The sequence below is a fragment of the Mesocricetus auratus genome, unplaced genomic scaffold (assembly GCF_017639785.1).
Source record: "Mesocricetus auratus isolate SY011 unplaced genomic scaffold, BCM_Maur_2.0 Super-Scaffold_100676, whole genome shotgun sequence".
In the NCBI taxonomy this organism is placed as follows: Eukaryota; Metazoa; Chordata; class Mammalia; order Rodentia; family Cricetidae; genus Mesocricetus; species Mesocricetus auratus.
In genome coordinates this window covers 123,375,235-123,519,413 of record NW_024429266.1, presented here as the reverse complement: position 1 = coordinate 123,519,413, position 144,179 = coordinate 123,375,235, and the positions used below count along the sequence as shown (strand labels likewise).

Sequence of the window (144,179 nt, the reverse complement as noted above, 5' to 3'; positions counted from 1 at the left end):
AGCAATTTGTAGACAAGGCCAAGTAACCTCTAGGAGGGCTAAGATTGTTTTTAATGTTCTTTTTCCCAGCAGTGAAAAACCCTCTTTCTCTATAGATCACACCGTGGACTTGCTCAGGAGTAAGCAGACTGACTGACCGGATGTCATAGTGGACTTTGCTTTTCCTCATCTGAGAGCTTGGGTCAGATCAAGTAGTTCTGGTCTCTGGGCTGAGGTACCTGGCTTGGGCCCAAATTGTTTCAGTTAAAATAACTACTGCAGCTCCCATTTATCTGGATTCATCTTTAATTTCCTGCCAGTCATGAATGAGCATCTATGTTATCAGGCAGGCGAATAGATGGTGGTAGATTTCTCAAACTGAAGTTGAGTGTGGGCCTGGGGTAGGATCTGGTATGGGGCTACACAGTCATTAGACAGACAGCACTCTGGTGCTCCTCAGAGGAAGGCTTCAACTGTGTCATGGAGCTATGGAGTATAAGATCTTGACCCAAGTTTACTTGTTTACTTTCTTTCATTAAACTAGCAGTAGCCAACACAGTTCTTGGGTGGGCCATCCTGTGGCTACCAGTTGCAATTGTTTGGATAGATATATTATAGGGCATCTCCATGGCCCCAAAGTTTGAGTTAAAACCCTCTTTCTCTCTTGTTTCATGGCCAAACAAATGAAAAGGTTTTGAGACATCTGGAAATTCTAGGACTGGAGCAGAAGTCAGAGTTATTTTTAAAGCCTCAATAGCCTTTTCTTTAGTCTCATTCCAGATTAGGGGCTTAGTGGTCCCCCTTGTGTTGGCACATAGAGGTCTTGCTTTTTCCACAAACTCTGGTATCCAGAGGCAGCAATATCCACCTATATTTAGGAGCTCTCAAACTTGTCTCTTAGTCTTTGGAGTTAGGATCTGAAAGATAGCAGCAATCTTACTCCGAGACAGGCTTCTTGTGCCTTCTTTAGCTGGTAGCCAAGGTAGGCAGCCTCTGATGTACAAAGTTGGATTTTCTTAGCTGACATTTTATAGCCCAAGGTCTAATTCTTGTAGCTATCCCTCTGTGGCCCTTTTATAATCTATTTTCCCAGGAAACCTCTGACACAGGGCAGGAATTCTGCACTTAGTGTCTTTAAATCCCAGAGAAACCTGGTCTAGGTATGTTGTCTATTGTAACTTCCCACTGGGTCTGTCCATTTTAAACCAAAGATGGATTGACTCACCTCTGCCAATGGGAAGCTGAAGAATGCATCCTTCAGGTCCAAGACAGTATACACCTGTTTCTCTGGAAGAATCAGACTCATGAGAATCAGAGGTCCCAGGTTTCTTCACAAGAAGGTGTATTCCAGGGTGACTGGCAGGGCACCAGTTTGCCTGTCTCTTCAAGCCTGGCAATACGGACTGTAATTTCCCTTTTTGTTTCGAGGGTCATTGGATATTGTTTAACCTGGTTGGAGGTAGCAGAACTGGTTATTCGAACAGTTATGGGAGCATGCTGGTGATGGGCCAGTCTTAGGGGCTTGGTTTCTGCCTTTACCCCCAGGAATCTTTGTTATTAATCTGAGAGATAGTTCAACTGTATCTTTTGATTGGAAGCAGATTTTTCAGTTAGATATTCTTCTGATAGAGTAAGATTCCAAACATTTGCTGGGTATCTGTAAGTCTAACTGTGTCTCAACATCAGAGAAGATGACAGTGGCTTTCAGTGTATGCAAAGATCTTGTCTCAATCTGTTCTCTGCTGTTAAACATCTTTTGCACTACCCCAGCAACTGGGACCTGCTTAAACCTTTAATTTAAAATTAACAACTTAAATATATATCTGGGGCTGCCTGGGTGGTAAAAGATTTTTAGCAGCTGTCTTTACTCTTTCTAAAAAAATAACCTAGTGAAAATTGCTTAAAATGTCCTTGGTCAGTGTTGAACAGAAGGGAAAAATCTGTTCTGTGTTCTGTCCAGGCTGTGCTATCTGGCAGCAATTCCCATGCCCAGCCCAGGGGCAGGGTTTTGTTTTGTTTGTTTTTAACGTTTTTCAGAGAATAGTGGCTTTTACGGATCACTGGTTTAAAACTGAGACATAAATCATGAAAGAGAAAGGAGTGGAACTTTCTCTTTTCCTTTGGGCTCAGGCCAGGGGATCTTTTCCCTCCCCTGGGGTTGCTTAGAGCAAGGCAGGAGGGAAGACTCACCTGGGGGAACTCTATCTCCCTCTCTGAGCTCTCTGCTTAGATGGAAGGGGGCTCTGGATGAGAGACCTAGCCCCTCCCCACCTCCAAACAGAGACCAACCCTAACTATAAGCAGGTATCAAAACAAGGAAGCATTCCTGCTTCCGGAGTGGGAGCAGTGGAGGGTTTTTGTTTTGTTTTTTGCTTGTTTCTCTGCATCATCTGTAAGAATCACAAGAATTTGCATCCCCAACAGGAGAGAGCTGGGTGGAGGGAGAAAGTTCTGGTTAATAAATGGAAACAAAACACGCACACACACACACAGACACAGGTAAAAACAACCAGGTATGCCCACAACTCATTCATACACCTGAACAAATAGAGGGATTCAGTGACATCTCTCATGGTTCCCAGATACTGGATCAATGACACAGCTGACCTCTCCTATGGGTCCAAACAGAAGGGAACTCATACCTCCTTAGGTGACAGACCAAGACTTTTTAATTTGTTTTCAGTTGGGGTGGAGCTTGAATAAGATGTATACATCAAGCGTTGGGAAAATAATATTGTGGCAATATAGGATCCTATTTATGAACATGAAATATTTCTGCATTCACTTAGTTCTTGTTCCTATTGAACACCTTTCACACAAATTTAGTGGTTCCTCTTACACAGATTTTGTATAAAATCTGCTAGATTTTTCCTTAAGTACTTCATTTGGAAGGATGGATTAAAATATATATGGTATTTTGTTTTTAACTGTAAATTCTATTCATTAATTGTTGTATGGGAAAATAATTGACTTTTGTATGTTAAAATTGTTGTTACCCTTAGCTTCTCAGTGTCCTATATGAAGGCCCGTGTGTTATACTCCAGCTGGTGGTTCTGAAAATGTTTGGAAGTGGGGTAATTAGAGGAGGTGTGTTACTGGGTGTGGGTGGGCACCTAGGCATCTGTTTCCTCTTCCAGTCTGTCTCTTCTATTCTGTTTCCATGAACAGCATCCTTCTCTATGCTTCCCAATACCATGATATTCTGCTGCCAAGGACTATAAACTAAAACCTTTAAAGCCATGAGCAGAAATTAACCATTACTTGTTGCAGAATATTTGTTTATATTGTGTGAAGATGTGACACAGTGATTGGCTTAACAAAGAGCTGAATGGCCAATAGGTAGGCAGGAGAGAATATATAGGACTTTTGGGGGAGGGGGAGAGGAACACTGGGAAAAAGAGAGGTGGAGAGACACTAATGAGACACTGGGAAGTCATATATACATTACAGAGGAAAGGTAACTGAGCCATGTAGCAGAACACAGATTAAATTAAATAAAAAAAAAGGCCGGGCGGTGGTGGCGCACGCCTTTAATCCCAGCACTCGGGAGGCAGAGGCAGGCGGATCTCTGTGAGTTCGAGGCTGGGCCAGACCGACAGCCTCCAAAACAATAGAGAGAAACCCTGTCTCGTAAAAACCAAAACAAACAAACAAACAAACAAACAAACAAAAAAACCAAAAAACAAAAACAGGTAATTTAAGTTGTAAGAGCTAGTTGGGGAAAAGCCAAAGCTAAGGACATGCTTTCAAAATTAATAAGTCTCCATGTTGTTATTTGTGAGCTGGTGGCCCAAAGAAAAGTCCTATTACAATTACTCTCAGGTTGTCCTTAGATATGTCCTCACAATCATAGAAAAGTGCCTCATGCCTTTGCATATCTGCCAACCTTATTGTTATTGCTTAAGTCAAGGGGAGACTGTCAATTTTTCAGATTTTCTACACTGGTGATTATCTCATGTGGAAACAAAGGCACTTTTATTTCTTATTTCTGAATATGTATTCTTTTTATTTCCTTTCTTAGCCTTCTTGCATTGGCCAGTATTGAGTACAATGTTGGAAAGACTCCTGCAAGGGATATCTTTGCCATGTATGTCTGAGGTTATCTAGAGTCACCAAAGCTACCAATTTTGTTGAATATATTTTCTGCATCTTTGAGCTGGGCTTCTTTGCCTTCTTCTATACCTATTATTCTTAGGTTTGGTCTTTTCACGGTGGCCCATGTTTCCTGGATATTTTGTGTTAAAGATTTGTTGGATTTAAGATTTTCTTTGATCAATGAATCTATTTTCTCTAGTTTATCCTTAGTGCCTGAGATTCTGTCTTCCATCTCTTGTATTTTGTTGGTTAGGCTTGCATCTGTAGTTCCTGATAATTTACTCGGCTTTTGTATTTCCAGCATTCTCTCAGCTTGTATTTTCTTTATTACCTCTATTTCGATTTCCAGGTCTTGAATTGTTTGAATTGTTTCCTTCATCTGTTTGGTTTTTCTTGGCTTTCTTTAAGAGATTTGTTGATTTCTTGCATTTTTGATTTGTTTTTTCTTTCATTTCTTTAAGGGATTTTCTCATATCCTCTTTAAGGACAATCATTTTCATGAAGTTGTTTTTAAGGTCATTGTTTTCTGTTTCATCTCTGTTGGGATGTTCAGGTCTTGGTGGTATAGAGACCCTATACTCTGGTGGTGTCACGTAAGTCTTTCTGTTGTTAAATGTGTTCTTATAACTGTCATCTTTCCTTCTCTTCTTCCAGTGGGTATAGGTGGGGTTTCTCCCTCTTCTGGTGGGTATGAATTCAAGGCTTTGTCCTCTCCTCTCTTTCTATCTGTGGGTGGAGGAGCAAGGCAGAAATGGCAGCCAATGCTGGTTACTCTGTATTGCCTCCAGGTCCCTCTGCAGGATTCAGTGGCAGGAAGGGTCTGGGGGCTGGCCACAGGTCAGGGGACTCAAGAGGGAGAAGTTGGCTGGAGGAACCCCTGGCAGTCATCTCTCTACCAGAGGGTAGAAGGGAAAGCACAATGCCTTTTTTTGAAGCCTAAACAAGTACAGTAGAAGAAATGGGAATTATATTCATAGAAATATCTCTGTAAAGAAAGTAAACTGGTAAAACTGAGACTTACATTTTGCTTATTACTTTTACTTTATCTTTATGCAATGTAGACATATCAAAATATCATATTTTACCCAATAAAAAGGTATTATTATACCTGTTACGAGTAAACTAAAATGAAATAATTTTGAAGGTGATTTCCTGAAAACATTTCCATTCACGAAATCTCCAGACCTCAAACCAGTGTCTAACATTATAGGCCTCTTTCTTTGACAATTCATGTATAATCCATGGTAGACTTTGAGTTTCTCTATAATCATTGTGCCCTTTCCCTTATCACATGTCGCCATCAAATGACATCTACTGGAACTCCTGCCTAGCTGAAAGTGAAGAAGCAGGCGAGCGTTGGGAATGTGTTAGCAATCAGAGCTTCACTTGTTTTGGGGCATACACATCTAAAGCAGGCATGCATTGGGAATGTGTTAGAAACCCGGGGATGCACTTGTTTTAGGATATACACATCTCTCTTCTAATGTACTTGGCATCCTGAGACCAGTGCCTGTCTGAACTATGCAACCTAAGAACCTGTTTAAAACTCTGGACCCCCATCTGCACTGAGCTGCACATACACCCAACACTGAACAGTGGGGTAAGTTTCTCTTCCTAGTAACAACACAGATCCTATTCAGTCACACTCCAGTTATGACCAAGCATGAGAGGACAGGGTCTGATGTGCCCAAGGTTGATTCTAGTGTATGGACAATAATGGAAACTATGTCTCCTAAGTGAACTTTTAGGAAAACCTCTTATTTACTGCCTTTGGCATATGAATAATTGGATATATAGATGATTAAAATCACATGCACCATGGGATATGCACAATAGGAAAAGGTATATAATTTAAATCTGCCAGTCAAAATAGAGATCCATCCAAACTACATCCTATAGAAACTAACCAGGCTCTCTTTCCTTTAGGTCCCATAAAAGGAGACTCAGGTAAAACCTGGGCCCTTGAGTACTCTCACTTATGGGGCCTTGTGTCATTCTTGACGGTGTTATTTCTCTCTGATCTGTATTGTGCCTTTACTCCAAACAAAGCATTCTTGATGCTTTCCAAGCTGTCTGTCCATCTCATTTCTTGAATAAGATGCCAGGAACCTGCAACTACACATCTCAGAGGTCAGCTGCCAGTAACATTTATTATAGATTTTTTTTTTGAGGCAGGGTTTTTCTGCATTGCTTTGGAGCCTGTCCTGGAACTCGCTCTGTAGACCAGGCTGGCTTCGAACTCACAGAGATTCACCTGCCTCTGCCTCCTGAGTGCTTGGACTAAAGGCATGCCCACCAACATCCAGCTATTGTAGATATTTTAAAAATGCAAAAATTTTGCAGAATGTTTAAGTCCACTTTTCTGTCACGACGAAACACCTGAGGAAATGCCTGTATAAGTAGGAAAGGTGTATTCAGCTCATTATTTCAGTGTGTTTGGTCCATGGTGGCCTGACTGTGTTGCTCCTGAGCTGTGGTGATTCGTGAAGTGATAGTAGGGAGTACAATACTGCAAGTTCCCAACTAATGGCAACTGGGAAGCAAAGCGGGAGATAAAGGGTCCTGCAGCCAGTTTAAGTACAAGCTGCCACGGTTTGTCTTCCCTCACCTGCCTGGGACTCCTGAAGGTTCAGCCACCTCCCAACAGCCCAGCATGCTCAGCAACCGACTTTCAACACATGCCCTGTGGAGATCATTTCGAATCCAACCTCTGGTATGAAGCGTATGTGCATTCTTTTCCTTTAAAAGTTTACACAGTCTAAGTGTATCCAGAGATGGTCCAATCTGTCTTATAAAAGATTATATCTTCTCATTAAAAAAAAAAACGAAACCTTCAAGATGACGAAGGGTGGGCACAAATCTTTTCCTGTCACCAGGCTACGTCAGCCTACATGTATAGCAACTGAAAGCAATTTCTTTTGATCTTTCCAGTGAGCTTTATAAGACTAAGCATCCTCTGCTCAAGACTGCCTCCTGCAGGACTTGGCTGGGCGTCAAACGTCCCGATGATTGGCATTCCTTTCCCACAGCCTTTTTCGGAGTCACAAGGTGGAGTGTAAGCAGAAACCGAAGCAGGTGTTCAGCCCGCATTTTCCTGGCTCAGCTAAAGCCGTTCTTTACTTACTTGTTCCTTTCATTTTATTTTGTGATGGATTTCCCTAACATGGAGTTTTGCTCATATTCTGTCCCTCTAAAAGAGTGTGTGATTATGGTCACACAGCAAAAAGCCCACACGGTGCATTTATTTCCTATGCTATTTACAATCACTGCAAATGATATGAAAAAAAATTGTCAGTCTGAATGCACAGATACCACTTTGACATCATTCCTCAGGAACAGACAAGCTGTGCCTGTCAAATCTAGAGGGGCGTGTTTTCACTTGCTGCCTTGGTAAATTGTACAAGCCACTTGGCAATCATGAGGCCGACAAGGGAGTGCTCGCTTCTTCCATGATTTGGTGATTAGTGGGACACACCACAGTAAATTAATTGGAGATATTTGGAGGGTTTTCCCTTAACATTACAGGCGTGGCGCTGGTGCATTGTGTCACTATTGTGCTTTGCCATCTGGGCTGCAGCTAGATGATAGCGTCCCCTTCTTCCCAAAGGGAAGAACAAGACAAATGCTCCTGAACATTCCTTATGCCTGTTTAAACAAATTCCTGGGGGTGCACAGTAGGTCCTGCCGCCCCTCCCCTCATTCCCTTTCATTCTCCTTCTCTAAATAACCCAGCAAGGAGAAGGAAAGAAAGAAATCTATGTCTACCAATTTTCCATTCTGATACTCAGTGTGGTGCCATTAAATAGTCCCCTTTTGGAGTGGGTTTAATTGGCCGGTATATGGGGGCTTTCTAGTCAACTTAGTGTACTTACATGTATATAATTTATCACGTGAAGGTCACTTTCTTCACCCTTATTATTCTGCTGTTTAAAGTGTCATTCACCGTGAATTTCCATGTAATTAACCGGTTTGGTGGCAATTGCAAGCACTTCAGAAAGACAAAGGGAAACCTGGGAAATGCAGCAGTCCTGCTTCTGCAAACACACGCGAAAGCATCACTCATCACTCCCCTGGACCACCAGATGTCAGCCTAAATTGAAGAATAGAGAAGAAACCGTGTTTCATAATGTGCTGTCTCGTGTGCCAGATGGAATTTTACACAGCTATGCAGGAAGGGCCAGGCAGTAGCTCCTGGACTGCTGTATTAGCACAACCTCAACTGATCGCTCCATAGCTTTTGGGATGATGGAACTTAATTGTACAGGAGGTCACTGATAGCTTAATTTATGAGGATTGATTTTGCTAATGCAAGTGGTTCAAAAGTCACTATTAGAGCTCTAGTCTATTTAATTGTATCTGACTTTAGCTTTCCTCACGTTCTGGGAAGACAAATTGCAAATTGCGGGACAGAGGAGACACAGTCTTATTTTAACTGCTGTTTTTCTAATTGATGCCACATTTGTTGTTTACTGTGATTTATATCTCAGTGAACACTTTTATATACAGAAAGCAGTTTTTCTGTTTGACTTTCAGCTGAGCACAAGTAAATGTAACTGCTAAAATGCTAAACGATGTTAACTGTGTATTACTTTCTAATATTTTTTAGAAATTTTTATTTTATTTTTGTTGCACTTTTTATTTCACAATGTTAATTCAACAACCAAGAGACATAAAGATTTTTTTCCCCCTAAATGTTAGTAACAAATTGAACTGGAAGATTGTAGGTGTTGTTTGTCAGGGTTAACGGGCTGTATTTAGGCTAGCAGAAGATGTCTGCTGTAATTTTCATAATGTGTTTGGCATTAAACATGGTGGGAAGCTCCATTAACAAATCCATTAAGACCAACGGGGAGAGATACAAGCAAAGGGATTTTACTTTTCGTCGTTTGAATTTTACAAAGGACCATTGATACATTAAATAACAGTGGTGGAAGAGAAGGGGAAAGAGTGAGATTAAGAGAGATTAGAGAGAGAGACAGAAAGAGAGAGAGTTCACTGTTGTTTTGTTTTATTTAGGACAAGGCTCTTGCTGGTACTATTGCTAAGTCAGTGAAACACAGTTTTTCTGCCATCTCTACAATTTCGTTTTGAATTTTGAGCCCTGACATTTATTTGAATACCATCAACCAGGTGTTATCTTTACTAGACCTACTGAACTACGAAAGCTCAGTTCTCTTTGCAACCAATGCTAATAAGAATAAAACCTCGGGCTGGGCGGTGGTGGTGCACGCCTTTAATCCCAGCACTCAGGAGGCAGAGGCAGGCGGATCTCTGTGAGTTCGAGGCCGGGCTGGACCGATAGCCTCCAAAACAATACAGAGAAACCCTGTCTCGTAAAAAACAAAACAAAACAAAACAAAACCAAAAAAAAAGAATAAAACCTATCATTTGCTTATCATTCTGAGGCTAAAAGCACTTACGACATTCTACACATATGATTTTATTAGCGTCTTCATAAAGTACTGTGTATGCAAGCATGTGAATTTCACAACGGTTGAAAGCCTGTGGCTGCACATCATATCAGAGCCACTGAAATACCACCCTGAGCGTTACCACCCTGAGCGTCTAACAGAGCTTTGATATCTTCACTTCATTTTAGAAGGAGACTACTGGGAAAGAAGAATAGAATTAAAAATCACCTTTTATTTAGTTTCATTTGGTCTGGTTTAATGAGAAGATATCCAGATCAACTTTTAGAAGGATGTAATCTTGAGGCTTGCGCTTGATTAGATCCTAGGTAGTAAGTTGCATAGTTGAATCACAAACACCTGATTTATAGGCTGGTTTTCCCCCCTCAGATACTGTGCAATATAGAGAACTACTAATCTCTGCCACGCTACAATTGGTTTCAGGTACAGATTGTTTATTACTTCTAAAAATACTCTTACACCTTGCTGAACACAATCCAAATAGGGAATGAATAAATTTGACATCTCTCCTTTTAGCAACAAGTCAGGAAGACAATGGAAAGGATATCCAACAGGTTTATCCCAATGGTTGACATCAGTAGGTGCCGACATAAAATAACAACCCTATTTTCATGAGTGCAATCAGAGAATTAAATCACATACCACATTAGAGAAGTTTTTATTTGTTTGTTTATTTATTTATTATTTTGCTGTTCTTTCTAAAAGCAGCACAGACATTATTCGGCCCACCTGAGCCTGGTTGTGAGCAGCAGAGTGTCAAGTCAAAAGAAGCGGCTGGTGATAGGGCTCAGCGGGTAAGTGCAAGTCTGGTAACTGGCATCTGAATCCCTAAACCATATAAAGGATGATGAGGACTGCACAAAATTACCCTCTGATCCCTCTACTTGTGCTCTGGCGTGCATACACACACACACACACACACACTCACATACACATGTGTTGATAATAATAAGTACGAATAATTAAAAAAGGTATAAGGGTGGTTGTTACCAACAACTTCCTGCCAAGCAGGACCTGCAGGTCAGAGGAGGTCGCATGAGGACCTTTCTTCATTCCGAGTTCAGCTTGCAGAATGAGAAAAGAGCTTTCTCCAGGATCTAAATTTGCACCTACCAAATGTAAAATCTGGATGGGGCCCCCGCCATTCTCTGAACTCCAGATCTACCCACATGGATCATTTGTGGCCACCAATGTTTTTTGTTCCTACTGGTGTCGATACCTCTCTGAAATGGTTGGAATGTTTGGAATATCCAGCTCAGGCGCTCTAAACTCTGCCCTGGGACAGCAAGCAGTAGGCCCCTCCCCTGGAGTTGCCCCAGTCCAGACTCCGCCCCTAAGATCCCCTGCGATCGGTGGCTCCAGCCCCCCGGGGGCATTAAAAGCTCCCACATCACGGGTTCCCCTTGTGGTTTTCTCCTTTTTCCTTGGGGCCAACCAAGAGTGCTTTGTTTATAAATTCGCTCTGATTTGGTTTACATCAGCAGCTATGGGTTTCCAATAACCGGGGATTTAAAGCCTATCATCTGATGCTGAATCGGAGTAAAGCTGAGTGTTCAGGTTACTGGGTGACTGTGGAAAAAGCACCCTTTCTGTCGCTACATCGGACAGACTTGATTGGTGAGTTACATATAAGCCTGCAGCCTCTGAGGGATCCTAGGATCCCTTCCACCTTCCAGTCAGGTTGTCCAAAGCCACTGCAGTGCCAGGCAACTGGCCCATTCTGGGGTAGAGACAGTCTTTGCCTCTTGGGATTCTTTTTTTGGGAACGTCCCTCACAGGAATATCCCAAACCTCTGACCGTTTTGACTCCTGGCTATCTTGGAGGATGCTTCACCAAAGTCTTCACGTGTCTGGCTAACGGCTTGGGTGAATACGTCTCAGTCCAAGTTTGCTCCCTAAACACCCTACGAAATTTATCCAAACTGGAGCTGTCTGACCATACATTCGTTTGGACTACCCTAGCTAGACTAATGAGCACTGCATTCTGCCCTCTCTACTCCTGCTGTCTGTCTCTAGCCTTTTCTCCGTTCCCAGACTTTGCCTGCAGATAGTCTCCTTCTTCTGTCTGCCTGTATTCCATGCTTCTGCCAATCCCTCTCCCAGTTTCCCGGAACTTGTTGCTTGCTTGGATCCTCACTCTGACTTTGCCTTTGTTTCCCAGTCACGCCTGGATTCATGCCCAGCACGTGGCTGTTCGCCTCCCTCCTACAACAGCCTGGGAGACCCACAGCTTAAGCTGCCACCCGCTGCGTCCTCCACATGACTGCTGCCCCTCTGCCAACTGCTCCATTGGTTCCTGGTCCCCGTGGTCTTTTCCTCCTCCCATACCATGCTTCCTCTTTTTCCTCCTGTGTTCTCTTATGGTTTTACCTTTGGCAGGGCCCCTGGGGCGCACTTTCACTTTATCCAACAGGCTTCCCTGGCTTTGGGTCTGGCCACGCAGCTATTCTTCCCATTGTAGACCCGTACTCCCTTCCTGTCCTGCCATACTGTGGTCCTGTTCGCCCACTCTGCGTGTACCAAATCCATTCTCCTCGTTTGTTCCTGCCTGCTCTGTTTCACTCCCCAATGCCTTCTCCATGCTCCAGGTAGTGGGCTGGCAGTCCCAAACTGGTGGATGCTGTGCTGGGAAATGTGTTTCATTCTCATGGTTTCTTATACCGTAAATGATTGGTCGTCTGACACGGTTTCCCGGGAAGAATTTTGTTCGTTTTCGTCGTCGTCGTTGTTGTTGAATAAGTTTGTGTAAACGATATGTGGCCACATGTTTGTTTAAATGCTTGACTTTGTGTGTTCCATGTGCTTCCCTCTGGGCTCTGCTGAATCTGATAAAAAAGTGTGTAACATTTGCAAATCCAGATTAAACTGCTTTGGAAAAGTACAAACACATGGATAGCTACCATTTTGGTGGAGGTCAAAACAAAAACCTCACCGCCATCTTTGCTAAGGGAAACAATCGTGTGTACTGGCTCCACCAAGGAGACAGTCTGTCTCCAATGTACTGTGGGTTAGGATATATTTCTATACCATAATATCTGTCCTGTCCTAAAAGCAAGGTTTATAAAAGACAAGGTTTAAAACAATGATGATTTGTGGGGCGTTGGTGGCACATGCCTTTAATCCCAGCACTTTCGAGGCAGAGGCAGGCAGATCTCTGTGAGTTCGAGGCCAGCCTGGTCTACCAAGCAAGTTCCAGGACAGGCTCCACAATATAGGGAAACCCTGTCTCAAAAAACAAAAACAAAAAAAAACAAACAAATAAAAAACCCCAAACAACAACAGAAAAACCTGATTATTTAATAAGCTACACCTCTGCATTTGTGTACAAGGATGAATCTTGCTCACAGACACATTTTGTAAACTAAAAATATACCCCTTTCTATTATTGATTTAAAACACTAAATTGTCTAACTTGGTTTTGTCTTCTGCAGATTAGGATATGCTCTACTAAAACCTAGAGACGGAAGCATTCCCTCTAAAAGCAATGGTACCTTGATTCTCAGGACTGTTCAGATCTGAGAGTACTGCATTTAACACAAAAAAGCTTACTAAGATAGAGAGACTTAGTAGCTCCTGACAGCATCCTGTGTCTCCTCCAGGAAGATGGATGGCCACAGAAGAATTTCCACTAGGAGGCTTGCCTTAGGTGTGTCAATCCAGACACACAGAGGAAAAATCTGCCTTTTACCTCAGCTGCCTAGATTTCACCTGGACTGACAAGACGATACTGGGAAAAGCTATCATACCATCATGCCAAGACAGGTAAGCCTTCTGTGTATATCTCTCTCTTATTGGTCAATAAATAAAGCACTGTTGGCCAATAGGGAAGCAAGATAGGTGAGACTAGGAATCCAGGAGGATTCTGGAAAATGTAGTCAAGAGTGGAGAGTCGCCATGTGATCCTGGGAGGAGAGGGCACAAGTGTGGTGTTCTCCGTAAGATAAGACCTTATAAAAATATATATTAGTAATTATGGGTTAATGATTAAGTCAGAGCTAGCCATTAACAAACGGCCAATAGCTTCATAATTAATATAGTATCTCGTGTGTTATTTGGGGGCAGAGACAGCGATGGGACCCAGGCAGCTGGTGGGAAAGAATGCATGTTACACAATCCACATAAAAATTCTGTCAGGCCCAAAGGGGTTAAGATTGGACTGGTTTAGCCCCCAGAAACAGCTGACCTGACAAGGGTTAGCTCTTGAATCCCAGACTAATGGCTGGGATTCCAGCATGGGACTGATCAAGACCCCCTGAACGTGGGTGTCAGTGAGGAGGCCTAGGTAATCTATTGAGCCTTGGGTAATAGATCAGTATTTATCCCAGGTATACAAATGGACTTTGGGAGCCCATCCAACAATGAGAGATGCACTCTCACCCTGGACTCTTGGGAGAGGGTCTAGGCCCTGCCCTGGATGAAATGACAGACTATGGACACCCCCATGGAGGGCCTCACCCTCCCTGGGGAAATGAGGGATATTAGAGGGGTTGGGGGGAGGGCACGGGAGGAGGGGAGAGAAAGGGAGAGGGACCTGGAATTGATATGTGAAGCAATCTTGTTTCTAATTTAAATTTAAATTTAAAAAGAAAAATAAAAAAAAAGAAAAATTCTGTCAGGCCGTCAGGCCTCCTGGGTTTAGCAGCTAAAGGCAAGTACTGTTTCTCTCTGGGACTTGTGTCCCCCAAAGACCAAGGAGAGACTGATTACCTAGATAGCTGGAAAAGCTGCCTCACTTCTGATCATCTATTTATCCCTCTCATATCTGCAAGCTTTTTAAAAAAATTTAAATACCTACCAGGATGAAATTTGGTCAGGACCACCATCTGGAAACTTCCACCTGTGTGACCCCAAAACACATGTTGGTGGGGCTAATATGAACAAAACCCATAGTCCACAATACTTTATCATGAGGCTTTGTTGTTACTTTCCAAGAACTACAACTTCCAGAATTCTAGAAAGTAACCTGGTAGTTTGTCAGGTAGGGATTACAGATTAACTTCCAGTCTAACAATGTCTGGTAAATCTCCATGGAGTTACTTTGAAAAGTACTATAGAGCAGAGGCACATGTATGCCAAATTGCAGAGGGATTTAATGAATCACATGCTAACAGTGTCCTTGAAGAAAGACATATCACCCTTGACTCTAAGTGCTTTATTTTAGCTAATAAACCCTCCTTTAAAACTCCAAAGACTGTAACTCCTATTTAACACCTACTGTACCTTAGACTCTAGGGTTTAGCTACCTCTCAAATATTTGAATTCTGAAGGTCAGTTCTGATCACTCTTTAGTAACCTCTTATTACTAAATATTAAAATATTTTTCCCTATGGCTGAAAAAATATCAGGTTCTTGGGTAGGTTAGTTTTTAATCAACCTGGCACAAATTAGAGTCATGTGCGAAGAAGGAACCTCATTCGTGGAATTACCTGCATCGAACTGGCCCATAAGCATGTCTGCGGGGCATGTTCTTGATTGGTGATTTATATGGGAGGGCCCAGCCCACTGTTGGTGGTGCCACTTTGGGGCAGGTGGTCCTGGGCTGTGTGAGAAAGCAGGCTGGGCAAGTCACAGAGAGCAACCAGCAAGCAGCAGTTTTTCTGTGGCCTCTGCTTCAGTTTCTGCCCCAGGTTCCCGTTCAGCATTCTTGCTTTGACTTCTCTTGGTGATGGATGTGTCTCAGGAATTCTAAACCTTTTCCTCCTCAGGTTGCTTTTTTTTTGTCATGGTGCTTGTATATCACAATAACCAAATGCTAACTAGAACAGTGTGTTAAAGGTTACAGCCCATGAAGTTCATTTAAACCATTGAATTGTTTTCTTAACACTCATATTCAAATCTCTCCTCAGATCAACTGAAGAAAATACTCTGATGATTGCTATGTGTAGAGTTGTCTATTGTTACTACCTAAGGATATCTGGTCTTTGGTGTGGTGTTGAAGGGACCAGCCCCATGCTTTAGCAGCCATGACAGGCTGCAGAAAAGACATGTAGGTCTCTGCAGCGCATGTCTGACCTTACTGGGCCTGCCCTGGTCACTAGGAGGTCAGATGCCCTCCTCGTGGCAAGAAACCAATCAGAAGTAGCTGTGCTTTACGGCTCTGGGTGTGCTTTATGGACAAGTGCACAACAGTTATGTGCAGAGCATAGCAATCGTCCTAGGAGGGTCTATGGACCATAACAACCAGTTGACCAATCAATACAGGACAGGTTGTCCAAGCCTGGAAGTGCACCATTTCTGAGACTGTTGCATACCCCTAGACACTCCCCTTACACTACTTAATATATTCTCTGTCTCGTGGTTCCCCTGGGTCTTTCTCCAGCCATCTGCAGGGTGAATGGATGAAGGTCCTGAGCTAATGAGATTAGCTCATTAAACAACAATGAAAGACTCTTTGCTCTTGGCTTGAAATGTGTCTCTTGGTGATTTTGGGGTTTCAGAATTTGGGCACAACAGTGTATACTAAGGCTAAGGAGAGTTGGTAGGGCATAGCTCTGTATATAATACTAACCCAGATTAACCTCAAGTGGCTTCTCAGTACAACTTCCTATGTAACACAAATAATGTATGACCCAGAGTCAGATACTGGGGGTCAAGCCTCATGCTGAAGATCAGAAAATCATAGCAGCCAGTCACTAGCTCTCTCTCATCTCTACCTCAGACTGAAAGGGCTGGTCATTCCTCCAGGAGCTCTCACTAAGCCTCAGACTACCACCTCTTCTCAGTGTGGCTGGAGAATGTATCTCAGAATGCAGCCTGAGACACTGGCCTCCTGTCTTTCATATACCACTCTAGGGCTGGGATTAAAGTCATAAACTCTGTTAATCTTCTATACTGATTCACTCTCATGTAGCCCTGGGTGGCCTTGAACTGACAGAGATCCTTCCTGAGTCCTAGGATTAAAGATGTGTGCCACCACTTCCTATCTTTTATAGCTGACCGGTGTGGCTGGCTTTGCATTCTGATGCTTCAGGCAAACTGTATTAAATCATAAATAATAAATCACCACACTTCCTGAGTAATTAATTTTGCAATATTTTTCATTGGTCTTAATTAGGTTTTGGGGAAGAAAATGGGGAGGGATTTGGAGAGAGGTAAAGACTATCACCCAGACAAAAGGTCTTTAATAAGCCTGGCCACACAAATGGAGTTCTGCAGTAGAGAGTTTCTAGCCTAAGATGGAGAAAAGGTATACTTTTAAGGCTTTTGGGGGGAAGGATGCAGTCTAACAATGCCAGGTAGAAGGCTTATTTAGTATGTGGCCTATGTCATGGTTTGAGGTATACATGATTTAGCCTATGTGACAGAGGCCATTCATTCATTATAATGACAGAGGTCATTAATATATGACCCATAGGATGTGACAGTGGTCAGGCTCCTATGAGCAATTAGGAGCAGAGGCACTCAGTATGTTCTCATTATACTCACAACTCAAAGGGCCTAGGCACATTAACATCTGTAGACTTGTGTTTATGTAAGAGAGAAACAAAGAGATGATTTTATAGAAAGGAGACAGAAGGAGGGCAATGACGTGGCGTGCACTGACTTCAGTCTCTGACTGCTTTTTGCACAATTGGAGCATAATTGAGTTGTAGGTCTCCCAGCTCATGTGGGGGAGTCAAATGGTGATCATTGGCTCAGTCTCTATTCACATCCATGCATGAGAGAATGCCCACATGGGTCCATGTTGGACAATGATTTGGAAAAGTCAGTTCAGCAGATAGACCTGAGACAGGCCCATGGATGATAAAACAGCAAAAAATGGTCATAAAGGAGGTGACAATGGAAGGAGTCAGGGTGTTGGGATGAGTTATGAACTCATCCATCCTATGATTTTGATACCCTTTGTCTTATTTTTGAAGCATGAGCAGCAAACTCTTTTTGTTGTATTCTTACCAGGTCAAATTGATTTGCATAGAAGCAGCATCCCTCTCCCAAAGTTTTACCAACTGGAGATCAATCATTTAAAGATATCATCCTATGGGGGCCACTCTGATTCAAACTACAACAGGGAAATAAATAACACTAGAATTCAAGTCCCAGTCCAGGAAGTCTAGAGAGGTAGGCTTGAAGTACCACAGAAAATATTCTGTCTGAATAAATGGGTGGGAGAAAGAGAGATGTAGTCCCTAAGTTTTTAAAGTTGTAATGGAAAGTTTATCATTTTTCAAAGCAAAAGAGAATCTGAATCTTCATCTTAATTTATGGCTGCCTCTTCCAAGAGTGGAAACAGCAGCAACTTTAGGGTTAAAGCATTTTGGATGAACAGTAAATGTTTGTGTCTAGATAATAGAAAAAGATGCTAGAAAGGATTGTAAAGAATTAGTGACAGTCATAGGTAATGCTGGTAGGTGAAGTCTGGCCCCTCTGTTAGTATGAGGAACTAGTGGAACTTAAGGAGGTGAATATTTAGTCTGAAAAATGGACAGGTAGAAGGAATTTAATATTTGTAATGGGGAAGACTGAGTAGGTGGTCAGTGGGAGGTTTGATAGTAAGATTGAAATTGTACAAAGAAGGAAGCATCCAGTTGCCTGATTGAGATATCTCTATGAAAAGGCTTCCTTGTTAGCTATGAGAGAATTTGGGTACCAACAAGGTATATGTGGTAAAGGACCTGATGATGGAAATCTTATGGATGATAAGTATAGAAAATTTAGAAATATTTTGGGCAAATGTGTCATATAATTTGGAAGCCCTGCTGGTAAGTGTAGCAGATCTGTCTGGTCAGCAAAAGGAAGACCCCTCTGCATATCTAGGAGGCTCTGGCCAGAGAAATATTAGACCTGTTGAGCAAATGATGGGTGAGATTGAAAGTATGATCTGGATCTGTGGTTCTCAACCTGTGGAACATGAATCCTTTGTGTGTCTAATGCCTGGTTCACAGGGGTCACACATCAGATATCCTGCATATAAGATACATTATGACTATAGTAGTAGCAAAATTGCAATTATGAAGCAGCAATGAAAATAATTTTATGTTTGGGATCACCACAACATGGGAAATTGCATTAAAGGGGTACAGCGTGGGTAAGATTGAGACACACTATTCTAGATGTTTAGAAATTATAATTTATTTTATTGGGGCTAAATAGGTAATGTTAAATAAAGAGAAGGAATAAAAGAACAAATTCAAACTATAATGAAAGCAATCTTAAGAGGAAAGTATGAGCTCTCTTCTCTTTGGAGACGCTGAGTAGACTCAGTGTAGACCCCAAGGGAGTAAGAGGCCCGGACCTTTTCTCTGACTCGGATTGCTAATATCAATTGGTCTTGTCCTGCCTTCTCCTTAATTCCCATCCTCCACTGGAGGGTCTGAGGACTGACCTTTTGGTATTGATTAAACAGTTGGCATGCTCTTCCATGGGGAAGATTATTTCTCCTACTCTCAGAACTCTTGAACTTGAAACCCATGGAAAATTGCAAAAGAGGAGACAGAAAGATTGTGAGGATAACTCTCAACTCCAATCAAAGAAATTTTGTAGCAGTTGTACACCATTACAGAAAGCCAAACTGTTCAAAATGCAAAGACCAATTGACTATGGTGATTATGGAGTGCCCAGTCACAAAAAACTGTAGCACAATTTCTATACTGTAGATTGGAGGAACCTCATGGAAGAGGAGGTGGAAAGATTTTTAAGGACCAGGGAACCAGGAATTGAATTCTGCTCTGAGAAAGTATCTTCTATACTTGACAGATAAATCACACCTAGGAATTTATATATGGTTGACTAAGCATAATCTTTACAACAATAGCCAACATTAATGGAAGAAATGTCACAAGGCTGCCTGGTGGGGGAGGGAGAGTCAGACATAGGCTTTCTTATAGATAATTAAATTTCCAAGTGACTAATCCTAAACACCTAAATATTAAATGAGCTCTTTAAGCATGAAAAAAAAAGAGGAAACTAGGTATCTCTAAGTATGGAACTTCATAGACTTATCAAAAGAATAAAAACAAATAGCTGGTAAATGTTATTAAAAATGTTCAACATCCTTAGCTATCAAAATTGTAGATTAAACCTACTTTATGATCTCGTCTCCCCCCAGAAAAACCCTATCATCAGAAATAAGAATTGCAACACTTTCTGGACACAGATGTGGGGAAAGAGGAGTCCATAGACACTGTTGGTGGGTGTGTAAACTATTGCCACCACTTTGAAAACCAGTCTGTTTATGTTTCTCTAAAATATAAAAGCAGGATTAACATATGACATAGCTATTACATTCCTGACAATAAGGCCAACGTATTCTATAACCTCACTATAGAGACATTCTCATTGCTGCTCTAATCATAATGGCTAGGAAATGGAATCAACTGACCTATCCCATAGCTTATGAATAGATAATGAAAATGTGGTACATAAACAAAAGAAAAAATTATTCAGCAGAAAATAAAAATGAAACTATGAAATTTGCTAGTAAATGGTCAAAACAGAGTGAATTACACAAAGCGAGGTAACCCAGGTCCAGAAAGAGAGACATTACAAGTTCTCGCTAATGTATGGATTATAGCTTTGGATTTTTAGATATGTTGTTTAAATTGGAATGCCTGTAGAGTCTTGATAGGAAGGAAGGAAGGGCCCATGGCACGGTGTGGAAGACAAAATCCATAAAGGGAATGGGGATGGTAGAATAAATATGGTATGAAAATTAAGGGAGAGACCAGGCGTTGGTAGTACAAGCCTTCAATTCTAGCACTTGGGAGGCAGAGAAAGGTAGATTTCTGTGAATTAGAAGTCAGCCTGGTTTACAGAGTGAGTTCCAGGACAGGCTCCAAAGCAATACAGAGAAACCCTGTCTCTAAAAACAAAACAAAACAAAAAACCAAAATAAAAGGAAAAAAAGAAAAGAAAACAAAGGGAGAGAGTATTGGAGGTATTACAGTTTAAATAGGAATGGGGTAAATGTGGGGTTAAGATGAGGTTCAGGGGGAGGGCTAACAAACACTGGTATATGAAGGTGGCATAAGCAAATTTGCCATTTAATAAACTAGCTCAAATAATAACTAAAAATAAAGACTTTGAATGGAGGTACCCAAGGGTGGTACAGTTACAATCCCAGTGCTGTTTGTAAGACACCTTCCTAGGAGCGGCTCACCAGAAAGTTCCCAGAGCTACCTAAAACTGTACAGGTTATGATCACTAACAGTGATTGAGTGCTTGAACTTAAGCAACTGGGGGAGAAAAGTCAGTAATGATCTTCCTCAGCTTTAGTCATTGCATGTTTCAATAATAGCTTTCTAAACTAGTGATTCCTCCTTTGTAACAGTGGTATAACACTTATGGAGGTAATCAATGGGTTTCTGTTTGACTATGAGACCTGTTCTTTATGAGGGTGTGCTGTGGGTATGGTCAAAGGCACAGGGTTGAACCTTCTGAATGAAAATGAGGACATGATCACTACAAGGTACGGTTGAGGAGGTTTTTTACTGTAGATATGAAGGAGAGTATAAGAGTCAAAGTTAATCATTAGTTCCTCCTGCCCAAGGGCAAGGTAACTTCTTGGAAGTTTTGGAGTTGTAGTTCTTGTAACAAAACAAGCCACATGTTCACTCCCCGAAACAAGTTTGTGTGAACCAACTTCACTGGATTTGCTTGACCACGTGTAGGCAGGAAAAACATCAGCATGTATGCTTGCCCATGGTTTGACCTGATGGGAAATGTAATGAATTATGGATTTTACCTTTTTAAGACCCTGCAAAATGTGACTCACTAAGGGACCTCTCCTGGGAGCCCAGTGGTGGTCCTGGCCAAAGTTTTATTTTTACCTAGCAAGTATTTAATTAAAGCTTGCTTCAAATTTGACTTAAAATTGTGGAAATGTTTTTTTCTCTCATGAATTTAAGGATTAGCAAGAATACAGATAGAAAGGCATCTGCATGGGGTCAGACTGAACTGGGATATGAGAAGGGAAGGAGAGGATGAGCAAGAGGAGAACAGAAGAGAGAGGAGGGAAGTGGTCGAGCAAATCATGATGGCCAAGAGCACCAAGAGAATCAAGAACAAGCCAACAGGAGCCAAGAAAGTGCATGGCCAAAGTGGCAGATTTTTATAGGAAATAGAATCTGGGGAAAGGAAGGCAAAGTCCCAGGGCTAAAGCTGTTTAGGGTAGGGGGCAGCGGTGAGAAGTCACAGGGATTTGAGGTGTTAAGGGAGCCAAAAGGTCAGCAGGTGCTTTGGTACGTTAGTAGGTCCCTTAGTTGGCCATTATCCCAGGTTTCTTTGGGACCTGACATCCACTCCCACTGTTAGACTGATCAAAGAAGCTCCATTTGCAGTGAATAGTGTTTAATACAGACACTTATGGCTGGTCAAGGTGCTGAAAATAAGTGATTATTGAGTGCTTAGCACTAAACAGTGTAACCATATCATCCACCTCCTTCCCACAGCACTGACAAGGTTGTGGAAGAGGGGGGAGTGAGAATATAAGATAATGATATGATGAAGATATGGAGGAAGACAATTAAATGTTTTATGTTGCACCCTTACCCCATGGGGGTCTGCTGATCAGCTTGTGACTAGGAGCTTCTAGCAAAACATTTCTTGTCCCCCTCCTCCCAGTAAGGCCTGCACGCAAGTTCCTGTTTTCTGTTCATTCTTATTGTCTAAATGCTAATTCCTGTTTTTGGCCCACCCTTTGCCAGAGGGCTCTGGGAACATAGGCTTCTGACCTTGGTGGTTTTCCACCATGCCTGTCATTGGAACATAAGGCTTCACTCTTGTTAAAATAAACGCCATTCTCCTTGTAAGAATGAGCCCTTGTCTTTGTCTTCATTTATATCCTTAGCCCTTTGCTGGGATTGTTGTGAAGTGTTGTAGCACCGTAACTGCAAACACCAGTCTTAAGGGTAGGACATGGTTATGGAATTCATAAACTTACAGTAGCTCTATTGCCTGCATAAGGCTTGTTCAAGATTAAGCCAATAAACATTTGGTCATAGATTGGGGATGGACTCATGAATCCACATGCCATTTAGGAGAGAGAATGAATGGCATTGAGGACTTGAGGACTGCTAAAGGAGAAGGTCATTGTCTTTAGTGATGCAGCCATGAATATGATACTCCTGCTCAAGGGGATAGCTTCACAAGCACACACCCTAGTGCCCTGGTTAAGCCAAGTGGATAAGAAAGCATAAGCAAAAATATATGAAAGTGGGTTGGAGACTTAGTAAAAAAAGGGAAGGGGTTAGTTGGAGAATAGGGCAAAAAGGAGGGTAGAAGGTTGCAAACAGTCTATACTACATACATGTATGAAACCATCAAAGAGTATCATCCTAGTTAAGGTTTCTATTACTGTGAAGAGGCACCATGACCATAGCAACTCACATAAAGTAAAACATTTAATTGGGTGACTTACAGTTTCAGAGGTTTAGTCCGTTATCATCATGGTGGGACATGGCAGTATGCGGGTAGACATGGTACTGGAGGAGCTGAGCGTGGAGAAGGAGCTACATCTTGATCCTGCAGGCAACAGGAAGTGGTTTCAACCACTGGGCAAGACGTGAGCATATGTGAGCCCTCACAGCCTGCCTCCAGTCACTGCCTTCAACAAAAAGCCACATCTACTCCAAAGCCACACCTCCGAGTAATGCTAATCCCTATGAGTTTAGGGGGGTCAATTACATTCAGACTACCACAAAGGCATCAATACAGATGTAATTTTCCTTTCCTTTTTTTTTTATTTTTCGAGACAGGGTTTCTCTGTATTGTTTTGGAGGCTGTCCTGGAAATTGCTCTGTAGACCAGGGTGACCTCGAACTCACAGAGATCTGCTGCCTCTGCCTCCCGAGTGCTGGGATTAAAGTTGTACGACACCAATGCTCGGCAAGATGTAATTTTTTAAAGAAAGAGATTTCAGAGAGGATTACCCAAAAGGATGTGACACAAAACTTTTTTTAAAAGCATCCTTTTTATACATGTTCCTACTCAACCCCTTGTGTAAGAAACCAAAACATGTTACCACAATAAAAAGTATTACTGTACTCAAGGAAAAGTAGATCCAATGTAGCTCTCCACCTGTTTCCTTTCCTCTAAGTAGGCCAGAAATTCACAAACACAGCAGGTATCCTTGCCCTCAAAAGCGAAGTAACCAGTCAAGAGCCTTTATTGCCCCATGGGCCTGGAAATGCCCCAGGGAAATCTATAATCTATATAACATAGGCATCTGCTAGTGATTGGCTTTCCCTGAAACTGCAACCCTGATAGATTCAAAATCTGTTTCCTTTCTCCTTTGAGACTCTAAAAACTTGTTCTTGAAGATAACAAACAAACTGGAATTTAAAACTGCCTCTCGCAGAATTATTCATTCCTTGGATGCCACCTCTATGTGACAGACATATGTTTAAAAACGTATCATTGTGTTTCCCTTGTTAATCTTTAACTTGTAAAAAATACCTCAGTCTCATGGTCACATTATTTGAAAATGTTAATAGATTTAGAAAGTTGAAATTATGAACTCAGAAATGTTAAATCATGCAATCATTTCTTTCACATGTTAATAGAAATTATCCATGTATCTGTAATTAGAAGACAATTGCATGCTGAGAAATGAAGTTTTTTTAAGTACTAAGTTCACCATCTATCTCAAACTTAAAGTAAAAGAGAATGAAAAAGGAAAGAAATGAGTAAGCATTCTAATTGCCTGTAGTGAGAACCTCACAGACTTTGGAAGATCCTCTTGCCTTCAATGTGCTCATTACAATGGTAAAAGGCATTGGAATTGCCTAAATAATGCTAATTAATATTTAATGAGTGATTGACCAAATGCCAGACATGAATCAGCTCTTAAACAAACAAACAAACAAACACAACAACAACAAAGACAAACGAAATGTCTTTCAGCACTCTGTATAGCCAGAGTACTTTGGATATTTTTCAAATAGTGGTCCTAACCTTCATTAGCAGGCATTTGTCTTCTGTCCTAAAGACATTCAACAGGAAATACAAATTGTTGAATTAGTAAGCAATGAAGTAAAACTTGGGTCTCTTAAAAATGATGGCCTATGCTTCAGCAGAAACACTGGAGACCTGAGGACTGTGCATAGCAGAACTGGATCCCAGCCCAATGGGATTCAGCCCACCCAGAGACTGCCAGATTCCAAATCCCAGTCAACACCCATGGGACAGGCAAGGTGAGGGTACAGCCTACCCAGAGTTTGGTAAGGTCCTGATACTAGGATGGCCTCCATCCACGCAAGAGGAAAGCAACCAGGGTATTGGACCTGCTCCCACCCACTGGAAAGGAACCATGGCCACATACCCACCAGGGAAGGAAGAGACTCCTTCTGCACTCACAGGAAGAAATGATGGGAAGGAGACAATACAAAAACACATCCATCAACAGAAAAACCAATATGACATGGCCAGAAACTTGAGAATCTACACCCGAAAGACCTGAACAGTCCATTGCAGAAGAAGCAGATGAGAAAGACCTTAAAAACAACTTCATGAAAATAATAGAGGCCTGCAAAGAAGATATGAGAAAATCCCTTAAAGACATGAAAGAAAAAACAAACCAAAAAATACAAGAAATGGAGGAAAAAACAATCCAAAAAATGCAAGTATTGCAAGAAAAGGGGGAAAAAAACAATCCAAAGAATGCAAAAAATGCAAGAAATGGAAGAAAAGACAAACCAAAAAATTAAAAAAATGCAACAAATGGATGAAAAGACAAAGCAAAAATTACAAGAAACAATTTAAAAAGTACAAGGGTTGAAGGCTGAAATAGAGACAATAAAAAAAAAAACCACAGTTTGAAGGAATGCTGGAAATAGAAAAGCCGGGCAAATGCTCATACATATATAATGTATGCCCTACATATATAAGCATAACCAACAGAATACAAGAGATGGAAGACTGAATTTCAGGTGTTGAAGATACACTAGGGGAAATAGATTCATCAACCAAAGAAAATCTTAAGTCCAACAAATTCCTAACACAAAATATCCAGGAATGGGACATCGTGAAAAGACCAAACCTAAGAATAATAGGTATAGAAGAAGGTGAAGAAATTCACCTCAAATGGGCAGAAAGCATATTCAACAAAATCATAGAAGAAAACTTCCCCAACTTAAAGAAAGACATGCCAATGAAAGTACAAGAAGCCTACAGAACACCAAATAGACCACAAAAGGAAATCCCCTCGCCACATAATAGTAAAAACCCCAAACATAAAGAAAGAATATTAAGAGGAGCAAAGGAAAAAGGCCAAGTAACATACAAAGGCTAACCTGTCATTATGACACCTGACTTCTCCATAGAAACTCTGAAAGCCAGAAGGTCCTGGATAGATGTTCTACCAACACTACCAACACGGATGTTAGCCCAGACTGCTATACCCAGCAACGCTTTCAATCTTTATAGATGGGGAAAACAAGATATTCCATGACAAAACCATATTTAAACAATACGTATGTACTAACCCAGCCCTACAGAAAGTTCTGGAAGGAAAACCCCAACCCAAGGGAATTAACTACAACCAGAAAAACATAGGCAATAGATAATCCCACCTTACCAACAGCCAAAAGAAAAGAGGTGGAAATCCACATATAACTCCACCACCATCAACTATTTCAAAACAAACAAGAATGAGCAATCAATGGTCATTAACCTCCCTCAATATTAATAGTCTTAACTCGCCCATAAAGAGACACAGGCTAGCAGAATGGATTCGAAGACAGACCCATCCTTCTGCTGCATACAAGAAACAAAACTCAACCTCAAAGACAGATATTACCTCAGAGTTAAGGGTTGGGAAAAGATTTTCCAATCAAATGGACCCAAGAAACAAGTAGGGGTAGCTATCCTAATATCTAACAAATTAGATTTTAAAATAAAATCAATCAAAAGAGATGAAGGAGGGCACTTCATACTCATCACAGGAGAAATCTACCAAGATGAAGTTTCAATTTTGAACATCTATGCCCCAAATACAAAGGCACCCACATTCATAAAAGAAGCATTACTAAAATTCAAAACACATATAAAGCCCCACACACTTATAGTGGGAGACTTCAACACCCCACTTTCATCTCTAGACAGTACTACCAGACAGAAACTAAACAAAGAAACAAAGGAACTGATAGAAGTTATGACCCAATTCAGATTAACAGACATCTATAGAACATTCCATCCAAATAAAAAAGAATATACCTTCTTCTCAGCGCCACATGGAACCTTATCAAAAATTGACCACATACTTGGCAACATATCAAATCTCAACAGGTACGAAAAAATTGGAATAACTCCATGTACCTTATCAGACCACTATGTGTTAAAATTAGAATTCAACAACAACACAAGCTTGAGAAACCCTACAAACTCATGGAAGTTGAATAATGCACAATTGCACCATTCCTGGGTCAATAAAGAAATAAAAAAAGAAATTAAAGACTTCCTAGAATCCAACGAGAATGATGACACAAGATAACAAAACTTATGGGACACTTTGACAGCAGTGCTACAAGGGAAGTTCATAGCACTAAGTGCCCACATGAAGAAAGTGGAGAATAGTTAAATTAGAGAATTAACAGCACAACTGAAAGCTCTTGAACACAAAGAAGCAAATTCACCCAGGAGGAGTAGATGCCAGGAAATAATCAAATTGAGGGCTGAAATCAATAAAGCAGAGACTAGGAAAACAATACAAAAAAATCAGTGTAACAAAGAGTTGGTTCTTTGAGAAAATCAACAAGATAGACAAACCTTTATCCAAACTTTCCAAATGACAGTGTGAACATGCATGCAAATTAACAAAATCAGTAACGAAAAGGGGGACATAACAATGGACACTGAGGAAATCCAGAAAATTATCAGGTCATACTTTGAAAACCTGTACGCCACACAATTTGAAAATCTAAAGGAAATGGACAATTTTCTGGATAGATATCACTTGCCAAAATTAAATCAAGAATAGATGAGCAATTTAAATGGACCTATATCTCCTATGGAAATAGAAGCAGCCATCAAAAGTCTCCCAACCAAAAAAAAGCCCAGGTCCAGATGGCCTCTGTGCAGACTTCTACCAGAAATTCAAAGAACAGCTTATACTAATTCTTCTCAAAGTTTTCCATGCAATAGAAGCAGAAGGGTCTTTGCCAAACTCTTTTTATGAGGCTTCAATAACCTTGATACCCAAGCCACAAAAAGACACAACTAAGAAAGAAAACTTCAGACCAATATCCCTCATGAACATTGATGCAAAAACACTCAATAAAATACTGGCAAATCGGATCTGGGAAATGCAAATGAAAACAACTCTGAGATACCATCTCACTCCTGTCAGAATGGCTAAAATCAAAAACACCAATGACAATTTATGCTAGAGAGGATGTGGTAAAAAAGGAGAACACTCCTCCATTGCTGGTGGGAGTGCCAACTTGTTCAGCCACTTTGGAAATCAGTATGGAGATTCCTCAGAAAAATGGGAATAAACCTACCACAAGACCCAGCAACTCCACTCTTAGGCATATATCCAAAAGATGCCCATTCATACAACAAGGATGTCTGTTCCACGTTCATAGCAGCATTATTTGTAATAGCCAGAACTTGGAAGCAACCTAGATGTCCCTGAGCCGAAGAGTGGATAGAGAAAATGTGGTACATTTACACAATGGAGTACTATTCAGCAGAAAAAAAAAACACTGGAATCCTGAGATTTGCAGGCAAATGGATGGCACTAGAAGAAACCATCCTGAGCGAGGTAACCCAGTCACAAAAAGAGAAACATGGCATGTACTCTCTCATATATGGATATTAGACATAGATCTGAGGAGTGCCAGCCTACAGTCCCATGGCCAGAGAGTCTGGGAAACAGAACCTTCATTCAGTGGCTGATGAAAGAAGAGGCAGACTCCCACGGCTAAGCACTGAGCTGAACTCAAGAAAGCCAGTAACAGAGAGGGAGGACTGATGACCAAAGGGATTAAGACTGGGCTGATTTAACCCCCAGAAACAGCTGAACTGACAAGGGTTAGCTCTTGAATCCCAGGCTAATGCCTAGGAATCCAGCATGGGACTGATCAAGACCCCCTGAATGTGGGTGTCAGTGAGGAGACCTAGGTAATCTATTGAGCCTTGGGCAGTAGATCAGTATTTATCCTGGGTATACATTTCGACTTTGGACTCCCATCCTATAATGTGAGATGCACTCTCACCCTGAACTCTTGGGGAAGGGTCTAGGCCCTGCCCTGGATGAAATGACAGACTATGGACACCCCCATGGAGGGCCTCACCCTCCCTGGGGAAATGAGGGGATATTGGGGGGCTGGGGTAGGGCACCGGAGGAGGGGAGGGAAAGGGAGAGGGACCTGGAACTGACTTGTGAAGCGACCTTGTTTCTAATTTAAATTTAAAAATAAATAATAAACAAAAAATACTGGCAAATTGGATGCAACAACACATCAGAAACCTCATGCCCCATGATCAAGTAGGCTTTATCCCAGGCATGCAGGTTTGGTTCAACATATGAAAATCCATCAATGAAGTCCACCATATAAACAAGCTGAGAAACAAAAACCACATGATCATCTCACTGGTTGCTGAAAAAGCCTTTGACAAAATCCAACACCCCTTCATGATAAAGGTCTTGGAGAGATCTGGGATAACAGGAATTTACCTCAACATAATAAAAGCTATATATGGCAAACCAATAGCCAACATCAAACTAAATGGACAGAGAATCAATGTAATTCCTCTAAAATCAGGAACAAGACCAAGCTGTCCACTCTCTTCATGCCTCTTCAATATTGTACTTGAAGTTCTAGCTAGAGCAATACGACAACAAAAGGAGATCAAGGGGATAAAAATCGGAGAGGAAGAGGTCAAACTTTCACTATTTGCGGATGATATGATGGTTTACATAAGTGACCCAAAAAACTCTACCAGAGAACTCCTGCCGCTGATAAATACTTTCTGCAAATTGGCAAGATACAAGACCAATTCAAGAAAATCAGTAGCCCTACTATATACAGATGATAAAATGGCTGAGAAAGAAATCAGAGAAACATCACCCTTTATAATAGCCACAAACATAAAATACCTTGGGGTAGTGCTAACCAGACAAGTGAAAGACCTGTATCCAAGAACTTTGAGTCTTTAAAGAAAGAAATTAAAGATGACACCGGAAGGTGGAAAGATCTCCCATGCTTTTGGATAGGTAGGGTCAACATAGTAAAAAATTGCAATCTAACTGAAAGCAATATATAGATTTAATGCAATCCTCATTAAAATCCAAGCACAATTTTTCACAGACATTGAAAGAACAATAATCAACTTTTTATGGAAAAACAAAAGACCCAGGATAGCCAAAACAACCTTATTCAACAAAGCAACATCTGGAGGCATCACCATCCCTGACATCAAGCTCAATTATAGAGCTGTAGTACTGAAAACAGCTTGGTGATGGCAGAAAAATAGACAGGAAGACCAATAGAATCGAATTGAACACCCTGATATTAACCCACACATGTATGAACATCTTATCTTTGACAAAGAAGCCAAAAATATGCAATTGAAAAAAGAAAGCATCTTCAACAAATGGTGCTGGCATAACTGGATGCTGACATGTAGAAGAATGTGGATAGATCCTTGCCTATCTCCATGCACAAAACTTAAGTCCAAATGGATCAAATACCTCAACATAAATCCAGCCACACTGAATCTGTTAGAAGAGAAAGTGGGAGGTACCCTTGAACGAATTGGTCCAGGAGACAACTTCCTGAACATAACTCTAGTTAGCACAGACATTAAGATCAACAATTAATAAATGGGACCTCCTGAACCTGAGAAGTTATGTAAGGCAGAGGACACAGTCAGTGAGACAAAAAGGCAACCCACAGATTGGGAAAAGACATTCAGTAACCCCACATGTGACAGAGGGCTGATCTCCAAAATTTACAAAGAACTCAAGAAGCAAGTCTCCAAAACACCAAAGTATCCAATCAAAAAATGGGGTAAAGAACTAAATAGAGAATTCTCAGTAGAGGAGACTAAAATGACTGAGAGGTACTTGAGAAAGTCTTCAACATCCCTAGCCATCCCTGAAATGTAAATCAAAACAACTCTGAGATATCATCTCACTCCTATCAGAATAGTTAAAATAAAAAACTCCAACAACAGTGTATGCTGGAGAGGATGTGGAGAAAGGGAAATGGATGGCACTAGAAGAAACCATCCTGAGTAAGGTAACAGTCACAAAAAGACAACCATGGTATGTATTCACTCATATATGGATTTTAGATATGGACCAGGGGAGTATCATCAGCCTACAATCCCAGGGCCAGTGAATCTGGGAAACAGAGAGGTCCCCAAGAGATATGCATGATAACCCAGAGAAGAGGAATGAGGCAAGAACTCCTGAGCAGATTGGGAACATGGGGGGAGGGGAGAGGGAAACAAAAAAAAGAGAGGGGGATAAGAGGAAGGGAATAGAAGACATGGGGGAGCAGGAAGGTTGAGTCAAGGTAAGAATACAGGAGACCAGGATGAGAGATACCATAATAGCTGGAGTCATTATAACTTTGAGGAGAGAGCTGACACTAGTGAGATTTCCAGAGACCTACAAGGATAACACCACCTGGAAAACTAAGGAATAGTGGAGAGACTACATTAATAGCCCCTACCTGATGATAATGTTGATGTCTACCTTATATGACATTCTAGAACCTTCATCCAGTGACTGATGGAAGCAGAGACAGATACTCACAGCTAAACACTGGAGCCCAGTGACAGAGATGGAGGAGTGATGAGCAAAGGGTCAAGACTGTGCTGGTGACACCCACGGAGACAGCTGACTGGACAAGGGGGAGCTCTTGAACCCAGACTGATGGTCGAGGGGCCAACAGGGGACTGATCCAGACTCCATGAATGTAGTGTCAGTGAGGCGGCCTCAGAAATCTCTGGGGCCTTGGGTAGTCGATTATTGTTCACCATGGCATACAAATGAACTTTGGGAACCCATTCCACATGGAGGGATGCTCTCTCAGCCTGAACATATGGGGAAGGGCCTAGGTCCTGCCCTTGATGAAATGACAGATTCTGGATATCCCAAGGAGGGCCTCACCCTCCCTGGGGAATGATGTGGGAATTGGACTGGCTGGGGGCTGGTGGAGGGACAAGGGAGAGGGGTGCCTCTGGGATTGACACTTGAACCATGCAAGTTTCTCATTTAAATAAAAACATAAAAAACTTCAACAGGATGTTATTATCTTCAGACAAATCAGGAAACATGAAGTTTTTCTTGAAAGTTTAAAGTAATTCTTGAAAGTTTAAAGAAAAAAACTGGAGTTAAAAACTCAACAGAATAATTGGAAGGCAAAGTTCTAAAACGACCTAAAAATGTGGTCAAAAAAAAAAAAAAGAAGAAAAAGATGCTGTAGAAAAGTGACCAGTGACCTCCTCTTTCTATTTCTCCTTCCTCGATCCAATAGCTCCAATGAATCTTGTTAAGTCCCTCCCTAATTTTTCCTGTGTGTCTCTATACACCCAGGGTTCCTTAAACTTCTATGGCTAATTCTGGACATCTAGTAGCCAACTCTGGCCTCTGATTCAAGGTAAACTTTATTATAAGTCTTGGAAATGTCAGTGTGTGATCAAAACATCCCATAACAGACTTAGAGTGGGATTCCATGGAGGCCATTAGGGAGAGGAGCCATGACTAGGTAATAAAGATGGTGAACTTCCATGATGGCTGTTTATTGTATACCCTTCTGACCTGAGACAGAGCCTGACAGCCTAAGACTGAGGCCTTGTGGGTTTTCTTTCTCCTATAAGCAGTTCTCCACTACTACCACTTTTTGCCTTGGACTGGTACAAGTTCAAGGCCGGATCAGGACATGTTTACATAAAGGTTGTGTTCTGATCAACCATCTGGTCTTTCTTCAAACTGACCACCCAAGAGGGGAGGAAGACCCTTCAGAAACTTCAAAAAACCCAGTTCTCTAAATGAGACTGGATTTTTTTCTTCACTCTGCTTGGTATAGGATATTTTTCTCTGTTTGCTTGATTCATGTATGTGTTTCCTCACTCCCAATAAATACCTTATTTCAACTGCTGCTGCTGCTGTCTCTTACTGTCTCCTGTTTTTGAGATTACTCTCCTGTTACTTGTCAAGCTCAAGATTTTTCCTACCTTCTAATGTGTTAGCTGGCAGATAAAACAAACCCCATCAGAACTCCTGGATGGTAACAAAAGCATTACATGGTAAATCTCTGAACTAGAGACAAAATGAGTTAAATTCTATTTTGCCACACTGACTCTGTAGAGAAGGTTTTGTACTTGGAAATCCCATTTCTTAATGATTTCATGCTCATCAATTGAAGCTTCAAATTCTGCTTCTGGTGGAGACTGCCCATCTGCTCTAAATAACATTTTCTTTCTTAAGTGTTAAGGTTCTTGGTTACTTTTCTCCATACAACACTTTGTGATATTTTGAGGCCTCTCCACCTCTCCACATTGGTCTTCTTTCCCTATCCCCCTTTCAAGCCCTTTATATTATTTATTATATGTAACTTACAATGAAGCGTTGCAGAGTGAGTCCTCTGGAAACACAATTCAAAGATAGACATTTTTGTGATGATATATTATTTATGATTTATTAAAGCTTGACTAAGGATTCAGAAAAGCAAAGTCAGCCTCAAGATATAGCGAGCAGACAGTGGTGATACACACCTTTAATCCCAGCAGCCAGAAGCTAGGAGGTGGTGGTGTGCACCTTGAATCCTAGGACTCAGGATTAAGAGGTAGATGGATCACTGTGAGTCCAAGGCCACACAGATCTACAGAAGATTGATCTAGTTCTAAAGAGAAATAGCTCACACAAAGATGATCTTAGCAACCAGGATCACATACCATTAATCCCAGCGTTATGGAGGTATACAAGACAGGAACAAGGTCTCAATATGAAGCATTCATTCTCCAGCCATGTTGAGAATAGGAACATCCCAGCCTTTTTAGAGGTAAGAACTCACTAGTAGCTTGGCTGCTTCGCTTCCTTGGTCTTCTCTTAGTCTTTTGTTTTTCGTGTAATACATTTTATTAGAAAACAGTCTAAGTTTCAAGGTTAATAGTCAAAAGGAAAGGATGTGCATATTTTTCACTTCATCTGAACAACTAAAAGAGAAATCGTAAGACCATGGTTTACAAACAACCTAATTATTTTAAGTCCAAGATCAGGCTGTCACCATGGTGGGTCTGAGGAGGGCTGCTTCCTGATTCATTGATGGTACCTTCTGATTGTCATCAAATGTCGAAGGGATTCTCCAGTTTCCTTTACAAGGAAAGCAGATCCGTGAACAGAAGTGTAGATGAATTTTTCTGTCCTGCAGCTGTTTAGTCCCAAATAAACACACAGAGGCTTATATTAATTATAAAATGTTTGGTCAATGGCTCAGGCTTCTTATTGGCTAGCTTTCTCTTAATTATTAACCCATTTCTATTAATCTGTGTATCTCCATGTGGTCTTGGTTTATCTGTGATGACTGGGTCACTTGCTTCCTCAGTAGCTACATGGTGTCTTCTAGACTCTGCCTACTACCTTTCTCTGTCCCTGTTTGGATTTCCCACCTGGATAAATCCTGCCTGTCTATTGGCTGAAACAGCTTTATTCATCAACCAATAAGAGAAACATATATTCATAGCATACAGAAGGACATCCCCCATCACAGAAGTACTTTCTGCCTGTACAAGAATTCGAGAAAAAGAGCTGCATCTACAAAGGATAGTTTAATATAATATCAATGACTGTGAAGACTTAGACTGTTACAGGTCTGAGTACCTAATTGCAATTTCTCTCAGGCAATCTTTAGTCCCTCAAAGAGACCCCCAAGCCTGACAAACAGATAAAAACATTTGAAATCTGTTAACAATACCATATTATTCATCAATAGAAGGGCTAAGAATGCTATCAGTTGGTCTCTTAGGCTCATAGATGAGATCACTCTACCTGTGGTAAAAGGATGTTTCCACCAATTGTATTTAGTGCCTCTATTTATAACTTTCTGTAGGTTGACTTTTTCTGTTCCACTAACAGCTCCTGAAAACCATACAGAGACTGTTTATTAATTCTAAATGCTTGGCTGCCAGCTTATTCTTGTTACTAACTAGCCCTTATAACTTAAATTAACCCACACTTCTTATCTACCCTCTGCCATACGGTGGTACCTTCTTTTAGCATAGCACATTCATCTCGCTTCTCTCAGCATCAGCCCATGACTTCCCTGACTCTGCCTTTCTTCTTCCCCTCATCCTCTTCATTTTCTTCTCTCACCTAACCTCCTCCTGCCAAGCTACAGGTCAGCCAGCTCTTTATTAAGCCAACAGAGTAACAAATATTCACACTGCACAAAGAGGATTATTCCACAGCAACTTCCTTTGTTCTATTAGTATAAAAAATTGGTTCTGTTAGTATAAAAACTGCCTCTACATTGGAACACTGCATTTGGGGAGACCTAAACCTATGTTTCCATAGCATGACTATTCATATTTTGCTACAGAATTAACCATGTCTTTTGTTTATTTTTAATGAGAGCTAGCTGTTTATTTCTACGGCAATTTTAATACATGAATTTGGGTCTAAAACAAGATTTAGATTGTAGACACAGTAGCCTGATCTAATAGATGTACGAGCTCAGCTCTGGCACATTCACAAAGCCATCACATCACAAATGATGCTCCAGGTTCTGATCTCAAACGCAACTATGTACCTAGATGGAACATCACAGATTCTGAATTTAGTGAAGATCCTCACTCTAGATCATTCATGACACATGGAATATGAGCTACCAATTGAATGACAGTATTGGTGTTCATAGGAAAACTATCTCTTCATGAACCAGTTCCTGATGAAGACTGACACATTCAGGGCACATAGCAAAATTGCCACAACCTGGGTGGGTGAAGTGGGAATTTTGGTGCCTTGCCATTTGCCTACTCCAAAGAATGAACTAGTTAACTGAGTGACTTAACTGTGTGCCTTTTACACAGAGGAGTTCATCAGTACTTTCCTGGGCAATTTAATGGCCCTTGCTGACTAAGGGCTTTAGATCATACTATGATAAAAACACATATAAGCATATGGTATAAGGCAATAAAGGTCTCTTCTAGAAAAATCAAAACAACTTAAGGGACTTAATTCAAGCGGGGGTGGGGCAGAAAAAGAGGCATTGAAATGAGTAGGACTTCATATTGTGGTAAAAGATGGACACTGCAAAATGATGCGTCAGTGAGTGTTGACACAAAGCACAGCTCTGCACTCGAAAGGAATAAGAATTTATTCTACAGTTAAGTTTTATGACCATATCTCAGAAAACATGGATCTATGTTACCCCAGGTCCCATAAAGGAAGAGTTAAATATTTGAGGAGGAGAGTCAGGAAACAAAGGCCAAATGGCAAAAGTCAAAGAATTCAAAAGGCAAAGAAAACCAAGACAAACAAAAACAGACCCCAAAATGCATTCATTAATGAACAAAATACTAAAAACTAGCTGAAGTCAGAATCAAAATGTCTTTAGAGAACTGAGAGCAAACAAAACAGAACTAGAGGTCTAGACCAGGATGATTTCAAAGCAAATTGTTGTTTTTCTTTCAGCTTAGTGGCTGCACCTGAATTTACTGTGGTGAGCATCCCTCTACCTAGGCCAAAGCATGGCGGGATTTCCAATATCACAGGCCCTGGCCCTGCTTCTGCTGTCAAATGCAGTTTTTAATTAAGTTCCTATCATTCTATTTACCATTAAAGACATGGGAGTCAGATGTTGGGGTGAAAACATGCTAGCTCAGAGAGGCTGAGAAGCAACTAACTATTTTCCCTTTTTGTCAGAGACCAAGCAAGAGAGTGGCTCTCCAGCTGTCCCAAACCAAAAAGATCTTGAAACTCCAAGTCTTTGAAGACAAGGCTTCTTTCAGGGATTATCTTCACAAGGGAATGATCATGGATTAGAGCAGCCTGTTAATACTGAGTCATGTTCACCTCCCTCATCTCCACAGCTCTCATGACTCTCATTTGGTGAACTTCACACATAATGCAATTTTAGAGGAGTGTAAGTGTAGGTTAGTCATCAAATGGGTCAAAACTTGAGAACTTTCTAATGAAAGATCTTTTGGCAAAGATCTTTATCCATAGCAGTAGGATGAGTCAAAGTTCTTAATAAATTTAAAGGGTGATGGTTAGTCAGGTTATACTTGCTAACACAGAGTAGTAGATTTAAAATAGTTAAGTGATGAAATAGTAACAAATTTAGCAGAGGATTATAATTTCAAACTCAGCCATTGCTTAGACAGCAAAAGATGAACCAAGTACGATAAAGAACTATTTGTTACTAGTTTTGTTCAAGGCCATCCTTAATCTCTACCCTCTTTCCCCATGTACCTAAGAGTACTGATGGAACTTCTCCTTCAGGTGGGAGTCTACTTTCATCTGTACTAAAAACCATGTGGTAATAAACCTCTAGGCACTTTTATTCCATGTCTGAAGTCCAGCTCACAGCTCTAGACAGGAATCATTAAAGACATGGCCTTCTGGTTATATGCATGGTTTACGTGCTGCTCTACTCTGCTGAATAATTTCATACAACAAGATAGATGTGTCTCGGAAGAAATATACAGGTGAAATAAAATAATTACAAGTTTTTACTGGTTGGGGATGGGGGGACGTACCCCTGCTTTGGTTTTACTTGCCAATGTCTAATAATGCCTCTTTTGTTGCTGTTATTGCAGAAATAGGAAATGCAAGTAAGAATAAATGACTGAAACTTCTTCAGACACAGAACACATGTTTTATAGCAATTAATTGCATCATTTAGGAGTGTGTGTGTGTGTGTGTGTGTTTGACTTGTGTTTCCTTGCTTTTTCCAGCTCATTGGATATAAAGTCTTCCATCCTTCCAAATTGTTAGACCAGGTTGCTGCATGCCATGTGTTTTTATATTTTAAAATGTTCTGCTTCTTATTTGTCATTTCACAGTATTCAGCAGGTAATGCAGTCTTTTTAATGTTTCTTTCTAATTTTGAAGCAACCTTTAAAAAATCAGTTTCTTTCCTGTGTCTAAATTTTTAAAGAAACTAATCTTCCAATGCTTTTAATTCTTAAACTTTTAATCATATGTGTAGTCTCTTTCATCTATTAATCTACCCTACACCTGAAAAAAGCAAAGAGAAGAAAGGAAGAGAAAACAAAAAACTCATGGTCTCACTACTTAGCCTTGGCTGTTCTTGAGTTCACTGAAATCTGATTGAGATTAAAGTTGTTTGCCGTCACACTCAGAATTAAATCCTATCCTTTTCATCTTTGAGATAGATTTATGTTCTTGCAGAGCTATTGCCTGGTACAAAGGACAGTGTCAAGGTGTCTGGCAGAAGCTTGTCAAAGTAGTCTACTTGGATGCAGTCACAGTGCCTGATTGATTGCATGTGACTGATCGCTGTCTGTGAAGAAACATACTAACTGCCATGTGGCTACAATAGAGTAACCCAGATGACTGAGATGACAGCAGAGTCATGGAGCACATGAATGAAGTCACAGTGAGTGTCAGGCAAAGCCTGAGAAATCTTGCAAGCAGTGGTAAATATTCAAGGAGGGCTCACAACCCCTAAGTTTGGGCTAATGTGTGAAATTATTTGGTGCATGCTTGGCAAAGAAGGCTGTGAGTCCCCCTGTTTAAAGTGTGATCTTCTAGTTATTTTCTAGTTGACTTTTCTCTTTTCTCTGTTCAGAAGGAAGAAATAAGAGAGAGGGAAGGAAAGGAGGAAGAGAAAGAGGAAGGAGGGAGGAAGAGAGAACTAAAGGAGGAAGGAAGAAAGGAAGGAAGGAAGGAAAGAAGGGAGAATTCACCAACATCAGTATCCCAATACTTCAATACTTGTCTCCTAAAGTTATTTAAAATTAACTCCTTGAGACCAAGATCCTCCCTGCTCAGGAAGTAAATGACAGAGGGATTTACATTTTTGGCGAACCATTTCTACAATCAATTCCACAGGGTTCTCTTCGATTTTGTTTATGTTCCACACTTAAGTGGTGAGCCAAAGAGGAATTAGTTAAATTTTAACACTGCTTTTGTGGATCAGATCAAACCACAGTAGATAACAATTCAGTTAAACTGCTGCTGTCAATCATCACTGCAAACTCTTCTAAGGGAATATTGTGAGAATTAATTCCTTTCCTGCCTCCACAAAAGTCCCCAAATGAAAGTAGGATTCTATCAAAGCTCATCACAATGGGGAAGCTTGGGTGATTGCTTCCTCATTGCTGCATATCCAGAATCCTCCACCCTCACAGCTAGTCTTTAGCACATCCCTAGCTGTACGGAGAGTGCATGCGTAATCAGGGCAGAATTGCATTGCTTAAAATGTCTTGAAGGGGCCCCATGATAGCTTCTAGAAGCTCAGGTGAAGTCCAGTGGCCACCCCTATCCAATCCTTTTCTGAGAGCTTGTGACAGTAACAGGTCTTCTGGAGATGGTCCCTTGCAAGTAGGACAATATGTTTTGGTGAAGACAGCAACTGTTCTCCTCAAAGTACCAGTTTCCACAATGGTGCCACCTCAGTGTTACATGGAAAAGGTCATATAACACTGGAGAGAAGCTTTCCAATTTGAGTTGATTACTCCACACTCGCTCTAAGTGATGATGGCAACAATGAGAGCAATGTTAGTGTACCTTGAACATAACCAGGACATGGTTTGTACAGTCTGGAACTCTCTGAGTGAACTGCATCACAGAGCCGCTCTGATAGTCACTGAGTTCAGCCTTTTTCAGACAATGGACTCTCACTTCCGTGCTGAGCAGAATTCTTAATTCCATTCATTTAAATCCTTACCAATGCTTGCTGCTTTCAGGCATCTTATTTTTTAGCAGTTTTGTGATGGGCTCATGTGTCTTTGTAATTCTAGATTGCATCTGTGAGGCTGTGCACTCCTTTATATGTTCTGCATTCATGCAGTTATTCTCTTCTGTTAAGGCCCTGTGTAATTTAAGTAACAATTTCAAAACATCTGGCTCATTGAATAAAAACAATCTTTGTATAATATGCTGGAGAATTAAAATTCATTCACAATTATATGAATGAGTTTGTGTTAGTCTAACATAGAAAGGAAGAGTAGAGTTTGGCCTCAGACATAATTTAAATTCCTCCGACATCTAGTTCTAATTAGTGGAAAACCTTTTTTAAAAATCTCTTGGTGAAGTCTGGTAATATTACATACTTTGTAGGCTCTTAAATTATCATTATTTATAAGGCGGTTCAAAATGATGCTATTCTCAGGTGTTATAAGCATTTAAAGGAATGAAGTGTCCAAATGGTTTAACCAGAAACCCTGGGAAATGTCCTATGTTCTCTCTCAATGAATACATCAAAACATCATTAGAGCTATAGTGTTGTAATTTTAAAAAGTGGCACAGGAAAGAAAGACACAATTCGACAGCGCTTAGGTGGAGGGGTTTTAATTGGGAGAAAGTGAATGGGAAAAAAGTGGGGAGGGGAGACCGGTTTCTGGGACAGGAGAAGAGAAGGGAGAGGCAGATAGAGATAGAGATAGATAGATAGATAGATAGATAGATTGAGAGAGAGAGAGAGAGAGAGAGAGAGAGAGAGAGAGAGACACGGGCGTTGGTGGCGCATGCCTTTAATCCCAGAATTTGGGAGGCAGAGGCAGGTGGATCTCTGTGAGTTCGAGGCCAGCCTGGTCTACAAGAGCTAGTTCCAGGACAGCCTCCAAAGCCACAGAGAAACTCTGTCTCGAAAAACCAAAAGAGAGAGAGAGAGAGAGAGAGAGAGAGAGAGAGAGAGAGAGAGAGAGAGAGGAGAAACAGGCAGAGAAGTAGAGAGAAAGAGAACGATGGGAGATGGGCAGGAGGGCCCTTTTAGAAGAGAACAAAATGAATGTGCATAGGTGGTCCTCTTAGTGGCTACAGCTAAGTGCATATTCTGTCAGAACCCCTAGAGCAGGCCAGTACAGATGCCTGAATACTAATATATGGAATCACGAAGTTCATATGAATTGTTTCTTACTCTCCCATCTGATGGTGGAGGCTCACAATCTTATTCTATACAGGGTGATGTAGGCTGACATCCCTACTTTACAAAGGGCGATAGAGACTCACAATCCTACTTTACTCAGGATGATAGAGACTCACAATCCTACTGTACACAGGGTGATGTAGGCTCACAGTTCTACTTTACTCAGGGTGATGTAGGCTCACAATCGTACTTTATACAGGGTGATACAGGATTATAATCTCACTATACACAGGATGATAAAGAATGAGTCCTGGAACTCACTGTGTAGACCAAGCTAGCTCCAAACTCACAAAATCCACCTGCCTCTGCTTCCTGGGTGCTAAGATTAAGGTGTATGCCATGGTGCCCTGAAATCTTGTAAGTCTTAATGAACAATGGGAAGACGCTTGGCAATGTTAGCAAAGACGTGACATACATAACTACATACCCAATGTTCTACTGAAAGCAATGGCATTGAAATGAATGAGTTAATACTATTTCATTTTGATTGTTCCCTGATTATTTTGTGTCTGCTTTCATGCTTTTCTGTCACTTATCCGCTAGAGCGTCATGTCCACATTAGTCATACATTCTGTACTTTCCATGACCTTGACCATGGTGGTCAAAATATAACCCAAACAACTGATCAATCTGCCAACCCAAATGATACACTTGACAATGATGTCATTGCAGTTTTGTCTTATAAAGTTTGAGCTTTAGGGGCAAGAATTCTTTGGGGCCATAGCCTTCTCTCTCTTGCCTGCCATCAAAGGATGCAAATTTGGCCCTATATGTATGGTGGTCTGTCACTTTCCCACCTGGACTATAACATCAAATGCTGATTAAGAATATGAAAGGAGAGTTCTGCCCTCTCCCTCCACTGCCTCTGCTCCTACAGTTGCCACTACAGCTGCTGCAGGCTGTTCTTCCTGAACTGGGGCTGCTGCATCTGGAGATGTACCTGGAGATGGAGTGGCAGAACAAGTACCTTCTTGAGAAACCCCTGAAGCAGCCAGGTGATCTTTGTGTGTGCTCTTTGGAAGAGCTGACAGTGAAACTCGTGTCACTGTTAGTAACAGTGTGTGGGGACATACGTGAACAATTTATGGTCTTTGTGAACTAGTCAGAACTGGAGGTCCGATTCCTGACACAAACCACATATTTACGGCTGATTGTGCAGACAGATTTTTATAGTTTGGAGTCGTTCACTTACCATCTTGTACTAAAGACTAATTGACCTGATCATATTACATTTTAAAGAGGAAGTCATGAAAGTAGATAGATAATACAGGTATGTGGATTTTATGATGTGTGCCAAACCAACACAGAAATGCCTGGGGACCCTATACCAAAGCTTTTGACTTGCTTACAGTATTAGCTTTAACAGATGAGCAGACTTTGTATGTTCATGCTGCTTATCTCCTCATATCAAAACACTGGATAGATTTCAAATCATTGAATGGAATCAGGAAATTCCTCACAAAGCAGCATTTTGTGACCTGGTGTGGTCAGAGTATGAAGATGTCGACACTTGGACCAGCGGTCCCAAAGGTGGGGTGTGGCTTTTTGGAACAAAAGGTCTAAATGAGTTTGTTCATTTCAACAGTTTAAAATTCATCTGCGGAGCATATGTGTTCGTTCAGGAAGTCTCAGAGTTTCTATTTGACCAGAAGCCGTTTACAGTGTCTGCTCCTAACTGCTATTGTGGCAATACTGCTTCCATCATGGCCTCCGATGATGGACAATAGGAGAGGACCAAAGCTATCCTGGGCAGTCCTGGGGTCAGCACATAACTCCTCCCAGAACCGTAATCGATATTTCCTTTGGGACACTTGCTGTCACAGTGGCCCAGCTTTTGCCCTCTTTTACACCAAATTTCTTGTACTACCATCGACAATATGGTTTTTTATTGACTATTTTTGCAGCTGAAATGCCACCTGCCTCTTGCTTGCCTAAATTTTTAAAAAATTATCCAAACTTATGTTTGTTAGATGTCAACAGCAATGCTTTCCCATTGATTCTGTCTGTCACCTGTCCTGTCCTACATTATACATGTCTGAAAACACTTGCCAGTACTCTTAAGAAGAAATGTCTTGATTCTCACATTTCTCCTGCTTATTGGCTGTTTTGGGAGGACAGAAGCATTTCCTTTTAAAAACCCAATTGGCAGGGAGTCAAGTGCAGGAGAGAGTAGAGGCAAGGGCAGAAGGTGGAGATGGAGGGCCCTGGTGGCAGCAGCCGCTCAAGTCTGAGCAGGGTCCTGGTGTCTATAACTACAGCCGGTGTCTTCCTCCTCCCCCTCCCCCCAAGCCTGGTCTCCTTCAGGAGTGCAGTGTCCTGGTTTTGGGGTGCAGAGTCAAGGCTGCTCCAGAGACCTGACTCTAGACTGCGACACAGACTGGTCTTGACAAGCGTGGACAGCACTGACAAGGGCGCTTACATCTGCCAGACCCTGATTACCCTGAAGCTGAGCTTTCCCCCAGCTGGTCCTGAGGTTTCCTGTCAAGCAGTAGACTATGAAAACTTCTCCTGTACTTGGAGTCCCGGCCAGGTCAGCGGTTTGCCACCTGCTCCCTTAATTCCTATAGAAAGAAGACTCCTCCAAGATCTGCGAGTCAGAGGGAAAGTTCATCCAGAGCACCGTGGCCATGCCCACAGAACCCTCTAGAGACTTTCTGATGGGTGGTCCATGGAGCAGAGTTCTGGAGTGAGTACAGGATCAATGTGACTGTGGAAAACCTACTGGGTGCTAGTACCTGCCTACTGAATGTGAGATAAAGAACATCTTGCGTTCCTATCCACCCCAGGGACAACGGGAGGGATGAGTACCTGGTTACCAGAGAGACCTGCATGCCAGCTGGACATACCCAGGCTCCCAGTGCCTCCAGGCCCACTTTCAGCTGGAGTTCAGGTTACAATACCATTTATCTTAGCATCCAGTCTGGTCCATGGTTGAGCCCATTGGCTTTCAGGTGATAACAGACAGTGTGGCTGGGCTGCCCCTTGAGGGTCGAGTCAGTGCCAGGTATGTCCTAAGATGCTGGCACATGGAGTTCCTGGAGTCCAGAGGCATGGGGTACTCATAGCACTGGTTGCCTGCAGAATGAGATAGCTGATGAGATCCAGGTACACAAACAGTAGCAAGAGGCAGTAGTTCAGGAGGGCGGTCCCACTCCTCGAAGGCCTTCCTTGTAGCCAGAACCAAGGCTGCTTGATCACAGGGACCCTTTGGAACAAGAGGTTGTGTTAGCATCTTTGGGAATCTTCTGTTTCTGTGGCCTGGCTGTCAGAACCCTGGCACTGGTGCTCTGACTGAGGGTGAGACAGGGTGGCAAGGGTGGACTTCAAAACCTGGGTTCTTGGCACCAATGATTCCAGGAGACAAGCTTCCCGGCACTCCAAACCTGCAGAGGACCCAGGAGAATTTTAGCTGATTCCTCCTGTAACCCTGTCAGACTGGCATGGTTAAATGGGCAGATAGAAAGAGGCAGGGCAGTGGATCCTTATGGATGGAGGTCTCAGTTGGAAGTTTGAAGACCTTTTCTTTGAGACCCTATATTCCAAACTTGCTGCTATCTGAATGCTGTCTGGACTTCTGAAGTCATCTTTGAGGTCCACCCAAGGAATGTGTATAGATGTGCATGCTGTGTTCATCTGTGACTGTGTGTGTGACATAGGTAACATATGTTCTCTGTATGTGGGTATATAGAAGCTTGGAGAGTGTGTGCAGACTGTGACCTTGGCCCTGGTAGGGACTGTGAAGAGTTGAAATAAAGAAACTGACGAAGTTTTTGGGGAAAAAATCTAATTGACAATTGGCATTCCTTCTTACATATCATTCAGCCTTCTGTTTCAATTTGATAAGTTTTAAGAAATGTCTACAGCAAAGTTGTCCAGTGGGCAGGATGACTGTAGTTGCCTGAGTTATGTGCATTTTTTCCAGCTGTAGATTTCACTGTCCTTTGTTGGAGGATGTTTTAAAAGGATATAAAATAAATTTGTCTAAAGGGCAAAAAAAAAAAAACCACTAAAACCAAAAACAAAAAAAACAAACCCCCAAACCTATACATGAAACAGTGGCCTGGAGGTGCTCAGTAGTTAAGAGCACTCAGTGCTCTTTCAGAACCCACCTAGAGGCTCCAAACTGTACTTCCGGTGCCATGGGGTTGACACCTTCTTCTGCATATGACAGGACTATGGTGATATATTATTTCTGATTTATTAAAGCTTGCCTAAGGATTCAGAAAGGAAAGTCAGCCACAAACCATAGAAGCCAGGCACACACCTTTAATCCCAGCAGCCAGAAGCTAGGTGGTGGTGGTACACACCTTTAATCTCAGGGTTAAGAGGTAGATGGATCTCTGTGAGTTCAAGGTCACATTGACTACACAAAATTGATCCAGGGCTAAGAGAAACAGCTCACACAAAGATGATCTCAGCATTTGGTATCACAGGCCTTTAATCCCAGCACTACAAATGAATGTAAGACAGGGGCAGGTGTAGGGGGAAACAGGACTCCACCATTAGCCATGTGGCACTCTAAAGATGCATACTGATGTGGTAATGAAAGGGCGGATGGTGTGGTAATGAAAGGGCGGAACTGCACCGCTAACCACACCCACTTTAGGCATGACTAGAGACAGGGCAGCGGAACTACGCCACTAGCCAGGCCCACTTTTTGGCATGGCTAGGGGCATGTACAGAGGAAGGAATAAAAGAAGGAACAGCAAAGTGCTCGCCCCTTTTTTCTGCTTCCAGTTTGGTGGCGGGAAACTGCTCAAGTCATCAGGGTTGCTCGTTTCTCTCTTGTGAGTAATTTCTACAATAAACAGTTACCTATACACACAAGTGTGCCGTTTATCATTTCAGCATCAAGCAGTGTCTTCAGTAGGCTCAGTCTCAGGGTTCTCTTCAGCTACATTGAGCAGAGGCAGCAGTCTGAGGCTTGGTGGAATAGCCCGTTGAACCTGAGATAGAGTAAGACCTAGTAGATAGCTACTTTGCTTTTCTGATCTTTAGCTTGACACTTTAACCCTAATATCAGTCTCTATGTCTTTTATTTATGGTGCTACACAGGACTGTTGGTCTCCTGAACACACGGTCCTTGTGGTTTTATGCACATGCACAGGGTTAAGCCCATGAAGCATGAATCAGGGAGGATTTCACCAGCCCCTCTATGTTAGCGGAGGAGTTACTAGCAATTGATGGCTTCTGGGGAGAAAGCGTAGGTTTTCTTTAAGGGTAAGGCTCATGGGAGGTGCACCATGCTCTGGAGGGTGGCTCTACATACAAACTGGAATCAGTGGAGCATAAAAAAATAAAAAAGGCATGAAGTTGTGAGGAGACAGATATGGGAGGAGTAAGGAGAAGCAGTAGGGTGAGAGTATGATTAAAGCACATTGTGTGCATGCATGGAATTCTCAAAGAATTGGAAAGGTCACATTAAAAACAAATGAGAAGGAAGAATACGAGGAACCAACTACAAGAGATGACTCAGCAATGTGATTGTTGGGAGCATACTGTTACTAGTGTGTATGAACAAATGATTGCTGCGGTACTCTGAAAGAAGCAGTCACCACGTGGTGGGGAGATGAAAACACAGACGTCAGTTTCTCATTAAGGTTGTTGGTCAGAAGGCAACTGTGTAAATGCTGTGGTTAGCACTCTTTACACTGCTCTTAGCTAGAGAAGGAAATTGCTTGATGGGAAATAGAACCATAATACCTCTCCATAAGCTATCCATGACATCAAATATATGTATTCTCTCTAGATATTAAAAAATATTATGCTGACCTAGGTAAGCTATACCATCTCTTTCAGAGGAATTCATAGCATTGAGGAAACTGATATATGGAGAAGATGTTACCCAATTGTTTTAAATGTATGTTTTCAAGTTGTGTGCATCACTTAGTTTGTTAGGGCTAACAAACAAAATATCATAGACTGGATGCTTAAGCAAAAGAAAATTTTATTCTTACAGTTCTAGAGGCTAAAACTCCAGGTTCAGGCTGTCAGCATGTTTACAATTTTTTTGAACTCTCTCTCCTAGGTTGGCAAACAGTCTTTCATGCCCATCTCAATAGAAGAACAGCAGTTATATTGATTTCTGGCCCACACCAAGGTTGCATTTTGAATTGCACATTTTTTTTTGCATCAAAAATCATCCAAGGGTTAATTTTTAATGCCCACAGGATGTTTTCTTCACAACAGAGGGGAGAAACAAAGTAAAGTTTCTATATGATTTGGAGAAAGAATGACAAACTTGTAAAGACATGGTGAGCCCTGTGATCTGGGCATGGGTCAGTCAATTGCAGGGAGGTCACTAGGAAGAGAATGAGGGATATGAAGCTAGTGAAAGGCAAGGGTTATTTGATTTTACAAAGGCGCTTTATGTGGCTCCGGCACAGCTCGAACTCCCAGGTATCGGTGAGAAGAACTGCTTTCTCCCTGGGTACAAGAGAGACAGCTTTCTCATTGGACTCTTGCTTGCTCACTGCAGGGGAGAAAGTAGTTCTGATGGTTCTTTCTATGCCTTTTCTTCTCCAGCACCCTCAGCCCAGAACGATCCATCTGCCATGTCAACACCTCTTGGGTAGCATCTCCTAATTATTCATTCCCCCTGTAAGATACAGCTTTGAAAAACAAATGCATCCCTGTGTGCTTTTCTTTTTTGTAGTCAAATGACATTTCTCTATTGCTACTTAAGAAAAAAAACTGTTAGCTTCTATAAATCTTGTAATTCTTTAGGGCCAAAAATACAACAAGTTGTTGCAAAGAACTAGGTTGATGATTTTTCCTTCGTTTGCTAGATTAAGAACAAGTATTTTTAGTCACTTGTATCATCAATTTGTTTAGGATTATTATTTTATTAGTATATTATTTTTTGAAATTAAAATATAATTTCATAATTTTTCTTCCTCTCCTTTCTCTGTCTTGCTTCTGTCATGTCCATCCCTGTTGCTCTCTCAAATTCATGGCTCCTTTTTCTTTATTATTGTTATAAACACACACACACAGACACATACACACACACACACAATACATGCATAAACACAGATACAACTGCTCAGTCCATATAGTGTTGCGTGACATATTTGATGTTAAGGCTGACAACTTGTTTGGATAACCAATTAGGGGGCTCATCCTGGGGAAGAGTATTTCTTCTGCTGTTAGCATTCCTTAGTAATCCCTACTTCTGTGTCTAGGAGTGAGTCCCTATGAGATCTCCTCCTTCCATGTTAGCATGTCTCTTGGTGGGTTTTTGATTGTTTTTGTTGTTGTTCAGGTCTTGTTTAGGCAGCCTTGTTGTTAAAAGTATTGTAAGAGAAGTTTCTCTGAAATTTCTTGGAGACACAATTCTACAACAGGCTTCACTCACCCGATAAGATATCTTGCTCCCATCTCAGGGTGCCTTTTATAATTTTAATGTCTTGTTTATACACACGAACTGTGAGTGGCTAAATCTGGGGTCTATATATGAACAAAAATCTGTGGATTGCTTTTAGTAATATAGATAGTCACTTCTACAATATTAATTCTGCTGATCCATGAGCATGAGAAAATTTTCCATTATCTAATATCTTCAATTTCTTTGTTCAGTGTTTTAGTTTTCATTGTACATGTCTTTACTTCCTTCTTTAAGATTATTTCAAGGAGTTTTTAAAACTGTTATTTTTGTTTATTTGGTTTTTGAGACAAGGTCTCATTATCTAGACCTGGCTGGTCTGAAACTTACTGTGTATACCAACCTAGACTTGAACTCACACACATATACCTCCCTTTGCCTCCTGAGTGCTGGGGGATTAAAGGTATATACCACCTTGCCCAGTTTTTCAAAGTAGTTTTTGAATCTATAGGGACTGGGATTGTTATCCTGATTTCTTTCTCAGCATTTCATTATTGATGTATCAGAAGTGTCGTATGAATAATAAAAACCCAAAGACAAATATTGGGGTTCAAGCTGAAGATCAGAGAAGCAAAGCAGTGAAGCCCCCAGAGAATTCTTATCTCTACCAAAAGTTGGAAGAGCGATCCTGTCTTCCCTGTGACTGGAAACTGAATCTCACATGAAATACTCTGCTTCTTCCTTATATATCTCTCTAGTGCTAGGATTAAAGGCATGAGCTCTGTTACTCTTTTAGACTGGTTCACTCTCATGTAGCCCCGGGTGGCCTTGAACCATAGAGATCCATCTGCCTCTGTTTCCTGAGTCCTGGGATTAAAGCTGTACCTACAGCCTGGCATTTATGCCTAACTAGTGTGTCTAGTTTTGAATTCTGATCCCCAGGCAAGCTTTATTAAATCATAAACAATATATCACTGTACAGAAGGCTACTGAGTTTTATATGTTGACATTGTATTCTGCCACTGTATTGAAAGTGTTCATCAGTTCAAATCTTTTTCTGGTGGAATCTATGGGATATCTTATGTATAGGGCCACATCACCTGCAAAGAGGGATAATTTTACTTACCTATTTGACCCCTTTTATGTCTTTAGCTTTATTAAGCACTATACTGAATAAAAATAGAATAAAGTCCAGCTAATGTCTAAAATTTCTTTGTTAATTTTTAGTCTGGACAATGTCTCAATTAGGATTTCCATTGTTGTGATAAAACTCCAGCACCATAAGCTACTAGGAGAGGAAGGGATTATTTGCTTATATTTCCACAGCACACACCATCATGAGAGGAAGTCAGTGGAGGAATCCTCAGTGGGCAGGAACCTGGAGTGAGGAGCTCATGCAGAGGCTAAAAGGGAGTGCTGCCTATTGTCTTGCTGCTCATGGCTTGCTTAGCTTGCTCTCATATAGAACCAAGGACCACCAGCCTAGGGATGGCACCACCCACAAAGGGCTGGGCCTTCCCACATCAGTCATTAATTGAGAAAATGCTGTACAGTCCAATTATGGAGGTAATTTCTCATTGAAGTCCCCTCATCACAGGTCACTCTAGTTTGTGTCAAGTTGACATAAAAACTAGCCAGTGCAGACAATCAATTTAAAGATGAAAAGTGGAGAATTGGAGTCATTCACAGTTGTTCTACTGGAACCCATCTGTTCTTTACGCCCATTAGTATTTATTTTATGAAAACAGGAGCTTTATGTTCAGTATATTCATATTTACAATTGTTATAGGTTATTTTTTGTTTTTAACTTTCTTTTTATATATTTTTAATATTTAAAATCTGTAAATATTTATGCTACTGTTTATGTGAATACTTGAAAATCTAAATAGAATGCTACATTTATTCAATTAGTATGAAAAATATAAGTAGATTCTTAATTTCAGAATATAATTTTTGCATCATTATTTTATTACATTCTCATTTTAAATATTTATTTATTTTTCCTTCAAACAGTCTGTTTTAGTTGGAGTTAAAGAACCTTTGAATTACAAAAGTAGTTGAGAAATCCTATGTGCAAAATTGGTTTCAATTACAGAGATTTTTAAATTTCAATATGTCAGATGTAATATATTTGTAGAAGAAATGTATAGGATAAAAGATTGGGATCTTTTGTCATTTCTTTGTTAATGCTTCTTGTTACCTCTCTTTATTATGATAAAATTATTGTTGTCATTTTAAAACTCACTAGATTACAGCTGAGTCATCCCAACTTTCCCCGTTTTCACTGTACTCTTCTCAACTATATTGACCATCAGTGGGTGGTGGGTTGGCTCAGTAGGCTTGCTTTTTTCATCAGCATTCTTTTATTCAAGTATCTTCTCATAGTGGATAACTGTAAAATAACTAGCAAGGTGATATGTGACCTTCTTCTAGTGGGACATACAGCCAGCATGCAGAAATCCATGTGGATGGACTTTTAATAGTCTGTGCTTTTGCTAGACTCCAGACTTGTATGAGAAAAGGCTTCAGAAGCTTGACAAAAATACACAAATGAGAATTATTTTAGTGTCTAAAAGTTTGTTCACATTATCTTACTCAAGAGATACTTTTTTAGAAACAATCTTATTTTACATATCAATTCCCCCTATACCCTTTGCCTTCCATCCTCCCATACCACCCCCTCAACCCACCCCCACCCACTCCCCAAGGATAGTGAGGCCTTCTACTGGGGATCATCAAATCTGTCACATCATTTGGGGGAGGGCCAAGGCCCTCCTCTGTGTATTTGTTCTGAAATAGTATCCCTCCATAGAGAATGGGCTCCCAAGGTCCATTTGTGCATTAGGGATAAATACCAGCTACACTGTTAGAGGTCCCATAGACTGGCTGCCCAGGTCTCCTAACTAGCACCCACTTTCAGAGGGCTTGGTTCAGTCCAATGCTGGTTCCCCAGTTGTATGACTGAGGTCCCTGTGCTCTCATTAAGTAAGATCAGCTGTTTCTGTAGGTTTCTCCAGCATGGTCTTGACTCTTTTTCTCATCCCCCCTTCCTCTCTACAACTGTATTTTAGGAGTATGGCTCAGTGCTCAGTTGAGGGTGTCTGCTTCTGTTTCCATCAGCTACTGGATGAAGGCTCTAGGATGGCAATTATGGCTGTCATCAATCTCATTACAGAGAAAGGACATCAAAGGTGCCTCTCCACTACTGCCTAGATTCTTAGTCAGGATGACTGAGTCAGGGGAGGAATAGAGGAGAGCAAGAAAAGAGATACCTTAATAGAGGTAGCCAGTATAGGTTTAAAGAGAAATCCCTAGGAAATGTTCAGAGATCCACAAAGATGACCCCAACTATTTCAGAGATTCTTAATGAAATTCTTCATGCTTAATAAAATCCTGTTTGCTTCAAGTGAGCATGTCAACCTCTTTGCCTCAAATAAAATCTCTTTGGCAAAATATTCTGTTAGATAATAAACTGGAATTTATAGTTCTGAGATGACATGTCCTGAAACCCAAAGACCTTGAATTACATTACGTACATAAGCACATATGTAAGCATTCTGAGATTGTTTAAAATATCTGTTGCCATCATCACTAACTGAAGAATTCTAGCAACACCAATAACGAATACATCAAAGGTACTGAAGACAAGACAAGCAAATGCTGTGTGATTAATTTAATCCTGCAAGGCTTTGAGTTGGAAACATTTAATTATTATTCATTTTATAAGAGATGAAGCAGAGGCTGAGATTAGAAAATAACCATAAGTCACAGAGCAGGTTATGGCAGAGCCAGGGGTGAAACTCAATAATCCTGTTTGTAACACTATACGTTCTACTTCAAACAAACAGTTTAATTAATTTAGGAATTAGTTTAATTAATTCCTTTCCAGTTTGCTGGAGTGAGGGTAGAATTTTTATGTGAGGAGACAAGGTCTTGCTAGGGAGCTCAGACAGTCTTGAGCTGCCAATCTTCCTGCCTAGGCTTGAGTGCTGGGAGAGCATTCAAGTGTTAACAAGAGTGAGCCGAAGATGCTTTCACTGAGACACCTGAAAATTCTCCAGTCGGAGAAACAGATCAAGGAATTTTAGTGAAGCATCTAACCACTGAACCAATTACAGTTATAAAATGATTTCATTATTGAAGCAGCTTATGGCTGCTCTGGTGCTTGCATGTTCTATTGACCTCATCATATTAACATTTGTGGTTAGCATGTTACATAAAGGATCTCTAACTACAATAATACTGATTGTAGAGGAAGTAGAAACGCAGATAAAATGTTTTTAATTGGTTTGATTTCAGGTAGTTCTGGCTGTTCTGAATGTCACTGTGTATGGTTTAAGTTTTTATGTAAGAATTTCTCATAACTTTTTGGCAATGACATTTCTGTTTTCGTGGTACTGATAATTGGAGCCAGGGCCCTCACATATTGGCAAGCACTCTGCCACTGAATTATATACCCAGCCTAGCAACAGTATTTTAATACCTTCTTCTGGGTGAGCCTTTTTAAAATGCCCCTGCAAGACTTGCTTCATAAGAAACAAAAATAAAGAATTAATATAGAGCCCAAAGCTCAACACACATTTCCTGTTGTGTCTTCTTGTTCAAATGCATTTAGGTCTTGTGCCAGCCTTGAGTAGGCCTTTGTTGCCCAAGATAAAAGATACATCTCACTTTAGAAGTGTCCAGAGTTACAGACTTAACTGAATTGGTAGGTGAACGAGGCATGCCAGGGGCTCTCACAGGTGTAGGGAATATTCTATTGGTATTTAATAGCACTCTTACTCTTTAAGGACTCTTGTAATCTAAACTATGCAATTCTTCTTGACATTTTGTGCTTAAAATCATTTTAGTTGTTTTCTCTGTCATGCTATTTGTTTGTCCAGACCTTAAGCAGATCCTGAGAATACTTTTTTTGTACCTTTGTCTTTCAAGCCACGCCTTAAGTTATAAAAAAACATGGAATAATTGTCTCCTGAGTATTGACCTTGTAAGCTGCATGAAGTATGCTCTGTGTCTGTGAACTTTCTACCAAATAGACAGAAAAGTTTACACATATTAAATAACTGGTTACAGGAGTCTATTTTTTCTATAGCAGATATATTCTGTGTGTATATTAAATTCTAGTTTTTTGTTGTAAGGAAAAGTAGAAAATAGGTGTTCAGAAATATTTTCTTGTTAACATTTCAGTCACTTGCAAAGCAGGTTGATTATTTAGAGAGGTCTATAAATTATCCTCCATTCAAAAGTCTGTAATTTTAATCATGCTATTTTAGTTGCAATAGGTTGTAAATTTGCAATAAAATAACAAGCAGGGAGGTGGTACCAGATGTTCTGTCAGCACAGTCATTTCAGCGCAGATTCTCTGCATTCATCATGCTTAATCTCCATCAACTGAGAGGGACTGGTTTGCAGTAGCATGAGCTCTGGCTATTCAAAACCCATCAGACACAGGATACAATGGGGTGGGCTTTCCAAATAGGTTTTAACAGTGGAATTTACTCATTTCTGTGTCCTTAATGTAACTGTATTATTTCAAATTTCAATCTTTTTTGAAATGTTAAAGTGACTATTACTATGCACTGTACCTATAAGTTTTCTTTTTTCCCCCCTTTAAAAATTTTTGGTCATTTATGTATTTTTGCACATGACAAATACCTCACTTCAGTAAAATCAAATATCATCTTTGTTAAGTTGGATTTCATTTAAAAACCAGATCTGTAAAGAATGCTGCTACCATTATGTTAATGTGTTGATCACATAATGGCTTAATTAATTTGTGTAGATAGCTACAGATACTATGGAAACAAGACCCTCACTTTCATAAACAAAACGCAGTTTAGACATATTCCATATTATGTATAATAGAGACTAATTTTATAGCTATTTTAGCAGCTTCACCACATGTTTTGGATTATTATTGGACATTAATGACAAATGCGAATCAAAAATAAGAGGGGAAAAGGGATGGCAGGATTATGTAACCTGTACGTTCTCTCCACGAAGGCTTGTGAGAGAGGGACAGTGTGACAGAGAAAAGGATACAGGGAAGGTAAGGAAGAGATGACAATGAATGGAGAAGGAAGGAAGAAGGAAGGGAGGGCAGAGATGTAGAAGGAAGAAAGGAGGGGAAGGGAGAAAAGGAGAGAGCAGGAGGAAGAGAAAGAAGTGTGTGTGTTGGGGGGAGCAGTTGTAAGAAGAAACAGGACAGAGCAAGTGAAGATAGGGCTTGTAAGCATGCGGAAGTCCCAGAGCAGAGAGGAGGTTTCCGACCTTGCCTCAGCTGACTGTCACAAAAAATGTTCCTGTCAGTGAGACCTGGGGAGGGACCTTTAAGTCTGGAAGGTTCTTCGGTTCTACATATGCGCTGGCTGGCTGGTCCTCATGGCTGCTGGGTGTACGATCGCTGGGAAAGTGAAGGCAGTCAGTTTGAGAGGCAACCCGCAAAGACTGGAAGCTGCCCAGAAGCACAGTTTGGTGAGTGTGGAGGGCAAGATATGAGAAAAGGTGTGGGAAAGGAAAGAGAATTGTCCCTAGTTTTCTTAGTTTTCCCGGGAAAATGGTTAGACATCTACTCTGACATGCTGCCACTGTGGCCCGTGCTCCATGTTCCTCAGCTCTTTCTGAAGCATAGGAGCTTTACTTAGCTGAAAATAGAGGACAGAGCATGCCTCTGACACAGCATGGGGCTTGGCAGATGTCTTGTCTTCCAAGCATCTTGGTCTTACCCAGCTACCTACTTATGTATACATTTCCTAGTGAGCATTGCACCTTTCCCAAGAACAGAAGTATCCTGAAGTCCATACATTTTTCTGTAGATAGAAATTTGTTTCCCTTTGCCTTCTCAGAGCCTTGCTTTTGAGAAAGAGTATATATTGTTGAGGGGAAATTTCCTCATCAACATTGATAAAACTGTACTTGTGTTCAGGCTAAACTGAAGTCAGTGTGGATTTGTTACACAACCACCATTCTCAGTGTTTTGTTAGCCAAGATAGCTAAGATCCTATGTAACATTGTCTTCACTCTTAGCTCTCAGGGGACACAGAAAAGGAGTCCCCTGCTATCTTCCCTCCTGTATCCAGCAGCGATGTTGGTCTATTATTGACTTTACACCTGCTCCAGCCACCTGTGTTTTCTGTCTTAATGTGGGGAGCTGCCTTCCAGGACCTCGAGGAATGTGCTGAACATCGCACCAGCATTCTCTTTACAGCAGGAAGCCATTAAAAGTAAATTTACAGGAATATTACATTTTCTCTTGTTAGACAAATGGCCATTTTTAAAAAAACCATATGAGTGACAAAATGAGAACACATGACATAGAAAATTCAAAGCTGAAGCAGTTGTCTCTCCTTCTGTTTGCTTTATGAGGTAGTCAGAGTAGAAACCTCATCAAGTCCAAAGGGTTATGTCTTAGAATTGTTTCAAGACAAAGTTATAGGTTTTCCAGTGGCAGATGGAGTAAGTGCAGACTGATTAAAACTTCCTCTGCCAACTGGTGTGGTGGCACATGCCCCTTGTCTCAGTCTGTTAAAGCTTGAAGCAGAAGGATTGCTACAAGTTTGAGGTCATTTTGACCTATATAGTGAGCGCTGGTACAAACTGGACTACAAGTAGAAACTGTCTCAAAACAAAGATTTCCTGAGCTGGTTCTCTCTCATTTGGCTGGAGGGAAGTTGACTAACTGGTCCCAGCATTCCTACTCCAGTGAGTTTCGGAATGTATTTTGGCCACAACCTGCATCTCCATCCTGATCAACACTACTGCTGTTCTTTTCTGCCTCTCCCGCCTTTCTGTTGACACCCTTCCCTTTATCCCATGCTTCCTCTACCTTGTACTTGGTTGTATTCTGCTCTGGCAGGAGAGTGGAGACTTGAGACCGCAGCATTAAGTGTCATAAAAGAAGCTGTCTCAATATAAGAAAGACCAGCATCTCTAAGTAACAATAATAGCAAAAAGGTTTGGGAAAATTAAATTGTATAGAACTATGTACATTGGAAGGAGCCCTTTTCTTTTAGCCTTCTGTAAACAGCTTGCTCACAGCATCACTCTTCAGGCACTTTGCCCATTGGTTGCAAGATGACACATCTTACTGACAAAACTGTAATGACACAGCTGCAGGAAGCAGCACTGGTTATAATGAAAAAGAAAAAAAAAACAAACTGATCTGCTTTCTCGGTAATATGCTTCTATCTCTATTAACAAGGAAAACAGCATAGCTAAAATCTAGACATCATACCCCCCAGTAGATTAAGAACAATCAGGATTGTTTAGGGATTATGAATTTAAATGTGCTTCCATTACAGTAAATACGTTGAAATTTCCTAGGATTGTTTTCATAGTTTGATAAACTACTTACAAATTCCTAAAGTCACATTCATGATTTGTGATATTTATTCTTCCCTCTCATTGTCAGCAGGTTCTTTGCTTGTGTTTGGTGGTTGCAGTGTTTTCTGCTTAGCTATAAGATGAAGAAGTTCATTCATGCGGGCTTGTGCCTACTGTAACGCTACGTGGACATGCTGTTTTTTTCTTTTTTAGCTCCATCTATGGAATAGGATTTTAAATGGCAGTGTTGCTCAGGGGTATTTCACTTGTGTGTCTCAAATTTGGAAGGAGAGCTCATCCACAGATGTCCACAATACCTTTAGTGGACACAGGCATGTTGTCCATGTTGCCTTGTTTTGTCAAATACACGTTTTGCTTAGGGTGCAACACATGGGAAGAAAACAGGCACAATTATATAGAAATGTAGTTACCTTTGTCTTTCCTTTTTGTCTTTCTTCTTTTCCTCCCTTTATTATGTTTTTACTTATTCTTTTTGCTTTGTTTTATTTTGAAACAGGTTTCTGTGTAGTCCTGGCTATCATGGAGCTCGCTCTCAGTACTTGGCTGGTCTCAAACCGAGAGATTCACCTGCCTCTGTCACTGCCTCTGCCTCCTAATTATTGGGCTTAAAGGCATGCCCCACCACTGTCCAGCTAAGTATTTCCTTTTTTTGTTGTTTCCTTTCATTGTATAGATGGAACATTGTTAGTTGGCTCTTAACACAGAGCACTGTGATGGGGAAAAATCTCATAATAATGCATTAGTATTCCACCCATTTAAATGAATTAGAATGGGGAGGGTTAAAAACAGAATCAAGCTTTAAGCATTTAATAGCAAGACTTAGAAGGGGCAATGAAAGTCACATTAAAAAGGCATGAAATCTCTGGGGGGTTTTTTAATTTCTCCTAAAGAATAATTTCCATACTATTTAGCTGCCTCATCAGCAGGAAGAAAGGGTTATAAACTTTAGTTAAATAGCAAATAGCTGGAAAATGGACAACATAGAAGCATGTTTGTGAGATATTTTTTGCTAAGAGCAAAATTATTTTGACAAGTTATGACAGTGGTTCATGTCAATAAATCAAAGAAATTTGGATAAGAAATGCACCTTTTTTGATATATGTATAATACTACATGCCTTTGTTTAAGTTTAATACTTTCCTCATAAATTATGCATCTAGCTATGTTAAATCATCTTAGAGATGTCTGGGTAGTAGAAATAAATATGTTTCCCTCCATATGTTTTGGCAAATGTTCATCATTCTCAATCTACAGATTTCCTGTAGATGAAAAAATAGGCAAGCAGTGCTTATTATACACACTATGTTCAATTAAGAGGCTGATTCTGATAGAGGCAACAGGAGGCATAAATGAGACACAAATTATAAAAAACATAAAAAATAAAAAATTGTCATTGTTTGTACTCTGGTCTACATGAACTTCTTCAACAGTAGCCACAGTAAAGGAAGTTGAACATTCCTTGCAAGGTATGTTCTGCTGGTCTGTAGAGTGTGATATTTTCATTGTTGAGTGGAGTTGGTGTCAATTTTACTTTAAATCCCCAAAAGAAAACCAAGGATGAGAAATTAACACGTTTAAAGGCACACTAAACTTTAGATCACATCACTTAACATTTTCAGTGTCATTTTGAGTAGTAGTTGCCTAGAAATGTGTTAATCTGAGTAACAAGGAGCCCTGTTATGCCCATGGAATACTACACGCCAACAGTTCAGAACTTAGAACAGGGTTTTAGAACACCATTCTTTTTTTTTTTTTTTTTTGGTTTTTCGAGACAGGGTTTCTCTGTGGCTTTGGAGTAGAACACCATTCTTAACTTTGCTGCTCTGGGGACCTGGGTCCTGTGAATGACATGCTTGTTCCCTCTTGTTCCCTCAGAACACTGAGTATTGAAACTTTATTCAGTAGAATGAGGTTTGTAGGCAAAGTCTTCAGAATGAAATTATCTTTACAGGAGATCACACATATGGGGTCTCTATTGCATAACAGTAGTCTCAAAGTGAGACTGTGGCAAGTATATTGCAATGTGTGCTTTGCCTGAATGTAAGCCAGGCTGGACTTGAACTTGGGGTTTCCTGCCTCAATCTCCCAAGTGCTATCATTACTGGTGTGTGCCACCACATCTTGCTGTGTTGAAGCCCTTGGAAGGGAAAGAGCTGACTTCTTCAATTCACACCTTCTCTGTGTAAAGATAGCCTGAAAAGATTCCTGTAAGCCAAGGAGCAGCTCTCAACAGAAATCAAGTCTGTTGGCACCTTACAGCCCTCCAGAATTGGAGAAATATTTGCTGTTTAAGGCATGAAGACAATAGTATTTCTACAGGGCAGCTGGAACTTAGACAATTCTTATCTGGAAAATGTATTATTAAAACCTGGGTTTTATGATCAGGCTTAGTGGCAAATGCCTATAATTCCTGTACATAGAAGGCAGTGGTAGGACGTAACAAGCTTGAAACAAGTCTAGGATATATTGTGACCCTGTCTCAGAAAACAAAACACAAAGCAAAAATGAAAATAAAACTATCACCACCACCACCAAAAACCAAATAAAACAAAACCAAAAACACCTCCCAAGCAAATATATGGGCTTTCACAACCTACGAAGGGATTCATATGTAAATCATGAAACCTCCTGAATTTGGACTTTTTCCAGGATTTTATATTCAACCGAGATGTCAACCTAGAGATATGAAGGCAAATTCACTGCTGTTGAATTGTAGTAGAGTTCATGGAGAAGTATCAATGAGTTGTGGTAAAAGCACCAAAGGATGGTGTTTCATAACCTTCGCAGGACTGATGCAGCCTGCGTATGAAGCCCAGGAGAGCCACTTGACGAAATAGCACATGCAGGCAAGGCAGGGTTATATTTCACTTTAATGTGTCTCAGGAGTACCAGAGATAACAGATGGGAAGTAAATACTTTTGATTAATGAAATTTTTGCTGCGTTTGAAATTGGCTTTGATGATGACAGGACACCACTCTCTATTTTTCTAGCAAGAAGAAGGAGACACTAATAAAACTGTAGTTTTCACTGAAGGAGCTGTGGGACCTCCTACTATGTTCAGACTCAGCAGGCAGCAGATGATAAAGCTTGTAAGTTGCATTTGCGAGTGAAATTTAATTAGATTCAAAGGTCTTTGATTTTTTTTTGGCTTTTTGACTTTATGGCTTTTTGGTTTTCTTTGTTTACCCTTTCCTTTCCTTTCCTTTCCTTTCCTTTCCTTTCCTTTCCTTTCCTTTCCTTTCCTTTCCTTTTCCTTTCTAACATAGGGTTTCTCTGTGTAGCCCTGGCTGCCCTGGAAATACCTATGTAGAGCAGGCTAGCCTTAACTCAAAGAGATCCACCTGCCTCTCCCTCCCATATGCTGGGACTAAGGGCGTGTGCCACCATTGTTGGGCTGAAATTTAGCTGGATCCATAATAGTTAAATAATACATAAACTTGAGTGCTAATTTGTTATATAAAATGATATAAAATATGCTATGTAATTATTAAGCATGCATATGTCATAAAGTGAAATTTAAAATGAATGAAACATATAAAGCATGAAACATATATTTGTATGATTTTCCTGAATATCTGCAAATTAGGTTTCTTTGAAATGGTATATTTTGTGATCAAATAAAACAACTCTAAGATTAAATCAGCAACCAAAGAAAGCATCTTGTCATATTTGAATCATTTATTAATGTCTTAAAAAATTAGCTCATTCTTCTGAAATGATATTTTTGTCTTTGTGTTGGTATAGTGTAAGAAGGAACAAATGTAGGTACAAATATTTTTTATTATTTACTTGTTTAAATAACTAACTAATTAATTAAAGGTGTATGTGTGTGTGCCTGAGTGCATGTAGGAACATAGTGTGTATTCAGGAGCTCTCAGATATCACAAAGCAGTATCAGATCCCCTAGGACTGGAGCTGTAAGCAGTTGTGAGCTGCCACATAGGTTCAAGAACTGATCAGGTCCTCTGCAAGAGTAAAAAGTGCTGTTTACTGATGTGATGTCACTGCAGTCTTAACAAAGGGTTTTAAAAGAGGGAATCTCAGCCCTTGGGTTGCAAGTTTGACCACAGACACAGAAAAAAGAACAATATTTGATCAGATAAACCTCTGTTCTTCAGGAACTTGCATGAAGCAGGTCGTGGCAGACATCTTCCTGACTCTGGGAGCTGTATCAACTAAGAACATGTTTGTACTGATTCCCAGGATATTTGCTTTTGGATGTTCTAAAGAATCTTAATATCTGTCATATTATCTAGTAAGCGTGGATGAGGGGCAGCAGTCAGGGGCTGGGAAATTTCCTGGACCTTGTTGGGCAAAGAGGCATGAGGATAGTTTTTGTGACTGAATCTGCAGAAGGAGGAAGAAGCCCACTATCTCCTTAGAAGAACTCAAGAAAACCCCCTCTGCTGGCCTTTTCTACTATATGAGTACATTTTCCATGACATAAAGACAGTCCTAAGTTGCTTAAATTATACTTGTTAACTTTTAAAACACAGTCAAGCAAGTTCAAGCAACTTAAGGTTGCTATATTACCTCTTAGCTATTGGTGACACTGTTATCTAACTTTATATCCCATAAATATCTATACAAAGATTAATGTTAATCATTAAACTTCAAAACACCAAAACTTAAGATAATGCTACATGACAGTCACTTAATTATAAAACTCGTGAGTCAACTGGGCCTGAGATGACAAGTTCTGTCAAATGGGTTCCTTCCTTGCTTTCTAATGCAGAAGAACAGAGCATAGACACAGACCCGGAAAATGCATGTGGAAAGAAAATCATGTGTTTACTCTCTATTTGAAGAAACAAAGTAAGCAGCATTTTAACTTTTGTAATTTTCTAGTCAGGTACTGCAGAAAGTATTTTCTTAAAAATCACTGATTTATAAACAATCAGGGAGACATCAGTGAAGTCTCCAGGGTTCAGCTCTGTCCTATATGCTGATCTGCTCTGAGTATGTCCAGGGTCTCCATGTGCACGAAGCTCACTTGTAGAATTGGTTATATGTTCAAAATCACTCTTTTGACATTCGTAGGTGCTGTAATGTGTCTGTCCTTGTGTTAACGGTTATTTGTCCACTGAGTGAATATATAAGAATTTTCTACTTGTCTGTTGGATATGTGTATGACACACTGCTTTGAGCCACCACTAATAAAGCTACTGTGAACGTTCATGGTTATTGTTGGTATTGACATATGCTTTGAATTTTTTGTAAACAAAAATTTTCAAATGTTTGTAACATGAAAATGCTATTTTCATTTTGAACCTTGGAAACATTTTAAAAGTTGTAGGACTTGCTGAGGATATGGGGAACAGTTTTACATTAATATGTTCAGCTGTTCATCATTTGCTACATTGGAAAAATCTCTCAGCTTCTTTGTGCCTCTGTTTCTCATGGACAGAAAGAGGATGACAATATATAATATGTATTTGATAGATTAACACTTAATTAATGACAAATAGTCATCATTAAAATTAACTCTGGAGAAATGCTGGCATTATAAAAATATTCTCATTGTTTTTATTACTACCCATGAGAATATATTCAGAAATCCTTTGTCAAATATGAACAGAAAATGTTATTCTAAAAATAATAGTAGTTAGTTTCATTGCTTCTGACATGACACCTTCCTACATGTTGTGTGGTACTGAAGTCAATGTGAACCTGTACATAAATTCTTTGGAAGACATAGTAAGCATCCAGGAATCCATTGAATCATACAGATTAGTACTTAGCCTTTTAGGAACAGAGGTCGTATCTGGACCTTGAAGGACACTGAGGATGATTCTCTCACTCACAGTGAGTTGTAGTTCTCATCTCCCATTTCTCTGATAACATTAAGAAAGAAACATCACAACCCTCGCCCCCAAGTATTTAACATGCCATATGGAAGGGTGTGGGTATCACCCTTCCTATTTACTAATGGAAAGCTAATTCTTCATGGTCAAAAGAATGAAATCCAAGTTCTACCTTTGGCCTTAGGTGGAGACAAGATCTGTCCCTAGGATTAGAACATTCCAGTTTATTTTCTCCTCCTTAAGAATAATTTCAAATTTTCTATCAATCAGCTTGTTAGGGGACCCTACAGGAATGTGATTCAGGGACGACACACCAAGAAGATGGGAGGAATACCTGTCTCCTTAATGGGATAATGCACTTATATTTCCTAAGAACCCCTCCCCCAGTACAGTTCGTACTCCTTTCTCCAGACACACTGGATGGATCTTTCAAAAGAAACAAGACCGTCTTTACTGTAATTTTACCCTACCTCCTTTTCCTTGTGGGGTAGAGTCTTACCTTAACAGTTTTAGTCCTGCCAGATGCTGCTTGCAGTGAAAAGGACTGTCCAGTTCTGAGATCATACCGTCAAACTCCACCCATATCTCACAGATGCTTATTGTGGAGTTCATGGACATTAGTCTTCTTGGAGAAGCACACACCGATGCTCTCCAGCGGGCCCACCTTACTTCTTGCTGAAGCCCCTCTTCTCCTAACCCTCTTCATTAAACCTGAACTAAAAGGTCTTTAATAACGTTTGCGACTCTGCCGGCTCTAGTCTCAATAGTTTTGTCAGAACTGAGAATCCCACTTTGGCGTCACTGCAGTCCCTAAACGTCTCTGGGAAGTTCTCTTGCTGCTGATGGCGACATGGAGGAACTGTGTCCCTTTCACTTGAACCCCAAATGCTGAGCTACTCTTTCTAGAATATTGGTCAAAAGCCTGGGAGTGTTTCTCTTCATTCTGAGCTTTTTTTTTTTTTTTTACTCTTTCTCTGATGACCCCTACTTTTCCACCATTCATCTTCTTCTGGGCCTTCATTGCTTAACATGCTGGCTTCCTTGAACCCTAATTTTAAAAAGGCATGGAAGCCTGGGGAGATGGCCCAGCAGTTGGAGTTCAGTGGCAAGAGTGAGCATTTTCAGAATGGTAGTTGAGTGTGGATACTTGTTTTTAATTCTGGTAATAGAGGAACCACAGAGCAAGTTGACTAAACTGGCCATATCCTAGACTCAGCATCAGTGAATAAGGTGATCAAGGGTGATTCCCAACACCAACCAGAGGCCTCCACATGCATGCTTACACAAGTGCAAAAGCATGCATGTATATATGTTCACACTACCCCCACCACTATAGAGATGAAAGTGGAAAAAGGAAGAAATGTTCATGAATTTTTCCTTTTTTCTCTGTCTCCCTCCTCTCAGCAGCTGCCCGAATGTACAGCTGTTATATTTTACTCAAACATTAAAGAAATGGCACTTGTGCTTCCCTCATCATCCATCAAGGAAAGCCCAATTTCCTCCCAATAACAGAATATGAATCAAAAAGCATTGTGCTTGTCTTCACATAGGTGGTATTTAATGGAGGCAGAGAAGTAACACACATTGATATCTGTACAATTAGGTGGAAATGCCCAAACAGGCATCAGTTATTTCTCCATTTTCCAATTTTGAAGAGAGAGTATTTATGCATATTTCATATTTATACTTCATTTTTCTTAGTTTTGAGTACAAATATAAATGTTAGTATATAAAACTTATCAACTTGATAGTAAAGCAAAAGTAAAAGTTGACAAATGAAATTTTTTTTGCCTTTTAATTGTCTGAGTTTGTCTTTCTAGGAAATTCTTATTCTATGGTTATATACAGAGAATATAACAAAATTAAAGTTTCCTTGGCAAGTCTGCTCTGACTGACAATAGTGTATAGCTGATATTTTATTCTATGCTGGAGAGACTCCCTATGAAGGAGCATAGGTAGGCATGCTTATAGTAGCATACACACTGGGTTTCTGTGCCTCTGCATTTCCTTAGGAGAAAGAATCCCTTCCTGCACATGCTATCCAAACCATTTTATGAAATACCCATTTTGACTCTTAAAAGACATTTCTCATTTAGTGTAGAAATACCACAACAGAGAAGATGTGTGTCCAAGGATACATAAAAAGAGAGACAGTCACCTCTCAGATAAACTTAGGTTCGGTATAACAAGAAACCACCAAATGTTGTCACAGGTGGGTATTTGATTGGAATTGTTCCTTTTACAAGACGCAGCCACACTTCTTGCCCATAATTTAATTCAAATAAGGCATCCCCAGTCAACACTCTATCACAGTGTGTTTCATTGTCAGTATTTTCAGACTCAAATCTAAGCTTGTCTACTCCATCTACTACTAAAAACCCTGAGATATGAGCACTGAATGACTCAATAGTATATTTGAATATGTACACTCCAAGGTATGGGATTCTGAACTTGCCAGTGCTTGGGTTATATGAAGCCCCATAATTGACGCTTAGATCATTGAAGAGGATAGGCCCAGGTGTTGTCATTCCATGAGTGTGAGATACAAAAAACGCCACCATCGGAGCATATCTGTAAGATCCTTTGGAAAAATCTGTTCAAGGAAAAACATGCAAGGGTTATTTTTCAGGTTTGTATTCTGTTTTTCTTCCTATCATTCTCATTTTATCTCAGCCACACAGTCTTTAACAGAAGCACCAATGTCTCCCTCAAACTGAAAAATGCCCATGTGTCTGGATGCCTGTCTCCACTGTGGGCTAAAGTACGTGGAAACACTCAGTCTCCTGGAGCCTCAGTTTCTCCATTTAGATTGTGACATTCCTCAACTCTTTTGTAGAAATACCTACAAGGTCACCTGCATAATGTTTTATATTCCCAAGAGAAAGAATTTCAAAGCACGATCATTATACAATGCCAGAATTCCCTGAAGGAACTGAAGCCTCTAGGATGGAGTGACAAATTTCTGTATAATTTCTAGAAGCTGAGACTGACATGAAACAAAGCCTTTCTCATGAATGAGAAGCAGGCAAAATAAGTTTCTGTGTGATTAACGCCGCATACACTTGGGAAATATTAAAATTGGACTAAAATGTACTCTTGAACACAAGAAATAGGTAAAGCATGGCTTGAAATATTGTGGCCACTAAAGATTGTATATTTTAAATGCTGTACACGTTTCCTTGTATAAAAGCCAGGAGTGCTACATTAAAATTTAATAGTGTGTGTGTGTGTGTGTAGGTCATAGGCTGGCTTTCAGGATTTAATTCTTCCCTTTCCCTGTGGGATCTGAGCTGCTTGTGGGTGTTAGCTGCCTGCCAGTATTTTGTCCGGTTGAGCAGCCTCGGGGCCAGGAGTGCACCACTCTCAGAATAAATGTACAACTGACACCAGTCCACAGAAGTGAAGAAAACAGGAAAAAAAAAAAAAACAGGCCAAGAAGAAGGCACAAACGGTCTTTCACAACTATTTCCTGTGTGTGTTCGTGGGTGACACTGCGAAGCATAAGAAGTTGAGGCCTGTACCTGGTGCTAAGGCATTTTCTCCCACGAACTTCACAGTGCAGGTGTCACCCGTGTAAGGGTGCCGGCAAGCGCAAACGAAGCCAGCTCTCCCGCTGATGCACGTACCGCCATTCTGGCACGGGAAGCTGCTGCAGCTCGAAGATTCCTGTGCCGCTGGAAGGGAAACACAGTAAAAGAAAGAAAGAAAAAGGATCATCATTTTCATCTCAAATAAGAGTTGTGCAGCAGGATAGTTGAAAAGCTGAATTTGAAGTACGGAAAATGAGTCTGTAGACTGAAGCCACTCATCAGTGTGAGCATGGGACTTCAAGCAGATCTCTTACCTCTGGCAGTCATCAGAGTGGTGATGGGACTTCATGCAAAACCCTCATATTGTGTGATGTGAGGATAATTTGTGACCAAGCGGATTTGAGTATATCAAACTTTTGGTCAACTTTGGAACAGCATGTAATTATCCAAACACACGACTAAGCATATTTGAACTAGAAAACAAGGGTAAGGTTTCAAATCACGAGAGAAGAAAGACACCTTTTTATTTTGATGATGTATTATTATTTAAAACACTTATGTGTTCATATGCACACATGAGTGAATTATGTGTGCCGTATATGTACAGATTCTTGTTCATGCCCGCAGAAGGATTTGGATTCCCTGGAACTGGAGTTATAGGCCATTTTGAACTGCCTGGCATGGATGCTGAGAACAGAACCAGTGTTCCTGTAGGCATAGTAAATGCTCTTAGCCTCTGAACCATCTTTCCAGCTCTACCTTTTTAACATTAAAAGGGGAAAAAAACTTTCATATTTGATCACCTGAAAATAAAATCTTATTTTAAAAGTTAAAGTTATAATGAGTGACAAATTAAGAGAAAAGTCTTAACATACAAACTTAGTGAGTTGTATTTGTAGTACATGAAAGTCCCAGATGATCACATACAAGAATACTTCTCCTTAAAAAATGGAAAATGGCTAATGATATGAGCTGACAATTTATTGACCCAAACCATGATAATTCTGTGTAAACATCTTCAACATTGCTGTGGATAGCTTACTATGCTGTATATGACTTACTATGATTAAGTAATACTAAATTTAGCCATAATTAAACCATGTTTATGTCAGGTAGCAACATTTTAAAAAGATGAAATAGTCGGGCGGTGGTGGCACATGCCTTTAATCCCAGCACTCAGGAGGCAGAGGCAGGCAGATAGGTCTCTGTGAGTTCGAGATCAGTCTGGTCTACAAGAGCTAGTTCCAGGACAGCCTCCAAAGCCACAGAGAAACCTTGTCTCGGGGGGGGGGGAGTAAGTAAATATAAAGATGAAATATTCAGATATAAGCATTTGATAAAAAGATCAAGTATTGACAGTTAAATTGACTGGACAAATCGGTCCTACTCACCAGCATTAAAGGACTCATTTACTTAGGTCTATACTGTGGTCTATGTCCACAAAGATCAATGTGATATTATTTCAATTTAGTTTAATTTGATCTCAAAAAAACTAAAATGCATTTTAATAGCCAATGATTCAGCTTGTCAAATAAATCACAGTATATTGCTACAAAGAAAGAAATAAAAACAACCAATGAATGTAATAGAATCTTAACACACTTAGTTTGCTGTTGGGGAGGATACAGTTTATGCAGTACACCAAAATAACTTAATTTTGCTACAACTTCAATTTACAATAACAGTTATAAGCATAATGCAAAATTATGTAAATTCAGAGAAAATGCTGGAAGAATCCTTCTTTACTTGCCACCGTTTCTGTTATGGCACCACCTTGTGGTAGCAATCTAAATTTAAAATTCACTCATTTCAAATGATTGTAGATCACTTTGGAATCCCCCTCCCCTGCTCCTAAGTGTATCCCTGTTGTGTCTTCATGTATAATGGCTGGACTCCATATGTGAAGGAAATTACATTTGTGTGAGTCTGGCTTATTTTTCTCACTGTGGTGACATCCAGCTCCATTTAGTTTTTTACATGCAACATATTTTAAAAAATCTTTTTTTTAAACAATTGAACAAGCCTCCAGAGTCCGTGCATAAAACACCTTCCTTGAATGTGTGTGCTCAGGTGTGTTACTGAGTGCATGTGTGTATATATGGAGGTCAAGAGGTTGCTATGGGGTGTTTTCTTTTCACGAATCCCCACCTTATTTTTTTGATATGGCCTTTCATCTATCCTGTGTCTCATGGATTTGGATATGTGAGGCCCATAATCTTCCAGCCTCTACTTCCCCAATTTTGGGATTACAAGAAAAAGCTGATATAGCTGGCTGTTTAAATGGATCCTGGGGACCTGAGCTTAGGTCCTTGTGCTTGTGTGGCAGGCACATCATTTACTGAGCCACATCCCTGGCAGACACCATATGTTCTTTATCTATTAATCTAATGATGAGCAGGTAAGCAGATTCTATATCTTGGCTTTTGTGAATAGCTAATGATAGGGGATGTCCTTCTGCAGGCTGTGAATACATGTTTCTATTATTGGTTGATGAATAAAGCTGTTTTGGCCAATGAACAGGCAGGATTTAGCCAGGTGGGAAATCCAAACAGGGAGAGAGAAAGGTAGTAGGCAGAGTCAGGGAGGCGCTTTATAGCTGTTAAATAAGCAAGAGATCCAGATATTACTGGTAACCCAAGAACACGTGGAGATACACAGATTAATAGAAATGGGTTAATAATTAAGAGAGAGCTAGCCAGTAAGAAGCTTGAGCCATTGGTCAAACAGTTTATAATTAAATAAGCCTCTGTGTGTTTGTTTGGAACTTAACAACTGTGGAACTAAATGGCTGAGGGACCAGGAAGGACAGAAACTTCCGTCTACAGGCTAATAAATAAGGATGTACAAGAGGTGCAATATGCTGATTCACTTGAATTTATAAATATACATACATACATGCACACAGATATCAAATATGTGCACACACATCTGTATGCATGTGAATACACATACAGTTAAAAATAAATGCATGTATATATAAACTTTCATACCTACATACAGTCACAAAAGTACATGTATATACACTCATGCAACACATTTAAACAAATGCATATATAATACACACATACATATATACACAGATGCATACATACACACATATACAGACATAAATGTACATACATACAAAACAACAGTTACACATACACGGTCAGATAGAGATATGTGGAAAAGCACTGAGATGCAAGATAATTTTTAAATGTATTAACATTGAAATTTGCTAGATTAGATGTAGTATCAGCAAAGAGAGCAACAAGATCTCCATAAAAAATTTATCCTATTACTGCAGTAGTCCAAACCTCTTGTGACCCTACAATTGCTTATTCAGACTTTTGCCTTGTATTTTCTGATTCAGAATGCCTCATGGCTGTGTGTGTCTGTTTCCATAGTTTTGATTGGGGAAGTCCTTCTGTATGTTGTGAATATATGTTTCTCTGTTTCCCTTATTGGTTGATGAATAAAGCTGTTTCAGCCAATGGACAGACAGGATTTAGCCTCAATCCCAAATAGGGATTGAGAAAGGTAGTAGGCAGAGTCAGGGAGATGCCAGGTAGCTGCCAAGAAAACAAGAGGCCAGGGCATCTCTGGTAAACCAAGACCACATGGAGATACACAGATTAATAGAAATGGGTAAATAATTAAGAGAGAGCTAGCCAATAAGAAGCCTGAGTCATTGGCCAAGCAGTTTATAATTAATAAAAGCCTCTGTGTGTTTATTTGGGACTGAAAGGCTGCAGGACGGGGCAGGACAGAAACTTCCGTCTGCACAGTTTCTCTTTTATGTTGCAATCTTTGACTTACTTCCTACTTAAGGTATTTCTGGACTTCAAGTTAAGGACACAGTAACTCGCATTTTAAGATATAATATCAATGACACCCAGTACTGAACACATTATGCCAGTTGTGTCTTGGTGGTCGAGACTACAGTGGCAATTGCTAGATTTCCCATCTGAAGAGATTTCACATGTCTTCCAATGCAAAATGAGTCACAGGTCTCACATAGCTCTGCACCTGTCTCACATTTTATCAGGTCATTTGTACTCTGATGTTATTGAAGGGCTCTAAAAGTCTACATCAATTAATTTGAATGTGTGTTTATGATTAGTATTGACAGTGATTAAAGACATTATACTTGACTTGCCATCTCTGTGGAAACCATGCCTTGTTTTATTTTGTGTGAGTCAGTGACACATGCCAGCTTTGAGAGCATTTTCACATTTATGTTAATTAGCTAATCAGTGCTGAACCATGTGATGGCCCCCTATCAGGTATTTGGCCTCACAGACAAGCATGATTGATAACAGTATGGCAGCAGGAGTTACTTGCAGTTTGAACAACTCTACTTTTATACATCTCATGACTCATATTGTCATTCTTTATATCTATATACTTTAGAAATGGTTAGGTGTTCAATCAACAATTTGTCCTGGAATTAACATAAAAATGAACTCTAATAAAAAATTTCATCCCCTTCACTTCTCCCTGCTGCTACTTTCACTCTCTCAATTATTACCTGATGCTATACATGGTCTGTAATTGAACTTATCACACTTGACCATAGCTGCTCAAGTGTCTTTGCTTCCACACTTTATGACAATCAGGACTCACAGTTTCCTCCTTAGGCACATCACCATACAGTGTGTGATATACACAAAACGGCAAAGCTTTAAAGGATGAATGAACAAGTTAATGAAAGCTTGACTTGGTCTTTATCTGCATCTGTCTTCACAGTTTCACAAGACCACATAGGGTGCAGTGGAGATAAGTACAATTAGCTGAGCAGTTTTACCAGCTCTGTTCTCTACTATCTTGTGCAAGGAGCATGGATAATCTCCCAGTGCCAATTTCACTACACAGAACATGATGAGAATTAATTCTCTATTGTCTTGGGAATCTCTGGGCTCTGCATTTTGAACTCTAATATGCTCTCCAGTTGCAGTCTCTTCTTCATCCTTTCATAACATTTCATAAAGGTTGGTGGTAATTTGAACACATTAGAGGGCTCCTTTCATTTCAGAGCACCTTGGTTTTGTGAACGCTTGCAGTTCAAGGCTGTACCTGCCTGCTCCATGTGTGAACTGCCTCACGATGGGCACTGACTTGAAGTTACACTCCATCCACTTACTCTTTCCCAGCACTCAATCTGAACTTATTCAATAGGAATTTCATGACTGAACTAGCACACTGTGTTCTTTTGCTTTATTCTTACATATTACATATGCGATAGACTATGTAATTCATTAAAACATGGTTATGCACACATTACTATTATTGGTTTACTTTATGACCTTATTATTTAGTTTTGCTTTAGCATCAACATCTCCCTTTTTGTTTTCATTTCTACTAGCAGTTCTCAACCTTTGGGTCATGACCCATTTGGGAGTCCAATGACCCTTTCAGAGGGGGTTACATATCAGATAGCTTCCATATCATATATTACAATTAATAACAGTAGCAAAATTACCGTTATGAAGTAGCAACAAAAATAATTTTATGGTTGGGTGTAGGAGGAAACAGTGTTCCGCCATTAACCAGGTGACTTATTAGAGGCACATACAGATGAGGTAATAAAAGGGCGGTTTACCGCACCACTAACCACACCCACTTTAGGCATGACTAAAAACGTATACGGATGCAGGCGGTGAACCACGTCACTAGCCAGGCCCACTTTTGGGCATGGCTAGGGGCGTTATGGAGGAAGGTATAAAAGACTGAACAGCGGAAGTCTAACTCTGTTTTTCCGGCTTTCCAGCTTCCAGTTAGGCGGTGGAAAACTACTGGGCTCATCTGGGTTACTTGTTTGTCTCTTGTGAGTAATTTTACAATAAACACTTATTTTTACTTTCAGTAAGTGTGCCGTTTATCGTTGCAGCATCAGTTGGGGGTCACCACAACGTGAGGAAATGTATTAAAGGATCACAGCATTGGGAAGGTTGAGAACCACTGATTGAAACAGTAATATTGCAAAGGGCTACTAACAGTGATCCCTGCTCATGGTGCAATAGATTTTTAAAAGGATTAGTGGGGGATCTGCCCTGCTGCCTCTGACTGGTTTCCCAGCACATAGGTGAAAGCAGCCTGCCACTCGCTGTGTAAGTTTTGCCTGTAGGAGACTGCTCCCACCCTTTTATTTTTTTTAGTTTTCATTCTGATTCCAGTGATCAATAAAACCCTTCCACTCTCATATGTACAGGCATATTTCAGTGCCATTCTGCTTCCACATTCATTATATAAGACTTAACCTTCCATTACTCAAGAAATATTTCATATTCCCTTCCTGACAAGTCTGGGAAGTGTCAAGATGCGCGTTCATATTCAGTATTTGAATTTACTCAATTATTCATGTTGTGCTTGCTAACATGTAAATGTATAGGTATACACTTCTGCACTTACTGCTTTTCCTTAAAAATGTTAATTTTTATAATTGTTTTTCTTTTACATCACATCTGTTGTTCTTGATAATGTTTTCTCGCACTCCCTTTTTGTAACCTTTTGAATGTTGTTTTGAAGAATTTAGTTCTATTTGCAATCTAGGCTGACAAGAAAGCTTTTGGGATCCATTTATCTGTACTGCACCTAATGCAGGGGTCACTGGCTTGTGCATTCAAACTTCGGTCTTTATGTTTACAGAACAAGTACTTTTACCCACTGAGCCATCTCTGAGGATTGAGAAGTTGAAATTAATACTTACGATAATGCAGTGCAGAAAAAAGACTTTCTTGGTAATGTTGTCTAACCTTTAAAAAACGATTTGATCACAAATAAATAAATTATAATGCTATTTTGCCATGTTTCAATGAAAAAATGTAACTAATGAGCTGCAAGAAAATATACTTATTGTGTTTGATGTACAGAGCACTTAGTAATCAAATTTTCTTTCAAGTTTTGGGCTCAACAGAAGTGTACTGCTGTGAAAGTGACTGATTATTGCTTGAGCAAGGTAATTGGGGAGTAGATAAATGCAGCCAATTGTTCCCCTCTTTCTCTTACACGTAAGCACACACACACACACACACACACACACACACACACCATCAGACCAAATGTTACAAACTTTATTTCAGAACCACTGAACACATGGGTTTTCTGACTAGTCACAGACATCCTGGTATGAGGGAGTTGTCAAATCTGTCAGCCTTCCCGCTTCATCTGTCATTAGTCTCCACAGGAAGGGAGATGATACAGAAGGTGAGGGACTCTTTTCATTCCCAAGAAATCAGGAACAGAAACTTGTTCATTTAACTCTTGTTAAACTTATTCTCTTTAAACTCTGATGATTTATCCATAGGAACAGGGGAAACCATTCCTAGTAGATAAGCCTATAAGCAGGCCCATAACCAATTCTGATACAAAAATTGTCTTTAAGACTTCTATGCACATAAAAAGTTAATTGATCTTGAAAAAAGAAGTGGGCTAACTGAAAAATGGAAGGGGATTATGAAGAGGTGAAATGAGTAAAATACATTATAAATATGTATAAATAAGTCATGGTGGAAACTGAGTCTGTATAAATAAATAAAGACATACATGAATGAAATTGAGGAGTTGTACCATCCTTAAAAGTTGCTTTGTGCTTAGAATTTGGCCTTTGAAATGCAGGATTGTTCCTGCTGAGCAACCGGCTCTGCAGAGTATGGGTTTCTATGCCTGCTAAAAAGCACGTGTCTGCAAGATGGTGCTGGGAGCCAAGGGGCTTCTTTGGGAAGAAATATGGTGCATATAGCACCACATCTTCCTGCATTCTATTAAAGAGCACAAAGATATTAGCCCCTTTATGGAGGAAACACAAAGAAGTGTATTCACGAATTTCCTGTGTGTTCTGAAATTTTTGCTGTACCTGGTCCTACTCTTTTTTTTTTTGAATTATAATACATTTTAGCTGATGACACAACTGGTTCTAAGACTGTAGGGATTCCAGGGCATTCTTTCAGACCTTCTAAAACAAATGAGTTCTAAATTCAATCAGCCTTTGTAAGTGAAGTACCTTACAGTTAGTCATTTTATACAGAGGTCTTCTTTGTCAAATATACCTTAAGATGCACTTACAAATCTTATTTTAAAATATGGAAAATCACGGCAATAGAAAATTCTCTTGAAGGAAGGAAACTATTCTTCAAAGGCTTTGTAGAGGGTTGAGAAAGTAGCTCACCAGTAGGATACTTCCCTTTCACTAACAGGGTTCTGAGTTCAATCCCCAGCACCACAAGAGAACAAGAAGCCTGTGCAGGTACTTTTCCATTGCTTATCGATGCTCAGGGTCTTGTACAGCTAAGTCATTTTGCTTTGTAGTCTATTCTTTTTACAATTATGTCACAAGGTACATTACATACACACACACATGCATGCACTGAGTTTAAAACAATGATCTTTAAAAGACAGAAATTGATAGAAAAAAGAAAAAGAAAACAATAAGGTTAAAAGTTAAATCCACAGCCTCTAGTGGTAAATGTAAATAGATACATATCAAATATTGGGTGAAATAATAAAAATTTAACACAGCTAAAAATTGTATCATAGAATAATTACTAAATACTGTGACATAAGCAGACTATTTCCTGACCTGGAAAATAAACTTGTAAGGTGGCCAAGTAATTTTTTAGATGATTTAGTTTAAAACATAAATAGCATAACAAGAAAGATTTGAGGTCTGATTGTAAACTCAACATCCAGTAGTCATTAAAACTGTCTCTGTGAAGTCACAAATAACTAGAAACTGTTAGAGTGGTCAAAACAGTTAAGTATTCACGGCTTTTTCTTCTAACTTGCTTATATTCACGACATTGATGAGCCATCTCTCTAGTCCCTCAGGAGCTTTAGCTAGCACCCCTGGTTTTGTCATCTTATACAATCCTTGGTTGTTCAGCTGTCCAAAGAATGCCACCAGTTTATAGCCCACAGCAGGAGGTTAATAGGTGAGCACATCTGCTTAAAAGGACCCCTTCCCTTTGAAAGTGAATTCACAGAAAGTGATTTCCACATTGCACTTGGAACTGGGCCAATGCCTTTATTGTCTTGGCATTATTATTGGTGTCTTAACTGAGATGCAATAAAGAAGTTTGAATTTTTTTCACGTCCACTTTTCTACAAGTCAATTTTACGTAAATCAGGACTGTCCAACAAAAACATTGTTAGCCATTCATGATCTGAATTTTGGTGTATGAATTGAATTACAGTACACATTAAAAGTCATGAGACATTAGTTTTATAGTAGCTAAGGCAGCTGAATTACTAGTTAGTAGCCTATTTAAGATAAGCCATTAGGTTCGACCTTTCTCCCTTCTTAGTTCAAGCAAAGCTCATTTTTGTTCCAGGGATGTACTTTTTGGGATTCTCCACATATTCCATCGGGGCATCCTCTCCCTTTGTTCTTGTTGGCATTTGTGTCTGAGAATCCAGAAGCCTGACCTGTCTTCCTCCCGAACAGACCACAGAGATTTGGTCCAGTCTTATGCTTGCCTCCCTATTCCATAGTGTGGCACTGAGCACACCTCTGAACAAAAATCTTCTAGCCTTTCTCAACATCACCCATTTTTAATTCACTTCCGGGTGATCAACACAAGAATCACTGTGACCAGAAGACACACGCCCCGCTCTCTCTGTAATGGCTAGTTTTATGTCAAGTTGACACGGCTAGAGTCATCAGAGAGGATGGAGCCTCAACTGAGAAAGTGCCTCTCTGAGATCAGGCTGTAGACAAGCCTGTAGGACATTTTTAAAAATAGTAATTGAGGACCCTGTCCATTGTGGGTGGTGTCATCCCTGGGCTGGTGGTCCTGGGTTCTATAAGATAATGGGCTAAGAAAGTGATGAAGAGCAAGGCAGTAAGCAGCATCCTTCATGATTTCTGCCCCAGCTCCTGCCTGAGTTCCTGTCCTACATGAGTTCCTGTCCTGACTTACTTTGATGATGGGTAGAGATGTTGAAGCATAAGCTGAATAAACCCTTTCTTCTCCAAGTTTCTTTAGTTATGGCATTTCATCAAGCAATAGTAACTCTACTTAAGACAGAAACTGAGGATAGAAATGAGAGTGAAATCGACATTGAGAATATTTTGCTTTCACTGACAATGCTAGTTATTGTCATAAATAGAATATGTTTCATCCAAGTTGAAAAGTTTTGTCTAACACTGTAGCGTTGTTATTTTGAAGTCTGATCTTAAGCTGAATTTATTTCAATACTTGACTTTAATAGGCTGACAGCCATGAGGATATCTCCTATAGGAGAAGTTTCAATTCTTTAACTTTGATAGATAAGACTATAAAATTTGATTGATAAATACATACATACATACATACATACATACATAGGAAGGAATTTTATCAAGGACACATCAGAAAAACCAAATTCAGAGCTGTGCTATTTCCTATCAGCTCCTTAATCAAATATTAAGTCAGCTCTCTCATCTCTTATATTTTTGGTTGTGAGCCTAGCCTTTAACGGCTGAGCCATCTCTCCAGCCCTCATCTCATCTTTTCTCTTACTCCTCTCATCTCCTCTTCTCTTCTTAACTCTCTGTCATGTCTGTCTCCCCACTTTCGGTCTTGCTATAATAAACTATGGTTAACTTGCTCTCCATGGCTCATGCTGTATTACACTGGTTCCTGTCCCCGGTTCTGGTCTCCCACACTCCTTCTTTCCCCTTTTTTCTAATTTCTAATCTTAAGCAAAATAACAACATTTTTGATGCTGTGATTTGGCAGGTTTTCCTAGCATCTCCTCTTGCTTTGGCTGTCTGAGATGCTGACAACCTGTGAGCTTCAACTTGTTCGCTTTTCCAACTGAAGATCTCTGGATTCTTCCATTCACCATCGCCATATATGGTAAGCCCACCCCTTCCTTGCTTCCATGAGTAGGACTTATTGAGATTGTGGTCTCTCTCATTTTCAGACAGGTTGAAAATCCTAGTTTGGGTGACCAAATGTCTTTTCAGCTCCAGGAGCCCGACACCTTATCTGTGCTGGACGAATCATGGAAATCAGTTGCCTTTCGCAAGGATCCTCCTTTAGTCTCCGGGACACTGGAGATTACAGGTTTTGGATCTCTGCCTCTCTCATGGAAGCTGGGCCAAGCATGTGCCTGCTTTTTGGCATGCTACATTCTACCAGTGATCCATGGTTGAAATGTGGCCTCTACTTTTTCTCACTTATCTTACTTTTCCCTTTCCTGCACGTTAAAACTCTCTCCGGCCACAGAGGCTTCCCGCCACTTCCCATCATGGCTAAACCTGTCTCAGAGTGGGAGAACTGCCTTCCACCTGGGAGTGTCCTGTTTAGTCTCTCTCCTGTTCATTCGGCTTGGAATGGCGAATTCCTCTTTTACATCCAGCTGTGCTTCTACCGTATTTCTTCTCCAGTGGATGCCAGCAGCTTGCAATGAGCTGGCCTGGGTTAGCGTCTGCTCAGGACGCTCTGAGAGTTTTTCATTTTTCCCCACGAATGAGATTAGAAGTTTTCGGGTTTTGTACTGCTCAGACCTATGAGGGGTCTCTCTGGTTTTATACCCTGGCACTGGCTGTTCATTCGTGTCTTAGACCTACGGTGGTCACACATCTTTCTGCCTCACTCATGGAGTAAAAAGGCTATTTCTGCTGGCAGACAGATGGAAATGTGCTTGTGGCAGCTGCAGTCTTGGCCATGTGGCCTAACCTGAGGGCCACCATGTTTACCAAGTGACCTAGCTGTAGGCAAGCCCACTCAGTCTGGCCAGCTTCTGCCGCAAAGTTTGCAGATAGATACAATTCATTTGTGCTTTTATTTTTGTCTCTAATTTCATCTTTCACTGACCTGTTACACATGGCTTTTTTATGGAATATTGTTCCTTTCCAGGGCCCCCTGTTCTATCTGCAGCGGATAGGCCTTCTAGTCACTCACTTTGTCTCTTTAAATATGTATATGTACATGTAGCCACTATTTAAGGAATGTAAGGTAACTTTATATACAATTCAAATTCAACTATACTAAATATCAAATATTTCTAAATTGTTACATCTTTAAATGATTGTAAATATTTAAAGTTATAAAGGTCTATGTCAAATTCACGGGATATTTATAACACCCAGTCCTTGTAAGCTGTTTACAAAGGTAAGTCTATTACAAAAGGAGATTTTTCTCTAGTCACCTATGTGCTTAAGGCAAATCACTAAAGATAAATTTTGTCTGCTGAGATATACTAGACAGCCCTCAAATGCTCAGAGATCTAGAGAAGCTGGCATTTAAATGTTTTATTAAAAAACTTTTTATAACAGAGAGACAGGTCAGCTGCTGGTACCACCCCATTTCCTCCAAGAAGACTGGTGGGCACTGAAGAAAATAATTGACAATGCTGGCCACTGGCCAACCCTGCCTTTCACCTCAACTGCTGCAAAGGATTCTTCAGACCATGAACAATAGGACAGTGGAATCGACTTTTCTCCACATTGCCTGGGTCAATGGCAGACAAGTCTTCCTAAAGTCCCCAACCGACAAGTCTCACTTTATCAGTAGAAGGCAGGTGTCCTTAAAATCATTGCCCTCAACAACTATGGAGGACCTTGGTGGTGGCTGTGCGTGCAGCCAGCTGGTGAGTCTCTGTTATTTTTTTGATCATTAACTCAGGTAAAATTTTATCCTTCTCAAGAAGTCTGATAGCTTTGCCAACTAAAAGTAACATACAAGGCAAAACTCTAACTGTCACAAAACGGCTTTCAGGAACAGATATTCTAAGGTTTATCTATATAGACATTAAAAAGAATAAAATATGTTCCAGATTTCTCTTTCATTATGTTACTGTTCATAGTCTTAATATTAATAAAGTTCTAATAAGCTACTAATCTAACTCCAACAGAGTACTAAACAACTATACCACTGTACGATCTAACTACAAGGTCAAGATTAAGGTACCTTTTGTTATGCTAAAAAACATCTATACTACTATATGATCACAACTACAAAGTCAAAATTAAGGTACTTTTCATTATGATAAAGAATATCTGTCACTTTTAAAAAATGTTAATGCTTTCAGCCAAGTCACTTCTAACATAATTATGCTGCTAGTATGTCTAATACTTATGTTTTCATAAACTCAAAAGGATTCTTGTAAGTTCCAGGGAGCTGAATTGGACCCATCCAAACAGGTCAGATTCACTCAAGATATTATTCCACCTCTCCCCCAGTCCTGGGATCCCCTCTCCTCATCTTGGGAACCCTCGGAAATCCCTCCCTCATCTTACAATCTTCCCCATAAATACCAGAACCTAAGAAAAAATTTTCTAAACCTAGCCTTGTCCTCCACTATGCTAACATTTTGCCAGATCTACAGATGTGCCAGAGAGTTCCATACAGCATGGACTGTGATGGAGCAACCAGCTACCACAGGATGTGGCAACAACCCGGCTTTCTCAGGTTCCCCAAAGAGAGCCAATGCCCCCAGGTCAGCATAAAGCAGTCTTAAGACCTCAATATCCTTATTCCATAACCTTCCATGCCTAACACCCCCATCTCTTTTTACTAATAAGTTAAGGTGAGAATGAAAGGTTCAGGAGTTACTCTGGCCTGCCCTGTTACCTGGCAGCATTCACTCAGGCAGTTGTCTGGCCAGCCCAGAGTTCCATGAAAACCAATCTGCACACAGGTGCAAAGGACCCCTGCCCACTTACGCTCTCTCATCTCATCTTCTGTCTTACTCCTCTCTTCTCCTCTTCTTATCTCTCTGTCATGTCTGTCTCCCCCCTTTTAGTCTCGCTCTAATAAACTATGGTTAATGTGCAAAAAAAATTATTAAAGTCAATCACTCAACGACAGCAGTCAGCAACATCTGTTGATGGTCCTGCTATCCTCTCATTACCTGTTTCAAAACTTCAGAATGGGTTTCTCTCCTCTGCAAGTGCCTCCCATTGGGCTGTGAGCACTGTGTTTCTCACAGTGATAGACTGCAGTACATTTCTCCCAGTGACCACAGTAAATCGCCTATTGCAATGCAATCATGTCAGCAGAAGAAGTAGATGCAGAAGGGTGGGTTGTTTTGCTTTTCTTTCTTAAGGCTCTTAACTAAAGAAGAATCTTAGTGCTTCAGTGAGGATCAGAATCAATACTTGACTCTCAGGTCCTGACTCTTTCCACTGCTCCTATTTTCTGTTGGTTACGCCCTCACAACAGTTTTCAAGTCCCATTTCAACCATCTCTCCTTACTTCTTACCCTCACTGTGTGGGCCCACCATTTACGTAGTAAGGCCGTAATGTGTGTCCTAGTGTTGGTATGTACGACAATGCTTGGCATTGCATCAACTTCATACTTCTGCATCATAATTTCACTACAGCCAAACTATTGCCCTGAACATTCAAAGATATCTCACTCCTTACAAAATTTTATCTAAGTGCAGGTTTTTTTCTTCACATTCAAGATTTTCTGTAGTCAACTCAAATCCAATTCATGAATATTCCCTTAAGTCAGTCATTTGAGAGAGGTTTATTGAGTACTTATTTTATACTGCACCCACTAAGGCACAAATTAATTTTTGGTCTTATTTAAGAAACTCATTGTATAATAAATGTCTTAATTAGCCATATGGAGAGATGTTTTATAGGAAGATGTTTGATTATTTTATAGTGGTCTCATAAGAAAGAGTTGAGGATGTCTATTAAAGTTCCCCTGTCCATTGCCACTTAACTTACATTCAATCAGAGGCAACAGAGTACATCAGTCATCTTGCATTGCCCTACTTTGCCCAAGCATGAATAAATGCCTTTCATGCCTCCAGCCTGGCTGTAAGAGTAGGATCTGCACCATAGCATGCATCCTATAGCATGCAAAAGGTTCAAAGTGGTCATTCAGTTCCAACTTACCAGGATGTGTAAGGCTGTCTGTGTTTCTTTGTGTCCGGCCTATCAGGATGGTCGTCATGTTCACTGATTTCTTAAGTGCATTGGGTTTCTTCTGCAGTTTTAGCTGTTTCTGAGGCTTGATAGCATTTGCCAGACCATCAGACAATAATCGATCAATATGCCAAGTTAAATTAGATAGAGCAGCTTGAGTTTTTGTTTTAACTATTGACTCTACAAGTTCTGTTAGACTGTCTGGCAGGTGGCCTTTGGTCCACATGGGTAAAGGAGCATTCTGTCCAACTGTACTTGAGGAAGCATTACAGCATGCTACTGAAAACTCATGAACAGTTTTGTTAAGCAAAGAGAAACTCACTGAAAGATGGATGGATTTTGCTTCCAGTGCCTTAAATCTGGAATTTAATACCTTCAGTTGAAGATCATTATCTTTATCATTTGATACCATGCCACCTTTTTTAAATGAAATATAGTAAGGTATGAGTGTCTTGGTCACTTTAGATTCAATGCCTTGCAAACGAGTTTCAAACTCTTTGGCAATCTTTGTTGCTGAGAGTATATTTTCTTCTAAATAGCTCATGTTTTTCTGGCAGCTGTTCACCTTGGAAGTGGTTTCATTAAACATTTGATAAATCTTTTGGAGGTTTAGTTGACTTAGTTTCTTATCTTTGGGAGCAGCTGTAAAGGCTTTAGCAATTTCCACAACAAAATTATACTTCTGATTGTCATTGACTAAAGTCTGAATAGAATCATTCAGATGTTGGAACTCAGAAATAAATGTCAATATGGACTCTATATTTTGGTTACCCTCCTGAAGCTTGATATTGCCTGTCATAGTGCTTAAATTCTCCTTCAATACAAAATTATCCTGAACAAAATCGATGGCATTGTTGATGACAGTCATTGTCTTATTTAGGCCATCTTCTGTTTCCAAGACATGGTCACTGATGCGTCTTTCAAAGGCTTCACTCTGGCTCTGCACTTCGTTTCTGAGTAAGTTGTGCCTTTTTGTAAGCTCTTTAGTAAGAACGTTCAGGCGGTTGATAGCACCGATCACGTTTTGTAGTTCTCTACGTGTAACTGCAGTTTCCTTTGGTTCGCGAACAACCTGCTGTCGAATTGACGACCTCTGCTCCAGTAAAGGCTGCAGGATCTCCATGTCGTAGGTCAAATCATTGAGCTGCTCGCTCATTTTATCCACTTTGGTGTCCATGGGAAAGATGACCTCAGACAATGTTTGGTTTAACATATGCAGATTCTCCTCTGTGTCCTTGAGCTGAAATTTGAAGTCGTGCCTGCATTTAGATAGCATTTCTTCACATTCTCCCCTGACTGATGCTTGCTCCATCTCCAAACGAATAGTGAGGTTGCTGATCTTGCTCTCTTGGGCATGCAAATCACCAAGCATCTCCAGCAGCAGCAGACCTTGCCTACTTGCTGTATCACGTAGCACAGAGATGTACTTAGTGACATTGCTGTCCAATTCCCCAGTGGCAACATTCTCTGTCCCTGATACTTGTTGAGCTGAGAACAGCTGCGTGTGTGCTTCCTGCATTTTGGAGAGCGTTTCGTTAAGGGTTTGGTGGTACAGAACGAGCTGTGAGTGCTCCTGTCCTAAAGCTCCTTCCATTTGAGCCTGCTTTGCTTCTAGTTCCTTGACATGCTTCTCACAGGTCAAGGTCATTTCCTGCCTGACATTTGTGATGCTGTTCTTTAGATCTGTGATGTCCTTCCATGTGGGTTGATTTTCTTGCATTAAAACAAACTTTTGCTGGGCTGTTGCTGAAACCAGGGACTCGTTCACTTGTAAAACTGCCTGCCTGGTGCTTTCTAGGTCCTCTGATAGACTTGACACAGTCTTGAAGAGCTGGGCAATGGTTTCCTGCATGCCATCTTGGAAGGCCTTAAGCTGTTCTTTTACTATATTCCTTAGCAGATCATCAATGTTTTTTGATTTTAGAGCTACAAAGAACAAGATAATAAATAGTAAACACACATATTTTTTAATTGAAAGGACATATTTATAAGGAGGTTAAGATTCTAAGACCAAACACTAAGTACAAGTACTAGTGAAACTAATTGTCCCCTGCATATAATTAAGACATTTTAAGAATTCTTAAGAGATAATCACTGTCTTGACCAGTAAATGTGACATGAAAATGTATTACCATGTAGAACACACTAATACCGCAAACCAACAGTTCTATAGGCAAAAGACAAAAAGGAACTGCTATTAATTCCAATGACACAGACCACAATACAGCAATCCTAGGTATAGTTGTGATTGAAAACAAGTCATACTGGACTTTCTGTCCGAGTAGATAGCTGTTGTTAGTATATGACCACATTGCCAAGTGTCTAGTAATTCGGTGCAGCACTTACATTATAAACTCATGAATGTTAACCAATCACAAAGAAAATTTTGATAAATTGAAGGGAAATATACATCTTCATAAAACTTAACAACATCTAATAATGCCAAGTAGTGAAATTAGTGAAACTCATAATAAAACAGCAATTTAAGATATGTTTATAACATGACATTAACCTTTGGTATAAAAAGTAGAAACTCACCAAAGTGAACACTTAATAGGGTTTCTAACACTCAAAAACATTTTTGATAACATACTGAGACAGAGAGAGAGAGAGAGAGAGAGAGAGAGAGAGAGAGAGAGAGAGAGAGAGAGAGAGAGAGAGAGAGAAACTGTGGAAAGAAATGGGATGGGATGGGGAGAGGTAGAAGAAGAACTGAAGTAGGAGAGGAAGGCCTGGATTATTTCAAATGACTTAAGTAGAAAGCAAACTTTTGAAAAATCTAAAATAAGACAAAACCAAAAACCAACTAAACAAACAAAAATACTTTCTCATAAGAAACAACTGGAACAATAACAGACACTTATAAAGTCTAGCTACAAATAATTACAAATGGATGAGATGTTCATTAAAATGTACAAAAAACACAGAGCATTGATCACCATAAGAGATTTAAGTAACAAAGGAATTTTAAAAATGAAAGTTGTGCTCAATGAACCATCACCCCAGCAGCTACGGCGCTCATGTAGTCACTTCACAAAGCTGGCGAATGGGCTCCATGGTCTTTCGTTTTTACAAAGCATTTAGCTCATGTGAAGACTCGCATACATTTATTCAAAAAGAGAAATTTTAGAAGACTATGTCTTCCTTGAACATCTTGATATTAATTATTTTGGTATTAAAAAACCCTGTAAGCTATATTACTGGAAATATATATCTTAAGATTAAGATTGCTAAATACAGAAAGGCATAGAAGCATAAAAATATAAAAATCATGAGCTATCATTCACTAATACATGGCAGCAAACTATGAAGAAAAGGTAAATTAGAAATGTTAAATAGCTATAATAGAGAGAATTTATACAAAAATAGCCTTTTCTTTTTATCCACTGACAAGCCAGAAACATTGGCTAGCATTTTGTCAGTTACCCATTTATTTAACAACTATGCTATGAATGTGTATCTATCTCCTATGTGGATAGTAAAATTTGACAACTTAAAATTTAAGGCAGTTGTAAGGCACTACTCTATAGTACAAATATGTTTGTACTATAGGATAATTTATCTATTTCTGGTTAGTTGAAATTATGTTCAATTCTCACAGCTTCCAAAACTTGATGATGTACAATTAAATTTCTGTATCTGTGAGGGTTAGTTCTTTGAATTTGAAACTTCAAATTAGTCACTCACAGTGTTTTGAAGATTGATAAGGAAAAATAAAATTTAAGCCTTATTGAGGTAGCTAGCTGCAGAAATTGCTGATAGATGTTTAATTCCAACTGCCAAAAAAAAAATTGACATGATCAGAAGGTCAGAGTATGACTGACAGGCTGGAAACACTATGCATAGATCAGATCAGTATGGATCTTGCTGAAGGATATTAGGACACGATGAAAATGTATTTGGCTCCTTAGCTATCATTCTTTAAGATATCCTTGGGAAAATCACAGAGGAAATCTCCAAATCATAGCAGTATTCGAAAAGAAACCAAGTAGAACATCAGCTCAAAATCATGTTCCATGATATTGTTTTTTTTTCTCATCTTCATTTCTACAACACATTGATGAAGAAGCATTCATCTAAGTTTCTGAGTTTACAAAAACATATCACCATGCTCCACGCGAGTACCTGTGTGGGAGAGGTAGCTCTTCAAACTCTACTTGACTTCATCCCATGTAACTTAAATGTCATTCTTTTGTTGTTACTGATATCCAGTCCTTTAAAGGCTTTAGATTATGATACATTTATAACATTTCCCTCCTTTTATGTACTCCTTTTTTCAACATTAAGGTCACTTTTTTCTAACAACCGTGATGGATTTGTGCACTCATTCTAATTATGGCTAAATAAAATTTATGCTGTAAGTAGGTATGAAATGACAATCAAGTGAGTATTACAGAATATACTTTGACACACAATTTCCATTTATTTTGAAGTAACATATTTTAAATTGCCCCATTTAAAATATCCACTTCTTTACTGTATAATTTATGGCAAAGATCTAAAGTGACAGGAGAAAATGTCAGTGAGTAATGTGCTTTGTGTCTTAACCGAATGAATTTTTCCTTCTACTTTTACCTTTTAGAAGAGACTGAAGCTCCTTGCCTTTGTTGTCGCCGATTTTCCTTTCTAGGGAGAGGTATGCATTCCTCATGTCATCTGCAGCCAGAGAAACATTGTCAACCTTCTTCTGCAGAAGTGTCAGCTTTCTTGCCTGTTGGCTCATTTGCTCTGCCATTTTTTGAATCGCAACTGTTTGTAGAAGAGAGAGATTTGGGACCATTAAAATAATAGACTTAACCCCTGGTAAAATTTATGATGTATAAAAGGAAAGCACGAGTACCATAGTTGTGCTTATAGATTTGAAAACATAGACTATGTTTCAGTGGCAACATGAACGATGAAGCAACTTCAGGGGATATATTTCCAAAAGTATTATAATATCTTTAATTTGTGCATTTTAAAGTTTTCTCATGATTTGTCTTTAAAAAATCTTAGACTTATCATCACATTCTGAACAAATAAAAATATTGAGGTTGAAAAGCCAAAGTAATGAGTTCTCTGCTGCCCAGATAATGGCTCATTTCTGCTCTTAAACCATCTTCTAGCCTTAAATGTATGTGATTTTACATATGCACGGCGTTGGAGCTGTCTAAATGTTACATTGCTTACTGAAGTATTCCTCGATGAGGAGCAGATCCCACTTTAGAGGGAAACATTGTGTACAGTAACAATACTCAGTACTCTTTTACACACGCATTGTACTGATTCATAGGCTTGCCAGTATTTTACAGATACCAAGTCACACTATAAAATAGAGGACAATTTCTATGTACATTGCCCAAATTCACTTTTTAAAATTAATTCTTTGCATTATCACCCCTAAAAAACATGGTTTTACTATGACATTTCCTATATATTTATTGTTATACTTCATTCATATTTAACTTTCATTACTGTAATCCTTGTTAACATTCTCCTTTTATGTATCTTATATATGTGTGATATATATGTGTATGCATATGTATGTATTTATACATTAATCCTATATGTGAATATTATAAACTTACATTTCCCACATGAGAGAATACATGATGTTTGTCTAAATCTGGATTATTTCTCTTAACATGAAGATCTCTTAAGTTTTTAAAAAGAGATCCCCTAAAATATCATTTCTCAACTGAATTCCTTGCTTTGTTTACCAATATCTATACCAAGTATTCTGTTGAAGGGATGCTATTGACGCTACCCGATTTTATTTTGGGGCTAAAATTAAGCCTGAGATGGCAAAATACTGTATTAGGACAAAAAACACATCTCAGGCTGACTTTTGATTGGTACAAGGTCTTAGGTACACAACCATTTTCATATATTATCAGCATGCCTTTGTGGTGTCTTATCAGAGAAAGCAGCCTTCCCAGCTCATTTAACTCGGTCAAGTTTGCTCATTCTATATCACACAAAAACTGAGTTTAATTTTGGAAAACTGTTCTGTTCCCCTGGATGTGTGATTGCAGCATTCTGTCTCTTGGGTTTGTTCATGGAATTTTTTTTCTTCACCACTTTATATAAATCTTTTCCACCTGGAAACCTGAAACCTAATGCCCCTTCTCCAAACAATCAGCAACCACACAACAGGGTTGAGAAGTGTGTTAATCCACCCCCACTGAAATGGTGTTGATAATTATTGGGTTGAAGGTGATAGTAATTACAGTCTAAGACCTGGGTCTCCATAGTCTTGCTTCTGCTCTTGCTGGGGTTGCTGGACTGTTCCTTGGTCAACAGCTGTGTGACTTTCAGCCTGGTTACTATGAGCCAGTTGTTGCTGTTCTTCAGCTGGATAGAAGCAGAGAGAATATAAAGTGTTAGCACTGGAAGGGCCTCCGGGTCTGCAGTGCTGAGTGATAATGGAGCTGACATTCATTTTCCTGTGTAATAAAGCATGGTGATGAGGCTGACTGCAGAGCAAACAGTTCTGCCCCATTCACGGGACAGTGTAATGCCGCACGCATTTGGAAGGGCTCTAATTTTGCCTTGGGGGAAAATGACTCAAAATTCATGTGGGTGAAAAGTGGATGGAAGGCTTTGCAGATGTAGACTCTGGAACTGAGTGTACATTATAATCCATTATGGTAAAAGCGACAGCAGCCTTGTAAGTGGACTGATTTTTCAATAGTGCATTTCCCAACTGGTGACTGCTGGAAGGAGTGAAAGCTGTGTGTTCCTTCCAGGCAGACACCAAATCAGCTATTTAACTAATAGTGCCGTTTAAATGAGTTGTTCCAGGAGTAAAAAAAATAATGCATGGCTTCTGATAAACTAATGGTAAAATGAAACAATTACAGGCATTGTCTTCAAGGCTATCAACCCATAAAGTTAGTGACATTCCACAAAAACAGAAATTCTTATACCTTTATCTAAGGAACACTATTTCTCTTTTCCTTTCCTTTTCTTATTTTTATTTAAGTTAGAAACAAGCTTGCTTCATTCCCAGCTCCCTCTCCCTCCCCTCCTCTTCCCACCGCCTCCACCAGGTCCCCCAGTCTCCCACCCAATCTCCACTCTGATCCTCAGGGAGGGTGAGGCCTTCCATGGTGGATCTCCAGTAACTATCATTTCATCCAGGGCAGGGCCTAGGCCCTCCTCTAAGAGTCCTGGCTGAAAGAGCATCCCATATTGTGGCATGGACACTCAAAGTCTATATGTATGCCAGGGATAAATGTTGATCTACTACCCAAGGCCCCATAGATTACCTAGGCCTCCTTACTGACATCCACCTTCAGGGGATCAGTCCCATGCTTTCCACACAGCCATCAATCTGGGGTCCAAGAGCTCCCCCTTGTTCAGGTCAACTGTTTCTGTGGGTTAAACCAGCCCAGTCTTAACTCCTTTTCCTATCAGTTCTCCCTTTCTGACACTGGATTCGAGGAATTCAGTTCAGTGTTTGTGGGTATCTGCCTCTGCTTTAATCAGTCACTGGATGAAGGTTCTGTTTCCCAGACTCGCTGGCAGTGGGATTGTATGCTGGTACTCCCCTGATTCATGTCTAAAATCCATAAATGAGTGAGTATGTTTCTCTTTTTGTGACTGGGTTACCTCACTCAGGATGTTTCTTCTAGTGCCATCCATTTGCCTGCAAATTTCAAGATTCCATTGTTTTTTTTTCTGCTGAGTAGTACTCCATTGTGTAAATGTACCACATTTTCTCTATACATTCTTCAACTGAGGGGCATCTAGGTTGCTTCCAGGTTCTGGCTATTACAAATAATGCTGCTATGAACATAGTAGAAAAGACATCCTAGTTGAATGAATGTGCATCTTTTGGGTGTATGCCTAAGAGTGGAATTGCTGGGTCTTGTGGTAGAATGATTCCCATTTCCTGAGGAATCTCCATACTGATTTCCAAAGTGGCTGAACAAGTTTGCACTCCCACTAGCAGTGGAGAAGTGAGGAACACTATTTCTTAAAAATTCCAATAATTTAAATGTCTGTAAAACTATTTCTCTGGGAAAAAATTTGAGAGACTCAGTTAAAATATTAAGCACTGGGCTGGAGAGATGGTTTAGAGGTTAAAAGCACTGACTACTCTTCCAGATGTCCTGAATTCAATTCCCAACAACCACATGGTGGCTCACAACCATCTGTAATGAGATCTGGTGCCCTCTTCTGACCAATAGGCATACATGCAGGTAGACCATTGTATACATAATAAATAAATAAATCCTTAAAAAAAGCACCCCAATAATACATGTTTAAATTACAGACTTTGACTGAACCAATTTATTCACTGGTGCCTGCACACAGACATGTGCAAACACACATTTGGTATCTAGCTAGATTTCTTTCCCTATGAATTTCTGTGCCTATGGAACTGCCATTGTGGTGCATGTTAATAAACCCATGATGCATCTGTGGCATGTTGATAATACTTAAGCTTACCTACTCCCTAAAACATGCCATAGGTTCGCCATTAATTTGGGTTTATCTCAGTTGTTAGGTTGAATTTTGCTGTTCTTCAAGGACTTAAGCTAAATCAATGAATTTCAATTTGTGTAAAGTTTGTTTTGATGACCCTCCCACTATAACTGATGAGTTATTTAGTGGAAGAAATTGATACAGGCCTTGGAGAGTACAGTGATTTGAGAATTAAAGTAGTGTGGGAAAAGTATTAATATGTATGTCCTAGCAGTAAGGTTCATATGGTCTGAATTCAAATGATTCATGCAAGGGTATCTCTGAAACAGCAGTGCTACTCTCCTGTCATGGCTCCTCTGTAGGTGGGATAATAAAGCATGTTTCTGACAGTTTACATCCCTGTCCACTCAAGTGTGTAGATGAAGAGTAAAGCAATGGTTCACACATGATAGTCTCTGCGGTGACCATGAACACATTCCCTGGGAAAATTTGAACTTATGGCTTCAGAACCCTACTCTTGTTTAAGAAATTTCTTCAGGGAGCAGCAATCTCTTTCACCAAACTGATCATGTGATTCTGATGCATACTGAAACTTGTGAACCATTGGAGTAAAGCAGCACAGTCAATCTTCCTCCTCAAGCCTGCCTCATCAAGATCCCCACTTCTCTGAGCTGTGAGAAGTGTCCAGACTATAAACTGAAGTACTGTTAGCAAGATGAGCAAATGAATGTAACAGGGTTGCAGTGATTTTTCCATTCCCTTACTGCTTATTTTCTGGAGCTAGACCATAGAAAGAAAAAGCACTAGTGCATTTTAACCCACAGAAACACTTGACCTGAACAAGGGGGAGCTCTTGGACTCCAGATTGATGGCTGTGAGGACTGACTCAGACCCCCTGAATGTGAGTGTCAGTGAGAAGGCCTAGGTAATCTATGGGACCTTGGGTAATATTTATCCCTAGCATACAGATAGACTTTGAGTGCCCATGCCACAATATGGGATGCTCTCTCATCCGGGACTCTTACGGAGGGCCTAGGCCCTGCTCTGGATGAAATGATAGTTACTAGGGATCCACCATGGAGGGCCTCACCCTCCCTGAGGATCGGAGTGGGGGACTGGGGAACCTGGTGGGGAGGGCAGGGGAGGAGGGGAAGGAGAGGGAACTGGGATTGACATGTGAAACAAGCTTGTTTCTAATCTAAATAAAAATAATTTAAAAAAGTGAGCGAGGCAGTGTATTGGAGGTAAAGCATCATCAGAGTGGCCAGTACCATGGCAGTGTAACATGGTCTAATGACAACGGAAACTTTCTCACTCTCAGCTTTTTATACGTATCATGTATCATTGCTGTTGCTTTCTACTGCTTTAGAATACTGTTGGCTTTTTTGTTTCTTTAATTTTATTATAGATAGAAGCTAGAAGTCTTTGTTGATATGGTAACGCTAGAATATTCCTGCTTTTCCAATTCTTCCCCTAGGACCACAGTTCATTGGACATATGTTGGGCAATTGCACACATGTGTTATTTTAAAGTTTTTAAGTCTTTAGGTGGTTTTGATTTATGACTCTGGTTAGATCCACTAATTTAGAAAATAATTGAAACATTTTCCAAATCTAATAAAATTTATTGATACAAGGCAGATTTTTTTTCTGTTTTTCATGGTAAAATTGAAATACAAAAGTCAGTCTTCATGGATTCTTAACTAGGATCTCACTTGTGACCACAACATGTTTTAGAAGCATGATGTATTACAAGTCTAACAAGTGAAAACCATGTGTCCATCATTCCATAAAGAAGTTGGTCATTAAAAAAGGTGGCACTGGCAGGATCTGCTCATGATCTCTTAGCTCCCTCGTATAAATGTTATCATTCTCTCTGTTACTCAGACAATAGGGCTGAACACATAGGTTGTGGAACATGAAAGATGCTTTTGCTGTCTCCCCAGAGGTCACATCTAGAAGTCTACAGATTGCTCAAAATTCCTCATAAGGAAACTCCTTCCCATTCTAAAGCTAGGCTGCCCATCTTCATTCCTACCTAGCTGTATACATGCTCTCCATTCAAGATTCCAGTCAGGATGAATCAATGTGGCTTATAAATTGTCAAAATATTGAACAATGTCTTTCAGCAAATACATAATAATGCCATACAACAACTAGCATAATTAATCTTAACATTGTGATATTAAATTATGTCAAGTTAATTGTGTACATGTGATAAAAGATATGCTTCAGAATATATGATGAATGCAATTCCAACTCAACACTGAAAACTGAAATATCTGAAAACTATTTCCTATGTCACATAATGTAATAACTCTAAAACAGGGATATCATGGCTTATCAATTTTATGCTACTACTCTGTAGAATAAATGCTTAATGAAATAAAGAAAAATAAAGGTCAATTACATAAAAATTGAAATATTATTAGTGAAATAAATATCTTTCATATGTAAATATTTTAGAAGTTAACTAAAAAGCAAAAGTCATAAATTTGACTACAGTTAATAGTTTTATCTCAGGAAACTGGAAGGAAAACATTTAATGTTATTAATAATATAGTCATATATAGGAACACTCAAGGAAAAAATATTCTATGAATTGTGATTGTGGAAATGTGGCCAAGCCAGGTGGTAGACAGCTGTAATCAAACGCTTGATAGGATAAGGCAGGAAGATTGCCAAGAGTTGCAGGCCTTCCTGAGCTAAAGAGCAACTCTGTCTATAACAAACAAATAAAACAACCCTGATGTGAAACAAAGAAAAAGAGAATATACTGACTTTTTCAGACAAATAAAGCAATTGAATGAGATGAGAAAATCAGTCTAGAGACCCAGACACATCTTCAGAGAGAATCCTGCAGCTGTCAGTCACCGTATTCAGACATCTTAGTCAGAGACAAGATGAGTATGATGGCAGCAAGATCTGGCAAGATCTGAGCATAGTTGTACTGGGTTCAAATATGTGCACCACATTTCCTGTAATGTAGCAAACACATGGCAGTCTAAATACAGAAAAGGGACAGAAAGACAGAGAGAGATCTTATGCTACAGATTCCTTCATGAAACACTGCAAGAATGCTTGGCTTCAGTGGTAAACTTTGGGACCAAGGTTAAGAAGGCATTTTTTAAACTTATTCTTCTTGTAAGCAATATCTATATTTGAAACAGATGTGATATGAACCATACTTCTGAAATACTCACCTATATATTATTTGTAACTAAATATAATGTGACCAGTTGCTTGAGAAAGTGAAGCCTTGTCTAATAAATTAACTGTAAATTAAATGTATGCAACACAGCTATAACATTAACAAATGTTCCTTCATTGATGCTGCCCCAACTATGACTAAGTGGTGCTTACACAGTTGTAACAAGAAACTACATTAGGAGTTTCTCTAGGAATTTTCATGGTGTAACATTAAAAGCACACAGCTTTTATCGATTGCAAAACACGGATGTTACCACTTTTCTTTCAGTACAACCCAGAAGAGCAGGACATCCAGAGCATCCACATTGACGGACATTACACATTTACAGGGACCTTGTGTCACACAATGACTCTGGATCTCCGAGGGAATTCTTCAGAGAAAGTCAGAGCAGCATTTTTCTGAAAGGGGCATTTTCTTGATATCATCCATGTCTGAAGAGCAAGCATGTCAGTAGCCAGGAGACACCAGGAAGTCTATCAGGCATTACTACAGTATGAGTGACTTATGTTTATGATGTCTGTGACTTGGCATGTGGCTCTATGCTTATTATGGGTAATAAATGTGTGAATTTAGGAAAAAATGTAATGTATTCTTACTATAGTCTATAGTGATATATTATTTATGATTTATTAAAGCTTGCCTCAGGATTCAGAAAAGCAAAGTCAGCCTCAAGCTATAGAGATCAGGTAGTGGTGATACACACCTTTAATCCCAGCAGCCAGAAGCTAGGAGGTGGTGGTACACACCTTTAATCCTGGGACTCAGGATTAAGAGATAGATGGATCTCTGTGAGTTCAAGACCATCCAGATCTACACAAGAGTGAATCAGTTTAAAAGAGAATTATAGCTCATACCTTTAGTCTCAACATTAGGGATGTATATAAGGTGGAAGCAAGGTCTTAGAGATAATTCATTCTCTAGCTACACTGAGGAGAGGCAGCAGTGTGAAACTTGGTGAAGAGCTTGTGCCTGGATCAGCAGCCCTTTCCGCCTGAGCTAGAGGTGAGAGCTAGTAGCCGGCTGCTTTGTTTCCCTGAGCTTCATCTTGAACCCCACTATCGCTCTCTTGGTCATGTATTTTTTTTGTGTTACAATAGTCTATATGTATCAGCATTACTGAACATTACTGTTGTCCCTTCCCACAGCTCTTATGTTCACAATTTCAATATATTTTGCTAAAGTTTTTGTTTAGACAGATGAGCTTTGCTTCAAATACTGTTAATGCATTCTAATTAAATTAAACCTGTTCATTTTATTGCTTATAATGTATGGCATGCTGCATACTTAATGAAGAGATTGTAACATTACCTCTTACTTGGTGTCTTGCTAGGACTGGGAAGCTGGGAGTCTTGTCTCTGATATATGTAAGTGATATACATATACACTGTCATGGTCACTGTTCTGTGGCTGTGAAGGTATACCATGACTAATGCAACTCCTAAAATAGCGTTTAATTGGTGGCTTGCTCACAATTTCACAGGTTAATTTATTATCATAATGGTGGGGAGCATGGTGGTGTATAAGGCTCTGGAGAAGTATATTAGGGCTTTACATCCAGACCCCTAGACAGAGAGAGAAGTGGGGAAGGGAGAAGGAGAGAGAGATGGAGAGGGAGAGGAAGAGGGTTAGGGAGAGGGAGAGGTTGAGGGACATACACACACATACACACACACACACAGAGAGAGAGAGAGAGAGAGAGAGAGAGAGAGAGAGAGAGAGAGAGAGAGAGAGAGAGAGAGAGAGAGAGAGAGAGAGAGAGAGAGAGACAGACAGACAGACAGACAGACAGACAGACAGACAGACAGACAGACTGGGGTCTGACCTGGGCTTTTAGGTTTCAAAAGGGACAGACTTCATCCGACAAGCCACACCTTATAATCCTTCTAATGCTTCTACTTCCTGGTGACCATAGGGTTGAGCCCACAAAACTCCTCCTGCCCATAAGGGCGGAGATAGGGAAATTTAGCACAGGTTAGGATAAAAGGAAGTGAAAGAAAAAAAGGAAGCTCTCTTTTCCTCTGGAAGTCTGCTATGCTGCCTGTCCCCCCAGATTATATGTAAATAAATATATTATATTCCATATTGCATTGACCTCCCATCTCAGGTGACTAAGCCTTCAAATATGTGAGCCTTCGTGGGCCATTCTTATTCAAACCCCTATATCCACTCTATATGGTGGAGGGGGGGTTGAATAGAGATTTGAGTAGAAGGGTTTTCTCTAGCACCAAAGTTGTCTCTGTACTACCCAGATCAGACTAGCCCTACATATTCAGTAAGTAAGAATCCCAGCGATGCGGTAAACTGGGCAACAGAAAGGAAGATAACACTGAACACTGGAGTCCAGTTTTCTATTGACCTTAGACTAAAAACAATCATAAAGTATCATTCATGAGCTCTGGAAAGAAGGGTTTTGTGTTCTAAATAGAGAAATAGACAGTGATGGACTAGAGGGACCAGAAGTGTTGAAACAGAAACTGAGGGGCACAAGGACAAACCTTTTTCAGTTAGTGACAAGTAGAAGAGGAAAGAAAGCTGTCAGGGCCAGTGAGGAGGTTTCTCCTACAGGTGCCTGACCCAACCCTGACCACACAGGCACCTTACCTTAATCCCCAGAACAAAGGACAATACACAGAGCGATCAAGCAAAAGTCTTTAGTTTCTTGACTAATTCTATTCTTGGATGATGAAGACCTCTATGGTAAAATTAAAAAAAAATTTTTTTTAACATTTTGATGAAGTTTTAAAAAGACTGATAGGAATAAAAAATCCAATTGAGTGATATATTTCAAATGTCCTCCTTATAAATGGGTACACCCATGTGAACTAGGTGACAAAATTGTCCTCTGAATTGCAGGGGGTAAACTACACACAATGATCATTGGGATCTGGTGGTTACATGCATCTCTCTGCTCTGGAATTCCTTTGCTGAGGTCCCTGCCAAGGCTGTTAAAACCTCCAAATGCCTGTTTTACAAATTCAGCAATTCCATGTTATCTTTTCCTGGCTGTGTTTGTCAACTAGACTTCAATACTTCCATTCATCCCAGTTTATATCCTAGGATTTTAACCAGCAGCTGCAGAGAGCTGATAGGGTGCATGGCACTCTGCTACTTCCCTGTGATGGCGATCCTGGTTGATCGATGCTCTTTTGATTTTTTTATTTAGCAATCTTTCTGTATCCCCAGATGTATGCTCTTCAACAAAGGCTGTGAAGTCTCCCCAGCAATCTACCTTCCTTTTCACACAGACACAGACTACTTGGTTCTGTGCAGTGCAGATTTCTAGGTCTCTTTCCCTTGTCCTCTTTACATGACAGATGAAGCTGGAGAGTAGCGCTAACTGAAGCCAGCAGACAACTGTAAAGACCATTGTGTACTTAGTTTTGAAAGTCAGCCTCAGATTTTATTTGTGCTCCTTTGATCTGATGTTTCTTTCTGCAATGTAAACTCTGTTTCTGGTGTTCAAAGACTCAGAAACAAGGTCAGCAGATGTCAATAGCAACAGCTTTCTTACTAGGTGTTTTTATTTTTTTCTCTTTAATTAGATAGGTTTTATTTGCAAGTTGTTTTGTTTGTTGGTTTGTTTTTCATGTAGATTTTTTTCTCCTAGAGCCATTTGAGCCATATGGAGGAAGTCATTAATGCCAAGTCGTAAGGAGAATGTTCTCTTTCCTGCGTGCTGCCAGAAAGCCTTCCTGCATGGCTTGACAAGACACTTATAGCTGATCCTGCAGCATCAGGTAAAGTGGCAGGTGGATGCTCAGTGTGCTCATGAAGATGCCCTAGGTAAACTGGAATGGGCAGTTTGGAGTACAAAGGCTCTGGGAGTCAATGTGCTTTAACCAAATTACTCCATAATGCTACAGAGCAAGTCACTCACAGAACACACTGTGCTTTCTAAGACAAAAAACAGCGAAGAATACCAGGAAAAAAACCAATTTTCTGAAAATACAATAAAAACAAGTTTTTCATTCAAATAGTATAAAATTCAACATGATGAAGTTAGAATGTATTTTAAAATAATTTATTAAGAAAACCGCATATTTAAAATGTTAGTTCAAGCAGTTTTATAACTGGTGGAATTTTCTCACATTTGTGAAATAAAATATTTGTCGTGTATTTACAATGTACCATAAGGGGTCAGTTTATTCCATATCTGCACATATCTTTTCAGTATTCATAATGTCTGTGATAAATATTTTAAAATGTAATTTTATAGGTTTTTATTTAGAAAATCTGCGTGAACTCTAATGTTTAACAGATTTGCAAAAGGAGCCTATCTAAACTAACATCAATTGAACAAAAATTGCTTTCTTTTGTGATGTAATAGAAAATCATAATTGCCTTGTTCCACTTCAGAATATTTTAGAGACATCTACTGGAGAGGCATGGAATTGTAAATTTTATCTCATAGGCGTAACAGGCATGTTACTGCAGATATTTAAAAAGTCTCTAATATCATACTGTAAAACAAAATAAGTTTCTTTCTAAAGGGAAACAAGGAAAGATTTGTGATCAAGTTCAGAAAGCATAACCATATGAAAAGTATTGCTGTGATGTTGAACCTAATATTCGTTTTTCCCCCTAATGTTCCAGTCATGTAATTAAAAAAATGATTCCTTTTGATACTATCATATTTTAGTAGGTAAGCTACCACTAGAACCCAGAACGGATGAGCATGTTGGAATAACAGCTGGAAAGAAATGCCCAATGGGTTTGATGCTCAGCATCTCTTGCTGACACCCAGAGAATGGTTTTCAGAAGGAATAGGAGGAAGGGCTGGAAAGAGGTTGGTATTCTTGGGGAAAGAGCTGCCAACAGACCTACTGATAGTATTCCTATGTTTAAACCATTTCTCTACTGCAATCAAATTAAAAGGATGTTATCACATTACATTTCATTTACATTATGAAATTAGTTTTGTTTCTGGATATGAAACTAATTTGGGAAGCAGAGATTTATGAAGTGTGCATGGTTCTTTACACATTTTTATGAATAAATATTCCAGTGACACTTTGAGGGATAAGCCCTGAAATAATTGCTATTGTACCTACACAATCAGGTGTCTACATGGCCAAACTGTAGAGGCTCAGCAGAGGTTGAAGGAATGGCTCAGTCAGAGTGATCATTCTTGCTTTGTTTGAGGCAGCCTGCCACATGGTGTAACATAGGTAGTGCTGTCAAATCTTGTGGGAACTTGATCGACAATATAAAAATGAAAGGCTAGTGCCATATTTATTAAGTGTAATGGGTGAGAGGACAGCTTGGGATATTATTAGGTAGGTATCAGAATGGGAAAATGAGAAGGAAAAAAATAAACCAGGAGAGAGCTGGTTAACAATGGTTCAGGGCAGCATGAGGCAGCAGCTCTTGATGCTACCAGTATCAATTGCACTCATAAAAGATGCAAGTATTTGGTGAACTACAATGAAAGTCAAAGACGAATGGCCAGGATTCTGTCTGAGCAATATGACTTTTTTAAAAAATCAAAGCTATGTTAGAATTCCCTGTGTGACAATTGAAAATAATTGGGCAAACCTGCTACCTTATTCCCCATAGGTTTCTGTAGGAAAGATGCTTCCCCATAACAGATTAATCAACAGACACTGGACTTTTGTGTAGCTTTGATTAGATGACTATAACAGGAGGTCGTTATTGAAGCTTTTCTGAGACTGTTTTTGACTAGCATGTATTGAAATAGAAAACTGCAAATCTAATATTAAGGGTATCCATAGGTGACTTCCGGGAAGAATTTGAAGTGCCATTAACTACAGAATATAAATCGCTTACATTTAAACACTTAGTAATCCCAAAGAAGCCAATGGCCATATAGAACAGACATTCAAATTATCACTTTGCTCCATTTCTTCTGGAATTCATCCTGGAGTTCTATAGCTTTTCTCCTATCTACATGTGTGTAGTCTGCTGTGATGATTAAGACTCGATTAGCAAGTGCGGGAGGCTGAATGTGGGGCAAACACAGCTCTCAGCATTTGGACCTAAGACATGCTTTGTTTCCTGCCTCCTGCAGTCAGCCATTCTGTGCAATAGGGTATGTTACGACAGCTTGCATTCTGAGAAGACACTTTGCAAACTAACACTTTATTCTTTAAAAAAATAATCATAAGATTAATACTCTCTAAATGTCTTTCAAATAAGAAGAGAAATAAAGATCTTAAGCATAATTCCAAATATCATCAAGGCTTCCAAATAACACAAAAATGTGGGTAAGAAACACACTGTAGCATTGTGCATGTATTTGCACACCCCATAAAAACAAATTCCTTGAAAGCAGTAACATATTTGGGTATTTTTCAAATATTTTGTATCACCTCATTTCTAAGTATTTTCATTGTGGGTAATGTTTTCATAAACATTTATTTTACCTGATTAGAAGGTAAAACATTCCTCTTACCATCTGAAAATGTGATGGATTTTCATGTTATCTGTGAAACCTAAACCAGGTCCAAAGAAAACAGCAGTGTGGAAGATTTACCCACAGATCCTCACTGCATGGGCTGGCCAGCCATGAATAATATCCTTGACTAAACTGCATGATTCTTAGAGCTCCTGTATATAATTTTCTGTTTCTTAATGTGACTCATTATGGATTCTCCACAGTTACATTAATTTTTAATTACAATCTCCTACACTGTTGATTAAATTCCCCACCACTGCTAATGGCCTTTCTTGTAATATTCATTCACTTAAAATATGAATGCAGGTGTCACATCTTATTCTTCAAAGAAAATTTGTTTAAAGCTGAGAGCAAAGTATTAGTTGCATGGATATTAGGCCACAGCAGGTGACCATGTGCTTGGCTAACCTTCTACCAGAAACTTCTAAAATCTCAGCTTAAACAAATAATGGTTCCTTTAAGATGAAAAAAGCCCTAATGTTTCATAGGTTATGCGGCATATTCTTTAACATGGACTGTCATTCACCTCCCCCATTATATCAGGTAGTCTAACTGGGACAGAACCAGAATGTTGTATAATTGTTTTATATAGGTTATTTCTCATCATATTTATTTAAAGTGTAAAATGAGAATTTACAATAATATCTCAGGAAGGCATGTCTTTGTAACCTTAATTAAGAATAAGTAATACAGTGAGATCTTCCTCATTTCCTAAAACCAACACAAGTATGAGAGGGACAGTGAAGGGATGGATTAAGAGACTGTGGTGACTTATGAAATTTTAAAATAGCAACAGGCCTAACATCTGGCCTCTTAGCAATTATCGTTGGTGCACAATAGTCCATTAAATAACATATTTCTCAGAATTTGTTATTATGATGTTATTATTGGCAGATACCTTTGAGCTGACAGTTTGACCCTATGTATCCAGGACAGCATCTCCATTCTAATGAGGTGACAATCTTATGCTGCATCCTATATACAGCATTGGATGTCTTCTGAGATCTGGAAAGGAAAACAATTGATGCAAAATTATTTGTTTCATGTTAAGATGGAATCAGAACTAATAAATATAAAATACTTTGAATAATTCCTGAAATGTGATAACAATTTACTCTTGGTACTCTTACAAAATCATAAGCCTATCATCAGTATTACATCCAAAATAGGCAACAGGATTTCTTTGGATATGCAACAAAAAGTTTGATTCATTTTACTACTGGTATTCTAAGTTAATATCCATCATTGCATTTTCTAATGATAAGATAGTTTTCTTTGCATAGTGTTTTCTAGCTATATCAGTGTTAGAAGTTACTTTAATTTTAATATTATGCATTAAAGCTGAGGAGCACAAATAATAGAGAGATAATTTAACTTGTTCAAATGCCCAAATCTAAAACTAGTGGAATTGGAATTTTAACCTGGATTATACGTGTTAGGCCTATGCTGCTGGAATTTGTCACAGTCAACCCTAGTGACCTGTGCAAGGGTTGTGTGGGGAGGAACTGAATTAGTAGGGTTTTTGCTTCTGTTGTAGCATGACAGATAGGTCAGTGTATCAAAGGTTATTCCACAATAGCAGAATGACCTATAGGATTTTTTCCCAGCCCTAAAAGCATGCTAAGTCATTCATCTTTGTCTATTTCAATGTTATAGTCACTAAATTATTCTGTTGGAGGGAATATCATCTCTAGCCTAACTGCTAAGGCTAAGTAAGGAATGAAGATAGAATTTATTTAGTTTGTGGGATTGGCTCTAGAAGTTACAACTTTGTTGAACCATGCTAGAGGGTCAGTGTTTCTGCTCTGGCAGACTGAATTTCTGTTGCATGAAATGTTGATATAATAAGGGAAATATTAGCATCTCTTCATAAATACTGAAATCATGAATGAATGCAAGGACCCATTCAAATGGACACAAAGACAAGCTATAAGGCATAAGGATAAAGTAGCTGAGTAGAGAAAAGCAGTAAAGATCGGGGGGGGACTCATCTTGAACCCAGAAGAACAATATTATAAGGGTTACTGTGGTAATATTTTCATCACTGAAGAATTAACAATGTGTTCTTTGTGCCTTCCTTCACCAGAAAATTGTCACAAAGGGAATAAACAGCTGAAATCAGGGCCAGATATTAGCTCTTTCAAATCCCTAAGATGTACTCAGTTCTCTCGACCATGAATCCAAGTTCTCAAGGGATGCAGAATCACCTGGATTTTATGTGTCCTTACTGTGCGTTGCTCCAGATTGCTGATAAATCAGATTCATTTCCCGAGTTATTTGTATGATAATTTGTGTAGCATCATTCTCAGAGCTTGAATAGTGATGCTAGGTTTTTCTTTCTTTCCTTTGTTTTGTTTTGCAGGCTCTTTATGAACATCTCTAGTCAACGTACAGTTACTATGTGAACTCAGAGACTTCATCAAGAACTCAGCCTTACATTGTTTTATGACGATGTTATGTGTGAGAATGTACACACATGTAATGTATCTATAATACATTTATGTGTGTAATGAACAACATGGTCACTAATATGATGTATACATAATACAATATATCATATATGTAATGAACAGTATGGTGACTAAGACATATAAAAAAGGAGCCGTTTTCCCATGCACAATCACAGGTAATGACTTTCTATATTTAGAATACAAGCCAAGTTATATATGAACTTTTATGTAAAACAAAATATTGTTAATAACTCTTTGAAGTTGTGTATGCCTTTTATAAGCATATAAGCCCAAGCTTTTTGACTAGGTCACTAATTCAATAGTAACTATGGAACAAGAAGGTTAACATTCCCTAAGCACTCACGAGGTGCTAGGCAGTAGGCTGAGTGCATTAATGCATTAGCTCACATTATTCTGAAAGCAAATATGCAACACAAGTATTATTAGTAAGCACATCTTAATCTACTAAATGTCATGTATATAATCTACTATAAGGACTCTCTGATCATGGCTATCTTATGTATTTCCTGTCTACACAGAAAGTGTCTATTCTCAGAAAACATTTCATACCTTTGGGAACAGAGTCCACTGGACCAGCCACAGGATCCTCTTCCATTTGGCATGTAAGAGCTGTGAGTGTCAAGTATTACTGTCGGAGATAACTTGGTATGTACATAAGCACACCAATTCCTGAGGGAATAATCATTATTGATAGTAAAAACTCATTGTTAGAGAGAAATATTTTGTCAAAATCATTTTCAGAGACCTTTACTCACTTACTCTGATATATCAGTAAGATACTTTGAAAGACACTTATATACTAATTTTTATAGCCATATAGATTAGAAAATGAACATTGCTTGATTGTTGTACCTAAGGAGATTTAAAGAGACACTGTATGTTGAAAACAATCATAGCCTACATTTTGTTAGATTTAGAGAAAATCTGGCACGGTTATTATATTTAATTTAAGTGTTTGTATTGAGGTGGAAGACTCAAATCTATATCCATTACTTTGGGTGATGTGTAATAAGATATACGTTAAGAAAATTGAACCACATGGTATTGGCATAAGAACTGACACACTGACTAATGAAATCAAATCGAAGACCCAGATGTAAATCTACACACCTCTGAACACTTTAATTTTGATAAAGAAGCTAGAAACATACAGTGTGCCTTCTAGCTATGACAGGGAAGCTACATTCATGAAATCTCAGCAATACGGCTTTCTAAAGAAGACCAAAGACAGACCAGTTGACATGCCAACGCGAATGGGAGAAATCCCAGGGGGATGAAGAGCTAAAGGGAATTAACAAGCGCTGAGAGAGGAAGAATTAGTGTTCCCCAGGGATAAACCTTTTAATGGTTTTTCAAATACCAAGTGGTCAGCCATAAAACTTACACATATAAGCAACCTTAAATGGACTTGGGTTTTTTTGTGTATGTGCATTTGTAAATATATATGTAACAATAATAATGAAAGAAAAAAGACCAATAATTTGAGAGCAAATTGTAGGTTTTAGTGTGAGAGACACTGGAAGAAACAAAAGGAAGGGAAATTATACAGAAATGTATTAGTTGAAAATAAAATAAGAAAACTGAAGCACAATGGAAAGCATCACAGTAGATGAGATGAAAAAGAACAAATATAGACAGGAGACAACATTGAATAAATACTATATTTAGATGTCAGAAAAGAATAAATAAACAAACAAGACAGAGTATTTCTGAGAATTTGGTACATGATCAAGAGACCAAGATTAAGAATTTAGAGGATAAGAAAAAATATCATGCCAGAATACTTCTGAAATATAGGCAAGAAAAATTTCACTGTTAGTTAAGTCATCCTGACTGAAAGTCAAGAAAGAAAATTCAAAGTAAAACTGTACAATAGACCAAATGGATGTTAGTGGCACCTATAGCTATAAATTGCACATTTTCCCAGAGCCTATGAAGCCCATTCTGAAATACATCACATTTTATTTCATAAATATATTTTGTTCCGTGAAATAAGTCTTAACAAACACAAAAGAAATTTCAAAATGCTTACTTCTAAAGTCTGTTGTACATTGTTGTACCTATTTGATGTAGCTTTGTTTTCGGCACAGAAAGCTCCACAGTGACCTGTTTCTCAGATTATGAAACTAAATGAACTAACATATGTGGGACACATTGCTAATGACTGCAAGGAAATAATTTTGTGGGTGTACATATATGTATATTACATGTGTTACATGCACATACGTATGTACCCTTTCTAATGAACTGATAAATCTCTCTTAAGTATAATTGCTTCTGTGTTCCAAACCAGTAATACCAGAAAACAAATACAAAAATCCGTCATCATCACTTATGCTCAATTCAAATGACAGAGGATGGCTCCCAGGATAGCTATAGCCTTCAAAATGTCTTTGTAGTCCTGAGAAATCATGAATACAATTATTCTTTTTTTTGGTGGGGGTAAGACAAGTTGTTTCTCTGTAACAGCTTTGGAACTTTCTCTGTAGACCAGACTGGATTTGAACTCACAGAGATCCACTTGACTGTGCCTCCCAAGTGCTGGTATTAAAGATGTGTGCCACCATCACACGGTGGGAGCACAAGTATCTTAACATGTTATACAATATTTTATAAGAATTTCATTTGATAAAGTTGAGGGAAAGAAGCCCTTATCAAATCTAAACTTGAAATAGTGCAATGTCAGGTTGTTTGCTACTCATTAATGAGAAAGTTCACGGAAATTTGCATAGGATGAACAAAGGAAATGGTAAAATGGAAAGTGTGGATTTGTACTTAAAATGATTATGATAGGCCAATCACACTTAGGACTTTAAACTTGTTATATTTATCTGTGTTTATAAATCAGAGCACCATCACATTTCAACACCTATCTTCTGTAAACAAATACTTATTGCAAGGCACAAATAATTTCTGTTCACGCTTCTTTGTCTTTCATATAGTTCACATAAGTACAGTTTAATGTTTTAGAAAATTTTATGGTTATTAAATTTATAGTGAATTTTTGATACTTTATTTTTGGAGTTAATTCAGGCTTTAAGATGGAAAAAATTAGCCTGGTGTGGTGGCACATGCCTTTAATTCCAGCACTCAGGAGGTAGAGGCAGGTGGATCTCTGTGAGTTCAAGTCTAGCTTGGTCTACAGAGGGAGTTCCAGGATAGTCAGGGCTACACAGAGAAACCCTGTCTTGAAAAACAAACAAATAAAAGGAATACCTCTTTTACAGCCACATTTACAGTATGGTCAGCACCATTTACTTGCTCTCTGGAGTGGGACAGAACCATAGAAAGGTGACTGCAATCACATTTTCAGTGGCAGATGATGATTGCACATAGCCACCAGGATCGCACTTCTGTGTATGACATACTTCATGTAACAATTTGCTGCATTCCGTATTCTCAATGTGATGATAGTTGTCATGTACACTATTTTCGATATGATGTTGAGAAGAGAGCTAGATTGTCTCCATCCCGTGATACACCTAGAGTTTGCTTTTTTGGTGGAACTTATTTTCTAATTTTGAAATCATTAATACAGTATTATTAATAAGTGGCACACAAAATTGCAGACAAGTGACACACACACTTATTCTTGTGGTCAAAGTGTGATGTGATCTTTTTTAAGAGTTTAACCAAACTTCATTTTTCCTTAATTCTGGTTCCCCTCAGACTGTGACCTCAGCAGAGTGTTGCAGATGGTTTCTGGTCCAGCAGGGGTCAGGCTTTCCCAGGCAGCAGACAAAGCAGGTTAGATGTGAGATGTCTGCTTTTCTACTTAACTCACTGGTCCTTTCTGCCAACTGACTCAGCGTGTTTTCCTCAACAGTACATTTCTAATTTATAGTTTTATAATGAGAAAAAGCAAAAGGTGTGGGAATACAGAAGTTTTTCACTTAATTGCTTGATCTGAACAAGCACTTGTCAAATTCTAGCACTTGAGATGTATATGTTTTATAGTAACCATGACAAGAAATAGAATAGTAATGGAAGTCCGTGTTTAATGGGAGAAACGAAAATGCAGAAAACACTCCAGAGTTTGTTTGCACTGACAGTGACATAATGGAAGTATCTGCTTGTCGACAAGATGAAAACTTTCTGCCTTGGAATGATGTTTCTGGAATTTTGCAATGTGCAATAACCTCCTTTGGGTGTCTAGATGTCCTCAGGCTTAACTATAACTTTTCAAATACTGTGTAGACGTAGGACACCAGGAAACATAGACCTGTCTGCACAAGCTTTAATTTCTAATCCACCCCTCCAGTACTATCATCGTTTTTGTCACTATCCCTCACAGGCCATGTCACTCAGGCTGCAGCAAGGAGCTCACTATGTATCACATCACTGCAATCTTGGCATTTTTACTTCTTAACTTTTCTTTTCAACAGTATTCCTGAATTCTTTTTTTTTCTCTTGCTGTATGTAGACCACTCATTTCTCTTCTCATTTCCATGGCCATTCAATAAAGCCTCTAGCGCAGGCATCTGCCATAAGCAGACCATCAAACACAGTTCCCTTGGGTGTGGTGAGACACACCTGCCAGTTCAGCACTTGACATGCGAGATTTGAGAATTGGGAGTTCAAAGCCAGCCTAGCCAGAATAGCAACTTGAAGGGCAGCCTGTGCTCCATAAAATCCCCAATACTTTTCTTAATTCTTAATCCTTAATCCTAGACTCTCTTTTCAGTACCATCCACATTCATGACTTGAAATGTTTCTCTTCAGGAATGCTTTTCCAATTTCTATCAAGTTTTGATTTCCCATCTGACTCTCAAACCATTCAATAATCCATCACTCTCCAGCTTCCTTGGGCTCTTTCTTTGTTCCTGTCTCTGTTCCAAATAGTGAATAGAATTCCCAGTAAGAGAGGTAAAGTCCCTGCTTTCATGAAAAACAAAAAGTGCACAGCTGTCTGCAGGCATCAGCGTGTGTGCTAAAGGAAAATCGGCTGAGATAAGAAAGGGCGTTGCACGGGAGGGATGATGTCACGCTGTTGGCGAGGGTGTCTTTTAAAGAGGTGACATCAAAACTGAAGTTGAAAGAGGAAAAAGAGTCACTCATTCTAAACACTGAAGAAGGAATACTCCAGAAACCAAACAAAATCCCCCAAACCTGCAAAACCCTGGAAAGACGGATGCCAACATTTGCAGTCCACAGGCATCAGTGCTTGGAGGAATCAAAGCAGGTGTATGAAGCGAGATGGTGAGAACCCAAATCCCCCTGATTTTGAGAAACACTCCTCTAAGAATTTAGAATGCATTTTGAAATGCACAATGGACCACCCAGTAACTATTTCTAAATCCAGACTGAAGCTAGCTTCATTTCCTTTTCATTTCAGGTTTACAAAAGTGTGAGACGATAAACAAATCTTAGAGAGTACGACACAATCCCCCTTTCACATCAATACTTGAAATGTTCGTTTTAGGCATTAGAAAGGGAATCATTAATGTTCGATGAAGACCATTAACCTGACTTAATTGTTTAAATGAGCGCTCACCATGTGGAGCTTGGGGTGCAGGAGCAGAATGCTGATGCAGAATGGTGACTTACAATGGCAGGGTTAGGACAAAATGGAGAGAGGCAGAGTGACTTAGAACATACTAGAGGGAGAAGAGACTTGCTGTAGGTTGGAAAATGTTTTTAGGGAGGGGAAAACGTAAAAGATCGACGGAGGCCTCCGTTTACAGAAATAGCTTAAGTCACCAAGATGACAGCAATCAGGATCCTTGTGTGTAGCAGGTGGGAGTGTGGGACAAGGTAAGCAGATAGCTGGGATTGTACCTTACCTCATCCCTTCTCTTATTCTCAGCCAGGCCTCACTGACCCATTCAGAATGGATAGCCCGTTTACCCAAATTCGCTCTCCTTTCATTCACATTTGTTATTTGACATAGATATTTCCTCCCAACACCTGCCACCCTGTGCCCTGGGTCCTATGAGGGTGCAGAGTGAGAGAATTTTTGATCGCTGTGTTTTGCCATGACCGTAATGTTGACAACACATTTGGTGTTCAACAAATGTCTGTCCTATATATAAATGCCATAGTTGTAATTTCATCTTTTTATGCCCATTTTAACGTGCTCAGTCATTTAGAAACACCCCCTCTGCCAGACAGGAAACCACAGACCTCTCATAGCTGACAGCCATCAGAGTGCTTAAAGGAAACCAAGTCAGATAAAAATAATTCAAACGAATCTTGTATTCCTTTTAACTAGGAATTGTTATTAAATTCCAAGCATGACAGAGTAACAAAGGTATGATGTGTTTATTCCAGACCAACCAGTGTTTATTTTCACTGAGAACTGCTTCTTGGGAATAGCCCTACTTTCAAATGAACCCTCAATTTCACACTTTCTTTTTCTACTTTCCTCCATACACCCTATCATGTAGGCCAGAACACAGTATGATTATTTGTCACACACCTAACGTAACAGATTTAAATAACACTGAAAGTAGGTCCATCCCTATGTGCCAAGAGTTCATGAGTTCTTCCTAAGAATTCTTCTCTGAATTGGGCAGTGGTGGCTCATGCCTTTAATCCCAGCATTCAGAGTCAGAGGCAGGCAAATCACTGTAGGTTCCAGGCCAGTCTGGTCTACATAATGAGTACCAGGACAACCAGGGATACACAGACAGCCCCTGTCTCAAAAAAAAAAAGAATAACTTGAAGATTGAGAACCATAGTAGGCATTAGAGGAGCTGCCTAACAGCTCAAGAAGTCAAAAAGGCTGCCATTAGCTGTAAAAAGAATCAATAATGGAAACACCACGCTACCTGGACAGAGAACAGGGAAGTTAAGTCACAACATATTGTGAACCAAAGAACTAAAATGCAGACAGGCAGGATGTGACAGAAATGGGGCTGGGGACAAGGTGCACGGTTGTGTGAGTAACTGATCAGGCAAGGAATCTGAAACACATTCTGGAGGCAGTAAAGAACCCTCCAGCATTCACAAGGAGAGAAGCAAGATGCTTGCTCTGTCTTCCCACTTGAGCTGATGCCCTCTGTTCTGCTGAAGGATGGCACCAGAGGAGCTGGCTGTCTATCTCTTTGTCCTGAGATATACTAACTAAATGACTCTAAGTCAATTATTTAACCTCTCCAGAAAGACAATATGACAAAAATTTCCCTTTGTAATGATCAAAATAGGTCAAACACACAGAGATGCCACATAAGTGTTGGCTGTTAATATTGTTAAATAAAAACAAGAAAAGCAACTTTCAACTCGTCTTCTTTGGAGATATGTATCATGAGAGAGAGACCTGGCTTTTCTCTCACACCACTATCATTTGAATGGCCCAATGAGTAGGGTATCTTAGACTGAGTAGAAAAGATTACTAAAAGGGAAACACAGGCTCTCCAGGAGCAAAAACAATACATTTTCTAAGTCAATTATTTATTGTACAAACAATTGAAGATTATCCTCATTTGGGGAATCCTTAGGATAAAGAGGTGTTTTTAACCCATTAAACTTCATATGCGGTTTTCTTAAAACACATGTTGAATTTTGGGAAAACTAATAGATACATTGATGCTTACTTTTTGAAGCAGATATTCCATACAGGTAGGTAGACATTCAAATTCTTTGTGTGACCAAAGCCTGACAGAGTTCCTGGCACATGATGGGCACTCATAAACAATGATTAAATAAATAAGTGTTCCCACATATCCAGAGCAAATGTCATAGCTAAAATAACTAGCATTAATTCAAAGTGTAATGCCATCTCTAATGTTAAGTCTAGTATTTACTTATAAAATAGTTAAATAGTAATTTTAATTATGAACAATGCTACGCACTTCTTATATAAGTGGTACTTTAATTTGTCTTTTATTATGCTTTATTTGGATTCCTATTCTATTGCAAAACTCTCTTAATTGCAGACATATGAAAAGCTCGCAGTCATTTTATATGACTGTTCAAGAGTTGTTTGCAATTAAAGAAAATTGGATTACAAACAGTAACAAACATGGTAAATAGAAATGATACATGAAAGCAATTTAGAAAAGATTCTCAGGAGATAGCATTTGTCATTATTATTTAATAGGGAACTTCCTAGTAAGTAGGATATATGTTAGTTGCTGTAGATAAATTCCATTCATCCCAAGTTAAACATGACTGGTAGCATTTGTTTCACAGTTTATCCCAAATTCGAAGTGAATTTTTAGCTAGAATCATACTTATCTGTATATATTTAAAGTTTTATGACCTTGAAATTTTATAGATTTGACTTTTAGAAGCTCAGCCTCTTGCTCTTCATGTTAGTCAACAGCTTGCTCAAAATATCTTTCATACAGTAGGTGTGAACTACTATTTTTAAGTTAAATTTTACTGTATCATTAGTATAATGTCTATCTCAATTTAGACACTTGAAGCTATTTCACTGTAGGTAAAATTATTTACAACGTTGATTTACACCTCTAAATACATAGACAGCCAAATCATACGTGAATAAAGCATTCTTTTGCTTAGGCATGTATTTCCTTTGTATTTTGTTTTTGGGCCCATTTGGGACTTTGCTTTCAATGCTCCCTTTTACTTAGTTTTTATTTTGCTTCAACAATTCAAATTACTGCCACATTAAATCAAGTTGAAAAGCCTGCTCTCTAATTGAGCATACTTTTGACAACTGAAATGTAATTTGTTGGGCAACTATTCTGTGAGCCAGGTACATCTAAATCCTCTTAACTGGAATTTCCATCATAACCTTTCACAGTGGCATGGGGGTATGGTTCTCACTGGCCTGGGAGTGCCACTTTGTTCCTGATTCTGAACAACTGGAAAAGTGGAGATACTTTAGCTATTTGTCGTTTTCTCATCTCTTCCCTAAGGCCATGACTGCAATTTTGAAATCACTACCCTAACCTGATGCTACTATGAGCCTTGAACAAAATTTTCTGGGCGGGAGGACTTCAGACTGCCAGCCTTTAAATGTCTAGACAACACAGCAAAAACAGAGCAAGGAGAGAATGGGTCTTACTTCCCTCTAGTTGTCTCAAAACTGGATTTTTGATGGCTGCTGGATCTTTGACTTCCACGGCGGTCACTTCTGCTGAGGTGCGCTTCCCTTGAGGACCTGTTTCCCATGTCTCCAGCCGACTTGGGGGAGATTGCTTGTTGATTGGACTTTCTGGAAAAACTCTGAAGGAATTTCCATGTGTCGTTAGCGAGCACCACCCTCTCTGCTCCGGGGCTGGGCTGGATGATGCCTTTGCTCTGGTGAGCAAGGGGCAGCGGTGTCCTCACTGCCTCTGTCGTCTCAAGCGGTGTGGGTGTTTGACTTCTTCTCTCCTCAGGTGGGGTGCTTGTCTCAGAGGTCTGCAGCGTTGATTGGAGCAGACTGTCTTCCAAAGGTCTCTCAGGAGTTGCAGCTGCTTTATAGGACGGATTCTGAGTGACTGGGAACACTGGGAGGCTCAGTCCTTCACTTACAGGAGCTGAAGTGGAGTTGAGAGTCAGTGGGGAGTTTTCATCCTCAGGTCCAGTCCATGAACGCTGGGTGTTGGTAAGCCCAAAGACCCTTCCCCATAAACTGGAAAGCAGGACAAGCAACTTCAGTCCCTGCATGGCAGTAGATTTACACACAAAACTTCATGCGAAATTAGGAGACAAGGACCTTCCAGCCTTCCTGATAGCGGCTTCTGCACCAAACTTGCTGAAACTGGGCTTAGACAATCTGGTGTGTGCAGAGGAAACAGGTTTCTGTGTTTACAGTGTTCTCAGGAAGCTCATTTTCCTGTTTCTGGAGTTGTTCTGTGATCTGTGACCCTCCTAGGATGGATCAATGAATATGGTGGAGGACCTCTGAGAATCAAAGGGGAGAGGGGCAATTATCACCAGGAAAAGCCAGGGGAAACCATGAAGTCACATTCCTTTTTCCAGGTATGCTCAAGTCCCTCTGCCTTTGCAAAGAAACTTTCCATTGGCAGTGGAGAATGGAATTTCTTAGACTCAGTGAAAGAGTTTAATATTCTGTTCTACAGTATCAGGGGAGCAAGGAAAGATGTCAAGAATTCGTTCCCACTGTGTCATACCCGGAGAGCCACACTGTTCAATGTACACTCACAGGCACACACACCTACATAAACAGGTGGAATTCTTGTGTCTTTTCCTATTCTGTGGAAAGAATAGATTTTATAAATACACCTCAGTTGGATAACTCATGAGAGTAAAATTCAATAATTATAATTAATAACAAAAGTCTAAAAATTAAAACTATAAAGGCATACAAGAAATCCATTTAAATTTTTTAATTTAAAAATTATTTTTTATTTTACATACCAACCCCAACTCACCCTCCCTCCTCTTCTTCTACCCTGCTCTCCTCCTTTCCAGGCCCTATCCACTCCTCAGAGGGGTAAGGCCTTCCTTAGGGAGTCAACAAAATCTGGCATGCCATTTTGAGGCAAGACCAAGCACCTTCCCACTTATCAGGGTTGAGCAATGTATCCCACCATAGGGAATGGGCTTCAAAAGGTCAGTTTATGCACCTGAGATAGGTTCTGGTGAGGGTCTAGTTCAGCGGGTCTAGTTCGGTTCCATGGAGGCTCCCCAGCTGCCAATCCATAGTCCATGAACTCCCGCTAGCTCAGGTCAGCTGTCTTTGTGGTTTTCCCCATCATGCTTTTGACCTCCCTTGTTTGTGTGGTCCCTCTTCCCTCTCTTCAATTGAACTCCAGGATCTCAGCCCAGTGCTTGGCTGTAGGTCAGTGCATATGTTTCCATCAGTTACTGGATGGGTATTCTATGATGACAATTAGTCACTAGTCTGATTAAAGAGGAAGGCCAGTTAGACATCCTCTTCTCTATTGCTAGGAGTTCATGTCATCTTTGTGGATTCCTGAGAATTCCTTTATCACCAGGTTTCTCCCTAACCCCATAATGGCTTCCTCTATCAAGCTATCTCTTTCATTGCTCTCCTCCTCCACCCCTCCCCCAACTCAGTCTTCTTGATCCCTTATGTTCCTATCCCTGATCCTCTCCCTTCTATACCCCATTCCAGTTTACCCAGGAGATCTTAACTATTTTTCCCTTCCTGGGGCCCTCCATGTGTGTTCCTCTTAGGGTCCCCCTTTTTACCTACCTTCTCTGGGGTTGTGGATTGTAGCCTGGTTATCCTTTGTTTTCGTCTAATATCTACTTACTAGTGCAAACTTTTACAGCCACTTGGGAAATCGTATGGTGGTTTCTCAGAAAATTGGGAATCAATCTATCTTAAGACCCAGCAATATGACTCTTGGGCACATAACCCAAGATACACAATCATACCACAAGGACATTTGCCCAACTATATTTATTTGTAATAACCAAAACCTGGAAATAACCTAGCGCATTAACCAAAGAATGGAAAAAGAACATGTGGTACATCTACACACTGGCAAAAAACAATGACATCATGAAATTTGCAAGCAAATGGATGGAACTAGAAAATAATCATCCTCAGTGAGGTAACTCAGACCCAGAATGATAAACACTGTATGTATTCATCCATTTTAAATTTTGACCTTAAAATTTCTTACCAGTGACACCAATAGCAGAATGAATATTCAGGAGTTAGTATCTGTACTTTTCAGCTCAGATTTGTGAGTGAAAGTATATAACTAGGATTTTGCCATTGAGAAATGGAAAAAGAAACAATGAAATCATATAAGATGCATTAAATTGGGAATATAGGTATGCTACATTATTGCTATAAACTGAAAGCAGATGAGCTTTAGGTATCTGAAAATCCAGTTGAAGAGAAGATTTTCTAAGGTACCTTTCTAGTGAAAATACTTTAGGGAATATGAGTTCATTTTGCTAGCTTGTCTCTAATTAGGCTTCAGCTAAACTCTGTCTTCTGCAACATTCCTTAACAGACATTATACAAATTAACATCTTCACAGACTGTGTCACTTACACATTCATTCATCCAATCTCCTGAAGCTCCAAGCCATGGGAGGAATTTCTTCTTATGTACTAGAATTTTAAAAGAAGATCAGATCAAGGATTACCCAGTGTCTCCTTATGAGTGATCTGTTATACCGTTGACCATATAATTTATTTTTTTAAGATTTGGGAAACTAGGTTTTGCCCCTACATCCTCTGGTAGAGAGGTGGGTTCCAGGGGCTCTTCCTGCCCACCTTTCCCTCTTCAAGTTCCCTGACCTGTGGTGCCAGACCCTTTCTGCCATGAAATCCTGTAGAGGGACCTGAAGGCAGAACAAAGTATCCAGTATTGGCCACCATTTCTGTTTTGCCCCCTTCACCCTCCGGGAGAGAGGAGAGGATAGAGTCTTGATCCAATATCCACCAGGAGAAGTAGAGACTCCACCTGAACCCACGGAAAGAAGAGATGGGAAGACAATAGTATAAGAACGCATTCAATGACAGAAAGACTTATATGACACCACCAGAATCTATGGAATATACACCAACAACACCTGAACATAACAACACAGATAAAGCAGAAGAGAATGACCTTAAAACCAACTTCATGAAAATGATAGAGGCCCCCAAAGAGGATATGAGAAAATCCCTTAAAGAAATGGAAGAAAAAAACAACCCAAAACTGCAAGAAATCAATAAATCTCTTAAAGAAGGCAAGGAAAGCAAAAAAACAAAAAAACAAAAAACAAAAAAAAAAAAACAAAACCAAACCAAAACAACAAACAAACAAAAAACCAATCAAACAGATGAAGGAAAAAATAGTTCAAGACCTGAAAACTGAAATAGAGACAATAAAGAAAATACAAACTGAGGGAATGCTAGAAATAGGAAATCTGGGTAAATGATCGGGAACTACAGATACAAGCATAACCAACAGAATACAAGAGATGGACGAGAGAATCTCAGGCACCAAAGACAAACTAGAGGAAATGGATTAATCAACCAAAGAAATCCTTAAATCCAACAAATCCTTGACAGAAAACAGCCAGGAAATATGAGACACCTTGAAAAGATCAAACCTAAGAATAATAGGTATAGAAGAAGGCAAAGAAGCCTATTTCAAAGGTGCAGAAAACATATTAAATAAAATCACAGAAGAAAACTTTTCCAACCTGAAGAAGCAAATGCCTATGAAAGAGCAAAAAGCTTACCGAATACCAAATAGAGTGGACCAAAAAAAAAAGTACCCTCATCACATAATAATCAAAACATCAAACATACAGAATAAAGAAAGAATATTAAGTGCAGCAAAGGAAAAAGGCCAAGAAACATATAAAAGCAGACCTATCAGAAGTACAACCAACTTCTCAGTGGAAACTCTAAAAGCCAGAAGGTCCTGGATAGATGTTCTACAAACACTAAGATACCATTGATGCCAGCCCAGACCACTATACCCAGAAAAACACTCAATCACTGTAGATGGAGAAAACAAGATATTCCATGGCAAAACAAGATTTACACAATAAATACCCACAAATCCAGCCTTACTGAAAGTTCTGGAAGGGAAACTACAATCCAAGGAAGTTAACTACACTCACAAAAACATAGGCAATAGCAAATCCCACTTTACCCAAAGCAAGAAAAAGGAGAAAAATTCACACACAATACCACCTCCAAAAACAAATAAAAAACAAACAAGAATCAATAATCAATGGTCATTAATATTCCTCAATATCAATGTTGTTAACTCAACTGTAAAAAGACACAGGATAACAGAATGGATAGGAAGACAGAATCCATCCTTCTGCTGCATTCAAGAAACAACCTCAAAGACAGACTTAAGTTACCTCAGAGTTAAGGGTTGGGAAAAGTTTTTCCAAATTCCTCCAAGAAGGAAGCTGGTATAGCTATCCTAATATCTAAAAGATTAGACTTTAAACTAAAATTAATTAAAAGAGATGAAGAGGGTCATTTCATATTCATCACAGGAAAAATTTATCAAGATGAAATCTCAATTCTGAACATCTATGCCCCAAATACAAAGGCATCCACGGTCATAAAAGAAACGTTAGTAAAGCACAAATCCCACTTCAACACCCCACTGTCACCACTGGACAGGACTACCATACAGAAACTTAACAAAAAAGCAAAGGAACTAGCAGAAGTCATGACAGAATTGGGTTTAACAGACATCTATAGAACATTCCATTCAAACTCAAAAGAATATACCTTCTTCTCAGCACCACATGGAACCTTCTCTAAAATCAACAACATATTCAGCAATAAAGCAAACCTCAGCAGATACAAAAAATTGGAATAACTCCCTGTATATTATTGGATGACCATGGCTTAAAATTAAAATTCAGCAGCAACACAAATTGCAGAAACCCTACAAACTCATGGAAATGGAACAATGCTCAACTGCATCACTCCTGGGTAAAGGAACAAATAAGGGAAGAAATCAGAAGCATTCTAGAATTCAATGAAAATGAAGACACAACATACCCAAACCTTAGCACTGAAAGCAGTGTTAAGAGGGAAGTTCATAGTACTAAGTGCACACATGAAGAAACTGGAGAATAGCCATACTAGAGAATTAACAGAGCACCTGAAATCTCTAGAACAAAAAGAAACAAATTCAGCCAGGAGGAGTAGATGCCAGGAAATAATCAAATTGAGAGCTGAAATCAATAAAGTCGAAACAAAGAAAACAATACAAAGAATCAATGAAACAAAGAGTTGGTTCTTTGAGAAAATCAGCAAGATAGACAAAACTTTATCCAATATAACAAAAAGGTAGAGAGAGAACATGCAAATTAACAAAATCAGAAATGAAAGGGGAGGTATAACAATAGACACTGAGGTAATCCAGAGAATCATCAGGTCATACTTTGAAATTTTCTGTATAGACATCACTTACCAAATTAAATCAAGAATAGACAAGCAAGTTAAATAGACATATAACCCCCAATGAAATGGAAGCAGTCATCAAAAGTCTTCCAACCAAAACAAAAAAAGCCCAGTGTCATATGGTTTCAGTGAAGAATTCTACCAGAAATTCAAAGAAGAGCTAATGCCAATATTCCTCAAATTGTTCTACACAATAGAAGCAGAAGGTTCACTGACAAACTCTTTTTTATGAGGCTACAATTACTTTGGTACCCAAACCACACAAAGACACAAATAAGATAGAGAAGTACAGACCAAACTCCATCATGAACATTGATGCAAAAATACTCAATAAAATCCTGGCAAATCCACAAACAACATAAAATACCTTGGGGTAACGCTAACCAAAAAGTGAAAGACCTGTATTGCAAGAACTTTGAATCCTTAAAGAAAGAAAATAAAGGAGACACCAGAAAATGGAAAGATCTCCCATGTTCTTGGATAGGTAGGATCAACATAGTAAAAATGGCAATCTTATCAAAGGATGTCTACAGATTCAATGCAATCCCTATCAAAATCCCAGAACAGTTCTTCACACACCTTGAAAGGACAATTCTCAGCTTTATATGGAAAAACAAAGAACCCAGGATAGCCAAAACAACCCTGTCCAATAAAGGATCATCTAGAGGCATCACCATTGCTGATTTCAAGCTCTACTATCGAGCTACAGTAATAAAAACAGCTTTATATTGGCAAAAAACAGTCTGGTAGACCAATGGAATCAAATTGAAAACCATGAAATGGATCCACACGCCTACGAATACTTGACTTTTGGCAATAAAAGCTACAACTATACAATGGGAAAAAGAAAGCATCTTCAACAAATGATGCTGGCATAACTGGATGCTGGCATGTAGAAGACTGCAGACATATCCATATCTATCACCATGCACAAAACTTAAGTCCAAATGGATCAAAGATCTCAATATAAATCAAGCCACATTGAAACTATTAGAAGAGAAAGTGTGAGTTACCCTTGAATGAATTGGCATAGGATACCACTTCCTGAACATAACGCCAGTAGCACAGACACTGAGATTGATAATTAATAAATGGGACTTCCTGAAACTGAGAAGCTCATGTGAGGCAAAAGACAGTCAGCAAGACAAAATGGCAGCCCACAGAATGGGAAAAGATCTTCACCAACCCAAAATCTGACAGAGGGCTGATTTCCAAAATAAACAAAGAACTCAAGAAGTTAGTGACCAAAACATCAAATCTGTCAATTAAAATGTCAGGTGCAGAACTAAATAGAGAATTCTCAATAGAGGAATCTGAAATGGGTGAAAGACACTTAAGAAAGTGCTCAACATACTTAGCCATCAGGGAAATGAAAATCAATATAACTCTGAGATACCATCTTACACCAGTCAGAACGGCTAAAATCTAAAATACCAGTTTATGCAGGAGAGGATGTGGAGAAAGGGGAATGCTTCTCCATTGCTGGTGGGAGTGCACACTTGTACAGTCACTTTGGATATCAGTATGGTGATTTCTTTGGAAAATGGGAACTAGTCTATCTCAAGATCCAGCAATTCCACTCTTAGGCATATACCCAAAACCTGCACATTTATACTACATGGATATCTGTTCAACTATGTTTAAAGCATATGTAATAGCCAGAACCTGGAAATAATCTAGATGCCCCCAAGTCAGAATAATGGATACAGAACAGGTGGTACATTTACACAATGGAAAACTACTCAGCGAAGAAAAACAATGGCGTCTTAATTTGCAGGCAAATAGATGGAATTAGAAGAAACCATCATAAGTGAGGTAACCCAGTTACAGAAAGGCAAACATGGTATGTACTCACTCATATATAGATATTAGACATAGAGCAAATAATTACCAGCCTATAATCCACACCTCTAGAGAAGCTAGGAAACAAGGAGGACCCTAAGAGAGACATACATGGTCCCCCAGAGAAGGAGAAAGGGACAAGAGCCCCTGAACAAATTGGGGGCTTGGGGGGAGAGGGGAGGGAGGTAGGAGAAGGAGAAGGGTAGAGATGGAGGGGGAGGAGAACATGAGGAATCAGGAGGATTAAGTGGGGAGAGGAATAGAGGAGAGCAAGAAAAGAGAAACAACAATAGAGGGAGCCACTACAGGTTTAAAGAGAAATCTGGCACTAGAGAATCCTAGAAGATCCACAAGCACGACCCCAACTAGGAATCTAAGCATTAGTGGAGAGGCTACCTTAAATGCTCTTCCCCTATATTGAGAATGGTGACTACCTTGGTTGCCATTCCTAGAGCCTTTATCCAGTAGCTGATGAAAGCAGAAGCAGAGATTCACAGCTAAACACCGAGCAAAACTTCTGGAATTCAGTTTCAGAGAGGGAGGAGTGAGGAACAAAGGGGTCAAGACCATGTTGGGAAAACCCATAGAAATAGCTGACCTGAGCAAGTGGGAACTCATGGACCCCAGTCTGAGAGTTGGGGAGCCAATATAAGACCAAACCAGGTCCCGTGAATGTGGGTGTCAGCTAAGAGCACTGCGCAATCTATGGGACCTCTGGCAGTGGAACCAGGATGTATCCCTATTTCATGAACGAACATTCGGTGCCCATTTCCCTTGGAGGGATACTCTCTTGGCCTGGATACACAAGGGAGGGCCTAGGCCCTGACCCAAATGACTTGACAGATTTTCATGATCTCTCATGAAAGGCCTCACCCTCCCTGGGGAGTGAATGGGGGATAGGAGGGAGAAGGAACCTGAATAGATATGTAAAATAAGATTGTTTCTAATTTAAATAAACTGGCCTGGTGGTAGTAGCACAAGCCTTTAATCTCAGCACTCAGGAAGCAGAGGCAGGCAGATCTCTGTGAATTTGAGGCCAGCCTGGTCTACAAAAGAACCATGTCTCCAAGCACTATCCCCTCCCCCCAAAAAAAGAAAGAATTGGGAACCTGGATCTGCTGCCTGCTTGTTATAAATCATTACAGATGTATGTTGTTGTCCCCAATTATGGGCACAGGACACCAGGGTTCAAAACAAACCTTAAAAGTTTCCCTTGATTTACCAAATACCTATCTAAGTAAATTTTCCAGCCTCCAGTTTTGCCATTGACTTACATGATCACATTGTTGACCCACCAGAGACTATAAGATGCAGTGTGACTTAAATTGAGACTCAGAAACCAGCAGCTCTAACACTGACATGTATATCAAAACCAAATAATACAGGAATTGTATCCCTAAGAAAAGAGAATCAAGTGGGGACCCCAGAAGCAAAAGGGCCCAAACTACAGATATTTACCCTATGAACATAGTTCTCCATTCTTAGAAGCCTTGCTTAGAAGAGACAGGACAAGCAGACTTAGGTTATAGCAGGACAGTAACTCAGAAAACCCCCCAGGAAAGCATTTCTATGTAAAACACAATTTCATGATATCCATAGTGCATGTAGAACCTGTAGAAATAGAAATAGTTCAGACATGTCTGAATGTTTGCAAAACAGAACGGTGACATGCTGCTCCCTTTCATTTTCTTTATTTGTTTAAAGTCTGTGGTTTAAAAGTCCACTTGATCCTAGCCACAGTAAGTGAATGTTGGTGGTAAAGGATTAATTTCCTGGATCTATACCTGATACCAACTAGCTAGCAAATGGTAATAAGATTGAATGGTAATGAGCACTGCATCCTATCCCTTGTGAGGTATTGACCAGTATAATACCTGTGCTTGTCCCCAAGCAAGCTTACAAGTGACCTTGCGATCAATAGGCTAAAGGTTCAGTATGTTGCTATTGATCTGCTAAGCCCTGTTGTGCTGTAACCACCCTGAAAATGCCTAGCTTACTTGCTGGTGTATGAATCAGTCCTCACTCATAAAATGCTTATACTCCAGAAACTATCAAAGGCCAGACTTCACATTCTGCTCTCTGGGACTGATTAATAAGCATTACAAAGTTAAGGGAAAAATCCTCCTGAAGAAAACAGTATATTACTTATTTTGGATGCCATAATGGAAGGGACCTTAATGGGGTGGGGGGACAAGGAGAGAGGAGGGAGGCAGGGAAGAAGGAAGAGAGAGCAAAGGTGTTTATGTTTCTTCTTTGGTAGCTTACTGTCTTAGGGTTTCTGTTGCTGCAACAAAACATCATGAGCAAAAAGCAAGTTGGGGAGCATTTCTGTTTATCACTGAAGGAAGTCAGGATAGGAACTCAAATAGGGCTGGTACAGAGGCCATGAAAGGGAGTTGTTTACTGGCTTGCTTTCCACAGCTTGCTCAGCCCACTTTCTTATGGAGCCCAGGATGATCAGTCCAGGGATTAGCTCTGCCCACCATGGGCTAGGCCCTCTTCCATTGATCACTAAATGAGAAAATGTCATGCAGCAGAATCTCATCGACACTTTCCTCCACTGAGACTCCTTCCTCTGATGACTCGAACTTGTGTTAAGCTGCAGTACACTTGCAGAGTACCTTCTGCACCAAAGTTGGTCATGGTGTTTTATCACAGCAGTAGTAACCCCAACTAAGACAGACACATGCTCATTTAACAAAACCACAGCATTAAGTTATTCTCTGGGAATTATGACCTTCTTAGCATGGACTCTGACCAGGTTTAAAATTCCAGGAATGATTTAGATCTGTGGAATGGGTCTAAAGTTCCACTAGGAAAGAAGTGGCTTCCCCTATAACAGCCATGCCACTGTTGTACCAGTGGGCACATCTTGGTTGCTTTTGGAGTTCACATGGATCATACCTGCATAAAGCTGTTGTTTACTTTTCTTCCTCTGTAGGCTGCATAGCACCTTTGAGAAGTATGAAAACTAGATAACAAGGATTTTAATTTAGTTCCAGCTTGATTTCTTTTTATCATGCAATCGAAGTGTGCCATGTCTTTACCAATAGGATCTTATCTGGTTCTGGGGGCAATGAAGTACCTGCATTGCAGGCTGGGAGAGGGTGATCTGCTCTTTCAGAGAACCAGGGTTCAATTCCAAACACCCACATGGAGGCTCACAACCGTCTTTAACTTCAGTCCTCGGAGAAAAAAAACCCTGATGCCCTCTTCTGGTTTCTATAGGTACTGTGTGCTTTTGGTACACAAGCTTACTTGTAAACAAGACACCCACACACAATTAAAAAAATAAAATAAGAACCTGTGTTGTTTGAGGGTCTCTGGGACCATCCTGACCAATTCATAAGGGGCTTCCTACACACCTGGATTTGTATGTTTGAATACTTGCAGAAGCCAGGAACCTAGACAATTATGATTAAAGATAGCTGTTAGCAAAACATCTTCACTGATAGCTTCTAAAATGATTTCACATCCTTTGTCTTTTAAGAACAGCAGACTGAAAGAGTTAACTAGAAACTTTTTAAGATTTATTGATTTTGATCATGTCAAAAGTAAGTGGTTTTTGTTTCTTTTTTTTTTTTTTTGGTTTTTCGAGACAGGGTTTCTCTGTATTGTTTTGGAGGCTGTCCTGGAACTAGCTCCGTAGACCAGGCTGGCCTGGAACTCACAGAGCTCCGCCTGCCTCTGCCTCCCGAGTGCTGGGATTAAAGGCGTGTGCCACCAAAGCCCGGCGGTTTTTGTTTCTTAATGGAAATTTATATCTGTGGCAAAATGATATCATTAGAGACTTCTCCTATAATGTGAAATTGAGATGTTCCTTCTTCTAATTACATCTCAGAATCCCAGACATTATCTATAAAACAACACAATGAGAGTGAAATGGGACAAGAAAACGGAGTGACAGCTCTGCCTGAGCCAGCCCATCACAGAGTCCTCTGGTCTTTCTGCTTCACAGATCCCTCCCTGGATATGGGAGAATTTTCAAGCTGGAAACATGAAGCACTAAATCTGCGAAGAATGACTGCTGTGAGCAAGAGTGAGGACCTGAGTTTGTGTCTCTGGAACCTGGAAAGGTAGTACACGTCTGTGGCCTCTGTGCTCCGTGGTGAGTTGAGAGAGTTCAGGAGCCTGTGGGCCACCTAGCCTGGTGCAGCGGGGACAACAAAGTAAAGACCCTGCTTCAAACAGGGTGTCAGGTAAGGACTCACACCAGCGTCGCTCTCTGATCTCCATGTGCATGAAATAACACACACACACACACCACTCCACTCACACAGACGGAATGCCTTCTCTTCCACACTCCCCACGTCACACACACCACATACACGTGCTGTGCGTGCACACATAAAAACAAATATGTACATATGTCATATATATAGAAACACAAATACTTCGCACTTATATCACATACAAAAACACACATATACAACCCCTACACACATACTTGTTCACATACATACACTGCAATACACACCACAACCACACTTTTCACACACACATATATTAAATACACATATATCACACACATCACCTATGTGACCATACATACACACACCCTTACATAAACTCATATACTACCACATATACACATCACATATACATACATCACACACATGTACATATACATATACACAGCAAGTGCATAATCACACATACTCTATATATCTTTCATACACATGTACATGATTGCTGCAGGTAGAGAACTAAAATCACTGAGAAGCAAAAACCTTTGAAAAGAAAAACAGCTTGGGAAGCTGTGAGATAAATCAAAAAAGAAACCAAACAAACACACAAACCCAGATGACTATACTCATACCAAACAGTAGAGACAGAAACACACTCATGTTAGCAACCATTGTTCTCCTGAGTTGTAGTTTCAGAGAAGGCAAGAGCTAAACCAGACAGGTCACTATCAAGAGGACACTATTAGCCTGCTGAGACCAGGCATCAGAAGGTCTACCAGTTCAAGGACAGCTTACGGTAGAGGTGGGAAAGGAAAATGGAGGGAATGAAAGGAAGAAAAAAGAATGGGAAGGAGAGGAGAGGAGAAGACAGTAGAGAAGAGGAGAGGAAAGGAAAGAAGGAATGAGGTTTTCCGTTAAGTTCACTGTCACAGCCCCCAAAGGCCTGATGAAGAGAATGGAACTGACGTCACCGGTGAGCCACGCCAAGCCCACAGGAACACGCTTTGGATGAATGGGGCTCCTAAAGTTTAGAGACAAGGTGTTCAGTCTTCATGCCATTCTAGTTGCTGCAATTAAATACCCCGACAGGAAGCAACTTAGAAGAGGAAGGGTTGATTCCTTTCACTGCCAGGTTCCTGACTATCATGGAGGGGAAGACACACCAGTGGGAGCAGGGACAGGGAATGTACTCACTGCTTTCTTGACCATGCTCGGCTGGATTTCTCCACTCTTATCGGTCAAGACTCTCAGCCTAGGGGATGTTTCCTTACACGGTTGGGAAATCCCCCTGTCAATTTAATTAAGGCATTCCTCCACAGACATGTCCATAGGCCCATCCAGTGTAGACAGTCCCTCATTTAAACTCTCTTGCCAGTGATTCTAGATTGACAAACAGTGAGAACCCTCTTACAAGGCAAGAACATGTGTCAGGATACAGAAAATCAAAAGTGAGGCTAATAATTAAGATCAGAGAAGTTAACAGGCTGATTTCTTGATGAGAAATAGAATTTCTTGGCTAAAGATTTATTTCCTAACTTTACATTTTTAGATGCTTTTATTTTATGTGCGTGAATGCCTTGCCTCCATGTATGTATGCACATCATGTGAGTACCTGTTGTTTGCAGAGGGCAGAAGAAGGCATCAGATCTCCTAGAACCAGTGAACAGATGGTTGTGAGTCTTGATATGTGCACTCAGTATTGAAACCAGGTCCCCTGAAAGAACAACATGTGTACTTAACCACTGAGACATCCCACCAGCCCTCATCTGAAGTTCTAACAACTTAGTTTCAGCCTGTTAGTAGGAGAGGCATCCATTATCAGGCTCCAGGGATGGCTGAACACTTAGCCAGGAGAGGATGGGTGGAAGCCATGGTGCTTCTTCTAGGCACTGGCGGCACTGTGCAAGACTTCACTGCCCACAGCACACTTCACAGGTTGCAGAGGCAGGCTTTGTCACATGAAGAATGGTGTCCCTGGCTTCAAATGTAGGCGAGGTCAGCTCATCTCAAGAGGGGTGTACCCAGTCTTGAAAGTGGGAGAGCTGAGCCTGTTTCAATAACTTTGCACTCTTACAGCCTGCTGGAAGCCACTTCTTAATGATAAGTGGGAACTGTGCCTGGTCTTCTTGATAAAAGGGGATACATGGCCATGGGACCTTATCATGAGGAGCAGAAGGGACAAAAGGCTCTCGTGGTCAGGCTGTCCTAGGCCTTTCAGTTTTAGATGGCAAGGAAGCATGCACATTTTTTAAATTTAGCACTCATACCATACCGGCTCAGAGGGTTTTTTTGTTTGTTTGTTTGTTTGTTTGTGTAGTAACGGATACATAGTTCTCCAAAGCCTTTCCTGTTGTTGAAAGGAAAATCCCAATTATAACCTCAAAATATTTTGAGTTCATCTTAAGCTCAAAGCTGTAGTTATTTTGGTTCAGCTTAGACATAGATTACGAAGTGGGGTGACTCTGCTCCATGGAGATACTGGATAGGGCAGGCCAGGTGATCCTGTGAAGTCAATACTAACAGCACGCTGTCTGCTGTTCTTTCATGCTGATTTGAACGTATTTTTGTTGGCCTCACACTCTGAATTTCACACAGTCAGAAATTCTGAGGCAAATGAAGAAAGGAGAAAATGTGATCCATTCACAAGAAAGAAACCAATAAAAAGTCTTCGTGTTAGAATGCTATGCTGGGATGTCGGGGAGGAAGTGGGGAACATGCGCGTGCAAATGAGAAAGTGACCACATTTAAGTGCACGTGAAGATGAATGGTGGAATCAGAGGACTCACTGGAGAAGCTCAATGGAGACGTGACACAGCAAGGAGGGCGGCTATGACGTTGAAGACAGTGCAGAAGCTATTTCTCAAAGGCAAGCAAAGAACGAGCACACAGCAACATGCAAAGTTCGTGAACCTCTACGATGGTTTCCTATTTGAAGTACACACGCTTATCTGTGATTGCAAGAAATGAGCAAAGAAGAAGACAAAAGACAAAATCCTTGCAGGAATGTTTCCAAATTGATGAGATTGAGGAGACTCAGAACTTCAGCACTGCCTCCAAATTAATTCTTAGGCAAACTGTAGGGAACAGTCTGAAAATAAGAGAAGCAATATTGGTAGCAGTTATGGAACGGTCACACAAACACACACACACACACACACACACACACACACACATCACCAAACAGTTTTTCTTCATTAAATCAAATATGAGGAAAGAATAATGAAATGTCATTCTTTAAAATTATTTTTCCTGAGAATAGATGAAATGAAAATATTGAGAAGCAAAGTCTCCTTTATGACACACTAAAGAGACTTACCATGCTAAAAAGAGGAATTGCCCCAGAGGAAGCTATGCTGGTAGGAAGGAGTGATGACCATCAGAAAAGTGACATGTGCAAGTTTGTAAAAACATGGAATGTTATTCTATGTGCACATGCAATTGTAATGCTTGAAATGGGCTTCACAGCTTGTGTGGGGCTAGCCATAGCACTTGTAAGTGAAGTGCAGGGTGATGACTGCACTCTGAGGAAGCATAAACTCAGCTGTATATTTGTGGAGTACTTCTGTGAAAAGGAAAGTAATGCTTCAAAGTACACTGGGGTTAGTCAAAATTCTGGTCTCTTACTGCTCCTATTGTTCAATAATACAAGAATGCCAATGGAATAGTCCCCACGTGGAATATTTAAAAGGTACTCAATTCAGTAAAAAGGGACAAGAGGAGATAAAGGAGAGAATCAACAGTTTAGAAGAATAGAAGGAAAACCTCCAGGAGACAGAGCCAAGGCAAGTCACAGAAAATAAACCTTCAGTAGAAACTGAACAGCCATTCCAGTTAAAAGGCAGTGCTGGTCAGAGTTGGAAAACCACAACGGAAAAGATAAGATGTGGGCATTTCTTGCCCTAAACAAGTGCGCTTTATAAATGTTACAGAAACACATCTGAAGCAAAGGAGGATACACAAATTAAAAAATAGTTCAACTTAATACATCAAGAGAGGGTCTTTTCAGTGACAAGTGGCCAAAACTTCAAACGCATACCTCACTAAAAATAAGCAACAATGCTTAATTAAACGAGTCTGGCAGATCTCCAAAATAAATGAAGCAAAACCAGACAGCGCTGAAGGTGGAAAGAGAGAAGTCCACAGTGACAGAGGGCCTAGCAGCCCTCATATAGAAGTATAGAGATGACCAGCATTGATAGTGTTTGTATAAAATCACTGACCAACTCTCTAATTGCTGTGTATAGAACACCCCTGAATGGAAGAATGTGTGCTTTCAGAATGGACATGCAGAAGACACTGAGCTAGAATGTGTGTTGCCTTAGAGAGAATTTCTCAGTACATTTTAAAGAAGAAAAAGCATAAGTACAGTATGCTGTAAACATAAAGTATAATACAAATAAAGTAAGCCCTCAAAAGTGCTAAAGTATTTTAAAACTAAAGAACACACTTCAAAGTATAGCTTAGAGGTGAAAATGCAAGCAATTGATAACATTTTAAATTAAATGAGGAAAGTCATAGGAAATATGCATAAGTGTATCACTTCAAATGCATATGTCAATGAAGAAGACAGGGTTGAAACTGAAGAGATAAATTTCTGTTGTAAAGTTGGGTGAACTATCTCTTAGTTTGGAGAGCCAATTTTTGCAAACTTTTAAAAGGAGGAAGTATTAGGAACCAATAAAACAATTTCAAAGTTGATATTGTGTCAAGGTTACTACATTGCATATTAATACATTATAAAACTGTACAATTGTAAGTGATAATATAAAATACAGTATGGTATAACATTATGTAATATATAATTCATAATTAATTAGTCAAACTATAACAAGTAAAAGACAGAGATTTTTAATGTTAGATATTAATGTGGGAAAATAACAAAAAGATTATAGATTACAGACTGGATGAATGTTAAGAGAACATTAGGAATAATTTTAAGACAGTGCGTTTGAAAGCTTAAATGAAGTAGACATACTCATTTTTGATAGAAAGAGACATTTTTAAAATACCCTAAACGGCCTTATTCATAGTAAAAATATGCCTAAAATCAAAACAAAAATCCCAAGCACAGATTTACTAGCATAAATTTTCTCAAATATTGAGATAATCATATAAGCATTACCAAACTCTTTTTAAATATTCAAGAAATACCTCTGATAAAATTTTATGAAACCATAGATCCTGAAATACTTAGAAACAGAGTACTTACATACAAATGAAATTTTCCATTACATACTGCATTGGTTTGAATAAAAAGTGTCTGCATAGGTTCATATATTTTCACACTTAGTTCCCAGTTGGTGGTGCTGTTGGGAAACTTATGAAACTTTTAGAATATGGAGCCTTGCTGGAGGAACTACATCACTGGGTGAGCTTTGGGAATTTATAACGTCATTCCACTCCCTGTTTGTTTTCTCTTCTCCCCATGTTCAGTTGAGATACAGTCTCTCAGTTTCTGTCTCTTACTGCCATGCCTTTCCTAGTAGTGTGGACATCAAGTCCTCTGGAACCACATACAGGCCAAAATAATTCTTACTTAAGTTGCTTTTGTTATGTTGTTTTTCACAGAAAAAGAGAAGTAACCAGCATATTTTCCCTTAGCAGAAAGGCAAAAATAGTGAACTTAATGACAGTATATGCGAAGGGTTAATACTCTGATTCCCAGAGGGCTGGCCTCAGAATTCAATCTCAGCTTGTCTTAGAAGATAGTATTTACCACATAAAAACTGTAGCTTGACAAAATGAGTTCCAGGACAGCTAGGGCTGATCACAGAGAAACTCTGTCTTGAAAAACCAAACAAAAGCAACAAAACAACCCCCCCCAAAGCAAATGTGGTAGTTTGAATATAACTGGCCCCCATAATCTCATTGGGAGTGATACTATTAGGAGGTGAGGCTTTGTTGGAGTGGATATGGCCTTATTGGAGGGGGTGTCACTGTGGGATTGGGCTTTGAGGTTTCCTACGCTCAGGACACTGCCCCTGTGTCTCAGTTGACTTCCTGTGGCCTGCAAGATGCAGGATACTCAGCTACAGTCCATTCCAAACTGTGATGACAATGAACTGATCTTCTGAACTGTAAGCTTCCACCCCAACTAAATCTTTTTCCTTTTAAGAGTTGCCGAGCTCATGGTGTCTCTTCACAGCAATAGAAGCCCTAACTAAGACAGCAAGCCAAACCAAACCAACAACAACAAATAAAAAACCCATAAAGATTAACTTAATGTCAGTCAAAATACTGGAAATATCAGCAAAAATTAAAAGAATGGGAGCCCTAAACGTTTGACAATGAAGCAACCTAGATGTCCCTCAACCGAAGAGTGGATAGAGAAAATGTGGTACATCTATACAATGGAGTACTATTCAGCAGAAAAAAATAATGGAATCATGAGATTCGCAGGCAAATGGATGACACTAGAAGAAACCATCCTGAGTGAGGTAACCCAGTCACAAAAAGAGAAACATGGCATGTACTCTCTCATATATGGATTTTAGACATAGATCCTATGGCCAGAGAGTCTGGGAAACAGAAACTTCATTTAGTGGCTGATCGAAGAAGAGGCAGACTCCCTTGGTTAAGTACTGAGCTGAACTCAAGAAAGCCAGAGAGGGAGGACTGATGATCAAAGAGATTAAGACTGGGCTGGTTTAACCCCCAGAAACAACTGACCAGACAAAGGTTAACTCTTGAATCCCAGGCATCAGCCTGGGAATCCAGCATGAGACTGATCAAGACCCCCCTGAATCTGGGTGTCAGTGAGGAGGCCTAGGTAATCTATTGAGCCTTGGGCAGCAGATCAGTACCCATCCCAAGTATACATACGGACTTTGGACTCCCATAGAACAATGTAAGGTGCATTCTCACCCTGATCTCTTGGGGAAGGGTCTAGGCCCTGCCCTATATGAAATGACAGACTATGGACACCCCCATGGAGGGCCTCACCCTCCCTGGGGGAATGAGGGGATAACGAGGGGGGGGTTGGGGGGAGGGCACGGGAGGAGGGGAGGGAAAGGGAGAGGGACCTGGAACTGACTTGTGAAGCAACCTTGTTTCTTATCTAAATTTAAACTGGAAAATAAAAAAAAGTTTGACAATGTATGTATGTATGTATGTATGTATGTATGATGTATGTATGTATGTATGTATGTGGTTTGCACAGAGTAATGGTCCTATTGTAAGCTACAAGTCACAAAAAATTAACTCCAAAAGAAAAAAAAAAACTGTAGCTTGTGTCAAGTTCACAAAAAACAGCCAGTACAATGGCAAAACCCACTTGAAATAGAAAAACCAGTAGACAGTAATGTATCTCTCAACTCAATATTATAACAACTAAATAAAAATATCATTTTTCTATTTTAAGAAATATTGTGCCTAAGTTCAACCTTTTGAATTGGTTACCTCAAGAAATGGAAAAACAGATAATTCAATTTACAAAGAGTAAATATAGATTTTTTATCTGTACATACATTCTTGTTAGTATTGAATTTAGGAAATAATCAACTGTTGAAAATAAGTATTATAGTCAGATTTTAAAATACATAAAACAGCCTATAAAGCACAGCACCTTCATTTAAAATACTTTATGTGAGTTTGATGCAGACATTATCAGTCATAGCTCCCTCATTAGTTTCTCTGCTGCTCTTCAGCTCTCAGAAGTTCGATCACAAGTTGAAAGGTGACCACACACAAGTGGACTCAGGACACAGTCTTTGGTAAGTTATCAATGAACTGAAAACATCTACCGCTGTAGGAGGTATCAGGTGTGCCTCAGAGGCAGCACAGCTGAGCCGTAACTAATGCAGCCCAGGCCGTAATCTAAGACATACCTTCAGGTCGTCTTGACATGTTTCAGAAACACAAAAGGCCTTTATTTGATACTTCTATGTAGGTCTTTCATCTAAAGATAATGAAAAGACATCTCTCAGTGTATTTCCTCTCTTTTTGTCTCAGCAAGAGCTTGGAACACACCCAACCCCTGAATTCATGGATTTCTTTGTTATACACAGCAAAATTATTCATACTTTTACAGGAAAAAGCCTTCTGAATCACCCAGTTCTAATTACTCTAAGTTCTCTCTCTCTCTCTCTTTTTTATTATGAGGGAATATTTTATTTTTTACATTAATTTTTATTTAGTTTTTAAATTTCATTTTACATCCCAATCAAAGTTTTCCCTCCCACTCCTCTTCCTGTCCCCCCCTCAAATCTCTCTCCCAGCCCCCCTCCCACTCACTTTTCCCAATAGGTAAGGGCTCCCATAGGGAGTTTCAAAAGTCTGGCACATTAAGTTGGAGCAGGACCAAGCCCCTCCCCACTTTGTTAAGGCTGAGCATGGCATCCCCGCATAGGGAATGGGCTCCAACAAGCTAGTTCTTTCATCTCTAGCTTTACCAGAGGTGGGTAGAGCAATTATTAACTATCTCTGTGTTGACTTTGTAGTAAGAATTCTATTAACCAGAGCTTAAATTTTAACACTTCAATCAAAATTCAACCCAGAGACATATAAATATAAATCCACAGATTAAGTTAAGTTTCATGGTACAAATACTTGATTCGGTCTATAAACCCCAAGGGACCTAAGCCAAGAAGAATGTGATAACAGTTTTGGGCCTCTTCAAGCCTTTTTATGCTTCCCTGAGTTTTGTCAGAAAATCAATGATGCATATATTCTCCCTGATTATAGATATAGATTATGGAGAGTATACACTTCTAAAGAAAATCAATGCTTTTAAAAGTCATTGCATGTATTCATTAGATGGCAAATTGTTATTACTCAAGATAGACTGGTAATCCCATTGCAAGCAATGATAATACATTTTTATTAAAACAGGCAGAATGCTATTTTTAAAAACAAATCATTGGTAGTTCTTACCCTTGTGTATTTTCTCCATGGATGTAGCCTAGATGCTAACAAGTAGACAGCTCTGCGGGTTTCTCTATAGGCTGTCTGCAAGCATTCACTCACAGAAATGGAGAAGGGGGAGTTTCATGGGTGGGGAAACTGCCTTTTCAGGCACTGCCCTTATTGTTTGAGAGAGTGCCTAGCAACAGATGTATGCATTAGGAAGGCTGAGGGCACTGACCTGGCCAACTGAGTCCTTTCAATGTGGCTGATTCCCTACCACACTGAAGACTTGGCTGCCTCTGCTATGCATATTTAGAATAATGCAAGACTTAGCAGATCCTCCTAGCCCCCAAAAGACTTATAGTGTAATTTCTTAATATTTGAGCAAGAATTGAAATTAGTGAGATTTATTTTATTGATTTCACTCAGTTGGGGGCAAGCAACTAGAGTAGAGAAAGCCAGGACTCTAACTCTGGGTTTTAGACTGTTATTCCAGCCCTGAGTTCCATTCCTGGACACTTTTCATTGAAGTCCTATTCCCGAAGCATATACAGTTTCTTATAATCATGTTTAAATAGATGGGAAGCTAATTGCTCAATCCTTGAGGCATTTCAGTGGTCTTTGCCAGATATATTACTTTGCAGCTATTTTTAAAGGGTTTATTATTATGATTATTGTTTTATGCATATAGGTGTTTTGCCTGCATTATGTTTATGTGTCATATCTCTAGGAACTGAAGTTACAGACTTGAATCCGGGTATCTAGAGATGAAGCAGTACTCTCCAGCATTGACCCATCTTTCCAACCCATACAGTTGCTTTGGATCTCAGTCCAATCTTCTTCAGTGCTTTTTCCGACTCATCTGATCATCTGTTGGGAGGGGTGGGTTGTACTTTATCTTTCAATACTAAAAGCCTGGTTGTTTCAGGCCTTTAGCAGGGCAGGCAACTACTCTGTGACTCCTTATTTGTTTGAGAGCTCAAGTACTCCTGGTTTGCAGTCTGAGTTCCCCGCAAGCATTTTGTTCTCTTGCACACTGATTTCCTCTGAGAGCTGAAACTGTCCCGCTGAGCCCATTGTTTATTACTGAAAACAAGCATCCAAGCTGTTCACTGTTGAAAGACTCCAAATGCTAGATCATTCAACTATCTGTGTGTGTCAGGTCCAAATGCTACCTCATTTCCTTCCAAAAAGGCAGACCACCGACTTGGTCCAAAATTGAATCTAGGGAGACTTTAACAGGATTTCTGGTGGTCAGATAAAAGCCAGCATTCCTCAAGAGCTGCTAGGAGTCATTTCCCTTTTTTTGATGGGCATGAACCTGTGGTACCCATCAGAATATCAAAGTCCATGCTAGACTGCAGGCCCCATCAGATCCCATTCACACATATTTGCATATCAACCCCACACCGGCCACCTGGTCCTTCTCACCTTCCCCACAGCTCTGTCACAGCTCCCCGGCTCTTCCAAATCCTGCTCTGGACTCCCTTGCCCCACCTTCATCCCCGCTATCTGCACTACTCCCTGTTATTTTCCCCTCTCTCACAGATGGCCTTGGCTATGTCCAATGTCTTTTTTCTCTATGCTCTGGACTCTCCCTCTCTTAGGTACAACAGAGATGCCCCTCTAATTATGGAGCCGCCATTTTAGTGGTTCCCTTAGCGTGCTCCCTTTGCATATACTGTGAGAACCATGACGGAAACTGTAGGTATTGATGTGGGAAGATTTCTCACATCTAAATTTCAGTGAACACTTTAACATTCTGACCTTGAAAGACAAAGAAACAGAAAACATGTGTCTGTTTTGGGGGAGAATTAGAACATTTTTAAAATTTATGAAACATTTAATTATTTATGAAGCATTTTAATATTAACTTTTGTGTTAGTTATTTAAGCAGTTTGTAGGATACGTTTTGGTTATATTCATCCCTGTTCTTAGATTCTCCCAGATCCAGCTCTGCCCTTGTAGTCCACCCAACCTTGTGTCACCTTTTATTCCCTATCTATCAAGTCCAATTTGTACTGACCACATGTTTACAAATGTGTGGCCTTTCGTTGTAGTGTGATCAGCCTACCAGAAGTGACATGCTTAGGGAGAACTGACCCTTCCCTTCTCACCAGCTATCAATTACCAATAGCTCATTAGCTCAGGGTTGAACTCTGTCCACTTTCCTTCTCAATGCTAGAATTTTGTCTGTTTTGAGCTTGTGCAGGTCATACATATTCTTCCAGAACTACTGCGAATTCATGTTTAAAACTGCCCTATTGGACTCTGGAGATCCTCCATGGAGGGCCTCACCCTCCCTGGGAAACAGAGTGGGGACTGGGTGGGGTGGCTGGGGGGCCTGGTTGGGAGGGTGGGGGAGGAGGGGAGAGAGAGCGAGCTGGGATTGACATGTGAAGCAAGCTTGTTTCTGATTTAAATAAAGAGAGAGAGAGAAAAGAATACATTTAGAAAATTGGTATTTTCTTAGTCAATGTATTTTTTAGACAATGGTCCTCTTTTTTCATTGAAAGTTTAACAACTGTTCTGTAATAATGATACCTTGAAATAAATTGATTTACATTACTCTTCCAAAAAAATAAACCTTCCCTACTGGGTCCAGAAAACAATGTTCATTGTACTCGTGCATTGCATCTAGCATTTACAGCCTGTTTACTTCCTCTTCCACAAAGATCCCCAACCCTGAGCAGAGATGATGTGATATAAATGTCCCATTTAGGCCTGAGTATTTTATGTTTTCTTATGCTCTGAACTATTTGAGAGTCTCTGTGTTAATTAGCCTCTACTGTAAATAGAGGGGCATTTATTGAAAGAGACATGAGTACCATAGTTGTCTGCTTTTATAAAATGAATTGAACCACAGCATCTTGCCTACATTTCTCACATTAAAGAACTGACACTCTAATTCTGAATGTCTTTGAGACCCATGACACTTTTGCCAACTCTTGGTATGATTGTCTTGGAGGAATAGAGTTGTAGCAAACTTGATGGCTGCCAAAGGTTCTCCAAGCCAGTAGCTATTGGGTTCTTTTCTCACAAATTAGAAGTATAAAATTAATGGACCATAAAGGGCACATTTTAGAGAGTTTATTCCAATAGATTCATAAATGAGAGTCTATGGCGGCACCTAGACAGCAGAAGGGGCTTGTTGATGTACAAATCACAGCTCTCATCTTAAAGGGAATAAAGCATAGTTTACTCTGGAGCCATTCTGAGTGACCATGACCCAGGAAGACAGATTTATGTTACCAGAAACTCCATGTTGTAACATGCAAGCAAGTTCACAGGGTTTTTTTTTATAGTTTTATAGAGAAGCCATAAATCAAGGCAAGTTTAAAATACATTGGTGGGTACACCAGAGGGTCAGTAACAATGATCTGGGAAGAACAATTGCGTAGGCTTAAGATGCTCTCTGATAACATTCTTAGCTCTTGGATTTGTGTAAGTTAATAAATTTATTTATTATCACAAGATGTTAATTTAGCTGCAGATTGGGAAAAGGAAAGCTAAAACTAGATGAAGACAAAATAGTTTCTAAACCTATGCAAATTGTTAGGTTTTCATAGCTGCAAGCCTCAGATCTGCTATTAACCTGTACCTGCCTCTCTTGTTCACCCAACAATGTATTCCTAGGATCTGATGTAGATGAGGTTGAGTAGAAAGCAGGGCAGCAGTCTTTAGGAGAAAGAAACAGTAAAGACCTTTAAGAAACTCCTGGATCAGTTCAAAAACAATTAAACATTATGATCCAAATCTGAATTATTTTTTATACCCTATGTATCTGATATAACATTTACAAGTGACATAGATTATGGGAAAGAAAGTAATCAAGAGCACCATTTTACCTAAGGGAGTGAAGACTATAGATAAAATAACTGTCTAAAAATATTTTTTGAGAATGAAGAATTCACCCTGTATTTATAGTTATTTGTATTTGATGAACTTTTTTACTTATTTTTAGATGGTTAGAAATAGAACTATCAACAGAGTTACTGTAGTATTATCTCTCTCTTCTGATCACTAAAATATTTTAATTGATTTTTAGTCCTAGCTAATTTGCTACAGAATATTTAAAAACACTGATTAAATCAACAAATATCAGTGCTTAAAGTATAAGACATGATAGATGTTGTAAGTAGACATTGATGTCTTTCAAGCAATTTGGATAAGAAGAATTAACTAATATATCCTTGGGTATCTCTACCCAAAGTAAGTGGAGTCAGTTTAATTTAAAAATTGGACTTTTTGCTTTATCCAAATTATATTGAATAATGAGAATATATGAATGTATTCATGAAGAAAATAAAAATCTTCAATCTATCAAATTTTAGTTTGAAAGTAAACAGCCATAATTCAAAGGTATGGTCAATGAAAGGATATACTTTCATCTGAAACATCATTAAAACCAAGGCTAGTAATCTTTTTTATCATTTGGACATATACCAGGTAGAATATATAACTCCAAAAAATATTTAAGACAGAGAAAAGTTGAGAAATGTTTAGTTACTGAAGGCACTCGATTGCCAGTGGCATTGAAGGTGAGTACATCCAGCATCTTTGAAGTCCACATAAATGTGGTCTCAGAGGATGTGAGAAGCTTCTTGTCTCCTAGGAGTAAATTAGAAGTATCTGGCTATTGCTCTGATCTTTCAATCACAATGGAGTCTTTGATGTAATTTCTTTTCTTTCCTTCTATTTTTTGTTTTCAGTTGATGAAATTATCTGGTTTTTATTCTTTGAAGAAGACTCTTTTTAAAAAATACATTTTATTTAAATGAAAAACAATCCTATTTTACATACCAATCCCAGTTTCCTGTTCTGCCCATCCTCCCATGGCCCCACCAACCCCCATCCCAGTCCCCATCCACTCCCCAGGGTGGGTGATGCCTCCCATAAGGGATCATCAAAGTTTGACAGATCATTTGGAGCAAGACCTGGGCTCCCAAAGTCCATTTGTGAACTAGGGATAAATAATAGTTTCACTGCCAGAGGGCCTATAGACTGCCCAGGCCTCTTAACCAACACCCATATTCAGGGGATTCGGTTCTGTCCTATGCTAGTTCCCCAGATGTTTGACTGGGATACATGAACTCCCACTTACTCAGGTCAGCTGTTACTGTGGGTTTCCCCAGCATGGTCTTGACACCTTTGCTCATCAGTCATCCCTCTCTACAACTGAATTCCAGGAGTTTGGATCACTGTTTAGCTGTGGATCTCTGCTTCTGCTTCTCTCAGCAACTGGATGAAGATTTCATGCTGTCATTTAAGGTAGTCATTAATCTCATTATAGGGGAAGGACATTTAAGGTAGCCTCTCCACTACTGCTTAGATTGTTAGTTGGGGTCATCCTTGTAGGTCCCTGGACAATTCCCTAGTTCCAGATTTCTCTTTAAACCTATAATGGCTCCCTCTATTATGATATCTCTTTCTTGCTCTCCTTCTTTATTCTTCTCTCTACTCAATCTTCCTGATTTCTCATGTTTTCCTCCCCCTTTCTCCCCTCTTCTTTCTCCTACCTCCCTCCCCACTTGCCCTGTGCTCCCAGTTTACTCAGGAGATCTTGTTCTTTTACCCTTCTTTGCAGGACCATACCTGTCTTTCTTAGAGTTGAAGAAGACTTTTTAGAAACTAATTTAAACTTTAGTTTTGACAGCTAAAAATCTTTTGCAGATCCAAGTGGCCAGAGTTAATGCACCCTAGTATGTTAGTCTCCTGCTCCACCCATGGGATTGGTCAACTGGGTCCTGTTTCCAGACTACCTGCTTGTGCTTGGGGTCTGACACTGAGGCTTCCACCCAGGCTGGAACCAAAGCACAACAGCATCCTAATTCATTTCTCTACCCATGGGACCAGAAAGAGGAGAGCTACCAGATCATTGGACTTGCCTGCACCCACTTGAAGCAAATCCTGGTCTTGTACCCACCAGGAGAGGAAGAGGCTCCTTCTGAACCCACTGGAAGAAGGGATGGGAAGAAGACAATATAAAAACACACTCAGCAACAGAAAAACAAACATGTCACTACCAGAGTCTAGAGACTCTACACCTGCAAGACTTGAACTTTCCAATGCAAATTAAGGAGAAGAAAATGACCTTAAAAACAACTTCATGAAAATGATAGAGGCTATCAAAGATGATATGGGAAAATCCCTTAAAGAGTTAGAAGAAAAAACAAACCAAAAAATGCAAGAAATGGAAGAAAAACAAAGCAAAATTTGGAAAAAACAATTCAAACAGTGCAAGGACAGAAATCTAAAATAGAAACAATAAAAAACACAGTCTGAAGGGATTCTGGAAATAAAAAAGCTGGGTAAATGGCCAGGTACTACAGATGCAAGCATAACAAACAGAATACAAGAGATGGAAGAGAGAATCTCAGGTATTGAAGACACAATAGGAGAAATAGATTCATTGACTAAAGAAAACCTTAACTACAAAAAAACCCCTAACACTAAATATCCAGGAAATATGGGACACCATGAAAAGACCAAACATAAGAATAATAGTTATAGAAGAAGGTGAAGAAACCTACCTCAAAGGTGCAGAATACATATTCAACAAAATCATAGAAGAAAACCTTCCCAACCTAAAGAAAGACATGCCAATAAAGGTGCAAGAAGCTTACAGAAAACCAAATAAAGTGGGCCACAAAAAAGTCCCCTCAACACAATATAATCAAGACCCCAAACATACAGAATAAAAAAAGAATATTAAGAGCAGCTAAGGAAAAAGGCCACGTAACATATAAAGGCAAACCTATCAGAATTAGACCTGAGTTCTCCATGGAAACTATGAAAGTCAGAAGGTCCTGGAGAGATATTCTACCAACATTAAGAGACCACAGATGATAGCCCAGACTACTATAACCAGCAAAGCTTTCAATCACTATAGACAGAGGAAGCAAGATATTCCATGACAAAACCAGATTTAAACAATACATATCCTAATCCAGCCCTATAGAAAGTTCTGGATGGAAAACTCCAAACCAAGGAAGTTAACTACAACCAGAAATACACAGGCAATAGATAACCCAACTTTACCAATGCAAAAAAGAAAAAAAGGGTGGAAATCCACATACAATTCTGCAACCAACAACCATTCCAAAACAAATAAGAATGAACAATCAATGGTCATTAGTATACCTCAATATTAATAGTCTTAACTTGCCCATAAAAAGACACAGGCTAACAGAATGTATTCAAGAACAGAATCCATCCTTCTGCTGCATACAAGAAAAACATCTCAACTTCAAAGACAGACATTACTTCAGAGTTAAGGTTGAGAAAGATTTTCCAATCAAATGGACCCAAGAAACAAGCCAGGGTAGTAATCCTAATATCTAACACATTAGACTTTAAACTAAAATCAGTCAATAAAGATGAAGGACCTCATCTCAAACTCATCAAAGGAGAAATCTACCAAGATGAACTCTCAATTTTGAACATAGCCCCAAATACAAAGGCATTCATGTTCATAAAAGAAACATTACTAAAACTCAAATCATATGTAAAGCCTCACACACTTATGGTGGGAGACTTCAACACCCCACTCTCACCGCTCAACAGGACTACTAGACAGAAACTTAACAAAGAAACAAAGGAACTAATAGAAGTTTTGACCCAATTGAGATTAACAGACATCTATAGAACATGTCATCCAAACACAAAAGAATACACTTTCTTCTCAGTGCGACATGGAACCTTCTCAAAAATCAACCACATACCTGGCAACATAGTAAAACCCAACAGGTACAAAAAATTGGAATAGCTCCATGTATCTTATGAGACCACCATGCTCTAAATTCATACATTGGAAAAAAGAAAGCATCTTCAACAAATGGCGCTGCCATAACTGGACGCTGGTATGTAGAAGACTACAGATAGATCCATGTCTATTGCCATACACAAAACTTAAGTCCAAATGGATCAAAGACCTCAACCTAAATCCAGCCACACTGAACCTCTTAGAAGAGAAAGAGGGAGGTATCCTTGAACAAATTGGTACAGGAGACCCCTTCCTGAACATAACAGCAGTAGCACAGTCTCTGAGATTCACAATTAATAAATGGGACCTCCTGAAATTGAGAAGATTCTGTAAGGCAAAGGCCACAGTCAACAAGACAAAAAGGTAGCCCACAGAGTGGGAAATAATATTCACTAAACCCACAGCTGACAGAGGACTGATCTTCAAAATTTACAAAGAACTCAAGAAGCAAGTCTCCAAAACAACAAAGGAACCAATTAGAAAGTGAGGGATGGAACTAAATAGAGAATTCTCAATAGAGGAGTATAAAATGGCTGAGAGACACTTGAGAAAGTGCTCAACATCATTAGCCATTAGAGAAATGCAAATCAAAGCAACACTGAGATATCATCTTATGTCTATCAGAATGGCTAAAATCATAAACACCAATGTCAGTTTGTGCTGAAGAGGGTATGGAGAAAGGGGAACACTCCTCCACTGCTGGTGGGAGTACCAACTCATACAGCCACCATGGAAATCAGTATGGAGATTTCTTAGGAAAATTGGACTCAGTCTACCACAAGACGTAGCAATTCCACTCTTAGGCATATACCCAAAAGTTGCCCATTCACACAACAAGGATGTCTCTTCCACTATGCTCATAGCAGCACTATATGTAATAGCTAGATCCTGGAAGCAAGCTACATGCCCCACAACTGAAGAGTAGATAGAGAAAATGTGGTACATTTACACAATGGAGTACTACTCAGTGGAGAAAAACAATGGAATCTTGAAATTTGCAGGCAAATGGATGGCACTAGAGGAAACCATCCTGAGTGAGGTAACCCAGACACAAAAAGACAAACATGGTATGTACTCACTCATATATGGATTTTAGATATGGATCAGGGGAGTGTCAGCTTACAATCTCAGTGCCAGTGAGTCTGGGAAACAAGGAGGTTCCCAAGAGAGATGCATGATACCCCAGAGAAGTGGAATGAGGCAAGATCTCCTGAGCACATTGGGAACATCAGGGGGAGGGGAGAGGGAACCAAGTAAAAGAGAGGGGGATATGAGGAGGGGAGAAGAAAGCATGGGGAGCAGGAAGATTGAGTCAAGGTAAGAACAGAGGAGAGCAGGATGAGAGATACCATTATAGATCAAGTCATTAAAGCCTTGAGGAGAGAGCTGACACTAGTGAAATCTCCAGAGATCTACAAGGATAACACCAACTGGCAAACTAATCAATAGTGGAAAGATTATATTAATAGCCCCTCCTTGATGATAGGGTTGATGACTATCCTATATGCCATCCTAGAACTTTTATCCAGGGACTGATGGAAGCAGACACAGATACCCACAGCTTAACACTGAACTGAACTCCTGGAACCTAGTGACAGAGATGGAGGAGTAATGAGAAAAGGTGTCAAGACCATGATGGTGAAACCCACAAAGACAGCTGACCGGATAAGGGGGAGCTCTTGATCCCAGACTGATGGTTGAGAGGCCAACAGGGGACTGATGCAGACTCCATGAATGTAATGTCAGTTACGAGGCCACAGAAATCACTGGGGCCTTGGGTAGTAGATCAGTGTTTACCATGGGGTATGAATGATCTTTGGGAGCCCATTCCAAATAGAGGGATGCTCTCTCAGCCTAGACACATGGGGAAGGGCCTAGGTTCTTCCCTGGATGAAATGACAGACTTTGGAGATCCCCCAAGGAGGGACTCACTCTCCCTGGGGAACAATGTGGGGATTGGGTGGGGGGCTGGGAGGGCTGGTGGAGGGACTAGGGAGGAGGGGTGGGAGAGAGATCTGGGATTGACATGTGAATCATTTGTGTTTCTAACTTAAATAAAAAACATACATTGAGGAAAAAATGTTTCAGCTTCCCTTCATGATAAAGTACTTGGAGAGATCCAGGATAATGCAATAAAAGCAATATACAGCAAACCAACAGCCAACAGCAAACTAAATGAAGCAAAACTCTTGTAATTCCTCAAAATCAGGAACAAGACAAGGCTGTCCTCTCTATCCTTACTTCTTGAATATTGTACTTGAAGTTCTAGCTAGAGCAATAAGACAAAAAAGGAGATCAAGGGGATATAAATTGGAAAAGAAGAGGTCAAATTTCAATATTTGCAGATGATAGAGTAGTTTACATAAGTGATGTGAAAAATTCTACCAGGGAATTCCTACAGCTGATAAACACCTTCAGCTAAGTAGCAGGAAACAAAATTAACTCAAAAAATCAGTAGCCCTACTATATTCAGAAGATTAATGGACTGAGAAAGAAATCAGAGAAGCATCACCTTTTACAATTGCAATAGACAGCATAAAATACCTTGGTTTAATCAAACAAGTGAAAGACCTGTATAACAAGAACTTTGAGTCTTTAAAGAAAGAAATTAAAGGAGACAACAGAAAATGGAAAGATCCCCCATGTTCTCAGACAGGTAGGATCAATGTAATTAGTAATCTTGCCAAAAGCAATCTACAGATTCAATACGATCCCCAACAAAATCCCAACTCAGTTCTTCAATGAAAGAACACTACTTAACTTTATATGGAAAAACAAAAGACCAAGGATAGCCAAAACAACCCTGTGCAATAAAGGAAGATCCAGAAGCATCACCATCCCTGACTTCAAGCTCTGTTATAGTGCTACAGTCCCGAAAACAGTTTAGTATTGGCACAAAAATAGGCAGGTAGACCAATGGAACCAAGCTGAAAACCCTGATATTAAGTCACACACTTAAGACCACCTGATTTTTGACAAAGAAGCTAAAACTATACATTGGAAAAGAGAAAGCATCTTCAACAAATGGTGCTGGAGTAACTGGATACTGGAATGTAGAAGACTGCAGACAGATCCATATCTATCACCATGCACAAAACTTAAGTCCAAATGGATCAAAGACCCCAACATAATCCAGCCACACTGAACCTCTTAGAAGAAAAAGTAGGTGATATGCTCAAATGAATTGGTACAGGAGACAGCTTCCTGAATATAACACCAGTAGCACAGACAGTGAGATTTAAAATTAATAAATGGGACCTCCTGAAACTAAGAAGCCTTTTTAAGACAAAGTACACAGTCAAGAGACACAACCATAGTCCACAGAATGGGAAAAGATATTAATCAACCCCATATCTAACAGAGGACTGATTTCCAAAATATACAAAGAACTCAAGAAGAGAGTCACCAAAACACCAATTAATCCAATTAAAAAGTGGGTTGCAAAACTAAATAGCAGGAGGAGGGGAGGGAAAGGGAACTGGGATTGACATGTAAAACAAGCTATTTAAAATTAAAATAAAAAAAATTAAAAAAGAGAGAATTCTCAATAGAGAAATCTAAAATGGCTGGAAGACACTTAAGAAAGTTCTCAACATCCTTAGCCATCAGGGAAATGCAAATCAAAACAACTCTGAGATACCATCTTACGCCTGTCAGAATGGCTAAAAAACACCGAAGACAATTTATGCTGGAGAGGATGTGGAGAGAGGGGAACACTCCTCCACTGCTAGTGGGAATGCCAACTCGTACAGCCACTTTGGAAAGCAGTACGGAGATTCCTCAGGAAAATGGGAGTCAATCTAACAGAGAATGCAGCACTTCCACTCTTAGGCATATATTCAAAAGATGCACATTTATACAACAAGGACTTCTGTTCAACCATGTTCATAGCAGCGTTGTTTGCAATAACCAAAACCCAGAGGCAACATAGATGCCCCTCAACTGAAGAGTGGATAAAGAAAATGTGGTATGTTTGCACAATGGAGTACTACTATTCAGTGGGAAAAAATGGAATCTTGAAATTTAAAGGCAAATGGATGGAACTAGAAGACACCATCCTGAGTGAGGTAGCCCAGTCGCAAGAAGACAAACGTGGTATGCACTCACTCATATATGGATTTTAGACATAGAGCAAAGGATTGCCAGCCTATAATCCACACTGCCAGAAAAGATAGGAAACAAGGAGGACTCTAAGAAAGACATATATGGTTCCCTGGAGAAGGGGAAAGGGACAAGATCTCCTGAGCTAATTGGGAGCATGCGGGGAGGGGAGAGGGACTTAGGAGAAAGAGAAGAGGAGATGAGGAGGGGAGAGGAGGGCATGAGGGATCCAGAAGACTGAGTCAGGGGAAGAATATAGGATAGCAAGAAGAAAGATACCATAATAGAGGGAGCCATTACAGGTTTAAAGAGAAATCTGTCACTAGGGAAATGTCCAGAGTTCTACAAGGATGACCCCAACTAACAATCTAAACAATAGTAGGGGGGCTACCTTAAATGGCCTCCTCTAATGAGATTGATGGCTACCTTATTTGCCATCCTAAAGCCTTCATCCAGTAGCTGATGGAAGCAGAAGCAGACACATACAGCTAAATAATGAGCTGAACTCCTGGAATCCAGTTGCAGAGATGGAGGAGTGATGAGCAAAGTGGTCAAGACTAGGCTGGAGAAACCCACAGAAACAGCTGACCTGAACAAGGGAGAGCTCATGGACCCCAGACTGATAGCTAGGAAACCAGCATAGGACTGTTGCAGATCCCTGAACGTGGATGTCAGTTTGGCGGTCTGGCTAATCTATGGGGCCTCTGGTAGTGGATCAGTGTTTTTCTGGTTGTAGTTAACTTCCTTGGGTTGGAGTTTTCCTTCCAGAACTTTCTGTAGGGCTGGATTAGTGGATATTTATTGTTTAAATCTGGTTTTGTCATGGAATATCTTGTTTTCTCCATCTATAGTGATTGAGAGTTTTGCCGGGTATAGTAGTCTTGGGTGGCATCCATGGTCTCTTAGTGTTAGAAAATGTATCCAGGACCTTCTGGCTTTCAGAGTTTCCACTGAGAAGTCAGTTGTAATTCTGATACATTTGTCTTTTTGTTACTTGAACTTTTTCCTTAGCTGTTCCTAATATTCTTTCTTTATTCTGTATGTTTGGGTGTTCTGATTGTTATGTGGCGAGGAGACTTACTGTTTTTTGTGGTTCACTGCATTTGGTGTTCCATAAACTTCTTGTACTTTTACTGGCATGTCTTTCTTTAGGTTGGGAAAGTTTTCTTCTATGATTTTGTTGAATATATATTCTGCATCTTTGAGGTGGTTTTCATCTCCTTATTCTATACCTATTATCCTTAGGTTTGCTCTTTTCACAGTGTCCCATTTTTCCTGGATATTTTGTGTTAGGGATTTGTTGGACTTAATATTTTCTTGGTCAATGAATCTATTTCTCCTAGTGTATCTTCAATGCCTGAGATTCTCTCTTCCATCTCTTGTATTCAATTGGTTATGCTTGTATTTGTAGGTCCTGTTCATTTACCCAGCTCTTCTAGTTCCAGCATTCCCTCAGTTTGTGTTTTCTTTATTGTCTCTATTTCAGTTTTCAGGTCTGTAACTGTTTCCTTTATCTGTTTGATTGAATTTCTTTAAGAGATATGTTGACTTCTTGTAATTTTTGGTTTGTTTTTTCCTCCATTTCTTTAAGGGATTTTCTCATATCCTTTCTGAGCATCTCTATCATTTTCATGAAGGTGTTTTTTAAGGTCAATCTCTTCTGCTTTTTCTGTGTTGGAATGTTCATGTCTTGCTGGTGTAGAGTCCCTAGATTCTGGTGGTGTCATATTGTTTTTTCTGTTGTTGAATGTGTTTTCATTTTGTCATCATCCCATCCCTTCTTCCAGTGGGTTTCTGACAAGTCT

General features: G+C 39.7%; 1 protein-coding gene and 3 pseudogenes across 1 annotated transcript; 2 read left to right on the top strand and 2 right to left on the bottom strand.

Annotated features, from left to right (window-relative positions):
* The first annotated feature begins 41,336 nt into the window (after positions 1–41,336).
* On the top strand, positions 41,337–42,234 carry LOC101826536 (annotated as a pseudogene).
* Positions 42,235–42,701: 467 nt separating this feature from the next.
* On the top strand, positions 42,702–43,920 carry LOC101826273 (annotated as a pseudogene).
* Positions 43,921–63,515: 19,595 nt separating this feature from the next.
* Positions 63,516–110,517, bottom strand: Mmrn1 (multimerin 1). The gene is made up of 8 exons (XM_005076056.4): positions 109,838–110,517; positions 101,413–101,532; positions 99,291–99,397; positions 86,575–86,688; positions 84,931–85,104; positions 80,326–82,281; positions 65,501–65,653; positions 63,516–64,572 (listed from the first exon to the last, which is right to left on the bottom strand). The coding sequence occupies exons 1-8, from the start codon at positions 110,422–110,424 to the stop codon at positions 64,151–64,153; spliced, it is 3,633 nt and encodes a 1,210-aa protein (XP_005076113.1). The 5' UTR covers positions 110,425–110,517; the 3' UTR covers positions 63,516–64,150.
* On the bottom strand, positions 74,735–75,035 carry LOC101830344 (annotated as a pseudogene).
* Positions 110,518–144,179: the final 33,662 nt, after the last annotated feature.

Excerpts from the sequence above, each read along its gene's own strand:
- Mmrn1 (XM_005076056.4), bottom strand. The coding sequence starts at position 110,424 with ATGCAGGGACTGAAGTTGCTTGTCCTGCTTTCCAGTTTATGGGGAAGG. Across the intron at positions 86,689-99,290 it reads GTCAAACTGTCAGCTCAAAG|CTGAAGAACAGCAACAACTG; the intron begins GTATCTGCCAAT and ends GCTTCTATCCAG. Across the intron at positions 82,282-84,930 it reads GCTTCAGTCTCTTCTAAAAG|CTCTAAAATCAAAAAACATT; the intron begins GTAAAAGTAGAA and ends TGTTCTTTGTAG.